The sequence below is a fragment of the Balaenoptera acutorostrata genome, chromosome 6 (genome assembly GCF_949987535.1).
Source record: "Balaenoptera acutorostrata chromosome 6, mBalAcu1.1, whole genome shotgun sequence".
NCBI lineage: Eukaryota > Metazoa > Chordata > Mammalia > Artiodactyla > Balaenopteridae > Balaenoptera > Balaenoptera acutorostrata.
Genome location: NC_080069.1, coordinates 29,568,611 through 29,687,790, shown reverse-complemented (window position 1 = coordinate 29,687,790; position 119,180 = coordinate 29,568,611). Strand labels below are relative to the sequence as shown.

The following is a 119,180-nucleotide window of genomic DNA, read 5'->3' as shown; positions in this document are numbered from 1 at the left end:
GGTTGCTTTTAGTTGAGTTGTAGAAGTTTTTTATGTACTCTGGATATTAATCCCCTCTCAGATATATGATTTGCAAGTATCTTCTCCCATTCCATGGGTTCTCTTTTCACTCTGTTGATTGATCATGTCCTTTGATGCACACAATTTTTTAATTTTTTTTAATAAATTTATTTATTTATTTATTTATTTATTTATTTATTTATTTATTTATTTTTGGCTGTGTTGGGTCTTCGTTTCTGTGCGAGGGCTTTCTCCAGTTGTGGCGAGTGGGGGCCACTCTTCATCGCGGTGTGCGGGCCTCTCACTATCGTGGCCTCTCCCGTTGCGGAGCACAGGCTCCAGACGCGCAGGCTCAGTAATTGTGGCTCACGGGCCCAGTTGCTCCGTGGCACGTGGGATCTTCCCAGACCAGGGCTTGAACCCGTGTCCCCTGCATTGGCAGGCAGATTCTCAACCACTGTGCCACCAGGGAAGCCCCGGGAAGCCCCCAACTTTTTAATTTTGATGAAGCCCAATTCATCTGTTTTTTCCTTTTGTTGCCTGTGTATTTGATGTCATATCTAAGAAACCATTGCTAAATCCAGTGTCATGAAGCTTTCCACTGTATGTTTTCATCTAAGAGTTTTGTAGTTTTAGTTCTTAAGTTTAAGACTTTGATCCATTTTCAATTAATTTTTGTATAGGGTGTGAAGTAAGGGTCCAACTTAATTCTTTTGTAGATGGTTATCTAGTTTTCCCAGCACCATTTGTTGAAAGGACACTCCTTTCCCCACTGAATGGTCATTGCACCCTTGTCAGAAATCATTTGACCATATGGGCCAAGGGTTTATTTCTGGGGTCTCTATTGTATTTCATTGGTTTGTTTGTGTATCTTTATGCCAGTACCACACTATTTTGATTACTGTAGCTTTGTGGTAAGTTTTGAAATTAGGAAGTGTGAGACCTCCAACTTGGCTCTTCTTTTTCAAGATTGTTTTTGCTCTTCTGGACCCCTTACAATTCCATATTAATTTGAGGATTGGCCTCTCCATTTCTTCACAAAGAGCTATTGGAATTTTGACAAGGATTGTGTTGAATCTGTAGATTGCTTTGGGTAATATTGATATCTTAACAACAGTAAGTCTTCTGATCATTAACATGGGATGTCTTGCTATTTATTTGTATCTTCTTTAATTGCTTTCAGCAATGTTTTATATAAGTTTTCAGTGTACAAATATTTTGTCTCCTTGGCTAAGTTTATTCCTAGGTATTTTGTTTGTTTGATGCTATTGTATGTGGAATTATGTTCCTAATTTCCTTTTTGGATTGTTCACTCTTAGTGTATGGAAACAAAACTGATTTTTGTGTGTTGATTCAGTATCTTGCACATTTGCTGAATTTGTTTTTTAGTTCTAACAGTTATTTGTAGAATCTTTAGAGTTCCCAAATCTTGATGATTTTACATGACATAAGATCATGTTATCTATGAACAGAAATAATTTTACTTCTTCCTTTCTAATTTGAATGCTTTTTAAATTTATTTTTCTTGCCCAATTACTCTGGCTAGAGCATCCAATAGCACGCTGAATAGAAGTGGTGAAATGGGCATCTTTCTCTTGTTCCTGATCTTAAGGGAAAAGCTTTTTTTAGTCTTTCACCATTGAGTATGATGTTTGGTTTGGGCTTTTCATATATGGCCTTTACTACACTGAAGAAGTTTCTTTCTATCCTAGTTTGTAGAGTTTTTTGTTTGTTTGTTTGTTTATCATGAAAGGGTGTTGAATTTTGTCAAATGCTTTTTCTGCATCAATTGAGATGATTATTTTTTCCCCTTTATTCTGTTAATGTGGTCTGTATTACATTGTTTTGGGGGGTCTTTTTCTTGATTTTAAGGATGTTGAACCATCCTTGCATCCCAGGAATAAATCCCATTTGGTTAGGGTGTATGATCCTTTTAATATGCTGTTGAATTTGGTTTCCTAGTATTTTGTTGAGGATTTTGCGTCAATGTTTACAAGGGATATTGTTTTGTAGTTTTCTGTTCTTGTAGAATCTTTGTCTGGCTTTTGTCAGGGTAATGCTGGCTTCAAAGAAAGGATTAGGAAGTATTCCCTCCTCTTCAGTTTTTGGGAAGAGTTTAAGAAGGATTGGTGTTAATTTTTCTTTAAATGTGTTGTAGAATTCAGCGCAGCTATCTGGTCCTGGGCTTTTCTTGGTTTTTGATTATTGATTCAATCTCCTAAATAGTTATAGATCTATTGAGATGTTCTATATCTTCATGATTCAGTTTTGGGAGGTTGTGTGTTTCTAAGAATTTGTTCAGTTAATCTAGTTATCCAATGTGTTGGCACAGAACTACTGCAGATGTTATAGCAGTGAAGAAGGCATACACCATTCCTACCTCCAAGGAGCTCATATGCCAGAGCAGGAGACAGAAAACTAATAACTGTCTTGGGGGGAGATGTCAGAAAGGACATACTAATTCAAGGTTGGATGCGTGTGTTTGTATCAGATGAATCCATGTGATGAATGCAAAGAAAATTCTAAGAGCTTCTTGTGCTACTGGGACCATGGTGATCAGAACCAGAACCAATTGAAATGAACAGTAAGCCACAGGAATTTTTTTTTAATTAATTAATTTATTTATTTATTTAATTTTTGGCTGTGTTGGGTCTTCGTTTCTGTGCGAGGGCTTTCTCTAGTTGTGGCAAGCGGGGGCCACTCTTCATCGCGGTGCGCGGGCCTCTCACTATCGCGGCCTCTCTTGTTGCGGAGCACAGGCTCCAGACGCGCAGGCTCAGCAATTGTGGCTCAAGGGCCCAGCCGCTCCGCGGCATGCGGGATCCTCCCAGACCAGGGTTCGAACCCGTGTGCCCTGCATTGGCAGGCAGACTCTCAGCCACTGCGCCACCAGGGAAGCCCAGCCACAGGAATTTTGAAAGCCTTCTGGATTTTTCTGATGGGTACGAAAGTGTGCCCTTCTTGTTGTCCATCTCTAGGATGGCCCTGTGATGTTTGGAAGCAGTGAGTTTGTAGACCAAACTCACTCAGCTGGATGACCATATAATTTATTATCCAAAAGGGTGCTATTAATAAAATACCAGAACAGGGGCAAACAAGGCTATCCTGGTCAAACTGGGACCAGGGTGGCCCTCCTATAGCCCACACTGGGTCACTCAGGTCTGCAGGGATGGACACGCACAAATGCCACGAGGGGGTGTGGCACGATGAGATCTGGCTAGGTCTGCTATGGGTGCCGGTGCCTGCCAGATGCAGCAGGCTAAGGCCAACCAGGGTACCCACCCTGATGCAGCTCAAACTCTGCCTGGGTAATTCCCACCTGGCTTCCAGGTCATTCGTCAGAGGATTCCCTGACACCTTCCTCCACCATAGTTAAGTTCCTCCTTTCCTCTGCATTTTCCTTCCTAGAGCATATTATAATTGCTGTTGCATTTTCACATGGGTTTATTTTTTCTCGTTGCATTTCCACATGACTGTCCACTCAGGTGAAGTGACACAGCACAGAGAGGTCTCTATTCTGCTCATGGCTGAGTCCTCAGCAACAAGCACAATGCCAGCCCCAGTAGACCCAGATAACCAACAGGTGGACAGAAGGACTGATGGAGATCCAGGAATCTCTCTAAGCAGGGAAGACCTAATATCTTTCTTCCCAGATGCATGGGTTTGGGAGCACTTGTATAGGATCCAACATGGTCGCTGGGTTGATACCAAGTGAGGACGAGACCCTCAGCCTGAAATCAGCCTCCATCTGTCTGAGAGGCAGGGCCATAGTTCTTGCTACCAGGCAGGTTCATTCCAGGTAGAACCTTTCACATTCAGGTCTGCCTGGGCCATTTCCAGTCACTATTCTGGATGTCAAGAAAAAAGAAACACATGCAGCCAGAGCTAAGTCACACCCAGCTAAGGGTCTGCGGTGGTGGTGCCCGCCCCCCGCCATGGTTTCAGAGACCCCTGGGCAGAGTACAGTCTGCACTTAACAGGATGGCAGCATGCAGAGCGTATCAGCTTCCTGCGGCTGCCATGTCAAGGTACCACACTGGGTGACTTAGGACCACAGAAGTGTGTCGTCTCAGGGTTCCAGAGGCCAGAAGTCTAAGATAAAGGTGCCAGCAAGGCCATGCCCCCTCTGAAGGCCCCAAGAAGGGTCTGCTCCAAGCTTCTCTCTAGCTTCTGGTAGCTTCTTGGCTTGTGGTAGCATCAGTCCAGTCTTCACATGGCCATTTTGTTCCTTTGTGCGTATCTGTTTCTGTGTCGAAATTTCCCCTTTTTATAGAGACACCAGATTTGTTGGCTTAGGGCCCACCCCACTCCAGCAGGACCTCATCCTAACCTAACTAATTACATCTGCAATAACCCTATTTCCAAATAAGGTCCCATTCTGAAGGACTGGGGTCAGGGCTCCAAAATATGAAAGTGGAGGGGACCGAGTCCAGCCCATAGCACAGGGTGAAGCATCTAGTGCAGAGCTACTCTGGCCCTGTCTACAGGTCCTCGGGTCATCTGTGGCCCAGTCTGTGCTAGGGAAGCTAATAGAGCAAGGAGCAGAGGACAAGCATTCAACAGCCTAGGCCCACATGGGCAGGACAAAGACAGGGCTCCAGGCAAAGTGGTCTCTGCAAGGTTCATTCGACTAAGTGGGGATTAAGGAGTAAAAGGGGGTAATAAATTAGTAATTCTCAGGAAATCTGAGGGTAGAATAAGTTCCCTGGAAGAGAGAGCTACTCCTGAGGACACCTACATCAGGAAAGAACTGGCACCCAGTGTAGCAACAGGCTCCCTCTGAGGCCAAGAGGGGGGACGAGGAGGGAGGTGTCCGAAACTCTTTGTCCTTGCAGGCGATCATGTGGATGAGGGTACAACTGCTGAATTATTTCTTAACATTCTTGCCTTGGCCTGGGATTTTGGAATCAGGAAAGAGCCAGGGCATTAGATGTTCTCTGTCAATTAGAAAATAGTAAACCGAGGGCACAGTAAACCTAAGAAGGGATATATCACCCTCGCTGGCAATCGAAGCAATGCAGATGAAAACCAGAAAACCATTTTCTGCGTCCTTCTAGCAAAGAGTCAGGGTCTGGTCAGCACCAAGGACCAAGACAACCTACCCTCACATCCCACCGTTAGGCAGTCCTTCTGGTGAAATGCTAACCACCTGTAGGGTGTGCATGCCTCCCAGGCTGTGACCACCTGGAGACTGGTCACAACCTCTGAAGGGCCACCAGCATGCCCAGAACCCTCACCCTGCATCACTGGCTTTCCCTCTCACTCATGAGTTCTCTCCATCCACTGCTTCCTACCCCAGGCCTAAGCCTGACCTCATTCTCCACAGACCACCATCCTTCTCATCCCCCATCCCAGAGGCCCTCCCTGCCTCGGAACCATCACCCCGTTTTATTTTCCTCATCTTCTTGTCTGAAATAGTCTTATTTGTACACATGTATACTTCCCCCAGCCCCCAATTGTAAATGCCCATGAAGGGAGGGCACTTGCTGCCCTCTGAGCCTCAGGGCCTAGGGCAGTACCCAACACAGATGCTCCATCAATACTGGGGGATGCCAAAGTAAAGCCATGTCCAGCCACACTGGGCAAGCAGGTACTTCATGGTGCAGCTACCCGTGGAATCGTGGGGCTATGGCAGAATATGAAATGGTAGAGAGAAAGAGCCATAAAATATTTTGTAGGTGGGGAGAAAATGTTACAAAACATGTGTAATGGTTTATTTTCTGCAAAAAAAATTATATATTACATAGAAAAATGAAAGAGGCCAAATATTAACAATATGGTGATTACGAATATTAACAATATTAACAGTATAGTGATTTTTCTTTTTTTTGTTTACTTGTATTTCTTAAAGTTACTACAATAAACATATTACTTTTGAAACCAGAAAAAAAAAAAATCAGTAGAAGCTATTTTTCAAAAAGGAAGAAAGGGAAAAGAAACCATCAGCCCAGGAGAGTATGTGAATTGTCCTAGGAGCAACGCTGGGGTCAGAATTCAGTCCCGAGCCCCAGAGTGCCACGCACAGCTGCTGGTCCCTCGCCTATTTCTGGATGCCACTCAGGCCATCCCCCGTGATCCTAGTGACGTGGGAGAGATGGCCAGCCTGTCCCCAAGCAAGCGTGGTGTCCTCGGCCTCCCTTTGCTTCCTGCCCAGGCCTGTGCCTCCGTCCCTATCCCCTCTCCAAAACACAGGGTTCTTCTTCAGCGGGGAGGACCCGCTCCAGAGAGGAGGGGGCGGTGGGGAAGGGGAAGGGCAGCATCATGCAGTTGTCATGATGGGGAGGCACTGCTGGCATCTGGGGGTAGGGGCCGGTGGCACTGAGAATACAACCCTCCCTGAAAAGACATTCCAACGGAGGAAACTTGACAGGCGTTTGCAATTGACACTGGATTAAACGTGCTGGTGAGTCCTCACTGGAATTGAGGTTTCTGTAAAGCGGAAGCCCCCCCTGCTCCCCACTGCCTCGCAAAATGAGGGCAAGCAAGGACTGGGGGGCCATCGTGGCCCTTGGTACTGTGGACCAGAGCATGATACGAATGCAGAGGAGCTCGAACCTACGTCCCTGAGGAACGGTGGGGCCAATACGATTGACCAGACAAGTGTCAGGGAGGAGAGGTGTGGGTGCTTCCTTTATTTCCTCCAAATCCCAGAGCCACAGCCTGTAGGAATAGAGGGTTAACAGCATTTGGAGTTTGCACACCTGTCAGAACCAGGAGAACACTCAGGGCTTGCTTGGAACAAACTGACTCAGGACAGTGCCTCGTCAGCCCCGGGGACCGGGGACCGTGGTGGGTCCCACAGAGGCATAGGTGGCTCCCAGGCTATAGGGACATGCAGTGCCGGTGCCCAGCCCCAGAACCGGAGGGTTTTCTTTTTTTTTTTTTGTAAGACCAGTGTAAACAACAAACATTTACTGGTGTCACTTATGGTAGAAAAAAAGTTCCTACACCAGATGCACATGACCCAATTGTTAAATAGGACATTTTCAAGGTGAACACACATCCTAACCCAGATTTTTCACCTACTTTTGATGATAGCCAATTCCTCCTCGCCCCCCACCCCAAAACATGTGAGCAACTGCTAATGAAAAGCAGTAAACAGCTACTTGGGCTATAGCATTTTCAACTCCACTCCAAGATGAAGATTCCAATCACATTCGAGACTTAAGTTCTCTCAATTTTCTCCTAAGGAAAGTTCCTGAGTCCAGTTATTTACAATATTACAGCACTAGCGGAGCAGTGTCTACAACTCATCGTTGTCTGCTGGTTCTTCATCACCAGTTTGGGGAGGGCCTGCATTTCCATAGTTTGCTAATAATTGGCTGAACAATTTCTTCTAGCTCCTTCTTTTTAGCTTTGAAATCTTCGATGTCAGCATCTTGGTGACCGTGTAGGGAGCCCGGCCCAGCTCTCGCGGTCCCCGAGGATCCGGTCAGCTGTCTGCGCGCGGAATTCGGCCCCAGGAGTTGGCAGTGTGGACACCGAACCGGCCCCCGCCGACCTCCCGCGGTCGCCTCGCGCCTGGCCTGGGTAGCAGCGCTGGGACGCAGCGGAACGGGGGCCTCAAGGGTAGGAGGAAAGAGGTGCGCGCGCACAGTCAGCGCAGGGAGGAACGGGCCTCCCCTACACAAGGCCCCGCCCTGCCCCGCCCTACGCATGGCCCCACCCCTCTCCACGCAAGGCCGGAAGCGCGCATCCCGGGCGCGTCTTCCTCTGACTAGGAGGCCGGGCGGGCGGGGCCTTGAGACGGCCCTCCCCTCTCCGACCCCGGCCGAGAGCGCGCGCCCGCAGTCCCAGCATCTTTGATAACACGTCTTCTGACACCGCCCCCTCCGCCCCCGTCTCTCCCGTGTGGCCACTCCCCTCCTGCCCACCCCGCGAAGGCGGGGACACAGCCCCACCTCCCCGCACCTCCCGGAGAAGCGGTTCCGGAGGAGCTGGGCGGGCCGTGTGTAGGGGCATGACGGACTAAAGGGCGCCTCAAAGGCTCTGAGCGTGGGCTCCAAAGGGCACGGACTCAGACCCTGTCTCCACCGCTCACTAGCAGTGTGGCCTCCAGTAAGTTAAAAACCTTCGGTGGTGATAACAGTGTCATCCTGATAGCATTGCTGTGAGCATTAATTGAGCTAAAACACCTAGAATAGTGCTTCTAAAAAAGCACGTCCTGTTTTAGTATCATCATTGAAGGTGTTATTAGAACGTGAGAGATTTACAATGGATGTTCACAAAACAAGGACCAAAATGTATTAAATGCCTACCGTTCACCCCTGTCCTGTGCTAAGCACTCAGAACTCAATGATGTAAAAACATATGGGGAAATGGCGGAGAAGAGACAAATTTGCCACGCACAAGAATTCCAAATAATTTACTAGATAACTAAACCATGACTCCCCACTCGTGAGTCACTCGTGAGCCACATGGTGGCTCTATCAAAGAGCACAGTATGGAAAGGAGTAGGGGCTGGCAACCTTACAGTGAAGAGACCTGACCAACACTAACTCAGCCAGATGATCAAGGTCGCTATCAATGGTGATAAGGCATGTTAATTTTATGTAGCCTAACCCCAGTCCACTCATGAAAAAAAAAAAAAAAAAAAAATCAGACAAATCACAGTTACAAGACATTCAACAAAATATCTGACTACTCCTCAAGGCTGTCACAAGGTCACCAAAAACAAGGAAAGTCTGAGAAAATGTCAGAACGAAGAGCCTAAGGAGACATAACAACTAAATATAATGTGGTAGATACTAGAACAAAAAAAGACATTAAGTAAAAACGAAACAAATCTGAACATAGTATGGATCTGGTAAAAAAAAAAAAAAAAAAAGCGGTTTAATCAAGATCAAATGTATTTCTTCCTTGGGCTTTTTTTTTTAAATTAAATTTCTATTTCTAAGCCTGCTCTATCAGAGAATGTTTTTTTGTAACTATGAAATTCAGACATCAGCATAACTTGCATTTTGACCACATATGTTTCTTTAGAGCTAGAAACCTGGAATTACCTGCAATGGGCAAAATATTTCTAAATTTTGGTTATTTGACTAAGCTCTTCAGTAGCTGTTTCAATTTGAATTAAACCTCAGTAAAATGTATGTTTTTACAAGGAATTTAAAAGCCGTACCATCTTTATACTAAAAGAATAAAGATTTTTATTAAGCATTGTAAGTTGCATTCAATAGCCTTCAGATACACCACACCACAACCCATCTACAATCAGTCAAACCCAACAGCAGTTCATTCTTGCACAATCCATGAGTTAGGGCAAAACTCCCTTCAACTTACAGTAAGATCCTACTCAGGTCTTGCGGGCAGGGATTGGGGAATTACATCTCATTTCTGATCACTAATGTGTGATGAAGAGCATCAGGAGAATTATATGAAAACGAATAAGAAGTGATTCTGATTTCAAAGTACATTGTTTGGAAACATTAACAAAAACATCAAAATGATATAAGTATACCTGCTTCTACTAAATTCTTGATGGGAAAGTTCTCAAGAACAAGCAATTTGTTTCCTGCTACAGAAGGGGGGGTTGTTTTTTTTTTTTTTTTAAAGATCAAAGGGATTTTTTTTTTGTTTTTCACAGAATTTCATATTTTGCTAATATGAAGGCATAAAACAGCAACAAAGAACAATAATGCATACAGCAGTGAATACACCAGGGTAATGTTGATATTCGAAACAGCTAGATAATTTGGGGGGTTTTAGAATAAATGCAACAGAGGTCAATAATCACAAAATTTTAAGGTTAGAGCAAGATCAGTCAATGACTAAACAGAGTTAACATCTTTTATAGGACTATTACTGATTATTAGCATTTTTGTTTTGCAAATGGGCACATACTGGTAAGAATGGAAGAAAGGACAATAACATGCATAATATTAACTACACACTTTAAAAATTATGAACCATGCAGAAGTTTAGCTCAAGTAGTAGCACTAATGGTCTACGTCCGATTCAAAACCACATAGTTCATTGATCACAGATGCATGGTATTAAGTCACGAAAAGTTTCAGAACACAGTGTGTTGATTTTGAAAGGTCATTTGCATCTTCTATGATTTCAACTTTATCTCCATTTAACTTGCTTGTAAAGTATGTATGATGTACTGTATATTTAAAATCAGCAGAACGGCAATATTACTCTATAGTTTTTTTAGTTTTGATAGTTGCACTTTTTTTTTTAACACAAAAGAACCACATCAACAGTGATGAAATTTAAGTAAGAAAGAAAAACTGTGGTTGTGCCTAATTTCTTTCATAATCATAAAATCAAAGCCTTAGACAAAGCTTTCTTGTGAACAGTAATGCAAAATCAAAGATAATGGCATACATATGGTGCCAAATGCTAAAAATGATATTTTAAGCTATATATACTTAAAGACTGCCAAAATTTGTTTTCTTTATAGTTCAAGAAACACAGCTATAGGCTTTTGTCATTAACCAGTTTAAACTTTGTGTGTACTTCATTTTAAGTGTGGGAGTCAAATGCTCTTCATTTTCTTTCTCTCTTTTTGTTTTATTGTAGCATTTTGACTACAACTGGTTAAAACTAAAAATGTGTTGTTTAAATCTCTGATATCAAAGAGGGATCCGAATTTCCAAAGTCCTCATTTTTCTCTTACGGAAAGGAAAAAATGTACATAACTGTAGGCTCTCTTTCTCTCCAGATATTCCTAAATCCTTACCCTTCCAGCATCCTTCACCCTCTATAAAAAATAAGTTTACTCTTCTTTCTTTAAGACAGCTGCCTCCAGAGCATCAGCTCTACGGCAAGCACTGTCTGTACTTAGTGCATTTAAGTGAGGATTTGTATTGCACGTCTTAGAGTCATTGTTCAAGGCACTTTCCGAGTGGCTGGGGGCCCTGGTGTCGCCCGCGTTCCCATTCATCTGGGGAGCCGGCTTCTCCTCAGCCACCGCTCCGTTTTCAGCCAGGGACCCGTCTGAAGACACAGCGGAGGATTTAGATTCCCCGGATCTCGACTTCAGTTCTTTGGCCACTTCTTCTGCTGAAGCAGCATAAGGAGGCTTGCCCTATTTAAAATGAAGCACAGCAAGCGATAAGGCAGTTTTTGATAAACAGCGGGAGAGAGGAGACACCAGCTGAGGCCTGATGACACTCACTGCAGATTTAAGAACAGAACACAGCGAGTGCATGGCTGTGTCTCTCATTGTTATGTACTCTCCACCCTATGCATTTTATACTGTGTATACTCTCTATACATTCCATTATATACTCTATATCCTCCATAATCTATATTCTCTAAACTCTACATATTCTATTGTATACTCTATATACTCTCTACATTCTATTATATACTCTATGCAAGCTATTCTCTATATATTCTATTATATACTCTATACATTCTCTATACAGTTGACCCTTGAACAACATGGATTTGAACTGCGCAAGTCCGCCATTATGCGGGTTTTTTTCAATAAACACATACTACAGTACTACATGATCCACAGTTGGTTGAATCTGCGGATGTGGAACTGTGGATATGGAGGAGGGCTGACTGTAAAGTTATATGTGGATTTTCAACTGCGCAGAGAGTCGGCATTGTCCGAGGGTCAACTGTACTCTCTATACTTTACAGTCCATATACACTCTATAATCTATCCACTCTATACATTCTATTTTATACGCTATCCATTCTGTCATCTAAATTTTCTATACTCTAAACATTCTATTATATACTCTATCCACTCTGTAGTCTATATACAGAGTGGAACTGGAGGTACCTATCACCCTTACTTTAGAGACACCCTCTTGTACACCACAGGTTACCATGTTCCCCATTTGGGCTCAATTTTACACAGACCCAGACCCAGAAGGACTGTTCAACAGACCCAGAAGGACTGTTCTCATTTTAGTTTTCAATCCTATAGTTCAGAAACACTCATGTAAACTTTTCTAGAAGTCAATACTACTGTCATTCTCTTGGCACCTTGAGAAGCATAATATAAAAATATAGGAGGGCCAAGAAGCGGAGAAAAATAATACTGAAGACTTCAATTACATGCTTTCAAATCTCAAAACCCTCACTCTCTCGAGGAAAAGTCCACTTGCCAGACTAAACACACACTTGTGGCAGAGTATTGCCAGTGGTGATTAAGCAGTTCCCCCATGGGTGCCTGCTACATGAAATGTGTTGAGGCGCCTGCTTATTAGGGAACCTCCCTATAGTTACGAAGGATGCAGGAAGACTAAGACAGAAAGCCAGTCTGTACCTGTTTGGAAACAGACACTCCCTCTCTCTACAGCTAATTCTTCCCATAAGCGTAGGCCGCTGCAAGGAGTCCCCCACCACTATACGCACCACAAGCACGGGGCAGCACCACCTCCTCTGTCCCACTGACACATCGTATCAGAACTGGCCCCATCAGGATGGCAGCAACAGAGAAAGGAAGGCCAGAGACTCTTAGGAAACAAGCTGCCCTTCATCATCTGTCCTTCTCAAGGTGCAAGAATACTACTTTCACTTAAAAACAAGCAACAGGAAGTACCAAGGAATCCACACATTATGGCAACAAAAGATGGAACAACATCCCTAAGGACAATGAAATACATCAGAAAGGCATGTCAATAAAAGACCAAGACTGCTTCCTTTGATTTTAAAACAGGCTGTGACAGGACAGGTTGAGGAAGAGGAGCACAGATTAAACCAGGAAAAGCCATAAAGTGAGGTGAAAAACTTTGGGAAGAATTTAAAATACAGAAAAAATAATTCGAGAAATGAACACTAAACTAGAAGAAACAACACCAAATGAACATCATAGTACCTGAAGGTGAAAGAACAAAATTTTTAAAATCAGAGAGATGAAGAAAGGGAAATGCAGATCAAAACCACAATGAGATACCATTTCATACCCACTAGGATGGCCAAACTCAACAACAGATAGTAGCAAATGTCGACATGCATGTAGAGAATTGGAATCCTCATACATTGCTGATAGGAATGGAAAACGGTGCAGCCATTTTGAAAACAGTTTTGCAGTTCCTCAAATGCTTAAACACAGAGTTACCATATGACCCAGAAATTCACTCCTACATGCATACCGAAGAGAATTGAAAATGTGTAGTTAACAGTTAACAGTACTCTTATATATTTGAAAGTTGTTAACAGTAGTTAACAACACTCTTATAGTTAACAGTACTCATGTATTTGAAAGTTGCTAAAAGAGATAGTTAACAGTACTCATATATTTGAAAGTTGCTAAAAGAGTATATCTTAAAAGATATACTCATCACAAGATATACTCATCACTTAAAAGATTTCTCATCACAAGAAGAAGAAATTTGTAATTATGTGTGGTGATGGATGTTAACTAGACTTATTGTGGTGATCATTTTGCAATAAATACAAATATCGAATCATTATGCTGTACACATGAAACTAATATAATATTACGTGTCAATTACATCTCAATAAAACCTGGGGGAAAAAAACCAAACTTGTACATATATGTTCATAGCAGCATTATTCATAATAGTCAAAAAGTGGAAACAATCTAAATGTCCATCAACTGATGAACAAGTAAACAAAATGTAGTGCATCTATATAATGGAGCATCACTCAGCAATAATACAGAATGAAGTCCTGGTATGGGGCACAACATGTGCATTTACATGAAATGTACAGAGAGCAACTCCAGACAGAAAGCAGATCCACCAGAGACCATGGGGGTGCGGTGTATGACTGCTCATGAATAAGGGGTTTCTTTTGGGGTGACGAATGTTCTGGAATTAACGGTGATTGCATATGACCTTAGGAAGAGACTGAATTATACACTTTAAACAGGTGAATTGTATAGTATATGAGTTACATCTCAAAAAAGAAAGGAAGAGACGAAAAGGAATCAAGAGTATGCCAAACACTGAAGACAGACCCAGAAGGACTAGTACAACAGGAGCACCAGAGATGAAAAACAAAGCAAAGAAAAAGAACTGAAATGAAAAACTAGTAATTCAAGAAAATTTTCTGACATAAAACAAATTTGAAATTGCATTTGGAAAGAAAGCATTGCATACTGAGTGCACTGACCAAGAACAACCAGCAGCAGGGCATGTCACTAAACTTTGATGGAAAAACGAAAACAATTTAGGCATTTAGGCCAAAACAGCAAATGACTTCAAAGGGAAAGACAATTCAATTATCATTAGCCTTTAACAGCAAAGCTTTATAACAGAAGAAAATCATATAATGTGTAAGTCACTTGAGAAGATGTGAACCAGTATTTCTAATTGCTAGGAAAATAAACTGTTTTCAAATTAAACACTGTTTTCCTAAGTCTTCCCTAGGAACCCACTAAAGAAAGAGCCTTAGAGGGACAAAATGGACCAGCAGACTCAAGGCTGGTGGGGCACGGGACACAATTATCTACGAACCCTGGACAAATGTGGCTGAAAGGAGTATACTTTGGACAATGTAGACCATAGTAGCAAAGCTATTTTTCAAAACTGTGAGGATGACGGGGGAAAATGGGGGAAGCATATACCAACATTTTCTTTTAATTGTTCCCAGTGATTGTGCTGTTGATGGAAGAATTAGCTAGTCCTAGCAGACTGTGTATGCAATGTGGGATGAAGTAAATAATGAGTTATGGGATGTTCTAATTTAATCATCCTCTGGGTTCTTAGGAACCAAGATTCTCAGAAGGGAAGAAAAGACATACTGATATAAACAGTAAAGGTTAAGTCAAATTCCTGAAATCCTAAATTTGAATAAGAAGAGTCAGTTTAATTAGGGAGGAAAAAAGCAGCAGATTACATGTATATATGTTTGTGTGTGCATAGTATACGTGAGTGTGGATGTGTACACCTTTTCCCTCTAGCTCTGTTCATAGGAAAAGCCTAGAAATGGTGATTTGGTGTAGAAGAAAGAACGTAGAGATGTAACAGAAATGAGACTAAATAAAAGCCTATAGTCCTCAGTTTGAACCGGAAACATCAGTGTGAATTCATGAGAATCATACCTTTAAAAAATACAATAAAAAGGCATATCGGTTGTGTGTGTGTTTACATATATAAAGAAACAGGACTCTGTGTGTCTATGTACACAGAACACTAGGAACCATGACTGACCCTATGGCAGCCAGGGTCCATTGGTGCTCCTACTTGAAATGCCATTTCTCACTAAAGAAATTGAGAAACTAAGAGAAACGACTGTCACTGGTCTGCTGGGCTGGGTGATACACCACATAGGAAGCTACTGAAGACTAGAGGTCACGGCAAAGGGCTCAGTGGCCAAGGATGGGTGAGGTGAGCTACAAAAAACCATGTGTTGACCTAGTTCCTGTAAGGGCTGTAATACTCAGGCACCAAACAGAAAGCAATGGGAAGCATCTTTTTATAAAAATACCCCAATAAATAAAGAAAAAGAAATGACTGAATGAGAATATCTTCATTTTGCAATCTGCAGTATATGAATGGATTAACAGGTCCTAACATAAAAATAGATAAGCAGACATGAAAGCACACACTACAGTCTTGCCACAGGGACAAACTGAAGTCCGATGCAGCATCCAGATCCAGCTACCAGCGGGCAAGAAAGGTCAGAGCCACATGGGGAACAGCACCATGAGTATGAGTGTGCACTCGGCAAAAGCCAGAGGTCTGTAGGTGAAATAACCTGGGTTGTCCTTCAATAGATAAATGAAGGAAAAGAAAAGGAGGGAGGGAAGCCTGCTGATTCAGAGAGACTTAGAAGACATAGCAAACTATAAGAAAGTGAACACAATTCAACATCAGTGTCTAGGAACGCACATGCGAGTGATAAAACCAGAAAGAGACAAGGGAGAAATAACTGAGTGTAAAACTCCAGGGTTGTTAGTTATTTTGTGCAGAGGGAGGCAGGAGGTTAGTGTTGGGATTGGGCCCGTGAGGGGCTCTTGGTATGGCTGGGAAAATGCTATTCATCACACAGGTGATGGCTACATGGCTATTTGACTTATAACTCATTAAGCTACATTTGTGTGTGTGTGTGGCTTTTGGTATCTAGGTTTTATATTAAAATAAAAATAAAAGTGCTTAAGCAACATAGGGACACATATTCCCCACTACCAGCTTAGGAAAGGCCCCTGTATCCACCATGTATGACCATAACGTACAACCAGAGGCATTTTTATAGGACGAGCTCTGGAGAACCAGTCAGAATGAAGTTCTCCTCCCTCTTGTAAACCTGTCGAGAGGCCGAGAGTGCCTCTAGCTCAAAAGGGCATTTTGGTGAAGGCTGAGGAAGGTCAGGGTGGGGCTACAGGAGAGCCAGAATGAGCTGAGTACCTCCCCCTTGCTGGATGCTGTGCTGCAAAGAGGGGCTGCCTGGGCCTGCTTTCAGGAAAGAGACTGCCTCTGCACTTGACTTGCTTGATGTATTTCATCAAAACAGAAGCTACCAAGACGCTAAGATCACCTGGCAAAGGCAGAAGTTTTATTTTCTCTTGGCCAAGTAAGTTTCCAAATATGGGTTATTAATAAATGAGTCACAAGAGTGTACTCCTCTTAATGTTTACAAGGACACTATGGGAAAAAACTGTACTTTGACTAAACGCCGTAATTCAGTAAGTGAGACAACATAATACATTGTTAGGGCTGACTGGTGTTTTTAAAAGATTGTTCTCAAGGGGAAGTTCATCAGAATCCAGGTCCTAAAATGGAATATCCAAAGCTGAAGAAAGTTCTAGCTCTTTCATGAAGACAGACGTGACTTTATTTTCTCATAAGCTGATCCCTTCAGGGAACAGCTGGTCACGATGGTCCAGGAGGAGAAAAAGATGCACTGTTCCAGGATTTAAAGTCACAATTTTCTTTTAAATCCTAAATGTGATTTACCTACGTAATGTTTTATAATATAAACAGCATTAATAGCTCCTGGATTATTCTCAGCTAAATTCCTATGTACAGCATGTGAACACGAGATCATCCTCTCTTTACCACAAGTGATGCTAAAATGATCTGGGTCTGAGGGAATGTACATTTGGTAAGCACCATGTGCCGCTACTGTGTTAGAAGCTCAATAGCTACAGAAACATTCCGACACCCCTCCTGTCTGGACACAGGCACTGAAACCCTGGCCTGGGACGATCAGGCACTCAGGAGTGAACTGGTACTAGCACTATGTTGTGTTATTACCTGAATCGCACCCTGGTTTTTATAGCCTCTGCCATAGTACCTTCCACCTCTTCCAAATGTTCTGATCACTGGAGTGGAAATAACTCCTCTTGGACGCCTAAACACATAAAAGAGGACGAAAACAAGCAGAGTTGAATCTGTTACAGATAACATTTAAACATTTAAAATAATATCAGATGGATTTAAAGGTGTCTAGTCTATGCTATAGGAAGCACAAACTTTACTAAATCATGGTCACGCCAAAGATTTAGTCCAAGTAATCAATCTTATTTTTTTGGTATATATCCAGTGTATTCAATTTTAAAAATAATGCACTTCAAAAATGATTTTTAAAAACATTAAAAAATGGTTAATTGAGTAATTTTTGGATAATTATTTAATAATGGTTTAAATAATTACATAATGCTATATATAATGGATTCCTATACAACCACTAAGAAGGATGTGAAAGAAGAATGTACTTAATGATGTAAAAATGTTCCTAGTAAACTCATGATTAAAGTAACAAGTAAGAGGCTGTTTTTTTAAGTTTATACAAATACATTTTCATTGTTCAGAACTTACCCTCTTGCTGGTCCTCCAACAGAAACCACCTGTAGGGGGAAAGGCCCACGGCCTCCACGGCCCCGTCTGCTCCCAGCCCAGTGGCCAACCACGGTGCCGGCTATTTCTAGCTTCCCTCCCTGAGAAGGTATAGGTTGGATTCCTGCACAAAAGTAGATGAAAAAAAAAAAAAAATCTTTACAATCACAGGACTAGCAAAGAGAAATAAGCAAGCAATTTCTTTTCAATTGTGGTTTCCGTTTCATATGAAGCCCCTTTCTCTTGCTCTGTGAAGACCTGTTTATTATGTGAACTATCCATGTGCACAAGTTTGATTTGAATGGTTTTATTTTTAAGCTGTTGTTAAAAATACACCTGAAAGTAAGACAACTGTGTTGGCTATTTAAAGAACCCATGACAACTGAAATAGGTTACAACTGCAAAATGAGCTCGGCTGTTAGGTAGAAATAGAGCCAATAAAGTATTGGGTGCATACGGCGCACCTTCTATATGACCAAGATGGAAATCTGCAAACTCAGGATGTCTTTCTCTTTGGGTAGTTACTTACAAGTTTACTACCTTAACTAAACATTGCAGAAATTAATCAGTAAAGCTAGCCTGTTACTTCTTATTGCACTATTAAACAATAATTTCCTTAGACAGGGTTACAAATATTCATTGTATTCACTAACTTCTATTAATTACTGGTAGCCGGCATATTCTAAGGTTTTCTGACTTACCTAAGAAAATCCTCAAACAATTAGTTGGTACCAAAATTTCTGATAAAAACAAAACGAAACAGAACCTCAAGCATCTTCTTTTCTGGCACAGGGAATGGATCATAATAAATTCTCCATCATCTTGGTATTAGCCATGATGATTAACAGCCAAGTAGCGCTGTTCAACAAAATCTACAACAAGCCTTACATTTTCTAGTAGCCACATTAAGAAAGTACAAGGAAACACATGAAATAAATATTAGTAATATATATTTTAGGGAGTTCCCTGGCAGTCCAGTGGTTAAGACTCTGCGCTCCCAATGCAGGGGGCATGGGTTCGATCCCTGGTCGGGGAACTGAGATGCCGCATGCCACATGGTGCAGCCAAAAAAAAAAAAAAAAAGTATATTTTATTTAACCCAATATACCCAAATTAACATTAATTTCAACATGTAATCAATATAAAAAACAACTACTAATGAGACATTTTACATTCTTTTTTCTGTATTAAGTCTGTAAAATTAGATGTGTGCTTAGGACACACAGCTCAGTTTGGATGAGCCACAGTTCAAGTGCTCGAGAGCCACATGTGGCCAGTGGCTACTATACTGGACAGCACAGATCCGAATTCCAGACACAATTTGGTGGAAGTTAAGAAGCAGGTTCCTCTTGTCATTTCAGACTAAAAAACCACTTCTGACCAAACAATGTTCATAGTCAGAACTCCCCCCTCCTGCCCTCCCTGCCACCACAGTATTTTATCACAACTGCAGGCCAGCGTAAGTTTCCAGGTAAGGGTTGCAAGAAGCTGAAGCCGACTGTGAAGCAGAGAACACACGTTACTGTGCACTGCATAATGCGCAGTAACAGGAGGAAAAGCACCCTGGACAGCCGGGAGAACTAAGGGGAGGCGGGAGAGGGGCATGCAGTAGGAGAGGAGAAGTGGCTCCTACAGCTACAGAGAGAGGGCAGCATTCATCTGTAAGAGTCTTACTGCTACAAAAGATGTCTCTAGGTAGCTTCTGTAAGTACGCAAGTAACTGAGCTGGAAAAATATTCCCGGTCAAGAAAGGCTTGCCTATCCTAAAAGTTCTTCAAAATTGTATTTGAGTGATCCTGTAACGTAGACTTGATAGCCATGTTTAGATCCGCAGTCCCAAAATGTGGGATTTATGACAAAGTCACAAGTCATGGGCTTCAATCAATCAAAGTACAGCAAAATCACAAGATAGTATTTCAAGACTAAATGTTAAGACTTTTTCTCTCCCTCACAAGCCTAATACAAATAAGAAGAGAAGCAACGGGAGTTTAAAATAGACCATTTATATATCTGATATTAGATCTTTCTGTAAAAATGTTTCTATGAAACAAACTGTGATAAAGTTTTTTATGCCAAGAACTGTACAATGCCCTTAGAATCTTCTATACAAGCATCATCCTCTTTACCCAGAGGGGGCTGTTAGGGAATACGACAGGAAAAAAACGTCACTGGGTATTACTGGGCAGCCTGTTCTATCACAGGAGACAATGGTTAGGAGGCCAGGTGCACAGAAGGAGGGCTGTGTGTGGACACACACTGGCCCCTCTGGAAGGCAGAGATGGGCCACAGCAAAGCTGCTGCAGAGACCTGGGGGCAGGCAGAGGCTGGGAGAAGAGCAGCAGTGAATGCCAGAGTGGGGACCTATCAGGAAGGATATGGTGCTGGAGTCAGGACAGACGAGGAGGAAGAAGAGCCAGAAGAAGCGGGAAGCTGCTGGCGAACAGAAGCTCTAGGAGGAGGTGTGGCATAATTACCGCCCTGTGACTTGCTAGTCCTGCTGCTGTCACTGCCTGAGAAGGCTCCGCAGTGTCCTGCTGCCGTCGCCACGCGGAAGGCACGGTAAGCGCCTGTCGCTACGGTTTCCCCATAGGGGCCTCCAAAGCCACAGACTCCTGTGGGACCCGGGTGGAGAGAGATGGGAGAAGCCATGAGGAACTGGGTTCAGGGAGAGCCACCAGTGGGCTTTCAGGCAGAGCAACCCCCATGTCCTTCAGCTGTTGTTCTTACACCATCAGCTGCCAGGGAGGAGACTCCTGACCCCTCTTTGTCACCAACAACACTGAAATGTCGCCTTGCCTGCTCTTGCAGGAGCCTCTGGAGACCGAACACTATTGTTGTGGGCTCTGCCACAGGCTTGGGAGGTGGCCTTAGTGGAGGAGAGCTCCGCTGACCCCACACATGAGAAAATCTTAAATCACAAACGTGGGCAGAGTTTTCAGCTGCACTGCCCAATTTTAAAATCTTATCTCTGCAATAGCTTTTGTAGTTCCCGCTCCCTTTCCCATACATAATCTCTTCCGGGATCAAGTTTGCTCCTTTCTAATGTGAAGAGATGTTGCTGCCAACTTCATAACTAAGCCTGTCAATTATTCACAAGGTCTCAACACAGCAAGATATTGCCCACTAAGAAGGCCTGCACGCTGTACGTGCGTCTGTCTCCCCACTCTCGCAAGTCCCTACATACAGCGGTGGACACACTCACCTGCAAAGCCCCGCCCTCGGCCCTGTGCTGGTGGGACGGGCCCGAAGTGCCGTGGGTACACGGAGGTGGGGTAGAAAGGCAGCGCCGCTGGCGGTGGGAAGGGGAGCGGGTGGCTCTGCCGGGAGAAGTTCAGCCCTTCCAGGATGCTCTGCCGCATCTTTTCTACCTTGGCAGCTTGCTCGGCCTGGAAGTCAAGGACTGGCATGTGAAAACTTCATTCACAAGGTTTCAATTGAATTGGAAAGAACAGGAAAGCAATGAGACATGCTGACCACTGTGCCATGCCTACTTATTTACCCATAGATAACACAGTCACAATCTGCTCAGTGACACTTGTTTACAGAATGCAAACATGACCCCAAAAGCAAAAACGCAAAAAAAAAAAAATTAAGATACCTCTTCATCTCGTAATCTTAATCTTATAAAACAAGAATTTAAATTTCTACTTTCTCAGCATATCTTCAGGTGAGAACCATTTACTATAAAGTTTATTAACTGAAAATGAATTTGGTTCTCAAAATCAATGACTAAGTCCAGACAGATCATGCTCACAGCCTTCCTTCCACTTGGGGACCAGGAGGTAGACGATGCCTAGTTCACATCTTTAAAATTTACTTTCCTATCCATTTAATTTTCGGTCAGGTATTTACTGTATTTTACAGAGAAGGAACTGAGGCACAGAGTGACAGATGCTTTTTAAGGGAAGCCTGGAGCTCTTTGAGACTGGACAGGACAACAGCCCAACTGATCTGTCTGTGGGGCTGTCTGTGAGATGACTGTTCAGTAACCTGCACAAATGTGGACAATACAACTTGTGTTATGTCAAATTCCACTGTGAATAAACATCAGAAACATTCAACTTGAGCGTCTTTTGTTAATAAATACATAAATATGTACACCAGCAACCAATCTTTAATCAGAGAAATTGAAAATCTGCTTACTCTGTAAATCTGTCTTTAGACTGAGCTTGACTAAAGCAGCACGTGGGAGCATGCATGTTTTGTAGTCTAAGGTTAAAAAGCTTGCAGCACATGTGAGTTTCTTTTATACAAAGGGACAAGATAACCTCATAACCTACTTCACTTTATTTTTAAATCAGGATTTTTAAAAAGTGCAGTCAATCCTCATTATTCATGAGTTCCACATCCGCACACTTACCCACTTGCTAAAATTTACTTGTAACCTCAAAATCAATACTCCTGGCATTTTCATAGTCATTTGAAGACATCTGCTAAGTGGGATAAAGTTCGAGTTGCCACCTGAGCTTGAAGAAGACAGCATTGCCTTCGTGTTTCAGCTGTTATACTGTAAACGTGTGTCCTGTTCACTGTCTCCTTAGTGCCACATTTTTCATGTTTTTGTGAATGATTTTGTTGTTTGAAACGGCCCCAAGAGCAGTGCTGAGTACTGACTAGTGCTCCCAAGTGCTAGGCTGTATGTGCCTTACAGAGAAAATGCACGTGTTAGTTAAATGAGCTTTGGTGAGGCTGAGTGATAGTGCTGTCGGCCGTAAGTTCAATGTGAGTGAATTAGTGGTATATAGGCATTAAGAAGTATTTAAACAGAAACACACGTAAAACAAGGTTATGTATCGACTGTTTGACAAAGATGATGTGACGGGAGGCTTGCAGGAACCTAACCGTGTATTTCCCCTAAGAGCAAAGGTTCAGTATTTGCTAATTCAGTGTTCAAGGCGAATATATAGAATATCATTACCGTGAATAATGAGAACCAAGTGCATATCCTGAGCTGGGCACTGAACTGGCATTTAGTTACACACTGGGCTGGGCCCAATCTAAATCAAATTCCTGTCACACAGGCTCATTACAAATTCGGTAGGAAAGACGACAGATTAGCCAGTGAGCGTTATTTCATTCTGGTTGGCGGTGGCCACCCGCTCCTCCCTGCCCCAACCAGCCTGCTTTCTTGCAACTGACCTGACCATCACAGAGGTCGATGAGTGGGGTCTTTTCCCGGCTTGCTTTGAGGAGTTTGGACTGGAAGAGCTTCCCATCAAAATACATCCAAGGACAGCAGTGTTCCCAGGGCACTGGCTGGCCACACGCGTCGTTCGCAAACAGGGCCATGTCCACGCCACTCATGAAGAGAGCTGACAGCTGAATGCCGCGGGGGTCGAGGTTCTCAATCTTTAAATGGAAAAGAGTGATTTCTATGGAGTAAGAGTACTACAGTATCCAATTCTTGCAATGGCTGACTACAACTCTCCACACGTAATGAGCACACCCCTCGACCAAATGCCCCATAAGCAGCCCTATCACTACCTTACAGTGACTTAACACTGACTTGTCTGAACAGAAAGACTTATGTTATTTAACAAATTTAAATTTAAGAGACTGTTTTATAAACATACTGAAATATTTCAATTTGGAATCTGTAAAGAGTTACACAAGTATAAAGTAATACTGTATTTAAGGTGGACACATGACAAAGTAACAAATTATTAATAGTCTCCTTAGCAGTTAAGAAGCCCACAATTCATTTACGAAATAAAATTTTACACTGAAGATTCTAAACGCTGGTAATATATTAATAGAAATGTTGTAAAAAGGAATATTCTACTAAGATTCTGCATTTTTCGAGCACTTATCTTAAAAAATTACTTGGTATAATTTCATTCTAAAGTTTGTACTTTATGTTTACATTATTTTATATGTTAATGTTTTAGATAGCAACTTATTAATGAGACTGTCAAAATGTTTTAGGAGAAATGGATAGCTTATAAATGAAAGAACACAACAGCAAAAACACTGTATTTGAACCATGCAGACTATCAGAATCTAAAGACTTGTATCTGTGGGTTCTTCTCGCTCAGTCATTAGTGTTGTGAGCCTTCCTTTGTACACACAGCCCTTTCTTCTAGCATCTAATGTGTAGGATAAGAAACACTGACAAATACAGTCAACTCTTGATTATCTGTGAAGGACCTTGTTTGTGGATTATCCAGGACTGAGTTTTAACTGTCCTGGTTTCTGTCTTCCCACCTTCCACGCTGTTTTCTAAGGTGATGGTATCTTGAGAATGCAGTCTTTATTATGGGTACCAAACTAAGCAATGCCTAATTGTGGCAGGTAAACTGGCTTTTCATTAAAGATAAAAAAGATGACTCCAGTACCAAATACTAATGAATTTATGATTATCTGATGTTTTGTGCTGTCAGTGTCAACATTCCCCATTATCAGCTAACACTGTGTTTTCCAACCCCCTCCCCCCCCCTTTTTTTTTTTTAAATTTGAAGTCAATGCAGTAAAGAACTTCCTGAACCTGGAGAAGTCTGTCCACCCCTCCCAGCCCACCTCTGCTGGCTCCTGCTTCTCTAATGTAGTGTCAGAAAATGGAACTAATAAACATGTTCAGTTGAGGGCAGGTGGGGTCAGGATGATAGAATTAGATGCCTTTTTACATTTATGAGCAGAAAGGGGAGAGAAAGAGGGTCAAAATGGAAAAAAAAAAAAAAAAAAAAAAAGTCACCTAACTTACGTAGATCCCCACTGGCCTTGCCTTTCTCTGCACTGCAGAAAGGAAGTGGAAACTCCCTTCTTCTGAGTCCTGAGGCAGAAAGAGGGAGTTTCTCCTCCCTAAACACTGACGCTGTGGGAAAGTGACACAGCAGCGATGCCAGTCCAAGCTTGGAGGCTGCCTGTGCAGAAACCCATCCCCCTGGCCCCTCTGCAGGGACGATGGCAACCAGGCCTCTAGCCGCTCTCTCACTGTCAGCCCACAGCCTTCCAGGCCAGAGGAGGGAGGACCAGGTCAAGGCTGAGGGGAAGGGAACGATGGTGCCGATGCTGCTCTAAAGACGTTTGCTTTATAACAAAGTGCCAGCAGGGTCCTTCTGGTGAAATCCGATACTGCTGTCATTTCTTAGTCACTGGTGGTGTTGGTCATAGCCACCCTTAGCCCTTATTTAACTAATATAGCTCAAAACCATTTTGGGCAGATGGCCATCTGAGTGCTGAGGCTAAGAAATGGGAGCCAGTGCGTGGAACACAGAAGCACCCTAGTTAGGACAAGTAACCTCCCAGTGAGCGGATGGGAGGAGTGGATAAATCTGCATTATCCACACACATATATATTCATTTTAAATGGCCTCATCATTAGTTGAAGAACTGTGTTTTTACGGGTTTAAAAAATGATTTTCAAGTCAATTTGTTTTAGAAATAACAACTACCATTAATCCAATAGAGAAAAATTCTTAAAATAAAAACTGCCTAAATAATGTGAATAAAATCTCAATTGCTGTGTGGATTTCACTTCATTCAAAAAAACTTTTAATTACTTTACGTGGTGTTTTATATTTCATTCCCTAAATGTTAATTACACACATAATACTATCTAATATTTACGGGGCACTTAACAAATATGTATCAGACACCACTCTAAGTATTTTTCCATGTACTATTTCATTAACATCTCAACAATCTTATGTATGATACTGCTGTTAGTACTCCATTTCATAGATGGAGAAACTGAGTCACAGAGAGCTCAAGGTCACAAAACTGATCTGGTGGCACCAGAATCTGAACCCTTGATCATAGAAATGGCTGCAATATTCACATTCCAACCTCATTCTCTTATACCACATAAGATAAAATATTCACCATTATTCAAAGTTCCTCAACTAGAAAACTCGTGACAAAATTTTATGATCTTACAGGAAATACAAATACAGAGTGTATCTCTGGCCAATTAGTTCAAGAACCAAATTCCACTGAGGTTACTTGGTCCAACTTCTAATTACTGGGCAACAGACTCTTACTTTGATTTGTCATATTTACCTATACGCACAACAATTCTTACAGGTACCACAGACATGCTGCACGTCCCTACTACTGTCTTTAAAGCTCTTCATTTTCCATCTTTTAATTCTGCACTTGGCATGTGAAACTGTTAAAAGAATTTAAGGCAATTATAGGGATGCCAAAAGCAAGGGAGAAAGAAACTGGATAAATATTAAAACTGTGCAAAGGTCCTTCTCCTCATCCTTCACCCGCCCTCCTCCAAACACAGCGTCAGTGCTGATTGTACCTTAGTCGTTATGTTTGTGCTGGTAACCTAGGAGAAGCGCCACAAAAATAAACCAGGGGAAAAGTGAGGGCTGTCAATCATTGTCATGGATCCTCAAGGAGCCACGCAGAACACTCAACTGTTCAGGGTCATGGCGGGAGGACAGAGACTGGACAAGACGAAACTCTTGCAAAATTCATTTAAACCAGCGGTTTCAACACCTTTTCCCACCAAACCTCCTAACAGAATAGCCATCAAGAGGCCAAACTGTTCAAAATTAGGTCTTTTCTTTCTCTTCTCCTATTTACTCTCAAAGCATATAATGGACAAAAAATGGGAGAAGAAAAACAGGATCTGGGCAATCCACAAACTGGATAATGGCCCCTAAAACAACAACAAAAAATCAAGAGTTGACTATATCCTCAACAGGAAAATGGTATTTTATAGAAAAGCATCGTCATTGCTTTTGAACTATCAAAACAACTTTAATGGTTAAGTGAGAAAGCAATTTTGAAATTTACTTTTCTATCACTGCATTTTGGGACCCTCAGTCTCTGTATAGGGATTTTTGTTCATTTAAATAATGATTATTCCTATCAGTTCTCAATCTGATAGCTGAGAGGATCTCTGATCTTAAAAAACCCCCAACTATCTTTCCCCCCAGTGAATGCTGTTATTTTTCCCTTCCAGCTCTTTCAGAATTTATGGTGCTCGTGAATGAAGCACTAACGATGCAGGCTGTCCTTGGTGAAAGGAACACAGACCTCCAGACCAGCAAGACCCAAAGGGATAGTGGTGGGCCTGAAGTAACTGCACATAACATGGGTCTTTCTAAACACAGCTCTAGAAACGCCTGGCTTTAGATGAAGAATCAGGAGAAAATTATGAGAGCACTAAGACCTCAAAAGAACCAAAATGAAAGCTTAGAGTGCGACTGCCTTTCAAAAGTTATATCCTATGTGTTGATCCAGAAATGAAAAGGATATGGGAGAAGATGAACTTTGAGTAAAAGCAAGTTGATGGTGAATAAGGCTTGGTGGGCATACCTGATACCTGGCGGTCTGATTTTCAGAACTGGGATGTCAATACTGATGTAATAATCTAAATAAGAGAAACAGGAAGTAGAGGTAGAGGGATGGTACCACACTCTAGTAAAAGTATTTACAACACCCCTGAGCACAGTCTGCTGATGAAGATGCTGGTGACGGCACCACACGCTAGGACACAGGGAGGGAGAGCCTGCACTTAGTAACCAGCCTCCTGGGGGGACACCCGGCCAAATATTCTAGAATGAAAACTTAAATTCAAAACCATTTAAAAAAATAATTTCTGCCTAACAAACAGAAAAGCTTAAACTACAAAGAATACAGTTTGAGGTAGATTCTCCTAAGTTTGGTTGTCTTTAGTTTAGCTTGTTTCAAAGTCATCAGAAGCCTAAGGCGACCACAAATGACATGGGCTCCACACAGTTCAGGGTCAACACCGGATTACTGAATTTAACTCAGTAATTTAGGGGAAACCAGAGATTTATTGAGCCCCAACAATAGAATACTGAAAACCCATCAAATGAGCCTAAAACTCTTCTGCAGGGAAAGAACGCCTTCATAAAGAATGGCAAAAAAGATCTAAAAGTGAAGGCGATTTTGTCAAAAGAGATTACTTGATTACAAATCAAATTTTGTAAAAAACAAACAAAAAACACAAACAACAACAACAAAAAACCCAAACCAATGGCAAAGAAAAAAAACAAAACCCTGTACATTAAAAAGAAAAGGCAGATCCACTAATTTAGCTAACTCTGAAAAGTCTTGAATTTTCTAAAATTTAGTGTAGAAATTAGAAAGCGAGTACAGCCACGTGGACACAGTGACTAATAAAAGTGCACTGAAAAGATAAGCACACCAAAAAATCAGGTGACAACATGGAGAAAATTAATACTGTCAAAACAATTAAAGAAAAAAAGGAATACTAGAAGGGAAAATTAAAAGGAATACGATGTTAAATGCTGACTAAAAGGGCACAGGGATGATGACATAACATTGTTCTTCAAGTGGTTTTTTTTAAAAGGGATTTACCATACTAGGAGGGCAAAGACTATTTTTTAGAGAAAACGAATGTTGTATTTAGGAACAACAGAACGAAACAAGAAAAAGAATCCTGGCCAGATGTTAGTAAATTCTTAGGACCAAGCCCTCCCAGGGTTTGGGATCCCCGCCTGAAATAAAAGGCAAGTTTATTTCCTGATGTGGAAAACAAGAACAAACACCCATTGGTAAACAAGGGAAAATCTTTAGCGAACAAAAGTAGACTTGACTGTTTCCATAACCGGGAAGGAAATTCCTTTTGCCCTGAAGGCTCTAAGTTCACGTCATTTTTATTACTAGTTTAGTGCACTGAGTGACTCCTCGGTGAGGTTAGCTGTGTCTCACAGAACTCCAAAACAAGACTTCCCAAAACAAGGAATGAGGCTTGTCAATTACCTTGAGCTCCTGCAGCTGATCAGGCTCATAGAGTTTGGGGGACAACGCCTGTGCCAGGAAGGCATCCAGCTCCTGGCGACGCAGTATCCGTGCTCCAGGCCATTGCACCATATACCTACAGCGGGTAGACAGAGGAGGCCTGGGGTCAGGATGGAGCAGTCACCAGTCACATGCATAACCTGGTGTTCAGGTTCTAAGGAGACTCAGGATGACACACGCTAAGGAGGCCTATGTGGATTTCTTACCCAGATTTTCTATTTTCACTGGATGATGCCAATTACAAGTGAAAACCTAATCCATCATCTGGGCTGATGAGAATGTTCGGAGTAATTAAAAATAACACTAAATTTAAACACACTGCAAACCAGCTGGTAAGTGATTTTTTGATACAACTTTACTTCTGTGAGGTAAAAGTTAAGCACAAGTTTTACCCTGAAACCCTGAAAATATATGTTAAGCGCAAATTTGTATGATTTATCTATTTTAATTCAAGACAGGATACCTGGGAGGCAGGCCCTAGGTCCAAATAAGCAAGATTTATCTCCTGATGAAGAGTAAGTGTTGTGCGAACCGTCTGCACAGAAGGGGCTCTGGCAGTGGCAGGTGAATGCTCTGCAGTGGAATAGGAAGGGACAGCAGGGACAAGAACTAAAGCTTCAGCCTTCAGAACTGGTACCTGCAATCCCTGGGGACACACAGGCTTACTGGGGCCACCCTGGTGTGAGCAGCTAAAGGGAAATCAATTTCTACAACTTCAACTTCCATTTGTACTATCTGCCTGAGAACTGCCAGGCGTCCACAGTCCCTTTTCTCTGCCAATCATTTCCCCTTTACTCACCTTGCCGCACGGCACTGCCCCAGTGACAACCTCCAGGACATTAAGCAAAGGCACGATCCCAAATAGTATTTGGGTGTGAGAGAGTAAAGGGCTAACCACTAAGAACTTCATCATAAGTCTCATTGCATGTCCAGTGGTTCCTAAGTCTCTGCATTCAGCAAACTTGAAGGATGACCTAGCCAAGTTGCCAGATGATCACCAAAAATAACTTCTGGAGATACATAGATCCCTATGTGATCTCTGGCAAATAGCTTAAAAGGAGTCTGGAGAACTGTGACATGCCTAACAAAGCTCTTTCCAGTACTGTCTGCTGAGAAAGTTTTCTCAGTGCTTAAAATTTAAGTCAACAAAAATCAGCATCAGAGTTGGTACAGAGCCCGCTCTCATTTCTGTAATAATTAACATCCATCCACAGGAACATAAACTTAAAAGGTGAAGGAGGAAGTTTCATCCAGTTGATTAAGAGAAGTATTTTCAATAAAAATCCCAATAGAAAAATGAAAGTGCTTGCTGGTGCCAGGCACTAGTCTGAGCGTTTACACACACTGATTCCTCAAATGGTCACAGCAACTCTGAGGCAGGAACCATTACTATCCCATTGTAGAGATGGGGAAGTGGAGGCACAGAGCTTATATACTTCATGGTAAAATTATGTAGTAGAAGCAGGAAGGACATGCAGTTTCAAGGTAAACAGACAGTGGATGTATGGTATTTAGATTCGAGTGATATAAAAGTTTTACTTCATTAAACTGTCAACATTTACAATGACAAAAATAACACCCTTTGCAATTGTTTGAGTGCCAAAAATCTTAAATAAAAGTCTTACTGAGTTTTTACCAGGGCTTGATGCAAGAAACAGCAAATCTGAAGAAAGTCTCCCTACTTTTCTCTGAAAAAAATTACTGTGGAAAGATTTTGCTCAATATACAATGTTCTTTGCCTAAGTATCCATGTTATACAACCCTTTTATTTCTTATTTTTAAAAAATTGTGGTAAAATACACATAACATAAAATTTACCACTTTAACCATTTTTAAGTGGATAGTGCAAGGGCATGAGGTACATTCATGGTGTTTGCACAGGTATCCTCCCATCATCCATCATTACAACTCTTTTCATCCTGCAGATCTATGAAACACTAACTCCCCTCCTCATCCCCTAGCCCTAGGCTAGATGTTTCTTTAAAAATTATGAATCAGAAAAAGATTGTTTTGGGGACAGGCTGGTTTTCTTAAGATCTTTCCTGGTTTTTCTGGCAGCAAAGACTCTCAGCAGTCAGTTCAGCTGCAACAATGAAAAGTCTTTTGGGTTAGAATACCTACCACTTCCTCCATTTGGCTTTCTATTTACATTTTAACAAAGTCGCCCTTTCTCTCTTTTTCAATGTAAGTCCTCAGAAAGACTTTCTGGATGTAGAAAGAGTATGAAGTGTGTTCATAAAGATATGCATGTACATAGACAGACAGCTTACATACCATAGAACATGGATGGCACCGATGGCACTGCAGTCAGGGGGCAAAGGTGAGAGCAGCAAAAACTGACCCTTGGTTATCTCACGTGTTCACGCTCTTCCTATCTGTGCACTGACAGTGTTTTCAATCACTTTGTGTTTCTCAGTTTTCTCTAGACATTCTTTCCCATGTCTTCTTCCTGGGTCGGGCCTTAAGTTTCCTACCCTGGAAGTCTGAGGGTATCTGCAGTTCCCCCTTAGTCACCTCTCCTCTCACTACCCTTTAGAAGCATGGAAGCTGGAAGAGAAGCAGGTCTCCACGTCACTTGGGGGACCAACGTGGTCTGCCTCCTATTGGCACAGATGGGGAGCTGGACCCTGGTATGCTACTTGGGGTGTTGGAAAAGCCTGCACTTGTTTGGGGGCTCAAGCCCTCTATCTCCCTTATTTTATTTATTAAGTTCCTCCAGAACGTAACTCAGTCTGTCTTCTCAGAAGCTCTCTTGGATAAGGACCTCGTCTGTCTGGTCTCAGCTGTACCCTAGGAAAGGCTGCTTTCTGTTCCGTTCTGGACACTTGCTTCACCCTCACACTGAACCTCTGCTCAGATGCTGGCCCCTCCTCATCTTCACTACAAGGATTTCTAGAGATGTGACTGCCATTTCTTCCCCCATTCTCCTGATTGCTGTTGTATGGGTGCTGATATCATTAGTGAAAGCATAGAGAAAACCACCACCTCCCGGCTGGGGTATGCCTGCCCCAAAGGCAGAAGCGGAATCTCATTGCGAAGGAACACAGGCAAATCTAGACGGAGAAATAGTCTACCCGGAGGTTGACAGACTGCACCCAGGGGCTGGCTGCCTGTTTTGTTTTGTTTTTTTATAAATTTATTTATTTATGTATTCATTTCTGGCTGTGTTGGGTCTTCGTTTCTGTGCGAGGGATTTCTCTAGTTCCGGCAAGCGGGGGCCACTCTTCATCGCGGTGCGCAGGCCTCTCACTATCGCGGCCTCTCTTGTTGCGGAGCACAGGCTCCAGACGCGCAGGCTCAGCAGCCGTGCCTCACGGGCCCAGTCGCTCCGCGGCATGTGGGATCCTCCCAGACCAGGGCTCGAACCCGTGTCCCCTGCATTGGCAGGCGGACTCCCAACCACTGCGCCACCAGGGAAGCCCTGGCTGCCTGTTTTTAAACACAGTTTCCTGGAGCAGCCACACGCATCAGTTCACATGCTGTCTAAAAGACGTAGGATCTGCAGATCCCTGGTCTGCAAACAAACCAGTGTTTATTCTTCAGAAACATCTCTGCATCAACCCAAAGAAACACGAGAAGCTTCCTGAGACTGGAGGAGACAAGGCACCTGAGCACAAGCACAAGGCAAGATTTTGTTGCTAACAAAGGATGTTATTCGGATAACAGGAGAAATCTGAGTAAGATCTGTAGATCAGATGTATTAGTATTATTTTTCTGATTTTGATAATGCCCTTGTTTTTTTAGGAAACATAAAGAGTTTAGGGGTAAAGGGGTATCATACTCACAACTTCCATTCAAGGGATTAAGGACAAACACACAGACACATGGAGAGAAGAGGAGAAAGCCACTGCAGTTAAAGGTTAATATGTGGGGAATCTGGGTGAAGAATAGCCACCAACTTTTTGTACTAATCTTATAATTTCTTCAAGTTTGAAATTATGTTAAAAAAAAAAAAAAAGGATTAAAGGAAGGCGAGAGCCTTTGGGATGACAGCCCAACCTTGTGACTGCTGACATTTGCCCCGCCCCAGCCATCAAGGCCAAGGGTCATGCTGGGACCCTTGGACAGGGCCTTACCATATCTGGGACACAGGCTCTGCCCTTTGTTGCCCCCTCCCCCATCCTCAGCAGACCTTTGTCACACAGCTGCAATTTTGCCAGAGAAAGACCACTGGGCCACTGGCCCCAGGCCACAGCCTGTCCTTGGCAGGCCCTTGGAGACATACACCAACCCTCTTACTCATTTGCACCGCCCCCCGCAACCCCCTGCTCCATGCCCTTCCCACTCTTCACCCCACGTTCTCAGCAGGTCATACCCATCAATCAAACAGAAGCCATGCAGGGAATCCTTCTTTACCCGCTTGTCCCTGTGGCCCAAAACACTCATGAAGGTAGAACAAATTCTCTTAGCAGAAGTGGACCAACCCATTTACTGGTGTCCTGGCCCCAAATCCCCAAGACTGGTCCCATAAGCCATTCTCTCTCATCTCTCCCCAACCACCTCGCCTCAATAAGCCCCTCCTCCTCAGGATCTGAAACTGTGAGTCTTTCCAAGTGGGAAACTCCATGGCTCCAAGCCCACAATGCACACAACAGTCTGCACAACCAAGCATGTCTTCTGGCTTCCACCAGAGTAGCAAGTACGAGGGAACCTGCGCTGCACTCACTGTAGCTTCTCGACACCACAGAGATAAGCACAGGAGGAGGTTTGGTAAAATGAGAGATTACTAGTTGCATTTATTAACCTTTTCAAGTTCTAAAATGAGTACGTTTTTTATAAACAACACAAAAAAATAAAAACAGGGACCAGGACAATCCTGAAATCTGGAAAGACTTTCCAAAGGCCATCTGAACAGTGCCTGAAAGAAGCAGAGCTGTTTCTGGGGTAATGACCAAGGAAGGGCCACAAGGACAAAGACAAAGAGTGGGGCCCAGTAATATATCTGGAGAAAAACATGGTCCGAAAGGATACATGCACCCCAATGTTCATTGCAGCACTGTTTACAGTAACCAAGACATGGAAGCAACCTAAATGTCCATCAACAGAGGAATGGATAAAGAAGATATATACAATGGAATATTACTCAGCCATAAAAAAGAATGAAATAATGCCATGTGCAGCAACATGGATGGACCAAGAGACTGTCACGTGGACTGAAGTTAAGTCAGACAGAGAAAGAGAAATATCGTATAATATTGCTTATATGAGGAATCTAAAAAGAAATTACACAAATGAATGTATTTACAATACAGAAGTGGACTCACAGACTTAGAGAATGAACTTATGGTTACCAGTGGGGGAAGGGTGGAGGGAAGGGATTGTTAGGGAGTTTGCGATTGACATGTACACACTGCTACATTTAAAAAGGATAACCAACAAGGACCTACTGTATAGCACAGGGAACTCTGCTCAATGTTGTGGCAGCCTGGATGGGAGGGGCGTATGGGGGAGAATGGACACATGTATGTGTATGGTTGAGTTGCTTTGCTGTGCACCTGAAACTATCACAACACTGTTAACTGGCTATACTCCAATATAAAATAAAAAGTTAAAAACAAACCCCAAACCAAAAGGTATATAAAAAAAAAAAAGAGTGGGGCCTGGTCACACTGTCCAGTCTGCACCCACCAGGCAGCCCAGTGTCCCAAGAGGCCCAGTGCATGGAGAAACAAGACGTGAAGGCACCGCCATCCCAAGGAGCATGAAATAATGTGAGCACTGTGCTCACATCAACACAGCAGTGGCTTGTCCTGCACTAATGTACAGCTGCTTCTGGCCAAGAGGCAGCCAAACAAGCCTTAGGCACAGCACACATCGTCCTCACTCAGTGCCCAGTGGGACCTTCAGGTCAGGTACATGGTAGACAGTTAGCTGTCCACCCACTAGATTAAAGGCCACACATCATTTTAAACTTGGAAGACACACAAACAAAGTAACCAAAATCATTACTGCTAATTTGATCTTAGAGCACCCAAAGTCTTAATCTTAACGTTTTGGCTAATATAAAATGAACTCTCCATCAGAGGAAACCAGAAGAGGATTCTAAAACCAAAACAAAAAAACTAGTCTTTCCCACTAGCTAATCCTCAATGGAGATAAAGATAAGAAACTGATACAGTATGCTAATTTTAGTCAGCCTCAATTTAATTAAGGAAAGGCTTCTAAATAAGTTATTGGCCTTAAAGTCGGTTATGAATGTAAGAAACTTCAGGAAATAAACACCTGACTAAACACCTGTCCTTGGCAGGCCCTTGAGCTGACTAAAGCTCTGCCCCCGTCCTCAGGAAGCAGGTGAGACCCAGTGGGGGTCAGGGGACCATGGAGAAGGGGCCAGCCCAGGGGGATGGGACACACAGGGCTGGGGCAGGTGACAACCTGTATGGCAGCTGGGCCCCAGGCTCTCACTGTCTGTCAGGGCCAGAGACCATACACATGGGAAGGGAGAGCTAGGATGGGCAGGTTGAAGATATCAAAAAGCGGAAGTCTACAAACATGCAGTTGTTTGTGTGCCTGTATGCACACTGGGGAAGGTCTGGGAGCAGCAAAGTTGCTGTCAAGAGCCTGGTGTCCGATACTGACCCCATCACTAGAAACCAGGGCTGCTGGGAAAAGGGGGCATCCACGGTTAAGGTCAGAATCTCTGCACAGAAGTGCTCACATGGAGGCCAGACTGACAAGGCCCACAACTGGCCCAACAGGCGACAGTGGAGCACCAAATTACATGATGGCAGTAGTGGACCACAAGTCATTGATGAAGCCAGGAGCCCATGTTGATAGAAATACACTGAAGTCTGAGGAGGAATGGCATGTTTACACAAAGTGCCTCCTATGAAATCGTATTAGTTACAAGGGGCACAGAATGGCCTTGCTGGAGAGGCCAGGCAGACACCCCCTTTGCCAAGCGGTCAGAGCACAGATGCACAGCATGGATGAGACCGGAGGAGCAGAGGAACGGCTCTGCCCTCTACCAGCATCTGCTGAAGACCAATGGGACTTCACCTCCAACTACAAAGGGAGGCGCTGAAACAAACCCTGAAGTTAAGATAGAAATAAAGTGTTAATGTTGATTGATCCTGATGGTTGTATTGTGGTTACATAGGACAGTGTCCTTGTTTGTTATAAAATCACAAGTATTTTTTTTTTAAATCAAGTATTTAAAAAAAAAAAAAGCTCTTTGTATTATACTTGCAACTTTTTCCTAAGTTTGAAATTGGTTCCAAAAAAAAAAACCCTCAAAAAACTAATTCACCTGATTCAAGTATGCATGCCAATTCAAATTAACTCCAAAACGCCAACAGTGTCCACATAGGCATTTGTGGCCCATTGGCTGAGAGGGTCTGGAAGCACAGAGTGCCCACATCTAGGTTTTTAAACCTCTCTCTCCAAGGCAGGAGCCAGCCCCTTAGAGATGGCAGGTTCCAGGGCAGGGCAGATACAGGACAGCCTGGGCATCTTGTGGTGCCAGAAAGCAAGGACATCCTGGGGGGACAAGGGACATAGGAGCCACTGAACGAACTCCCAAGGTCTGAGCTGGAACAAACTGAACAACCAAATAACAAGGTTATATCAGGTTATAACCCTAGGAAGAGAGATAACCACGAGTCCATACTGATCTATATATGGTTAAATAAATGAAGGAGGAAGAAGACACACATTTTCCCTAAAGAATAATTACAAATAATACATAATATAGTTCCCCAATAGCCTTCAAAAGCTTTAACATTTAAAGGATAAACTACGTTTAAAATCATTATGATATTTGCATAAAATACAGGTTCATCAAATATACCTATTTTATAAACATACTATATAGCATCAATTCAAATCCACATTGCATTTACATGGCCTATATTTCTATAATATATGAAAATATGAGATGAGGACAAACTTCAACCGACAACATGATTCATCTGGAATAACCCCCCACCTACTTCATACAGAAAGCGTCTTTGAGAGGCATTTGTACAAGCACCTGCTAGAGAACACACAGCGGCTGAGGCAGCGGCCAGCAGCACCTACCGTAGGACGCAGCACAGCACCGTGAGATGAGTGGGCACGCTGGCTGGGTTGAGCATGGCTGGTGTGTCTGACCTCATGCAGGCCAGGAAGGCCCTCATTCTGCGGTTCTTGTCCTCCACTGCCTTCCCCAGCCAGAGTCTCTTCAGATTGGGGCAGGTCCACTCCCTGAAGGCAAGAGCTTCCACCAATTCTGGGGTTTGCGGAGATTTCCCTTTGTAAGCTGCCCACTCTTTAATGATCACTGGTGAAACTACAGGAAGGAAAATCAGAGAACCATTTATGCCCTATCTCAGCTACTTTAAGCCTAACAAAAACAAACAGCTCTAATAATTACAGTATGAAGATGTCATTCTGGTATAACAATGGATTCTCTCATTAGTAAGCCATCGGTCATCAATCCTCACCTCTAATCCTCATTTTGTTCTTTACTCTATGAACTTCGGTGACTCATTCAGATTTTCAGTCAGGCCACCACTAAATTTCTTCTCAATCAAATCAAGCTAGATTTCCCCATATAACTAATATGTATAAATCAAGGATGTTAGACAAAATTTGTTTTAATATTATAAATCCATTAATAGTTTTAGTAATAACAATGGGTACAACTTACAGAAAGTATGTGATTATCAAAGAAAACCATGGAAAATCCAATTTAGATAGCTAAATTGAACTACTGAACCTAATTGAACCTTTTTCTACATGTCATACTAATTAGATCTGAGAAATCATTTGCATTTGGTAGCCACTTTACTTAAGGACCTCCTACTTTAACAAATATTAACTGTTAAAGTCTATTTTAAAGATTGGCAGGGACAAACTACCATGTAGTGAGATCCCCAAGGCCCAGTAAGGTGGCAAGCGGAAGCAGACAGTCCATGTTTTGAAATCCCAAGTGAAGTCGTTACACAGTATTTCTCTTCAGCAGGACTGAAGACAAACTGTAAAATTCCCCATTTCACTTCAAAAAAAAAAAATCAAGAAGTACTAAGTTGATTTCATACAAAAACATGACCTTTTATCCACCGTAGCTTTACCACTATTAGCATCAATTAATTCTTAAAACACACAAACATGCACATTTTCCCACATAATTTCCAGATAACTTAAGGGAGAAACTGTGACGGGGGAAGGAAACAATGGAGATAAAGCATACTGCAGAGAAATATGTTAAAATTTCTCACCGAAGTGCATTGATGTAAACAATTTCATCAGATTGGGGTGTGAATTTTGTAACAAACAGCTCACTTTGGTCAATAAACATCAGAACTGAAGCAGGGCCCCATGGAGCCCCTGGCCCAGAGAGCTGCTAGCATACCCCACCCTCCCCTCACATGGCTGACAGCTGATACAGAGACCAGGATGGTGCTATGATTCTAATGTGATCTTGGATACATCAATTATATCCAAATAACCATACCCCCTTCCTGGGCTCATTTTCCCTAAAGTAACACCTGAGGCAAACCGAGACTGTGAAGAACCCAAATCCTGACAAAATTAAATGATTAACTGGCTCATGTCTAGCTCCACCCCAAGTCTGAACAGAATCAGGCAAGACAATCATCTCTTCCAATGTCACGAAGAACTTCAGGAGTCAGATACCTGGATATACACAGCTGTTAGCAACAGGAAAAGCAAGCTTTTGCACAATCAACCCCAGTCAAGTCAGGTGACAGTGTGCTGCAGAGGAGTGCCACGCGGCCATTCTGCATGGACCCCAACTCCCAGGAGCAGGCTGCTTGAGCAGGGGTGCAAGTCAGGACAGTTTCTGAAAATTTTCTTACAAAAAAGTAACTGTTTTGTCATTGGGAAATCCCTTTAATTTACATTTGGATATCTTAGTGTTTAAATGTTAAAAAAAAAAAAAATTTAAACTTAAAATGTTTGTTTTAAAATCCATCAAGTCAAAACAGAGATATACATGTATATATAAATACATGTGTCTTTTGAATTTATCTATATTTTAGGTGCCAGACACAAACTCATAAGGTCCCCAGCGTCCAGCAGACCCTGTCCTCGGACTCACAATCTAGCACTCACCCCCATTCCTGCCGACCTCCGGCGCGCACAGCTCCACACGTCGCCCACCCGTACGCAGAGGGTGGCCGTCACCACCGCAGGGCCCCCCTAGGTGCAGTACACCCCACCCACCTTTGTCCCAACTACAGTCTGAGAGGCTGGCACATTGTCAGCCCCAAGAAAACAGGTGGAAGGAGGTTACAAGACAACCAGTAATGTTATGTTTCTATTAGGTCAGTTCACAAAGTTCATTTTCACGCCCCCCAAGCAAAAATGCATAAATCTATTTTTTCTATGTAACATCTTCATTTTGATGGCAAAGATTTATTTAATGGAACTAATTAGATTTTATCTTTGGTTGTTAATCTGGGTTAATAACCTAGTTAATCTAAGGTCTCTCACTTTCTTCCCCCAAAATACAAACACACACACACCCACCACACACGCATGCACACAGAGCATAAGTTTACTGCATCTTAAAAAACTCAGATTATAGTGCCAGGCGTCTCCCTTGAGTTTTCTCAAGAGAGGCATTCTTATGAAAGCTGTCTTCATCTTCATCCATTTATTTCTTTCCCCTTTGTCAGCTCTGCTCTTGTCTCTCTTTAATAATTTTTAGCAATCATTTTATTACATTGTTTTCATTCTAGAAATAAATTTTTGGTGGAGGATTTTCATTCTCAAGTTCAGAATGCTTAGACCTATACATACTTTATGTTCCATGTCCTACATCGAAGACAAGTGGAGGTCAGAGGTACCAGCAGTCCCTTCACAAGTGGGTCTGTTCACTTGAGTGTTCCCTGAAGCTGCCCTAGACAGCTGTCCACACTAGTTGGGGCTCTGAGGGACCTAAGTATGCCTGAATTTACCTGGCATGATGCTGTGTGCTCAGATCCTGTTCAGCCTGTAGAGGCTACAGATGAGAGCACACTCGTGCCTGAGGACCGCCAGCTGATGCTCATCAACTCCCGTGTCCTAGAGAAAGGACTGCCCCAGTACTAGCAGGGACATGCAGTCCATACCCACCAGGAGCACAGGACAGGGCAGGGGAGGCTGCAGCTGTAAAGGAGGTATCAGATATAGTAGCTTCCTTATCTGCACTATTCATGACAAGAATTGCTCATAAATAATTTAGGAAATACATGTCTTTATCAGAGAAAATAAATGTGCAGTAACAAAAAGCTTTGTTCCAAAAGCAAAGATGCTTCCAATTTGCTTTATTTTTTTTAACATTTATCTGTTTTTAAACTGAAAACTTGGAGATCTTTTACGTATACCACCACTTAATAGCTGTGGAACCTTTGGCCAATCACCTAACAGATATTTATTGAGCACCTACTATGCATTGGGTGAGGCAGGAAAGGCACCCAGGGCTCAGGTGCCAACTCCCACGTGCCAGTGTGAGAACAAGGGTCTCCTTAAATTCTGAGGCCTGGGTCCCTCACTTGCCTCACCCTGGCCCAGCCCTGGAACTAGGCACTAAAAAAAGAGGCCAACAACTCACTCTGTAGCACAATCCAGATGAGGAAACACAAAGGCATCTTGCACCTGTTATGTGCTTTCAACTGTGTGAGATCAACTTATGTTGTATAGGCTCATTACATTAGATTAATTAAAGGTTAGTGTTTTATAGATTAATGAATTCCAAGGGACATCCCATTTTCGGGTTGACACATGGCAGCCTCTGTGTTACAAGCTTGCCCGTTGGGGTGGCTGGTACACACACGGTACCTTCTCTCCCTCTGGCTCCAGGCTTCTCCCCAAGTCACTGCTGCCCAGGAGGGAAGGCTCGGTCTCTGATTCAGCTCACAGGAATAAGCAGATGCAAAGTAGACAGCTAACAGCAAGTAATCTGGGCTCTTATCATTTTTGCAAAACCCACTGGTTATACAGGGATTATCCAGATGGTACGGGGCGGCTGGATTATGAGAACACTCCAAGTGCATGCAGACAAGAGCACTGGGGTATAAAACCCTCTCTGTGAAGGCACCATTTTGGAAAGACATGTTCATGCTGCCTTGTTAAAACAAGAATAAGAGAATCCTAGAGGTTAGCTAATCCAGCTACTGTCCATGAATAAATTTTCTGTGTGTCACCATCAATAAATATTTATCTCGTCTTCTCTACTGACAGGAAAACTCATGATTTCAAGTGGACAACTTCAAAAAAACTGAATATTAGATTGTCTTCCTTACCTGAAACTAAACTGAATTTTTACACTGGCAAAAACAACTCCAGGGCACAAGTTTTCTGTATTACTGGAAGCTAAATTTATAATGCAGCTTCTTTACTGGAAGTACCTCTTCAAATACAATTTCCAGACATAAAACACTATTAAAACTTAAGCTGTCAGTAAAAACCCAATGTTTTCCATCAGACGTTAATCATCTACTATTTTCACATTTACACATACAACAACCAGCTACCTTAGAAATCTGTTACAATGCTGAATTTGGGATCCATCCCAGACCAGGAATAATGAACCTTTCATTTTGTAAGCCTGTTCCAACTGACTGGTAGGGGCTGCCTATAGTGCCATATGATGAAGTATGTCTCTAAGCTCAGTGCCAGAGCACCATGAGCAACTAGCAGTGCCTGCTGTAAGGGCTTAGGAGTGAGAGTTGTAGCACACACACAATATGGTTACAGGTAAGGAAAAAGATGGAGACAACTTCCAATACTATGGCCAACTGGACCCTTTGGTCTGTGTCTGTGCAAGTGTGTGTATCTGGGGGAGGAGCCATTGTTTTATACCCTGAGGTCTCCTCTGGAGTTACAGAAAAAAAACAAAACCACACAAATAAATAAAAACAAAACTCTAGTTCCTTAGTATCACGGCAGAAACAGAAAAATGGATGCAGTGACAGCTGGTCAATCCTTCCAATGGGAAAACTGCTGGTTAACTACCAAGCAGCACTGTGTACAGGCTGTGGGGTTCCAACTAGCTAGTCCCCCATTTCCTCATGCTGACGCATCTGTGAGCACCCTCCACGACTCTCAAAAGTAAAAGACTATGAATTTTTTCCTTAAACCTTTCATATCTGAGGCTGGGGGTATCCTACTGTCCACAAACATATACATGCTCAGTAGGCCACGGGGCACATAGAACATGGTGTTACGTGGTGTTATAGACATGTGGTAAACACTATTCTTAGTCTTCATTCTTCCCATTTATGTCATTCCTACTATATTAGAAACTCCGAAGCTCAAGGAACTATGACATAAACATTAATCCAAAAGAGTACCATCAAACACTGCCTGTCACACAACAGTGCCTTCCCCAACAGCTGTCTCTCGAGCTCAGCTGCTCAAAGTTCTGTGAGGAAAAGGCAGTTTGCTAATGCTACTTCTGGAAAGCTTTGAAGAATAAAGAAATTCAGATTAATATATAAACAGCCTTCATAAAATCATAAGAAAAAAATGATAATGGTAACCAATTTTCACACATATTGAAACAGCATGCTAATTAATATTGGTCATGTTATAGTATTCTGCTTTATAATGTAATTCACAATGAACAAATTTAACTTATTTATTTTCAATTAGCAGTCCCAATTATTTGGCACTAACAAAATTTCTAAAGCAAAGTGGACCAGGAAAAAGAAATCAATGTTCCTTTTGGCTTTTCTTGATAGTTTAAAAAGTAGAGAATAAATATGGGGAAATACAAATATAGCATAAGTATCGTAAATATAAACATAGTATAATATAAACTTGCTTTCTATTTCCATAACTACATCTCACGTGTCTATAATTTATGTCCATCTATTTTCTACAAGCCTGCTTTTTTTTTTTTTTTGGCTGCACTGCATGGCTTGCGGGGTTTTAGTTCCCTGACTAGGGACTGAACCCGTGCCTGCCCCCTGCAGTGGAATCCTAACCACTGGACCGCCAGGGAATTCCCAAGCCTGCTTTTTTTTTACTTAATTTTGAGGAACTGAAGAGACTTGCAGAAAACAGAAGCCAGTTTTATTAAGTGGTTAATAATTTTTAAATTCACAAATCACTTCCTGGATTTTTAACAGTTCAGCTATAGATGAGGCGACTCCTTATCCTATAGTCTTTCTAGAACCTGATCCCTTTCTTCTGGCCCCTTCACCATTGGGGAGTACCTGGGGGAACCCCAGTGCCCAGGTGGCTGAGGAGCGCCCCCAGGGAGAAGAGTCAATAGGGCACTCAAGGCCAGAGCCGACTCCAGGGCAGAAGTGCATCTGAGAAGCAGCCACGCCATCTGGATTTCACACACAAAGGCCTCGAGGCCAGGGCTGGCTCAGACCCAGGCGCCTGTCTCCAGGCCCAGCCTTTATTCCAGCAGCTACAGAGACAGCTAGGTCCCTGTTCCCATCTCTCCCCAAAGCAACTGCCACCATCACCATCCAACACATCTGGGTGAGTCTGTTTGTGTTGGGTCAACAGTCTTCTGATTGGACTGGTGGGATTTCGAATTCCACAATAGTGACTTCAGTAGCGTGCTGCCACAACAAAACAAGTATTCTTATTAATTTCCTAAAAGCAAAATGATAGAACCTAGAAATGGACAGAAAAGAATAGAAAAATAAACTGCCAGCATGTAATTCAATATGATTTTCAAAGGCTGGAATTTTTTAAGGATCCAACTATAGCTATCCTACTTTAACCATATAATGACTTTAAAAATGAAACTTTGGTAAGTCACACGAAAATTCACTGTAGATGATGAACATTTTATCATATGCCTTAAGCAAGAGACTAATGTCCAAATGGATGCATGTCTTATATCTAATGAGAGTTAAGTATTTTTTAACAACCCTATAGACTTCAATATGCCCTTTGACTAGTTCTGACAACAAAGCCCTCTTGGGAAAACTCTTGGTTGTCACAGTGACCACACCAGGAACATGCATCTGTACACACAGCATTCTGAAGCCACGTTAGATCAAAACCCTCACACATTCAGAAGCAGCTGCATCACCTACTTGAGTAGGTGGGTTTACCTGGAACCCACATAGCTTGGTTTTGGTTACCAGACTACCAAAGTGGAAAGCAAAGCCAGCGGGCATGTGGAAAACAAACTTGTCCCAAGGACCTTACGGAGCACTTTCACGTGGTTTATGAATCTCCTGCAAAGTGCCATTGATTTCGTTTCATCTACATATGGTCTAAGAATAAGTGTAGGTAAAACAAGATTTCAACATATTTTCAAATCTTGTCAACCAAGAACTCCTGAGAAAATGCTCTTTTTGGCATGATCAGACATTGCTGCTTTCCCATCTCATCCAGACCATCAAGAAGCTACAGCATTTTCTCGGTAAGAATAGTAAAATGCATAGTCACTTAGTAGATGTTTCAGGCTTGGAAACCTAAATCAGTGGCATCGTAAGAGTCAGTGTTTCCCATTAGCCAAAAGTAACATAGCAGTGACAAACAACTGTGTCTGTCCCATCCTTAAAAAGAAGTCAGAGGAGTGGGGAGGGGAGTGGAGGCAGGAGGAAAGGAAAAAGACATGCCTGCCAAATTCTCTTTGAAGCTACGGCCTTCTCCCACTCACCTCACCCTTCGCCCGTCCACCTCACACTAGTACCCCTTTCTCCTCCTTTCCTTTGTATTCCCCTGTGCCTCCCCCCCTCCAAATGAAGTCAAGGCACCTCCATCCAGAGCCTCACAGAGCTCATCTGAGTCACCCAGACTATACCACCCTTCTTCTCTTCTTCTCTTTGATCATGCCATTCCCCATGCCCTCCAGCCCCGGCCAGAACTAGCCTGCCACAGGCAAACTGACCCTGTCATTTCTCTGCGAGAGCAGCATCAGGCCCTATGGTGTGGTTTGCACACTCAGCCCTTCACCACAATGTGCCTCTCTCTTGCTTATGTTCAGAGGATGCTGGTCCATTTAGTTAATACTCTCCCCTGGGTTCTGCTTCCCCTATTGTCTGCTAACAGGCCAGCCTTTCCCAGGCCAGTAAGACACCTGTACCACCCAGGTGCAAATTAAATGATGAGGGAGTGGAGCATGCTGTGTGCTGCCAGCTCTGTGTTCCACAGTGTTTTAAACCCTCAGACTGGCAGCAGGGCAGAACAGACCAAGACTCTTACTTCCTGAGAGCACCTGGCACCTGCAGCTCACCTGTGACACAGAACTCCCTGAACCAGGCATGAGGGATGCACACTGCCCACTGCTGAGGGCATGAGCAGAGCACACCAGCCATATTCAGGCTGCTGTATGAAGCTGTGAATACTGCAAAGGGGAGCCCGACCTGGGATCTACCTGAGGGTCTCCAGGTTGTGACCACTGAAAGCTCCCGAGGAGTCTCTGCATAAAGATAACTATGTTTCTGGAACATACAAGCAAATGAAAGAAACAGCCTTTCACCATGAAAGCCAATGTGGTGCTGTGGAGCTGAGGACATGGCAGGAAGTGGGGCTGCATGGGACCCTGCAGCACTCAGCATTCTACGCCCAACAGAGACCCAAGGGGCTATAGGGACGAAGACGGAGGTGAACTGAAGTGGACGTCACAGCTGCGGAGCCAGGGTGGCCTGGGTGGGCCAGCACAGAAAACTGACCAATCCCATGCAAAGTTAGAAAGGTCCTTCTTTTCTGAGCAAATAAATCACACAGCGTGAGAAAAGAATGAGGATTTGTACATCTGGAACGTACTGGGCCTTTGAAAAGACTGTCCATTGACAACACTCGGTATTCACATGGTGCCTACAGCCCTGATCAAGGCAGTAGGAGCATCAGCTAGAGGTGGCCCTGCAGAGCCGGCATCACCTTCTCCAGCTACAGTCACACGCCACTCTCAGTACGACTATCTTCAAGTAAGGGTAGTGACAGATGGCTTCATTTTAAAGGCTTACAGAATCACAATTGTCTCACAGTAATTAGAAATAGAAACCTTAGGAATCTATAGTACTGAGTTTTTAGCATTGAAGAATCTCTCTAGTTTTGAGTTCCAAAGGTAAGACCCACTCCCACACTTGTCCCTGAACTGGTCAGCTTCACCCATGTTACCAGGCCTGCACTGACCTGCCATACAAGAAGGTGATTTGTCAGTATAGAGCCTTAGTTTAGAGGATGATCTAGTAATCTACAATTTCCACACTTCATAATATTCTTATTTTAGACTGCTTGTTTTGTGAAACTTTTCTATATTTCCTACTAAATATACAGTGACTTTTACATTCCCTACATTAGTAGATAAAGTTACCTAGAACAGAAAGGCATGATTTTCCCCCCAAAATTACACTGGCTCACTAGAAGAGGGAATACTCTGACCTCAACTTTTGCCAAAATTTCAAACAACATTTTCTGTCTTTCCACTTCTCCCTCCACCCCCAGAGTTGATCAGCCAGAGGTCTCTGAGGGAAATCATTACAAGTCCCCTCTCAGCTTCAGGGATGTGTGCAGCAATACACCAACTGCACAGAAGCGGCCCTGTGGACAGCTGGTGGGACCTCCCCAGGAACACTGACTTCTGGAAAGAGCGGACCATATCTCGTGGACAGCAGAGCAGACACTGCTGTTGCTCTGCCTGGGACATGCTAACCGCAGCAGGACAGCAATCATCAGGACTGTTTCCAGATCACAGTTCAGTTTAAAGCATACACCTGCTGTTTCATCATTTTACTGAATGAACACCATTGCTGGGATGCTACTGAGGAAAACAGCCTGTGGCTTGTCCTCCTTTCCTAAGAGCCCCAATGAAGCCCACCTCCTTTATGTGGGGACTCTCAGGGCGAACTCAGTTACGATCCTTCTAATGCTTTAAAAATGCACAAGAGATTACGAGGTACCGAGGAAAACAAACAATGGATTTTACAGTACATACATTCTGGTGGAAGTCTGTTCTTTCTAAAAGCAAGTCTCTCAGTTTTCTTTCTGCTTTCTGCCAAGCTAAACAGGACTCCGTAAACATACTGACGAACTGGCCTATAGAGCAGGGCGGCGGGAGGCAGGTCTTTGCTGGCTTCATCTTCAATAGAAACAGCAATTTTGATTTCACCCTTTGCATGGAAGAAAGCAGAATAATATTGCACGTTTTTCATGTTGAATTTACAATAAACTCACAGAAATATACTGTATTATCTCCAGTTAACGAAATTGCAATTCTATTCCAAATCAATTGCTTAATAAGTTGCCTACATCAAGATGTTTAGGAAGAGTTCATTTAGCAGGTTGTCGTCAAAACATATGCTCAAAGAGTCAAAATAAAATCTACATTGTTTTATTTTTAATCTGGAACCAAGAACTAAAGAAAACCATGTAGATGATCCCAAAGTCTTTGAAACAGTCTAGATAGATAACATCGGACAACAAACAGAATAGAAAATGCTGAGAAGTGGCAAATTTTATTTGAGTCAAGACAGCCATATGTAATGAAAGTCATAATTTTCAATGACCTATATAAAATCCAAGAAATGAGCATCCTGAAAATAAAACAGTCACAAATTTCCTTTACCAAGCTCTTCCATAAAAAATTACCATACACAAAAACGATCTACCTAAGAGAACTCTTTTAAGCGTTATTCATTTTTAAAGTGTTCGGCGTGTATCAGGCCTCTGCCCCAGTGCACCAAGTGCTCAACAGACGCGTCACCCTGAATGAGAGGGCGTGATGGTCACTAGGGGCAGAAAACGAAGGAAGCCCCGTTCTGTTCGTCACCCCCATCCACCTCTGCCAACACAGCAGGGGCTCTGTTGTGGCCCCAGGAGACAAATGACTGCTACGACCACCTGCACCTGAGACCCTGGTCCTGTCTTGAATATTTTATGCTATCAAGGTACATCTCAAGAGATTTCACAAGGAATTTTATTTATGTCTATTCATACCATAAAAATATATTTATGACCTCCAATGTATATTAACTCTATTGATACATACTTTTAATTATGTCATTGCATTTACTCTTTCTTTCACATAAATTTAATTTCAAAATTGGTCTTTTCCCTTATCAGAACCTTCATACTCATTAATCTAGTACCTACATGTGGTTAACACTCATCTAGTGAGTTATTACTCTCTCAATACTATGAGGCTTTGATAATTCTCTACATTCTTACTATGAAGCTTCACTTCACTGCAAATGTCTCAGCCTGGACAATTTAATACCAGAGCTACTCAGCTCCCAGGAGACAGCACACATTTTAGTCTAAACTTTTCCCAAATATATTGAAAAATTTTAGGTGGCACCTTAAAATCAGAAGATAGTCGAGTTCACTTTTCTCAACCACAGTGACTTTATCAATATTTGCCCTTGAAATCAGTGAGTACCGAAGAGGAGGACAGGCAGTTTGCATCACTCAGACTGATTTAACCGACAGTCCCCAAGTCAGATCCACCAGCATGGCAAGGCACAAACAGCAGGGAGTCCAGGGACCTCATATTCCAAACAACCACAAAGAGAAAGAGCACAATCTTCCCCAAACTCAGGTCCCTTTAAGCTTAGCAAAATCCTTTTCCCGCAACAGTAACTTTCACTTACCCTTATAATTTATGTTGGACCTGAAAAATAAAATGTTTACTTTATAACCATAATCTGAGAAGTGATACCACACATGCATACCCATGTCAATAGCAGATGAGACTTGGAGGCAATTACAATTTAAAAATACGTTAAAGGACCTGAATAAGTAGTACTGGTCTTCTTTTCCTTTATTTTATAAAGTATAATATTTTTCTTTATTTTATAAAATATAATATTCTTCATGTCCTTTAATTTATAAAACATAAAAGTAAGCAGTTCAAATCAGTCAATTAACAGTTAAAAGTCCAGCTCAGGAGTGCTGTGGAATGGGAGTGACTTTTGTATTTACTGACTCCATTCTACAAACCATAGATGGACTACAGAAAATAGGAAGAAAAAAGTTTGATCATATATGGTGGTATAGATACTGATGAAAACATGTTAAATATACATACAGTAATGAACCAATTCTGCATGAGAAACCTGGTCACCAAGTTAACTTGTTAAACTGTAGGTCTGTGACTATAAATGTAAAGACTACAAATCATTGAGGAAATTTAAGTACACACAGATCTATTCAAGACACTAAGATTCAGAAACAATTAGTACCACACTGTGTATCTATTTAAGCATACACTTAGTAAGATAATAATAAATCGACGAGGTCCTGTATTCCATTTTTTGCTACAAGTGCTCAGTGAGGTAGAGGAACAAGTCGAGTTACATGAACTGCTATCAGCCACTCAGAAGTTGGGTATGTCTAGGACACGTGATAAATCAGATATTGAATGTGACATCACAATTTAACTTGACACTGTAGCAAAAATATGATGTAGGAAATTTTGAAATTAGAAATAAAAAGAATAAAATTACAAATTAGAAAATGACACGACGTGCCATTAATTAGAAGTTTCAAAAATATTTTGTATTAAATTGAAGAGGAAAATAAGACTCTTCCCAAGTTCTTCTTTTATTGTAAGCATAAATTTCCATCTTTTTTCTCAAAGTTTAGAAAAGGGAAAATGAACTTTGTTTCAAGTAGCTTGTAAGATAAAAAGCAGTTCCAAAAGGAACAAGGACACACTCCACAGGAGTGACCACTGTGAGATGACGGCCACAGCCCCAGCCCCTGTGCATACCTTTGTCAGGACGTGGAAGATGTAGGGGTACATCAGCCCCTTCTTGTGCCGGTGCTCGGCCACTCTCAGCACCTCAGGCGCGACGGGGGGCAGGGGCGGGGTGGTGATGTCCATGTGGTTCCTGGTGGGCATGGACAGGAGGCACGGAATTGGCTGAACAGTGCCAATCTGGCTCCCCTTTCCCTCAGCAAGCTGGCTGCCCGAAGAGGCAGTGGACGAACCTTCTGCCTACAGAGCAATGGGTGAGAGGGGAAAATGGTTTCATGTCACATTTCCACTCCTTTAACCTGTCTGTCCACTTGCAACACAGAGTCCTATCCAGAGAGACGTGATTAACAACTTCGCCAATGAGGACAAGGGAACTATGACCCACTCCTCCTTGGACAGTGGAAGTGGTAAACGGACACCCACTATGCCTGTGTTGGGGGTGGGAGCCTGGAGGACTGCTGCAGCTTCTGCTGGGTGACCCCCACCCATGGCTCCTCCCTTGGGATCCCCGTGGGGTGAGTGGCCTTCTGTGGTTGCTAACCCTGGTCCCACCTGGCTCTCCCCATGTGGTCAACTCCTGTGTTTCTGCTTTCCTTGGAGACCCTTCCTAAACTAAATAGGCATCATCCTCTCTACAGATAAAAAAACTAATGCTCTGAGAGGGTATGTCTTTCGTCCGTGGTAACAAGACCCGTAAGTCATGGACCTGGGACTCAAAACTAGGCTCGAGTCAGGCCTGCTCTTCACCACCACCACCAGTTGTTATTTAAAGAAGAAACAAAAAACAAACCTCAGGCATTCTCCTAGGTCATTAAAAGCCCCAAATTAAGTATATGTAGAGAACTATCTACCAAAAATTAAAACCAAAGAACATGGGCTTCCCTGGTGGCGCAGTGGTTGAGAATCTGCCTGCTAATGCAGGGGACACGGGTTCGAGCCCTGGTCTGGGAAGATCCCACATGCCACGGAGCAGCTGGGCCCGTGAGCCACAATTGCTGAGCCTGCGCGTCTGGAGCCTGTGCCCCGCGACGGGAGGGGCCGCGATAGAGAAAGGCCCGCGCACCGCGATGAAGAGCGGTCCCCGCACCGCGATGAAGAGTGGCCCCCGCTTGCCGCAACTGGAGAAAGCCCTCGCACGAACCGAAGACCCAACACAGCCAAAAATAATAAATAAATAAATAAATAAGAAAATCCTTTAAAAAAAAAAACCAAAGAACAAGCTAATACCATTAAAAATGATGAGTCAGATCTATATATACTAACATAGAAATATGTGCATGGTAAACTGTCAGGTGAAAAATACCCATTCTGTAACAGTCAATCACCAAAATACAGAATGTATGTACATGAATAGGAAAGAGTGTGGACACCAAATGATTACCTCAGTGCTGGATTGCTGCAAGGCAGCAGGACCAAGGGGAGGAAAGGCAAAGGGAGAGTCTTAGTTTTCTCTTTACAAATTTTAGCAAAGTCCTAATTGTTTACCAAGAGCAATTATTATTTTTGCAGTAAACTGTTTTTTCTCACAGTAAATCCTAGTAATAATAATTGCTCACTGATTTTGTGGCACCTTAAAAAATATACATTTTTCTGTTTTGAAACGAAATGTATTCTTTACAGTGGTATGCAACAAGTGCTTAATTTTATCCATTAAAACGTAAAGTGCCAAAATTAGTCTTAAGATGAATAACTCATGGATAACTCACGAGTGTTTTGTACACTTTCCATTCCATAGAATGTAGACATGAACAACTGAAAATGCTTTGGGAGGTACTTTGCAAATAGTAGGCATCCAGAAAGCATTTCTGTTACCTATTTGCAGGATAATCATTCAACAGTGAGAATATTGCAGAGTTTTAAACAGATTTCTAATATTCCATCACCTTATATAAAACAAGCCCTCTTCCAGCCTCACATGTGGGGACAGATGTGGCTTTGTAAGTTAAACAGATATTTCTAGAGATGAATATTAACAGGTAGAAATAGAAAAAAAAAGGAAAATAACATTTAGTTTATCTTTTTCATTTTTAATGTATACATCCCAGGTGGTTTTCTCACTTAATCACCACAAAAACCCTACAAGAAATGAGGGCTCTGGAAGGCTATGCAGCGAGCAGAGAGAAGAGGATCTCTACTAGGTCACCACCCTGCCTTGTGAAAGAAAGCAGGCTGGCAGCAGCACAGCCCTGGGGTTCCTCCTTCCTCTCTCACCCCTGCCAATGTATTACTCATAAATAACATGCTTCAAAAAAGAGAGAGAGCATTTTACTTTAAACCAATCCCTGGCACTACATGCTGAGAGAAGGAGAATTTGAAAGAATAAAAGGCATAGACTTACTACCTTTGTTTGGTCTCCTGAGTCTCCCCGTGCTTGAGGTTCTGAATGGCTTCCTGTCTTCTCCCAGCCAATTTTGTTCCCACTGATATGGCTGAACATAAAATGAACAAGAATACTGATTAGTGTCGACCACTTCCCACACGTGCTCATAATAATAAGAGCCTGCACTAAGTCTACAGACTCAGTGATACCTTATGCTTTCCTGATCTCACCTCCCCCAACAACCTATCTCCAGAGAGAATCCTATCACGGGAACACTTTCCACCTACTTCAAACAGGTAGGTGGTAACCACCCACTGTAGAAGAGAAATCAAGCACCTAACTTATGCCTCACTGCTCGGCTTAAAGATGGTCTAGGATGTGCTAGTGCCTCAGGATACAGAGGAGACAAATGCAGACCTCGCCTTTGGGAGCTCAGTCATCTTGGAGAAGTAAGATTAAAAAAATCATATTTAATTGATAATTATCAGGCAGTAGAAGATTGAATGTTCTCTGGGTCACATGTTACTCAATTTATAAACAAATGTAAGGTATTACATGTCAAGTGACAATTCAGGGGGGCATTCCTATTCGTGGAAAGGGGCATGGGAGCTAAGGCTCGGGATAACTCACACGAACAAGTCAGAGGTGGGAGGGCGCCTTCCAGGCCCAAGGAGAGGGAATGGATTTGGTAAGCTCAGAGAACAGGGAGTTAACTGAATCTTATTTGGGGAATAACTTTATTTGGCAAAGTAAAAGTGGGAAAAAGAGATGGGGAAGATTACAGAGTATCTTAAATGCCAGAATGAGGTATTTCAATCAGTGTTGTTAAAAAACTGTGGGTTGTGATCCATTAGTAGCCTGAGAAAACAACGTAGTGGATTTAACATGCATTTTTTAAAAAATGAAATGGGGGGGGGGGCTTCCCTGGTGGCGCAGTGGTTGAGAATCTGCCTGCCAATGCAGGGGACACAGGTTCGAGCCCTGGTCTGGGAAGATCCCACATGCCACGGAGCAACTAGGCCTGTGAGCCACAACTACTGAGCCTGCGCGTCTGGAGCCTGTGCTCCGCAACAAGAGAGGCCGCGATAATGAGAGGCCCGCGCACCATGATGAAGAGTGGCCCCCGCTTGCCACAACTAGAGAAAGCCCTCGCACAGAAACAAAGAATAAATAAATAATTAAAAAAACAAAAAACAAAAAACAAAAAAACACTTAAAAAAAAAAAAATGAAATGGGGAATTCCCTGGCGGTCCAGTGGTTAAGACTCCACACTTCCACTGCAGGGGGCACAGGTTTGATCCCTGGTCAGGGAACTAAGGTCCCACATGGTGTGCAGTGCAGCCCCAAAAAAAAAAAAAAAAAAAGAAATGGAATAGACCAGATGCAGTGAATGTGGTATGAATGCTATTATTTCAAAAACTCTTTGTGCATTTGTGTATTATGGGCCACACTGTAAAAGAAAATTTACTTCGGTACCTGGGCAAATTTTGTGAAAAGCACTATCCTGGAGGAGGAGAGAATCTAGAGGGGCTTGAGCAGGGATGTAATGCTGGTGAGCTGTAGGGATGGCCTGGGCCACTACAGGCATCCACCCTTCACTTGTCCCTTCCCCTGCAGGGCTCCACGCCAAAATTACCTTCTAAAACCAGTGCTGGCCACAAGGCAAGCCAAGCCAACGTAGAAAGCTTTTACTTGGTTTGCCTTTCTGACTCGCATGACAAACAGAGATTTTAAGACTTGGTAATTCTATCTTCCAAGCGACTTCATTTTAGTTCTACTTAAAAAAAAAAAAAAAAAAAAAAAAAGCAGTTGCAAAAAAGAGGAGAGATGAGAAGCCTGTCCCATCTTAAACCAAGAACCGTGTCCCATGTTGTGATATTTTGGAGTCTAATTCTAGCTCCTTGATCCCAGTCACGGGATGGGATACCCCAATACCTCCGCATGAAACAAGGTCGCCCACATACCCAGTTATCCAGCATCCGGGCTCCCTATCTTCAGTGAGGACTCAGAGAAACCACTGTTCTGTCCAAGTTTGCTACTCATGTGTGCAACCTCAGGCTACAACTTTGCAAACCCAGAGGAAACCCAAGTGATGAGAAGGCATAAAAATAAATCTAGGTATTCCAAGAGCATAGTGATCCATCCTGTTTAAAATCCGAGAGAAAAGCAGCTACTACATGAGTGAGCAGATAAGAAGCTGGACAAATTGATTAGTGAATCAATTATTTGCTGAGTGTCTACTGGTCAGGACATGTTATGTGATAACTGTGCCAGGACCTGTGAAATAGGGAAACAGACAGTGGACAATCTTGTCATACATACATCCAAAGTGAGTATTCCATTAGAATGTGGTATAGAGCTGCTTAAAAGGTTGGTGACTTTTATTCTGTGAAATTTTAGAACAAATTATTTGGATATTTACATGTTTTATAAAGAAACGTAACATTTGTTACCTACAATTTTAAACATTTAAGTATAACATATCAATAAAATGCACACGTGAACAGCTTAATGAATGTCCACAAACTGAACACATCATGTAAGCAACCAAATCAAGACTCAGGGCTGACATCCCAGGATCCCCTTCTTGACCTGCTCCAGACACTGCCTCAAGGGCAACGGTTATTCTGACTTCTAACAGCAGCAAAGACTTCTTCTATCTGGTTTTGAACGCGATATAAAAAGAATCATGCGATTGTACACTTTTCGTGTCCAGGTGTCTTGGCTCAACAATACTATTGTACACAGTGCTGGTTCGGTCTCAGTGCTGCATGCATTCCATTGTGGGGGCACGCCACAGTTGGATCTGTAATCCAGCCCTGCAGGAGATCCCTGCCCTTGATGCACTTAGTATTTTGTTGTTCTTGTGTTAGCCTTTTGGGAGGGAATGCAGTGAATCTCAGCATAGTCTAATTTGCACTTCTCTGATAATGATGAAGATAAGCATCTCTCCATGTGTGACATCTTCTTTTGTGTTGTGCCTGTTCAAACATTCTACAATAGGTGGAGAATGTACAGAATGTTCTTATGGACTTACAGGAAGAAATTATACGTTCTGGATACAAGTTCTTGGTCAGGTGTATGGACTGCAATTATCTTCCATGACCTACTGGACTGCCACCCTTCCCTCTTTACAACAGATTGACGTTTTTGTATACATGTGATGCCTCATCTCGTACGACTTGGCTGCAACTGGGTGCAGCCTTCCCTGACCACCCCCCATCCTTGCTATTCTCATTTCTGTGTTTCCTTCATGGCATGCATCATATTCAGCACTATTTCTAATTACTGTCTGTTTTCATCATTCAATTATAAACTCCATGAAGATAATAAGACCTTAGAGTCACTACTAAACAGGTGTCCAACAGTTGAATGAATAAATCACATAACTGTAGCCTACAGGTATATGGCAAAGAAGGTATAAAACCTGGGTTTTATATGGGTACAGTGTGGTGGGGAGACCATACCAACACTACTCAAGTGGAAAGCTTGTCCCACTTAAGATCACATAGAATTTTTATTTATAAACCTTAGTTTTGTTTTATATAGATTATCAAACTAAAAATAATGTAATAATCTAAATGCTCATAAGACCTTTTATTTTTATTTATTTATTTATTTATTTATTTATTTATTTAAATTTATTTTTTTGGCTGTGTTGGGTCTTCACTGCTGCGCGAGGTCTTTCTCTAGTTGTGGCGAGTGGGGGTTACTCTTCATTGTGGTGTGCAGGCCTCTCTTGTTGCGGAGCACGGGCTCTAGGCACGCGGGCTTCAGTAGTTGCAGCATGCAGGCTCAGTAGCTGTGGTGTGTGGGCTCTAGAGCGCAGGCTCAGTAGTTGTGGCGCACGGGCTTAGTTGCTCCGCGGCATGTGGGATCTTCCTGGACCAGGGCTCGAACCCGTATCCCCTGCATTGGCAGGTGGATTCTTAACCACTGCACCACCGGGGAAGTCCTTCATAAGACCTTTTAATACTGTACTATAAAATCTAAAATTCTGCCTGAAAATAATCTTGACAATGGCCAATTTTTTTAAAGTCCAGAATATTTCAATAGGATAACTATATCACTTTACAACTTAAGAAAACAAAATATTTGAATATAACAAATGCCTTGCTTTGAAGAACAAGATAGATTAGAGATTTCAGAATTATTTGTATATTCAGTTAGGTTCCATTCTATACAACTGCTCCCACCTCATAATCACATTTGGAACTGCTAATGTCGATGTGACGTTTCATCAGCTGTGCCCTGGGGAGACCTGCTGAGACCCATGCAGGCCACAGGGAATTCTGCGTGTGTTCTCAAGTTGAATTTTCCTGCTCACCCCAAGGCAAAACTCTCTGCTGGTAAAATTCAGGTTGAGAGAGAAGGAATCCACTCACAGCCACAGCAAAAGTGACTGGATTCAAACCCAGACCCACCATTCCAGACATTACCACATGCTATTACCAAAAAGCCATAAGATGCGCTTATGACGCAGCAGGCAATCAACAGAAAAGAACTACCCTCATACCAGATTGGTGGCAAGGAGAAAGGCCAGCATCACACCACTAGGTTCTGCGGACTCTCAGGAGGCGATGCAAGGCCTCACTGCATTCCAGGACACCTGGGGCTTTTTCTGCAGTGAAGCTGGTTGAAAGTAGCCAACTCTCCTAACTACTGAATTCTCTCCTACACATTTTTGTAGTCAGCAGGTTGGTGACGCTAGGATGGAAATAGACTGGTGTCCATTTACACCACGTGTAAAAGTGTCTGACCAGTCACATGCCCCCCTGCCATGGGTGTGGTTTGTTTTTATGGAACAGAAAAGGAAGATAGCATTGACCACAAGCTGACTTACTTGTCAATAGGAAAGAAAGAAAAGTCAAATAAAACTAAAGGGAAGGGCTTCCCTGGTGGCACAGTGGTTGAGAATCTGCCTGCCAATGCAGGGCACATGGGTTCGAGCCCTGGTCTGGGAAGATCCCACATGCCGCGGAGCAACTAGGCCCGTGAGCCACAATTACTGAGCCTGTGCGTCTGGAGCCTGTGCTCCGCAACAAGAGAGGCTGCGATAGTGAGAGGCCCGCGCACCGCGATGAAGAGTGGCCCCCACTTGCCACAACAAGAGAAAGCCCTCGCACAGAAACGAAGACCCAACACGGCCATAAATTAAAAAAAAAAAAAAAAAAAAAAAACTAAAGGGAAGAAGCAAAACATGAAAGATCAAATCTTCAGTAGCACTATCTAGTATATGTGTGTAAGGTCACAGATATGGTTAAATCATGTAAAGCTTCAACAAGCATGCATACATTTTCATTTCCATATACTCCCTAACTCGGGAATGGAAAGGAGACTTGATCCACAGCCTGTTCTCATTCAACAGACCCCCAAGAATTCTGAGGAAGGGACCTGGCAGTCAGGTGCTCCTATGACAGAGGGTGAAGATTTGAGCTCCCTGACAAGGGAAGCCACAAGATTATCACATACAAACACCCTAGGTACAGTCTCCCTATGCCCCAAATTAAGCTAGCGTCACACATTCAGATTCTTTCATAAAAAGCTGGTAACAGAGAAGTTCTGGTCTTGTTCCTATGCAGCAGTCAGATGGGCCTCTTGTCCCGAATGCTACTCTTTCGTGTTTGTCAGGACTTCTCATGCTTTTCCCACCCAAGTGAAGGTTCAGAGACACCTGAGTCAGATGAGCTCGACATAAAATGCTTACATGGGTCAGTAGGTGGCTAGAACAAATAAAGACCCTCTCCCTATGATGGCATAGATAATTATTAATTTTTACCAAACATAAAAATTCAGAATAGTTTTTCTGAGAAGATATTAGAAATGTTACCTTATATTAAAAAATCAAAATATAAATGCAAAGTAGCCATTTGTCTGGCACAACAGCGTAACAATCTGAAAGGAAAATGTGCAGCTGTATTTAGCCTGTCTGGGACTGGGTACCCTAGGGCAGGGTAACATGTAATTGTCTTTGCAAATCACACAGTTTCTTTGGAGAGGAAGCCTGACAGGACTCAGAGTAGAACACCAATACCACTTAAAGGAAAAAAGATGCATTAGAAGAAGCATGTTTCCTAGGACACCAGATCAAGGGCGCTAAATGAAATTCTTTAGGTATTTTACATTAAGAATGAAGTCATATGTTTTGGTATTTTATTGGACCATAGTTAGTTTTTAAATAATAGTGATAGCTGTCACTTACTGTGGTTACTCATCAACTGATTTAAATCACAAACAACCCAGAGCCCTCCCATTCACATTGGGCACATTGGGCCCAGGGAGCTCTAGGTCACATAACCCCAAGTGGCAACTGGTATCTAGCAAGACAAGCCATGGGAGCTTGGGGTATTGGGTCCTGACAGCACTGGGTCTCTGCACTGGTTAACAGTCTCTCAGGCACTGACAGCGACCTTCTATAGCCCAGATCTGGTCCCACAGGGACCACATGGGGGCGTGCAAAGCTTATACAACTGATGCCGCCATGACACGATACCTCGAAATCGATGTGTACGTAAATGTACAGGGAAAGAGAACAAATCTATACAAATGAAGTCACAAAGTGGAGAAAAATTAAGTTAGTCTTCTCTCCTAATAGGACTTTTAAATATCTGTTTAAAAATGTCAGTAATGACATGCAAAAACACCGAAGCAATATTCAGTGTACTCATACATATTTACACTTATACATACAAATAAGAATACATACTTACAGAAGTGTAGTCAGTATAAAAAGGAAAAAAGGTAAGTTGCTGTCCCTAAGATAAGATCTCATTATTGTAAAAACCCTATGTTAGTATATGCAGTAAAAAATAAGGTGTTTGAATATTCACCAATCTTTTGAAAACAGTTGTCTCTCTAGAGGTGGGATCACGGGGGAGTTCCTATATTGTATTTTCTAATGTTTGAATTCTATAACTGTGTATTGAAATGGCAATTAGAAAGAAGATACAAAATAACTGAAAATTAGCAACCTCAGATCAGACTCAAATTCTAAAAGCCAATAAATCTATGAAAATAATATAAACACCTCCACAAGAATTCAACTGTAATTCTTAATTCAACCAAAATAGAATTACAAAGATTTGACAAAGACCAGGAAAGAAGAAAAGAAAAACAAGAATACAGCCTGAGGTTTGTTTTGGTTTTGTTTTTTTACATTTTAACCAATAATAGAGAAAGAAGTATATGTTGATGATACTCTAAGAAAAGGAATAGGAAAAAAAAAAGTTATTTTGTTAGAAGGCAACACATTCCTTTCTTATTTTACTTCAAAATAATTGTCCTGGAATAGCTGCCCAGGCACCGGCCTATGTCCTTTGACACACAAAGAACCACAGCAAGAGCAGCAGGCTGCGTTTCTACAGAAGCGAAGCCACCAAGGAGACTCGGGACAGCTTCAGCCCTGGCCCGGACACCCGACTCACCATAGCTGTGTGCAGGGGGGCCTCTCGTAGCCTAAGACTCCTCGTCTGGCACAGACCTGCAAACCCTGCAGGGACACGTGCTGACTTCAAGAGAACAACAACCCAGGAAGTCCATTCCAGCAGTGTGATGGGAAAGACACCTGAACACTCCCAGCTGAAGAGACTAAAATGCCAGGTAAGGTATTAAAAAAAAGGGAGGGAGATAAAGGACAGGGCCTGCCGAATGCATACATACACACATACAGCAAAGGTGCTACCATCTGAACCTGAAGACCAGGCAAGAGGCACTTTCACACCTGGCAACTCCTCCATAGGACACCTTGGCACGTACTTCCTTTCCCATCAGGACATTCTTTGGAGTGGCTCCGCGGTATTCCCTATAAGGAATGTCTCTATTGTCTGCATTTGGGGCGTACACACATCTTTTGCTCTTAAATGCTCCCCCACACCCACCTTTGCACACAGATGGTGCAGACCCTCCCAGGAGGAAGATCCACAGCCCTCAGACACCTGTGGGTCACGGTGACCACAGAGACCGAGGACCTGCCAGGAGAGCCTAAACCTCGTGTCCCACCAACTCCACCGATGTCCCCCACTGAACTTTATCTTTAAAAACCAGTGTTTGCCAATTTTATAGGTTAAAGAGAGGTACCTTGTTATGTTTTAAGTTGCGTGCCTTTGATTTTTTTTTTTAGTGAGAGTGAACAACATTCTTTCGTGTTATTGACCATCTGTGTTTCCTCTGTGAACTGCATGTGTATATTCTTTGCCATATAAAGCAGTTATCTTTTTAACTTGTAGGAAGCTGGGTGGTTTTTTGGGGGGAGGGGCTTATTTGGGGGGGGTATTTGGGGGAGGCTTATTCTGTAACAGGCCCCATTACCCGTCAGCACCATCCTTTAAAAAAAATGCTACTGCTTTTCCACTGGGGAAATGAGGTCATTTATTTTGTGATCTCCCATATTCAGGATTATTTCCCGGTACTGCGGGGGAATATGGTGGAAGGAGTGCAAATGCCTGAGGGAACTGAACAGGAAAGGGCACACCCAGCCAGGGCCGGTGCAGGCCTCCCTCCTCTCTATTGTACAAGTCGGTGTCTTAGGGTAGGGCAATTAAAAATGTTTCTACAGTCAATCTGCAGAAGGTGGTATGACCAGAGGCACTTCAGTTCAACTGTGCAGTCATTTCCCCAGCCAAATGGCCTGGCCACCCAGACACCTGCCCATCCCCAGGACAAAGAGCACCCAGATTGGAGCAAATTCATTTCCAAAGAAACACTGGGATCTTTCTAGCCCCAGGACCATTCCAAGCAAACACTGTGGATGTTTCCCATCACTCTCAGAACAGAATTCAGAATGTACGCCACCCAGCCTCCACCTCACTCGACACCGCAGCCACACTGGCTTCCCCTTCCTCCACCCCGCACTCGTCCAGCTCTCTCCCCGCTCCGTCACAGCTCGATTCCTGCCTCTCAGGAAGCAATCCCTCCTCCAGACCAACTTGTCTGGTGTCTGCCTCGCATACTCACCACTTGGGTTATCTGTTCGTTTGTCTACTCACTTCTTTGCAGGCCTCCATCAGCACGCCATGTCTGCGCTGCCTGCCACTATGCTCACCGGTAGATGGCAAGGGCTCAGGTGTTGCTTGGCTAAATGAATGGATGATTTCTTTCCCTTAAGACCATCCTGAGAGCACAGTGCAGATCCAGGAGTCCCAATTTCAGTCCAAACCAAAGGTACACCAAATCCTGACTTACTGCCCCTACTTAGTTTCTGAACTAGGAGGGCAATTCTCTGTCCTATGCACGGCCTCAAAAGTGTACACACATAACTTCAACCGGAATCCTCACCCTGAAGTCGTGAACACTACCCTTCTTAGCATCCTGCCACAAGTAAGGGATGCCCATAATCAGATCCTACGCTGCCTGGCTTATGATCCTGAAGCCTCTCGTACAAGCTCCCTGTCCCCTTTTCCTTCCCTCCTCCCTCTCAGTTTTAACACACCTATCTCTTATTTGTTATAATAAATGGAAAAACAGATTCAAGGAAACGAAAACATTGCTAAGCCACATAACTTGATCCAGGCTTAGCAATCTTTCAATTCCAGATTGTGGATGTGCTCTGCCTTTTTTACCACATTTCACACCACGAGAGGGTGAGATGCCCATGCCACCCCCACATATGGAGTTCACCTTCCAGAGGTGCCTCCAGGAAAACACAGCAAAAATGCCCCGAGTTGGGGGTATAGACAGTTAAGTGCTACAGAGCTCAGAGGCAGGAGAAATGACTAAGATTGAGGAAAAGCTCCAGGGAAGGCAACACAGATCAGAACCTTTGGGAACAGGGCACAGTTGAGTATGCACAAGAAAAGGGAGGGGCTCTCACACAATCTTATCCACTCAAGTTCAACTCATATCCTAACAGGGCAGCTTGCCAAATTAAGCAGGCAACTCACATTATCTCCGCATCCCTACCCGAAGGAACAGGATCACCACTGGACCTCCCCAGACCAGGGCCTCTCCTGGCTCACAACGCTCATCACCTGCACAGGACTCCAAGCCACAAACAGTGGCTTTGTGTCTTATTTCTACCTGTGTTTCAGAGTCTAGAAAGAATGTTTCTTACTAAAATGAACCTGCCTATAGATATCTTGGTCTTGCTGACATGAGTCAATTATTAAAAAGAAAACTCAAGAGCTCCTTAGTGAGTGAAAGGGCTCCTGAGACATCTATCAGCTGTTCTCATACTTCTCTCTGCTGAAGAGTCACATGGTCTCATTTACACTTGCAGATTTCTAAGCCCCAACACAGCAATTCTCATTCAGTAGGTCTTAAATATATTATCTTTCTAGAAGGTTAATTTAAAAGTTTGAACGCTAAATTACAACTTTTTCCTTCATTTTAGAATTTTAGGATTGCACATACAACAAGTAAATATTTATGCATTTTATGCTTCTCTGTTTCACAACAGCACACATCCCTGGCTGGCAGCAAACTCCTCAGTAACTGCCGCCCAAGGTCAGCAGACTTAGTGCCCATTTTACAGATGGAGAAAAAGAGGACAAAAGAGGAAGAATCTCTGGCTTCAGGTGACACACCCATAGAATCTGCAGGAAGACTGGAAACTGTGTCTCAGAATTTCTTACAGCAGAAACTGACAGAGCAATAACTAGCCCTGGGCATCTACTGTGAATCAGAGTTCAAACTGAGGAAAAGGAGATGCAGATGTAAAGAAAAGAAAGACTCTTCCTTTCTTCTTTCTTTTTTTGAATCAGGTTTCTTAGAAACATAAGATTATGTAAGGGGAGGAGGAGGACTGTGAATTTTAAGACTTTCTCGATCAGATTCTAACAAATTTAAGTATTTGAAAATGCATTTATTCAGGGACACACATTGTTTAAAATACTCCTTCTACAGGGAGAATTCCAACCTGGGTCTGGCAGCTTTCCATGGTTTTGGTTGGGTGAACAGTGTTATTTCAAGAACAGTCCTATGAGCTGCTGAGTTGGGGTTCAAGTTGCTGAATTCAGAAGGAAAGGAAATTCTGATTCCCCTTCAATCCAAGAGCCAAGAGACTGAAAGCCACAGGAGTCTAACTTAAAATGCTTTCTGGGGGTGGGACTAGGGGAATCACAGCCCAAAAGAGAGTAAGGGTCAGGCAGAACTTGACCAGATAACTTAACCACGTTTGGTGGTCACACAAACTAATTTTCCTAAAATTCCACCCAAAAAGAGCGGGGGGGGGTGGGGGGACGCCAAGGCTTTGGGCTGGCATAGTACAGATTTTCAACCTTGGAAGCCTCAAGGAAACATCTAACCTTTTCTTTCGGTCTGAGGAGTCTTGGTCCAAGCACAGAGTAACTGTCACCTACCTATAACAAACAGCATACTTGAGCACAACCATCGGTGCCGTGGGCTGGCCAGCCAGAAGGCGGCTTCCCTGGGGACTACAAGCTACTTAAGAAGCTGCTACACTTCCCGGAAGCACCAACTACTCCATGCACCACTCACTTTGCAGCTCCTCCACTGCCTTCATCATTGTCTGAAGATGATGACGTAGAAGAACCAGGAAAGTATGCTGAGTCCACGTGATTGGGACTGCCGCTTGGAGCTGGGTTGATCGGGGAGGACCGTTCATACAGTGGGGTATGCTTTCCTTCATGAGGAATGTTACTGTAGTTCTGCTCAGTCAGATTCTTTCCGCTGGTTTCCAAGGTGAGAGCCGGCTCAGCGAGGCTGTACGGGTGTGGACCCTGGCCCGAAGCACCTGGGCTGGGCACCTGGGGGGCCTGAAACAGAGGGTACGGATCACACATGCATACACACTGCCTGCATGGCCCGGAACACATCAGCATAACCCGGCCTTGGCTAAGTTTTAATTCAACAAACACTGTGAAGCAGGTGCTTCACATATCATGAGTTTAAGAAAGTATTTTAGCATTCATCAAGATTTGATGCATATGCAGCTTTCAAGGCAGCTGTCCCGCACCAAGGCTGGGCAGACCAGCTGAGGAAGGAAAGGAAAGGTCTTACCACAGGCTTTGCTTGCAGAGAGGTCTGTGGAATGTTGAGCATCTGGGGGGGGACATACGGTGGCACTATCCCAGGCATTCCAAACGGATTTGGTCTGGCTGTTTCATCAATATGGAAAGAAAACAATAAAACAACTGTGAGCAGAAGAACATTCCCCATGACACAGCAGTGGCTAGCACACATCTCCATCTGTCTTGCACCTCCTCAGGTGCCAGCACACCACTGGCCCCACTTCCCAGAAACCTTTAGAAATTCATGTTTAACATTAAAAATGCTTAATCTTATGATGACCAATTTTATACACTGGGGCTAGAATGCTAACTTTCAAGAGTTTTCAATTAACGTCTGATGGTGTTTTTGCTTTTGTTCATGTCCTTGAATGCCTGGCTTGTCTCTGTCTTTAACTTAACGGGTGTTCTTATTCTCTCTCTGCTCACTGCTGACAAAGCTGGAAGCCCTGTAGTACTCTGAGCACTAAAGGAACAAAAGAAGGACACAGCACTTCCCCTTCCATACGTGAAACAATGGAATTTTTCTATTTAAACCAAAATTAGGTTCGTAGCTACTAGCACACTTTTAAATATAAAAAGTGAAGTGTGGTAGTCACTGCCTATACTTTTGGTTTGTTTTCATCGTTAAGGAAACCATGATCAGGTTACACATGCATTATACATGCACTGCAGGGTCAGTAAAACTTGGGATTCTGTGCTCCCTTAGAAAATGACTTTATAAAACCTGTTCTGATGTATGCTGGCATTTGTTCTTCATTATCCTTGTGCTAACTTCTAACAGTGAAGCACAGAATGGAAGCCACGTAGAGAAGCGGCCCCAAACACAACGTCAGGCAGGAGTGGGTCTCATGTCAGCTTAAAGACATGACATAAAGCAATCAACTCGGCCCAAGGTTCAGAAACCTGCATATCCACAACACTCAGTCTCCTTGCGGGCCTGAGGAGAGGTGGGGGTCAGCACAAGCAAGGCCAGTAGGGCAATGCCCCCAGCATGCGGTGATGGGGGATGAGTGTGGCCTTCATGTCAAAGACACTTCAAAATATCATGATTTACTAATGTGATAAAAATGAGGAGACTCTTCAGGGCTTTGTTCACTTGCTGAACAGTTAGGTGTGGCGTGCCTGAGAGGACAGGCTGCGAGGGCCAGCCCAGGGCTACTACAAGACCCGGGGGGTGTCGTCAGGACTCAGACTGCAGGAGACAGAGAAAACACACCCAGTGAGAACATACAACAGACCCTACTGGTGCCCCCACGGCCACACCGTCTCTTCCTTAGGTTTCTTTTAAAAACAGAACAAAACCAAGCCTAGAGCTACCTCAACGCGAATGTCATTTATCAGGAAGAGTGCTTTTCTAACCTCAAAACCTGAGGGACATCAGGTGAGAAACACACAACCCATAATCCACTACCAACTTGTCAAGAAAAATAAACACACATTTAATTTAACTAAAAAAAATAATAAAGTGCCCCAAACCCTCCCTCTCATTCTCTGAAAGGAAACTCCCACTGATGCCTAACCTGAGGCTCCCTGAGCCAATCCAGTCCTGGGCCGCAAGGACACCGGGAGCACTGAGGTTTGGGCCGTTGCTCACTTCTTACTACCCCACAAGACTCATGAGCCTCAGAAGCCATGATCTGTTGGAAGATCCCATCTCCAAGCGCCTGGTGCTCAAGTTGGAAATGCCATAGCCCTCCGATCTCAACTCGCATGAACAGAAAGCTTGGCCCAGCTTCCACTTTCCACTGAACAGAGACGGCTGCGGGACAAATAGCTGGGAATGGTGACGCTGGCACATGTGCATGTGGGGCTGGTGTCCCATCTACACACTTGTCCACACGCTCACATACACACAAATGTTCACCACACAGACACACATGCACATTCGCCTGCACTTGCACACACAAGGAGACACTCTTGATCGAACAGTAAGTCCATGAGTTACGAACCTCCGAGTGTGAGATAGGTGATGCCGTAACTGTTAAAGTCCCTTCTCAGGTGATTCTGAATTTTAGCCAGATTTTGGGTGAAAGAGTATTATGAAATCCACTCAAGCTCTAATGCTGTAACTTAAATCACTGTAAAAAGTCTAGTATACAATCCCTTGTAGCTGACCTGCCATACTTAACTTAAGAGTAATAAGAATGAGAGACTGGACTCTTCAATTATGCAGCAGCATTCAAGTGAAAATGAACATTTATGTTTCACTCTATTTTTGGCCATTATATGCTACAAAATTCCTGAAAGCACAAACTTTCCTTAAAAAAAAAAACAAACAAACAAAAATAAAAACAAAAAGAAAGAAACCCCTCAAAACAAAAACACACACAAAACTATAACTTAAAAGCAAAGATTTCCAAGGAAAGAACATTTTCTAAAATCGTATTTCAATCACTGACCTCAAATAAACCTTTGAGAACCCACAGGACTAGTTACTATTCTATCATAACCTAGTCTATTAAGTGAATTAATTTGTCTACATTTCTCTGATGGCTGCAGAAATGCCTAATAAGCGAGGGCCTGCCTCTGCATACTGCATGCCTTCTTATAAATCAGTTCTTGTTCTCAATGCCCTAGTGCAGCTAAGCGGAGTCATTGTCTGTCTTCTGTGTGACAAGGACATCTTTCTCAGAACTGACACCAGTTCACAGAGTGGAGATTAACACCACCAGTTTCTCATTCTCTTCCTTTCACAAATACTTACTAAGAGAGGTAGGCCTTTGTTAGGAAAGTATGCAGAATGAAGACAGACGAAAGGGAAAAAAGTATTTAATTAGTATTTGAAAAATATTTTCATAATTAAAAAATATTTAAATATTAAAGACTTTGAGAATAAGAGAAAGAAAGCATGCATTGCAGCCCTTACAGCTGTGCTTAGTTAGCTGTGAACTCTCATAGATAGGACACTCTGTGCAGTATCCACTCCCTTGAATTACTTACTGTGCCTGTATGAAGCTAACCAGCTTTTCTCTAAATTAAAATAAGATTAAAAGAAGGAATGGTGTTAACCAAAAACTCTACTGAGAACTAGTCACCCCTACCCCAACCTAACAAATATTCATCTATTACTGGGCATGTTACTGTGAAGATGTTACATTAAACAAACAATAGTAACAAAGTAATATTTTTTTAATTCTATAATTTAGATGGGGGCTGATGCATGATTTTCAAGTGTTACACAAAAAAACATAGCTTTGAAAATTTAAAGAATAAATAAACCAATATATTCCCTACCACCACCGCTAGTTTTCAATGCTTGCAAAAAAAACAATGCAAAATTTTCAAACTATGTTAACCATGTTGACATATTTACTCAATACCAACATTCTACAGAACTTAAGGTACAAAGTTAGATGAAGGGGAATTTTACGTAATTTGTTTTCATCCTCTCCCAAACGAATAGCTTCCGAAGGCAAGCTGGGGTGGGGGACAGTGGGAACCAACAGGACACTGGTGTGGCCTACGAAGCCTGGTAGGCCGGGCATAGCCAAGGAGGCACGGGGCTTTTGGGAAGGAGGAGACAGAAATCATCCCAGCTCTTAGAGGACTGAACCTTGTCAGTTTCTACAGAGGACCGACTCCCAAGAGCTCGGAGCTGGGGCAGCTGATGCCTACCTGGAACCACAGTGCTGGCAAGGCCCCACAGCAAGAGTCAGAGGCCACTGTCCAGGAGAGAAGCCCTCACAATGGAAGGCTAAGTATAGGGCAAATTAAAGTAAGATCATGAATAAAGCAAGTAGGCACCTGAAAGAATTATGAGCAATGAAAAAACTGAACCTATGGAAGCACATTTCAGGTTACTAGATCAATAAATAAGACTTTTCTGAGAACTAGAGCTGTTCAACAATGACAAGGGCTGCTTTGACTGCTTTGACTGTTGGTGTAGGAATATACCATGGTCAGGAGGTATCCTGGTGCTTACACAGCATCCCTGGTTATCCAAATCTCTTCTGTCCTTGAGTTTGGATAGCACGTGTGCGGACCTCAAAGGATACAGCATTATTCAAATCCACGTGATACCTGAGTCTTGAAGAGCAAGAGTCTGAATAGTGAGAAACTTATCCCAAATTTTATCCAAATCTATTAAATTCCTGAGTTCACTTAATCAGGTTTGAATCGTAGGCGTTAAACAGCAAAGGAAAAGAACTCTTAAATCTCATTCAGCCACCTACATGGTTTTATAAGTCTATGATAAATCAAGACAAAGCAGTTTCTGTCCATCTGTGAATTCTAAAAAGCACAACCTAAAAGAAAAGTCTAAAGGCCTTTATTTGGAAGGCACTGATAAACTGAACTAGCAGTCCCCTTCTGTCACTGAATACTGAGAAGCCACCAACAGACCTGATGACAAGCTGTGCCCATCTCAGGAAGACACACCTTGCAGTCTTTTAAACCAGACAGCAATCGAAAGGAGATGTATTTTCAGTTCTTCTAAAATGACTAACTTTCAGGTTTTTAAAAAAAATGACCTTTCCAAAACCCGTAAGACCAGACAGCCGGTAGCACTGCATACCACATCAACTGAAATAAACTGACTAAAAACTGAATGAAAGGTCACAGGAACAGACTGAGAGAGTCCACTGATCTACATAGGAATCAAGGAGAAAGAATAAGTGGACTTCCTATTTAACGTGATGGCATCTTAGCTTCTCTTTGGCAGCATCTATTCTGTCAGACCCCTCGGGGCTTGACATCAATGCCATTTGCATTAGCTTTAAAAAGATAAAAATTGAAAAAGATGAACATGCACACATCTCAAAAACAGCAAGTACAGAATGACAGGTACAATACAGCATTTAATTAAAAATCAAAACACTATGATTTATTATTCCATACGAGGTAAGGAACTATAAAAACCATTAGAGGGGGACAGACATGACTTTTAGAACAGCCTAATGTATTTCTTTAAAGACATTTGTTAAACCTGTTTAGTGGGTACCCTAATGCTCATGATACTATCCTTTGTATTTTTCAGTTATATTTAAAGCTTTCCGTAATAAGAAAATTTAAGCAAAAGCCTTGGAAAGAGTGGGTTTAGTAATCAAAACTTTAAGAATGAATATTATATAACTTGCCAAATTTCAAAAACTTATTAGTAGAGTAGAGCAACAGTATAATATCATATACTTGGTGACAAAAAATTTTTAAAGTGATCATTATAACAGTAGAAAAACTGAAAATATTCTAGTGATGACCACAGAACATGGTTAAGTAGATTACAGCACATCCCCACTGTGGAACATTAGACAAGCTTTAAAAATACTAAGGCAAAAAAAAAAACCAAAACAAAACTAAGGCAAACCTTTGTGAAGTTACAGGGAAGCTCCAAAGGCGCACTGTCCGGTGGGAACAGGGCAAGTTGCCTTATAGCATGCACGGTCAGTCCCACTATGGGTCCTGCGGCCTGGCTACAGCCAGCACTTGCAGCAGGCCTGTGTCACCCCTGCATAGTGAGCCTGGGCGCATGGACGATGGCAGGTGGACGAGGTCCTGAGGGCCATGTCACCTGGCATAGGGTAGCAGTGACGCTGAGGAGTTCAACAGTTCGAGCCACAGGAGCAGCGCGGGCAGCGTTCTGATCTCTCTCACTTCTGCTCCCCGGGCACATGTGCACATGCCATCGCCCTCTATTCTGGGCAGGTCACGTTATGGACTCTGCATGACCTCTGTGCCCCACAGTGGACCCGAATGAGTGACCTTGGGTCCTGGAGACCTAACAGCCTCTTCTCATCAGCTGAGGAAACCCAGCAGATGCCACATCCTTCTTCACAGACTGTGTCTTCATGTTCAGGGGGGACACTTCCTGACCATCCCCTCTCATGCTAGGAGTGTGTGTTGTTGGGGAGGTAGAGATGTATTTTCAAAAAGACTGTCAACACAACCTAGAAGCCCAGCAACAATCAATAGAACAGTTTGGTGAGCACTGTGCAGACTGTGTAGCCTCAGGGACCCACCTTCTCAAGATACCAGAAAGTGATGCCTTCCAGTAAGGCCATGGCTCAGAATGAGGGCCCACGGACTGGTCCTTGCTTCTCCCTTACACTTGAAGATGCACCTTTCTGAGCCCTGGTCCCAAGAGCTGTGGTCCAGGAGCACCAACTACGGAGTCTAATTGTTCCTGTTAAGACAGTAGGCACTTATGTTCTCTTGTAGATGGGTCACCAGCAGTTGGCACTGAAGCTTGCCATCTGGCATTTTGTGAATCAGGATCCTCTGACCCAGTCAGGTAGAACGTGGCCAGCCTTGGGGGCCTGTCAGGACACAGGCTGATGCAGACCCCTGACCTGGGCAAGCCCGTCCAGATAAAACACCCATGGGGCCTCTCTGCCAGCACCTAGGAAGTTTCTATAGCCAGAGGTCCTTTCTTTGTGGTCACTATGTAGAATTTGTTCTTTGCTTTAGTGGTGACAGCTCCTATTTCAATATGGTTCTCTTTGCACAATTCTCTATTATTTGTTCATGGTGGCCTGCTGCCCTGAGGGCTCCCTTGGTCCCCACCAGACCCTTACTCCTCTGTGCTCCAAGGGACCAGGGGTCACTATTACCTCCAACCTTCCATCTCCCTTCATAGTCCCCTCTCAGCTTTCATCATCAACCTAAAGGTTTAAGCATGTTCAAACTTCCCTCCCATTTCAAGCCCCACCCTTTATGGAAGCAATTGGAGGTGGATTTGGAGGACTGGTGCTGGCCACCTATCCCACCCTCTTCCATATTTTACAGCACAGAAGAAGCTGCAAAGCTAAAAAACTATTTTTCCTAGGACCCCTTGCATCTCGCTGAGGATCACGCAGGCACCCGCACCTGCACGGGGTCTGGGAGCTGCGAGTGCCACAGAAGCCTCCTCCTCACCTCTGCTGACAACTGTTCTTGCCACGACTCCTATTCTGGCTGCTGCACTGCTCTCCCTGTGCCCCCAGCTCCACCTCCTTTCCCTGATCTGAGGTACACCATCTCAAGACCTCCATACAGAGTGCGCTCCACAGAAAACCTCCCCAGGGCATCCGACCTACTTCCGCTGCTCCAATTAGTACTCAGGGTACACACACAATAAAGAAAAGCAAGGGGACCATTAATACAAAATTCAGGGTGCTGGAGTACAGGGGAACGTGACCAGGAAGAGACAGGGATAGGGCTCTGATACTAGTTAATATTCCACTGATGTTTGTTTTATTTACTGTACAAATATACTGTGTGTATGACAGTTTGAAAATAATTTAAGTTTTTACAATGAAAAAAATCTTTCAATGAGCTTTCATGGTCCAAAGTGTAAGTCTAAGGCCATGCATGGCCCGACAAGCATCACCTGACCATTCCTTCCCTTGCTTTCCTGTGCTCCAACCACATTCTTCTGTTTCTTCTACATCCTGTCCTCTCACCTCAGGACCTTTACACATTGTCTCCTCTGCATATATACTTCTGCTCTATCGTCATCTTGCTAAATTCCTACTCTACACTCAAACCTCACCTAAACATTAATTTAATTGAGCAGAACTAAACACTGGTTTAATCAAGTATTGTTTTAACTGGGTTGGTCCTCCTTGACCTTCCTGTTCACATTCCTGTATGATTCGTCGTCTCAGTCATCTACAAGGGCAAGGATGGCATCTATCTTGTCTACCACCCTGTCCAACACTCAGCATAGTGCCTGGCAGGAAGTGAATACATCAAAGGCTCATTTACGTTCTTCAAAAAATAAATAGACTATTTTTTGAGCAGTTCTGCTTTACAGAAAACATAAGCAGAAAGTATACACCTTGCATTAGTGTGCTACATTTGCTACAACTGATGATCCAATATTGACACATTACTATTAACTAAAGTCTATAGTTTACAGTAGGATTCCCTCTTGGTGTTGTGCATTCTATAGGTTTGGACAAACTTACAAGGACATAAATCCAGCATTATAGTATCATAAGGAATATTTTCACTGCTCTAAAAATCCCACGCTTTGCCTATTTATTCCTCTCTCACCCTCAAACCCTGGAACCCTTGATCATCTTACTGTCTCCATAGTTTTGCCTTTTCCAGCATGTCATGTAGTTGGAATCATACAGTATGTAGCATTTTCAGATTGGCTTCTTTCACTTAGTAATGTACATTTAAGGTTTCTCCATGGGTTTTCATGGCTTAATAGCCAATTTCTTTTCAGCACTGTATAATATTCCATTGTCTGGATGTAGCAGTTTATTTATTCATTCACCTGGTGAAGGATATCTTGGTTACTTCCATGTTTTGGCAATTATGACTAAAGCTACTATAAACATCCACGTGCAGGTTTCTGTGTGAACATAAGTATTCAACTCCTTTGGGTAAATACCAAGGAGCAGGATTACTGGATCTGGTGGTAAGAGTATGTTTGGTTTTGTAAGAAACTGCCAAACTGTCTTCAGAGTGGCTGTAACATTTTGTATTCCCACCAGCAAGAAATGAGAATTTCTGTGTTTCACATCCTCGCCAGCATTTGGTGGTGACAGTGTTCCGGATCGTAAGCTATTCTAGTAGGTGTGCAGTGAGAGCTCATCTATTTTTCACTGAGGAAGGCCAAGAGGACACAGTGCATGCTTCTTCAGACTAACAAGGCCTCTGTTTTATTTGCGCAGCTTCTCACAAATACACTAGGATTAGTTCATGCCTACAGAGTCCACGTTCACAGACCTGAGGCGGGCCTCTAACATCTCTGTTATTTGCTATTTTTAAATTCTGCCCATGATTTTGGAGCACAGCTAAGGTTTAAGAACTACTTGTTCAACCAGGGAGCCAAATATTGCTGACAACTCAATTCTGACATATCTTACATTTAGACTGCAGATTCTCTGGAGACAGTGGACATTAAGTGCTATGATGGAAAGGAAAAAATTATAATCATATCTAGAGCCCCAATTCCCAACACAGTGTTTCTGATAGAGTAAATGCTTGAAAAATAATATTAATCTCACCTGTAACATTTCAAAAATCTATCTAGTAGATAATTCAGAAATATACATATATACAGATAGGTATTATATATTAATATATCCATAATCTATCATGTTATATAATATAGATAATTTCTGGGAGTTCATAGTACAGAAACAGCATGGGCTGGAAAAAATTCTTTTTCCACCCTGAAAAAGACCACACACTATGCAGACCAGGCCTCCCAGCAATGGGACAGGGAGCATGTGCACTTCCTTTGTAAATTCCACACCATCCAATAACAGTATGGAGACCTGAGGTTTTTTCTCAATGCTGCAGAGAACCACAAACTCAGAAGGAAAAGCATGGAAGACACAGCAGTCACCGCCCCCAACACCAGTCCACATGGGGTCTGGCCAGGAAGGTTTTTCTTTTGAAAATACAGAACCCTGAGGCCAATTAGGCTTCTGAAAACTGTTCTGTGGTAGAACCTAAATTCCAGCCAGATTTAGAAACCTCTGGGTAGAGTCAACTCTCCCCATTTTTCTGTTAAGATTTCTTCAAAACTCTACACATATTCCAGTTTCTAAAATGATTAATACAGACAGGGTCTAATGAACAAGAAAGTTATTTTCCAATATTGGTTCTTCAAAATTGTGAATGTGTTTTCCTGTAGAATAATATAATGAACTATGGTTGGAAAAGACCACTTATGACCTACCTATTACTTATAAGAATATTTTTGTGGAAAATATGTCTTAGGTTCTCACTTGGGATGCCAAGAAAGTATTTCCCCAACTCAGTGTTGCCTCTTCTACGCTCTTGATTTCCGTTTCAGTCATCACTCTCCATTTAGTGGGTCCCTAACAGCACATATAGACGAAATCAGTGAGCACTATCTCCAGATACTTTTACTTCTTTATACTTATCAGAAAAAAAAACAATAAAAGTGATTTTTACATTAATCTGTTTCTGCTGGCTCCAAATTATGTGTATCTAACTTGAAATAAACCTTCCTTCCCAATCTTGCCTCAACCTCTCTCAATTTCATCCCAATATTCCAGGCCACACACTGAACTCTACACTGCCCCAAACTTCCTGCCCTGTTGTAATTCTGTGACTGTGCTTTGTTAAGTCCCTTGCTGTACAATTCAGATTACTGCAACAGTCAGAAGCATCGGGAAATGCTTTATAGAAGGATTTGTAGGTAGTTATCACCTACATTAACCTGCTTGAAAACATCACTCTAAATACCCCAAATTCTTTACCAATTACACCACTGTTCTCCATAAACCACTGAGTGAAAGTGAAAGAGAATTCTAAGAGTATTGACTTCATTTATAAAATACTTACCTCATAATGTCCTTTGATGATTTAATAAGAACATGAAAGCACTTTAGAACTTATAGAACAGTATAGAACAGCAAATATTTTTAAGAAATTCAAACTTAAACCTAATTTAAAACTCACCTTCCTCTTCAGAACATCTTCCAAACTGTTAACAGCTCAGATCAATGCCAAATGTTAAGTCAAGTGTCTTTCTCTATCCTTTCTCTCCCCACATTTTCCTTCTCTTTAAATGTTCTAGTCCCAAGTATACTATAATGAATGTTTAAAGTACAACTGTCATATGAGGACTAGAATGTCACTACAGACAATCTCAGGAACATGACTTCTTTCATTACATGAAATAAGCACAACTGAAACAATGGTTGGCAGTATGATTTCTCATAGCTTTTCTGCTCTGGAGCCTAAGAAAGGCAATCTCACTCAGGAAGGAGGCTGGTATTTAGGGTTAGTGCTTTACAACCTCCCGTGAGATATTCACTATCAAGCAGCCCTCAGGCAAACAGTTTATCACTGTTTTTTATTCCCCAATTTCAAATCTCTGAGTGAAATTTGATCTTTTGCCAAAAAAAGGCAACAAAAGAGGAGACACAAATCCACTGCATTTATGAAGGCACTTATAGATCCAGAGGGTCTTCTATGTCCTTGGTGCTCTCTGCAAGAGGACACCTCACAGACAGAGATTTCAGCGTCACCGTCATCTGCTAGCCTTGGTCCTCAGGGCTGCCTGCTCTTCTCCTCCAGTCTCATAAGTTTTCTCTTGCTCTTCAACACTTTCAGGAATTACCACTGAGTCTGCCCAGGAAGTTCTGCTATACTTATTTGTATAACTATAGAAATCTCAATTCAAAAGAATAAACCAACAAGATTACTGGTTGAATATTTAAATCTCTTTGGTTATTGCATGGTCAGCATCCATCACAGAGGCTTGGAGTTACTTACCTAAGTAATGTGGTGGGTGAAATGCCATAGGCTTACTAGTCGCTGAATAATATCCAATTGCTCTCTTAAATCGAATAACTTTGTCATCTGTTCTAGACTGAAATAAACGCAGGAAAACCTTTGTAAATCAGTATGCCACTGGTCATGTGTATTAACATATTTTTATAATTCAGCACATGTATAATAATCTGCGGCCTTTCAAGCTAGATGAGAGTTTAGAATGACATTAAAATCTTCAAGGAAAATCAACAGATTATCATTAAAGAAACAAATCGAACATTAACTCTCTTAGAGCAATGTACTTATCAGAGTCTGACATGGAAGTCAGGAGACCTGAGTTCTGGGACGCAGTCCTCCAACTTTTCCTTGGCCAGGTCTCGGGTGCTACCCAGAAAGGTTTTACTTTTCATCTCCAGCAAGTGGGGGAGCAGTTTTAGTTCTTCAGAGAGCAAACAGGAAATCACACAAACTTCACCTCTTCTACTAACCCTGACCCCCCCCTCGCATCCTTACTTTCCAAAAAAGGAAGAAGAAATCCCTGATCATCACCTGAAGGGATGGACAAATCAGAGATCCACAATTCCATTTGACCCATTTGATTCATCTGTCTTCTTAGTAGAAATCCCATTAAATTATGATGGCAAATCTAGGAGCAGCAGAGACCTTACCATTCATCTACCTCAATCCCTCCTCTGTGCAGGCCGGAGGGGAGGCTGGAGGAGCTAGGCGAGGTGCCAGCCCTCCTGGCTGGCAGAGGCCTGACAGCTGGGCAAGCACTCCTGGTGGACACGGCTGGTGTGTGCCTCTCAAACCCCTTCCAAACCCAGCACACACCATAGCACAAAGCGCTACCCAGGAGCTTGTATTTCTACCTGAGAATGCTGGAAAACATCTTTAGCTATGGCATCCAAGTCCGAGGTATCCTGGATGTTGCGAACGTAGTCAGCCACAGCCTTGATCACCACATCACACGGTGGCAAGACCAGCTGGTGGGCCCGGACCTAAGAATACAAGCACACATGTCAATACACTAATTTTAAACACAGGCCCAGAAACTCCAGGTGATGTTTCCCTTCTAAGGGCCTGATTATTATCAATTTGTGATTTCTTGGCCCCAAGACTCTGGTGGTCTGAGAGTCAAGCCCTGGATCTCCCTTTCAGTTGTTGAATATAACTCAGCTGCTTCAACCTGGCTAGGTAAAAGAGCGTCTGACAGCCTTCCATTACTTCTGGGATGTCTGCAACCTGCTCATGTGAGCACAGCACAGAGAAGCCCTGGGCCACAGATGCTTCCTTTCTTTCAACACCAGGCACCAGGAGGCTGTGCTGGATGAATGCAGCCCCAAGCACCTGAGACCACTGCAAAAAGCCAAGGTAAGCTCTGAAGGGGAGGATAACGGTATCCCTGACTGCCGAGGGGCATGTCTGGTGAAAGACACATGGAATAAAGTGTAGGAATATTTTCTATCCAAGAATAGTTGATACCAGAAAAAGGTAACTAAGCAAATTTTTTTAAAAAAGGTTTGTTGTGGACTTTTTCATTAAAACTAAAAGAAAAAAGATACCTTAATTTAACAAAATTAAGGTATGCCCATGTTCTTAGAAACAAAGATGAATCAGGTACTAACTCTGTTTATAGAAATTTTTTAAAAATTGAATGACAGTATGAAATGACATTTTATTTCCTATTTAGTCACAAAGATCATAAAGATAAAAAAGATGGCAAAAACATCTAAAGGCTTTGTGTTTCCAGAGATGTGCACTCCTGCCCACCACACCTATGAATGTGGTACGTTACACGGCAGGAGGGGGTAGGTTGGCTGTCTGCTAACCTCAGGCCAAGCCTGTTACCCTGGATTATTCAGATGGGCCCAATGTCATCACAGGACCCTCTAATGTAGAAGGAAGGCAGAGGAGCAGGTTTCATACATGAGGTAGAGCAGGACTCCATCGGCCATTGCCAGCTTTGATGATGGAGGAAGGGCCATGAGCCACGGAATGCAGCACCTACAGAAGCTGGAAAAGGCAGGAAACACTCTCCCTGGAGCCTCCAGAAGCAACACTCCCCCTGGCCCTGCTGATACCTTGATTTTAGCCCAGTAAGACCCACTTTGGTTGTGACCTCTAGAACTGTAAGATATTATTTGCTGTTTTAAGACACCAAACATAAATAAATAAAAAAGGAAAAAAGGAAAGAAAAAACAAAACAAATTAACAAAAAGAATGAAAGAACTTCTGGAAAAATAGATATTTATACTATTAAGGTATCATCATGCAAATTTTCAGATGCACATGAGTATATTCAATTTCTCTTTAGAAAAGCAATGGTTGGGCTTCCTTGGTGGCGCAGTGGTTGAGAGTCTGCCTGCCGATGCAGGGGACACGGGTTCGAGTCCTGGTCTGGGAGGATCCCACATGCCGCGGAGCGGCTGGGCCCGTGAGCCACAACTGCTGAGCCTGCGCGTCTGGAGCCTGTGCTCCGCAACAGGAGAGGCCGCAACAGTGAGAGGCCCGCGCACCGCGATGAGGAGTGGCCCCCGCTTGCCGCAACTAGAGAAAGCCCTCGCACAGAAACGAAGACCCAAGACAGCCAAAAATAAATAAATAAATAAATAAATAAAAATTAAAAAAAAAAAAGAAAAGCAATGGGTTTTTTGGGGGGGCTGTGCCGCACGGCATGCAGGATCTTAGTTCCCCGACCAGGGATCGAACCCACGCCCCCTGCAGTGGAAGCGCAGAATCTTCACCACTGGACCACCAGGGAAGTCCCAAGCAATGGTTTTCTTTTGAAATAATGTTTTCCATGTTTGAAAATGTTAGCTGCTCCGTCTCCTAGGGAAGCATGTATCTCCTTGTTCTGGTCAGTGTTCATCACAATGAACTCCAGGGAACTAGTGAAATGTCTGAGGCTGCAGACCACAAGCACATTCCTAGAAACCCAATTCCCCCTCTGCAGAATGAAAAACTACTGACACACACACGCTTCATGATGAAGAGGTCCCTGGAACAGTGCGTTCCAGCCAGTCTGGGAGCAATGGAAGTTCTGTCCACTCCCCGCCTTTTGGGGTGTTTAATAGTCCCACAGCCAGGACAGCGAGGAGGGCCAGCTTGGTGGCAGCCCCAGGAATGAGGAGTCAGGACAGAAACCCTGAGCTGTCCTACCGTCGACATTTCCCCCTCGGTGAGCACATTCCACAGGGAAGGGGACAGCCTTGCCTGAGGAGAGTCTGCAATGGCCAGTGGGCTCCAGGCCCTTGGACAACCCCCTCTCTGGGCCTCGACTTTCTGTCTCTAACTACAGTTTGAGACTAGTTGCCCAAAGAATGCCCCCTGGCAGTCTGAAAGCCTAGGGTTACCTCATGATGTTGCATACGGTACTGGAAAGGCCGGCCACTGTAGAAGGCGTTTATATATAGGACAAATGACAATTAACATGGTTGGAACAGAATTTACTGGGTACGTAAATGTCCAAAATATGACAAGGGCTTTCCTCCAGCAGCTGGGAGCTAATGTGGTAGTGCAGGCAGCCTGTCCCAGCGTGCGCACCCTGACACCGGGACACCACAGATGCCTGGGCGGCCGCAAACTGTCCCATCCCACCTCAAGTGAAAATGACAGAGTCTGTCATCTTGGTTCCTGTGGATATCCTCGTCTTCACTACCCCCACTCCCCACAACACTAAGGCTATAAAATCCTTGAAGTGAGCAGATCCTATAATTAGAGGGCCCCTAAATCCTTCTGAGAGGCTAATTAACACCACCCTGAAACTGCGTCCTTTATAATTTCCCATGGCCCGGACTCCTCCCTCACGCCCCACCACCCCTCGCTCCCCCAGCTTCACTCCTAATCCAGCTCAGGGTGAGCACCCACATCTTCCTCTGAGACTGCTGGTGCTACTGCTCCCAAGCCGTATCTTGGCTGCTCTTTAAATGCAAGTGAATCTAAAAACAAGTTTCACGTAATATCATTGCTGAAGCAGAAGAACCTGATCCACTTCACTGCCATTTGGAAAAGAGCAAAGTGAAAGGATTACAAATCTTGGCAATTTTCAGGAAGAAAACTAGAAACCTGACTTGATCAACATTCACTTGTGCGTAAGGTATTATTCTAGAAAATAAGAATACGGAGCAGCTCCCCAGTGTCTTGACTTCAAGAGGCTCACATTCTTATTGGAGAAAAAATGCTGACCAGACTCCAACAGGGCCCTCAGAGGACACCCTGGAGGAATCATGGCCCAGCTGAGGAGGGAGAAAGGCTTCTGCATCCTCTGTGGTTCTCAAAGTGCAGGCCCTGAGATCCGACCCAGGGCCGTCTTGGAGCCCCCAAACCAACGAAAAGAGTTGTGTGAGGGGGCTCTGGCAGTTTGTTGTAGTAAGTCCTCCAACCACTAAATCACTGAACACACCTTGAGGGCTAGTATTTTCTAAAAGAGTCAAGAGTAAGGAAAACATTTAAACACCAAAACCGTTATGGCTATGCCTTGAGATTCTTGAAAAGTTATGACGTGTATCGATATCTTGTATACATTTGCTTAAATATAGCTGTGAAAAGGATGCTAAAATGCAATTAATCACAAACAATGCTAAATGTGAGCTCTGCAGGTGGAAACTGTTATGCAGATATACCGAAGGATTTAACGGATTTGAATTTAAAGTATTCAAAGTATTAAGTGTCAACAAAGAAAAATTCCATCACGTTTTATGAGCAAGGGTCACCAGCAGGCTCACAGGGAAAGGAGGGCAGGCCTGGGCTCCCTCCTGCAGAAGTGTCTGCATCCAGCTGGGGCTGTACTGTCCCGTGATTGAGTCCTTCTAGACTACACGCCACACACTGCTCTCAGCATGCATCACTTCATTTAATCCGCAAAACAATGCTGTGAGGTGCACTCTTAAATGTACTCCCCATTTGACAGGAGTTCATTCAGGCACCCATATGAGCCAACGAGGTGAGTAGCTGGGCCACCGCCCGACCTGCAGACTGCACACCTGGCCACCACACTCTGGTCTAGTCGTCTCTAAATTATGCCTCTTTTAGCATTAAATGTCCTTTTCTACGAAATGATGGTAGACGGCGAGTTCCTTTTTCCTCTAACATTCTTATTTAGAATAATTAAAAGTTGGCAACACAACAGTAGCCCTCCCAACTTTTGTCTTCCCCAACAGATCCGTGAAACCCAAACCCCTGTTGTCAACAAAAGGAGCTACAGAAAGATTTTCAACAGGAGAGGTATGAAGTCAGGCCTGAGTTCCAGACACATGGAGGATGGGCATGAAGGCAGAGGAACAAAGGAGGGAACATTAGCAGCTCCTGCGTAAACCTACGTAACGATAACACAGGTGGTCGAGGACAGGATGAGCAAGGTGGGAAAGGTCAGATGTAGAGTCAGACGCAGAGAGGAGAAGAATCAAAGATAATTCTCAATTTCTAACCTGATGACTGCAGGGACAGTGGTGTCACTAGCGAGAAACAAAATACAGGAGGATAAACCTATTTAGAGAAGGTGGCGACATTTCTAAGTTAGAAACACCCAATTTGGTGCACAGGTGCAGTGCCCACGTGGAGATGACTTGGTGGACAGTGGGATACACCCTGCAGTTCAGGGAGGGGGTCTCTTGGGAGAAGTACACTGGAGAGTCATCAACATAGTAGCTGAAACCTTAAGGGCAGATGAGACGTGCCAGAAAGAAAGTGTGAGGCTCACAGCAAGGGACAGAGGTGGACCCTAGGGAACGCACGTGCAACCAGAGGGAGCCCGCTCACACGAGAGACCAGGAAAGGATGTGGAAATAAGGAATCCAGAACAAAGCTGGGGTCTGGGAATCAAGGCAGGAATCTCCCCAGAGGGGTGAGGAGAGCAGGATGACTGACAGTGTCAAGTGCTCCAGAGAGGCTGAAAATCATTTGACAAAGCATTTGTCAAATCCACGGCCTTGGACAAAGACCCAACGGTGTCCACCAGAAATCGGTGGGGAGGGGCGCAGGGGGCGGTGAGGGTGGATTAAGCTGTTGGGGACATTATGGAAGGCTGCCTTCGGGAGAGTCGAGGATGAAGAAGAGAGTTAGGAGAATATGGGAGACTAGACCACATTTACAAACTGAGGGCCAACGACCAAAAGAGGGGAGCGTCTACACAGGAGCAAGGAGTTGATTGGACGAAGTAACGCAGGGCTCCCTGGATGTGTTCAGTGACAACAGCTCAAGAATGTCAGTATAGGGGCTTCCCTGGTGGCGCAGTGGTTGAGAGTCTGCCTGCCAATGCAGGGGACACGGGTTCGAGCCCTGGTCTGGGAAGATCCCACATGCCGCGGAGCAACTAAGCCCGTGAGCCACAACTACTGAGCCTGCGCGTCTGGAGCCTGTGCTCCGCAACAAGAGAGGCCGCGATGGTGGGAGGCCCGCGCACCGCGATGAAGAGTGGCCCCCACTCGCCGCAACTGGAGAAAGCCCTCGCACAGAAACGAAGACCCAACACAGCCGAAAATAAATAAATAAATAATTAATTAATTAAAAAAAAAAAAAGAATGTCAGTATAGTCTAGTCTCAGGAAGTAAAATGGGCCTGGATGAAGAAGAATGAAAACAGGGGAACAAGAAGCTGAGGACTCTCACCATCCTCGGATAAAGGGCCTCTCTGTAAGAGAAAGTGTGAAACTGAAGAGAGGTCTGAAGAAATGATGAATGTTTAAGATAAATATTAAGGAGAATAAAAGGATTAACTGCTGACACTGATAGTTTGGTTGAAGTTGGAGACCATAGTTTTAAAAATCAGTTTTACTGAGATATTTTACTTAAAGTAAAATTCATCAATTTTAAGCACATAATTCACTGAGCTCTGATAAACGCATACATTAGTGTAGGCACCGCCATAATTATGAAGTATAACGTTTCTATCACCTCAAATAGTTCCCTGTGCCCCTCCCCATCATAGCCCTAGGCAACCACTAACCTGCTTTCTATCTCCATACTTTTGCCTTTTCCAGGGTTTTACATAAAAGCAATCATATATTTCTTTGGTGTTTGACTTTTCACTTAAGATAATGCTTCTAGGATTCATACATATTATAAGAAAGTAGTTGGTTCCTTTCACTGCTATCAGCATGTCATTGTATGACTGTCCCACAATTTATTCATCCATTCACCAGCTAACTACTGCTTGGTGTGTTCGAGACTACAATGGACAAAGCTGCCAGGACACTCAGGTTTAATTATTTTTGTGAACATAGGATTTCATTTCTCGTGAGTAAATGTCTAGCAGCGGGATTGCTGGGTTATATGGTAGGTATATGTTTAACTTTGTAAGAAACTACCAGACTGTTTTCAAAGTGACCATTCTGGATTCTGCTTCCCAACAGCCACATCTCAGAGCTATGGGTGCTGACATGCACTGACACTTCGCATCATCTGTCTCCTTCATTTGGCCCATTCCAGTGGTCAGGTAGTGCAGCTCATGATGGCTTTAATTTGCATTCCCTAATTCCATGGAGCATCTCTTTGTGTGCTTACTGAATATTCTGTAAAACGCCTGTTCAAAATTTCACCCATCTTTTTTTGTTGTTGGGCTGTGTATCTTCTTATTGTGTTGTTCTTTACATATTCTGGATACAAGTCCTTTACCAGAGATAATATTCTGCAAATAGCTCCTCGCCCTCTGTTGTTGCTTGCTTTTCATTTTCTTAACTAAGAAATCTTTGACTAACTCAAGGTCATAAAGATCCTCTCTTATATTTTCTTCTAGAATAATTTTTATATTCTTTCAATTTTTGCATATGGATATCCAGCTATTGTAAAAACTAACCCTTCCCCATTTAGTTACTTAGGGACTTCTGGTGAAAATAATTAAATATATATATATAGGTCTATTTCTGGACTCTGTTCTGCTCCACTGATCTGTTCGACTACCCTTATGTCAGTACCACACTGAGTTGATTATTATAGCTTTAAAGTGAGTCTAATACTAAGTCCTTTCACTTTGTTCTTCCTTTTCAACATCTCTGATGCTATTCTAGGTCCTCTGCAATTCCACATGAATTTTAAAATCAGTTTTTCAATTTCTACTTAAAAGCAAGCTTGCTTGGATTTTGATTGGGATGCAGTGAATCTATATAACAACAGAGTCTTCTGAGCCATCAACACGTACATTTCTTCATTTATTTAGACCCTTCTTTAACTTAGACCGCAAGCTTGCAGTGGCATCCACTAGCCGTGTGGCTCTCACACCTTCTCTGGACAGGACCTCTCTAGGGTGGAGGGGTCTGCCGCGCAGGTGAGACGGAAGAAGGAGCAAGAGAAGGGTGGTGTTGGTACAACCAGTTCAAGGTGACCCACCAAGAGGTCCAGGCCAGCTAGGGAAGAAAGAAACAGTGAACAAATAAATGGGCAGAAGGCCCCAGGGCGGGCAAAAGAGCCAAGTGTCAGCTTATGAGAATACTAAAGATAGAAGCGGTGGAGACAAAAGGGAGAAGGGATATTAAAGTGTACGATAGGAAATGGAGCTCTTCTGGGAGAAGACCCAGTGTATGACTCTGGGCCTAGAAGGCTGCAGTATAGTATACACTATTTTACTGGAAACAATATGCAGCCAAGTTGTCTGTGGGTAATCTCCAGTACTCTGACCTTGCCTGAGTCTCAGAAGAGTTATCAAAGGACACCATCATGAAGGTAAAACGACAACCCACAGAATGGGAGAAAGTGTTTGCAAATCATGTATCTGGTAAGAGACTTGTATACAGAATATATTTTTTAAAAAACTCTTACAACTCACTAATAAAAAATTTTAAAATGGACAAAAGATATGAATAGACATTTATCCAGAAAAGGTAAACAAATGGCCAGTGAGCACAGGAAAAGGTGCTCAACATCATTAGTCATCAGAGAAATGCAAATCAAAACCACATCACACCCACTGCAACAGCTAAAAATAAAACAACAGACAATAACAAGTGTTGGTGAGGTTGTGGAAAAGTCAGAAACCTCACACATAGCTGGTAAGAGTATAAACAGTATAGCTACTGTGGAAAACAGTCTGGTAGTTCCTCAAAACGTTAGGCATAGAATTACCATGTGACCAGCAATTCCAGTCCTAGGTATACACCTGAGAGAAATGAAAACATGTCTACACAAACACTTGTACTTGAATATTCACAGCAGCACTACAAAGCCAAAATGTGGCTGAACAACCTGAATGTCCACTGACTGATGAATGGATTAAACATGGTAGGTATACCCACACGACAGACTATTTTTTGGCCATAAAAAGAAAAAATGAAGTGCTGATACATGCTACAGTGTGGATGAACCTTGAAAAAACATTATGCTCAATGAAATAAGCCAGACACAAGAGGTCATATAATTCCACTTATATGAAATGTCCAGAAGAGGCAAATTCATAGAGGAAAAAGTAGATTAGTGGTTGCCAGAGGGTAGAGGAGGGGGAGAAATGGGGAGTGACTGTAAACAGATAAGATACTGGGTTTCTTTTTGAGGTGATGAAAATATTTTAAAATTAGACACTGATGATGGTTGCACAAACTCTGTGAAAGCTAAAAACCACTGAATTGTATGCTTTAAAGGAGTAAATTTTATGATATGTCATTATATCTTAATAAAACTGTTATAAAAAAAAATTTAAAAAACATTTTAACCAAGAATGGCAATTTGGAAGTAAACTGCCAGCAAACCCCAATTCTGTCACATGTCCTTCTGGACCCAGATTGGGCTAGTCTCAAGAAAAGTGACATCTCCGGTTGAGCCGCCTGGGAGTGCTCAGAGCAGAGAGACCACTGGCAATGTGAGGGGTGTATGTGTGCACACCCAAGACACAGTGTCGGGAAACTGCCAAAAGAGCCACATTTCCAGCAGAAGTGATCTCTTCCAGTCAGAGTGATGGAGAAGGCCTACTTATGAACAAGGCGGAGATTGTGGACCCACAGGGGGAGGAAACAAGCTTGAAAGTGTCTGCACACATTTTTAAAACTGAGAATATGCCACTTATTTAACATAAAACTAGAAGATTCCAGGTCATGAGAAGAAACAGAGAAAGCAAAAATACCCTAAGTAAGCTTCTTTTTGTTTCACTGACCCTATCACTCACCACCCCAGGAATCAGAAGTCGGGCACTATAAACACTGTATCTTTCAGATTGCATTTGGACCACGAATCTCCCCTCCTCTGGCTAGGTCATGCATTTCAGCTCACTCGGAAGAATTCTGCCCGCAGGCCCAGGGCAGGCCCAGTCCCTCAAGAGGAAGGAGCTAAACTGAAAGCAATCCTGTAACAACTAGGGAACACAAACCCCTCCCATGACTCTGTCCTTCCTTCCCAGCAAAGTGACCTGTGATCCACCCACAATCTGTAAAACAGAGACAGTAAAGCTATTCTTGAGTCCCAGTGATTTCAGCAGATTCCTCAGAATGCCAAGCTTTCCATCTTCACTTTATTTATTTATTTTAATATTTATTTATTTTTGATGTGGACCATTTTTAAAGTCTTTATTGAATTTGTTACAATACTGCTTCTGTTTTACGTTTTGGTTTTTTGGCCCTGAGGCAGGCGGGATCTTAGCTCCCCCACCAGGGACTGAACCCGCACCCCCTGCACTGGAAGGCAAAGTCTCAACCACTGGACTGCCAGGGAAGTCCCCCATCTTCACTTTAAAACCAACTGGGGACAGGGAAGGAAGCTCTGATGGGAAGATATAAACAAGCAAAAATCTTTTGAGTTCAGTCTTTTATTTTCCATTTAAGGATTCCATATATAAATTTTAAATGAGCAAAGAATAAGACTTCTTACTAAAAGCAAGTTTCCACGACCTAAAAGCTTAAAGCCCAGTACCATTAATCTGTGCACTGAAATTCCAGACTGTTAAGAATGTGCAGCTCACTGAATGCATGATGATGATGACATTATAATAATAATATTAGTAGGATGTACATTTTAAAACAATTCTGGAGTACCAAATATCAATCTGTTAAAAGTGGTTCTCTTCCACGAGTGCAATTATAAATAGCTCTCACTTCCACAATGCATAATGGTTGAATTTTTCAACCTTCCAGGCCCCTAACGTTATTTTCTCTAGAGCCCAAAAAGTCTTTAGATTTTAGGAAGTACTTCTTAGCTCTTATGAAACTATAGGATGACTTTTTGAGAAAGGAATATATTGAGTTAACTTCAATTAACTCTAACATGCAAGCAGGAATTCCTTCTTTGGAAGGTCTTAAGTGCCCAAACTGCCACCTCTTGCAATGCCTTAAAACAGCAGTCCCCAACCTTTTCGGCACCAGGGACTGGTTTCCTGGAAGACAATTTTTCCACGGACAGGGAGGGGGATGGTTTCAGGATGATTCAAGCGCATTACTGTTATTGTGCACTATATTTCTGTTATTATTACATTTATATAATGAAATAATTATACAACTCACCATAATGCAGAATCAGTGGGAGCCCTGAGCTTGTCTTCCTGCAAATAAGGAGCACACAACCTAGATCCCTAGCATGCGCAGTTCACAGTAGGGTTCGCGCTCCTATGAGAATCTAATGCCGCAGCTGACCTGATACGAGGAGGAGCTGAGGCGGTAATGTGAGAGATGGGGAGCAGCTGTAAATACAGTTGAAGCTTCACTTGCTGGCCCGCCGCTCATCTCCTGCTGTGCGGCCTGGTTCCTAACAGGCCACAGACCGGTCTGTGGCCCGGGGACTGGGGACCCCTGCCTTAAAAGGTGGAACTCAGAATAATTGAAGCCCACCTTTCTATTCATGTACAATTTATACTCAACTTTCTTTCAGAAAGGATCCCAGAAAGTCTGATCATCCATCTCACTCTAGTAAGGTTGCACACTACGTTAGATATACCATAAAACTCAAAATGCCTGAAATCATGCTGCTCTTCTCTCTGGCAGCTGGCTCCACAGTGTGAAACCCAGACAGGGGCCACGTACGGTGGATATGAAGATCACTGGTTGGCTGGACACTGATCACAGCAGGTGCAGCTGCTACCTGCTTCCCCTTCAGGGAAGCCAAGGGAGAGGAGATCCTTCGAGTCCAGGCTTCATCCTGAGGGCCCACTGCGAGCCTTGCCATGTGCCCGGACCTTGGGAATGCGGGGGTTGCATGGACTGCATGGTGAGACACAGATGGCTCTTCTGTCCACCCCCACGTTCCTAGGGACCCTAACATGCTACTCACCCAGGACCAGACTCCCTCCTCCCCGGGGTCAACTGCCACATCCTGTCCCGAAAGGCATTGGTATAAAGGATTACTCAGTGACTTTTGGTGGCATGTAAAAAATATAAAGTTAGAGATAACTTCTGGTAAAACTCTAGGTAAATTTAAAACAAAACATTCCTAATCTGACCTGACAGACTGCCCTGGTATACAGCTGCCTCAGGGAAAAGATAATGCTGGTAAAGGAAGGTGACTTGGGGCTTCCCTGGTGGCGCAGTGGTTAAGAATCCGCCTGCCAATGCAGGGCACACGGGTTCGATGCCTGGTCCGGGAAAATCCCACATGCCGCAGAGCAACTAAGCCCATGCACCACAACTACTGAGCCCGTGCGCCACAACTACTGAAGCTCACGTGCCTAGAGCCCGTGCTCTACAACAAAAGAAGCCACTGCAATGAGAAGCCCACGCACTACAACGGAAGAGTAGCCCCCACTCACCACAACTAGAGAAAGCCCATGCACAGCAACGAAGACCCAACGCAGCCAAAAATAAATAAAATTTAAAAAAAAAAGGAAAGTGACTAAAAATAAGTGAACCTGAAGGTAGGGTTATATCAATAAATACTAAAGACTATTTAAATCAGAAAGAGAAATGTACAAGAGCTAGGACTTAGAGCTTTGAGAAGAGGCAGAAGCAAGCAAGGGAACTTTCAAGGACGTATTTTAATTTAATTGGACACATAGAGGGAGAAGGAGTTCAAGAGAAACCAGCACCTGCCTGGCCCGGGGTTGATGGGCAGAGCTAGGCTTGGGGGGAGTGGCGGGGGGGGGGAGGCAGTGTGCCAGGGGAGGGGCACACTGCCTGCTTGCCACAATTGGGGTGGTGGTATAGAGAGACCAAAATAGAACCTGAATAGCTATACAGGAGAACAACACTTGTGGGAGGTCTGGGGAGAGGAAACGCGAGCATAAAACTTGCAAAGTAGCCTGTCCAATATGAAGGAAATGGTGAAGGGACTCCGGGGCCGGAAGTACTTGGGGGGGTCATGAATGACTGATGGGGATAAAAACTTGAAATACATGAAACTGAATACGAAGTTTAGGAACACAAAAACCATTAAAATGAATACAATGGTTGAAATGTTGACAGGGATAAGATTATGGTATTACATGTTAAGGGGTGATTTGAATTTATAAGATAATAAGTTCATATAACACCAACCCTCTGTGAACAATAAACTAGTAGATATGACTTTGGTGAAACACTTTGGCAAAATAAAGGATGATAAAAGGAATGCTTGAACTTGGGGATGCAAAATCAGATATCTTTAAAAGCTGTGTATACAACATACTGTGTTAAAAAGGAACAAATGAAAATCGTAAGAAAGTTTCATAAACAACAACTAACCAAATTTTCAAAAGATGTAGTTAGTTTTATTACTGTGAAAAAGAAGAGACTAAAAAAGCAGATGGGATACAGATAATTCTATATAGTAGTAATGTTCATGAGAAAAAAACCACATTCAATATCCCACAGTCTTTGTTAAAATGATTAAAATGATACTATACACAGAAAACTATGTATAAAAGGTCAAAACATAAAAGTTATGCAATTTTTGAACTCAAAGCTGGACATGCTTTGCTTTTCAGGATGTGACTTTAAAAATCCTACAACTTATTAACTCACTGAAAAATTATTTTGGACTGCTTCACTATGCCATAAAAACACCCAGCTAATATTTAAAATACACATGATGATAATGCAAAAAAAATCTGATTTGCTTTAAAAAAAAAAAAACCAACAAACAATCCTATAAACAACTTTCAGAGAACAATAGAAAAATGTGAACATGGACTTAATAGTAAATGACATTAGGGAATTACTGCTAATTTAGTTAATGTGATAATAGTAATATAATTAAGAGATTATCCTTATTTTTAGGTGGTGGTGATGTAAACCACAGTTTTCACAGGTGAAGTGTTATGATATCTGCAACTTACTTCCAAATAGTTGAGTTAAAAAACAAACACACAGATACAAATATACTTTAGAAGAAACTGTTAACAACTGTTTAACCAAGATGGTGGATATATTGATAGACATTTTCTATTTCAACTTTTTACATACTTAATATTTTTCTTAACAAACTACTAGGAAAAATACATGATAATGATGTTTGTAACCTATCAATAGTTTGAGTTGGTTTTCCAGTAATTCTTCAAACAGCTCCTCACTTCTAACCTCTGACACATGAAACAAGGCAAGCTCAATTTAGATATATGTATATGGTCTGGGATCCTGGAAGCTTCTCACCCCTGCTACTCAAAACTCTACAAACCTTCTAAAAAACAAGCCTTCATTTTGTCTCAACTTATAAAAGCATACTGCTTAATGAACCTAATGAGCACAATACTTCTGAGTCCACCTGATTTCGGACTATACTTTTCCTATTCTGCAGTTCAATAATGGTATCACCAGGAGCTTGGAATCAAGATTACAAATTGTAGCACTCTGTAAATGAAAACACACATGAAGAACACTCTGGCCAATAGCAGATAGAAAGCTGTTCCCCTTCAAGGACAAAAAAGCAAAAGAAAACAAGTAATTTCTAACAAGAGGAGAAAAACTGACTTTTGAACAGAAGTTTTAAAGCCCCATACAAAAAACTGTTATGATAAAAAGGAAAACATCAGGACTCATCAATAAGAAATGGAAAAGAAAGGGGATTCTAGGCAGCAAGAAACAAGATGAAAGAGGCAGGAAAGGAATGCCACTTGAACTTGCAAGTATCACAAAAGCTCACTATAAGCTAAAACACAAAAACTCCAATTTGGAGGGCAATTCTGACAACAGGAAAAAGTGCATTCAGAAACCATTCCATGCAACCTCCCTATTACTATGAGGAACTGAGGCCCAGGCTGCCAGCCAGTGTAGGTCCCGACTTCCCAGCTCCCCACCTAACAAGTGGCAGTTATGATCACAACACTAAATAGCAGAGAACACCAGAGCCACTTTACCCAGCAAAGGGAATACGGAAAATCACAGGAAGCCACTCACAAGTACAACTCCAAGTTCCCTAGTGGCTCATACCAATTTCACTACTATGTTCACATCAAACCGTAAACCTTCCCACTCTAGAAAATCAGTTAAGTGAGTCCTCTTGGATGTCCATTACTTTCACAAACAGGAAGGGGAGAAAAATAAGAAAATAAATATTAACAAAATAGTACAAATGGACCACTTCTCTAATGAACTTGGGTCTCCTCCATCATTCAAATAGCATTAAAACTGTAAATAGATTTTTACAATATTGAAAAATTAGTAAGAAAATTATGAAATTTATCAAACTATGCTAAGATGTTGATCTGAGTAACAGAAGATGGTATTATCTACTGAAAAAAATTAATATTTGTAGGTAAGAAAATTAATACATAAAAACTTTAGCTAAAAAATTTCCACCTATCTAGGTATACAGCATGAAGAATTCCTCTAAGGGAATTTTTAAGGACATTTATATATTTCCCTAAAATATAGGTGCTGGGAACAAGATAAGACAGGTTGTTTTTTAAGGCAACACAGATTCTGAAGTTAGGGGGAAGCAGAATATTGCTAATTTTGTGGTATATTTCCTTCTACAATAAAGAAACATTATTTATATTATGAAAGTAATAGCAAAATCAACAAATGTTGGAAATGAAATGAATCTGTACCTTAAGTGAGGCTAGTGGATGTTCTGGACCAAGTAAACTCCAATGAAAGGAAGCCAGATCTTCATCAGGTAGAATGTGATTTCCTGGAATACAAACAGGGATACCATAAAAGCCATCATCATGAGTGACACAGGGGAAACTCAATATCATTGCATGTTATAATTTGTAGATTATCTTTGTTAGTTTCAGACTTTGCAATATGACTTCATAGGACCACCTCATTTGATACACCACATAAAACTTCCACACAGAAATTGAGAATATTTCTTCATCTTCTAATACAAAGCAACATACAGCAGGCAGACTTCTTGCAGCTGCCTCAAGTACAACGTGAATTTCCAGTAGAGGCTCAACAGCATTCAAACTGAATAAACTGCATAAAAACCTAAGTAATTCCCCAGCACAGTATTAAGGTCAGTCTGATAATGCCAGATGCCAAATGTCAATTTGAAACAAGTTTTCATGTGTTTATGAGAGACTATAGTTCAAACTGCATTCTGTGAAGTAGGTTCAACGGCAGAGGCAGAATCTATAGTTATAAAATCTAAGGAAGGTTAAGTGACAATGTTTGCTGCCTGTGACATGGATCAACACCCTCCTCCCATAATTTCCAGCACCACCCACAAATAGATGTACAAAGCACAGACTACAACAAGTGCCATCAAAAAGTGCCAATCAGCTCTACGCACTATCACCAGGGCTGTGTCACAAATAAGAACTGTATTCAGCTGAGAAACTACATTTTGCGGGGGACGTTCTCCCTTCAGTGTAGTGCTTGGATGCCTGATATACTAACATCTTTGGTTTGTTAGTGGTCTTGATACAATTTAAAAGCAGTAATTTCCTAAATAATTCTGTAATTTTTATATTATGATTTAGTCACCTCCACACTAAGCAGATTCATTAATCAGCTGCTAACAGAAAACAAGGTGAGTTCATTTGCAACACTGCTAATCATAATACTCTAAACACACAAATATATGATACAGATGTACTGAACTGTCATTATGTCCAGAAGAGCAAAGGTAAGTCCTATCTGTCCAGTTACCGAGTTTTGTACTGCTTTCCTCAGCTCATGGAATGTATAGAACTTTACTGTGAAGTATTAAGTATCTGAGATTTGTTTTTGAAGCTTCTATCTGAAAAGATATTAAGCCAATTCCAACATCAAGAATAGTCTGTTAAATACCATATGCTAACACATATATATGGAATCTAAAAAAAAAAAAAAGGTTATGAAGAACCTAGGGGCAGGACAGGAATAAAGACGCAGATGTAGAGAATGGACTTGAGGACACAGGGAGGGGGAAGGGTAAGCTGGGACAAACTGAGAGAGTGGCATGGACATATATACACTACCAAATGTAAAACAGATAGCTAGTGGGAAGCAGCCACATAGCACAAGGAGATCAGCTCACTGCTTTATGACCACTTAGAGGGGTGGGATAGGGAGGGTGGGAAGGAGATGCAAGAGGGAGGAGATATGGGGATATATGTATATGTATAGCTGATTCACTTTGTTATAAAGCAGAAACTAACACAACATTGTAAAGCAATTATACTCCAATAAAGATGTTAAAAAAAAAAAAAGAATAGTCTGTTAAAACTTGGGTCAAATACTTAAATGAGTATTTCACTCAACCTTTCTAAAACAAAACATCTTATATAGCTATACTTTCTATTACAAAAAAGGAGAAATTATACTTTGTATTAAAAAAAGGAAAAATAATCTTTCTCATTTGAGGACGTTGAAACTTTTACACAAAATCTAAACTAAAAATGCTCACCCAATTAAGCATTTATCTATAACTTGCCTAAATTTTCTGAAGAAATTCCAAGCCTTAACTTATTACTAGATTATTCACAATGTTACTACTGTTTTTCATTTCTTTTACTATTTCACAAAATAAGTTAGCTAGAAAAGTATTAGTTGGCATTATCTCCCAAGAAATTTATTCAATGTTTCCTTAAATAAGATAAACAAATATCGTTCCCAAATTAGTTAAGGCATCCATATTCTAAAAGCATACAATTTTCCCATTCATTTAAAGTCAATTGTGGTAACATTTAAGTAAATATGAAACTTTCATAATGTGCCCATCCACTCCATCACTTTTTAACATTTGAGGAAATATCCTTTTATATTTTAATGTCTGAAAATATGAAAGTACTACATATATTTAGAAATTAGGTTTTAATCCTCCAAATTCCAAGTCCCAAGAGTTCACCAAGAAAATGGACAGAAAATAGCCAAGTACTAACTTAAAGACATGTACTTGAGATTAGATCCAAATAAAGACAACTTGTAAAACAGAAATTTTTTGACTGATTTGTAGTTATACAATTTGAAATGTTATCACCAAATAATATATGAAAAATTATGGCTCTCTCACTATAATTTCTAGTTGTATAAAACTATTTTGGAATGTTTATAAAAAATCTGATAATTAGGAATTTCTAAAAATAACCTACAATATAATCCCCCTCCTAAACATGACCAGATCAGCACTGCTAAGCACTACAGAATAGAAACTGAGAGAGTACAATAAGATCGCACTTTTCTGGAGACCACATATCTTTCAAAAAGAGCCTGTGTGTCCCAAACAGCCCTCAATCCCATCACTGAAATTCATGGATTTTACTCACAGGAGGGCTTTGCTCAGAACACATTTACTTATACCGTGGACATAATTTTTACAAACTCTGAGCAAACTAGAGCCGGATATTCAAGTAGCTAGAAACGTGTACATTCCAAGCACAAGAAAGGGAAGTGGACAGAAAAGAAAGAAATAACTATAAACTACAGACATAAAGTGATAAATAAATATATTACTTATTGCCAAGTTATTTTTAAGAGAAAGAAATTAATATATAAAATCTTAGTTGAAACCAGATTTCATCCTTTCTAGCTATTCAGCATAAGGAATTCCTCCAAGGGAGTTTTTAAAGACATTTTTACATTTACTTAAGATGCAGGCATTGGAAACAGGGTAACGTAATTTTTTTTTTTTTTTTCCTTTTTAAGTAGTGAGAATCCTGAAAATGAGGGGAAAACATGACAGTGGTAACTTCACAGCATATTTTCTTCTATAACAAACATAATTTGTGCCAAAGGTTTAAATGTTTAATTTCATAAGTGAGACTGTGTTAACAATTGTGATTTTTAAATGTTATTTTCCCCAAACTTTAAGGGCATTTTTTTTCACAAAATTAGTTTATCGGCCTAGATGGAACAATACATAAACAAACACTTAAGAACAAATGAAGCACGTTTTCAGTGACACCAAAAAATAATGAGTAAAGAATGTTACTGAGGAGAAGCCCAGCCCATTCCCTGGTTCTTTTAAATTTAAGTACGATACTATCCAAAACATTCTAGCATTGAAATTTAAAAAAAACAACAACAGTATGTTTCGAGTATAGAACTCCTTTATAAAATGAATTTTCACACTGCCCACCTACCTAACAGAGCAGCAAAGATAGGGAAGCGGTTTGGGTTCAGGTCCAGCTGCTTGGCAACCTCGTGCATCAGATATTGGCTTGTGGTGAGACTTTTCCCATTCCGGCTCAGTTTTAGGGCATGGGCACTGAAATAGTAGGGGATGTTGCACAGGGCATAATCAGAGTCGTATGCAACTAAGCCGTGGAAGCCGTTTTCTCTGCAGAAACCGATCACTTCTTGATGATGATCCTCGATGCTCTGCGCAACCTGTGCAAGTGAGAAGACCACTTCGTCAGAGGCCAGGCACCACTGCAGCATGTGCTCAATACACAGACATATCTGTACAGAACCTGTAAATTCCAGATATGGAAGATATGCAAGAGAGCCAAACAGTCAAAACTGACAATAATAAAGTAGGCAGCACATTGCTCAAATAAGAAATTTCAGTGGGAAATAATCTCCTGGTCAGTAACTTATGATCCCATCCAGACTGCAAATTAACTTTCAATTTCTTATCAAGTTCAAAGATCACCCTGCTTAAAAATACACAATGCCAGGTGGCCCCTGTGACAGTATTTTGAAGGAAAAGAGACAGACGGGGAAAAAAGAGACAGAAGAGGAAAATAAAGAAGGGTAAAGGAAGGAGACAGAGAGAAGCCAGCCACTCAGTGAAAACAAAATAATTTCTTCAAAGTAAATCAAAGCAAATAGGTGAAATAACCAGAAGGATTAAAAAAAAAAAAAAAGCCAAGTATTATCCATCACCGACCTACTAGTTACTATAGACCCTGAAGTATTCAGCATATGGGTAATAATAAGAATGAACATGTTTACCCCCAAATAATTGTCACGTGTTTATTCTGTGCAAAGGACCATGCCTGGGGGTGTGGCACCAGGTCCAGGACAACTGTGAAGGCTAGGTCTAAATTTACTGCCTTTTTAGTGATGAAAACTACAAGCTGAAGCTTCTTTACTTCTACTGGCTCTCCCATTGTGGAAGGTCAACCCCATCTATCTCAGGTGTCTGTCACATACTAAAGAGGGCGGAGCAGCAACGCCCACAGGAAAGCAAAAAGCCCCCGGAATTTCTCTATTCCAAAAAACATACCAAAGGGCACTGAAAAACATTTTCCTAAAATTATATATATAAAGTCAAAGACAATTCCTCTCCTGCTGTTACCCACACTCATTTATCCAACTAAAATTTGGCAGGTTTTTTTTTTCCCCCTACAATGGATAAAGGTATTTTAGAAAACAGAATTTTAAACTTAATTGAATGATTCAGCTGTGGAAAATTAACTCTCCATAGAGCCCTAAAGGTTAAAAACAAGTGCCCTTAAACATAAATTTCTAGAACTACACTGCCTGATTTGTGGCTATATTGAATTAAAATTAAAAATACATTAAAAATTAAGTTCAAGTGTTCAATGGTCACCTACTAGATGGACAGCATTGTAGAGTTACTCTCATCTCTCACTGACTTTCACCAAATTTTGTTAGAAAGTTAGTTATAATGAAAACTCAGCGGCAAAGCAGTCCTTTTAAAGATGCATATTTAAAGGAAAAATAATTTTTTGCATTCTCTTGATAAGTATTTTGATAAAAATATTTTGCGTTACAAAGAAAACAGTAACAACTTACTGTTCTGTCTTAGAATAGGATGATGCTGTTTTATCTCAATCTAAAAATAGAGTACTTTCACTAAAATAGAAAACTACAGTTAAATTTTTTTTTAATTAGCCCAGCTTCATCTAGAAATGATAATCTCCAAGTCCATGCCCTCTACCTCAAATCATTTTATTACACAGAACTTTATATTTACAGCAATGTCTTAAGGCATTTAAAAATCACCAGCAATTCCTGTATTCCAGACATCTTTAATATTAAAGTCTGCACAATCGTCCTAAGAGGCCCTGAAATGAAGAGAGGTTGTGAGTTACCACCCCCTCGCTCCAGTCCCCTCGGAGGAGTTCTAGAAAAGGCAGCATGGCTGCTTGCTTCATTAGAGCCAGATATCCTGTAGAGGAGATGGGGCAAAATTAAATGTATGAGTTGAGTACAGTACAAGCTATATTTTGCAAGAGAGTTTATTAACCTATTCTTCCAGGACACTGAGGCTGCCAGCAGTTCAGAACCTAGCTCTGCCCAGCTCCAGGACAAGAGCGGTCCAGAGACTCATCCTCCCTGAGCACCCACTCTCTGCATGCCTCACAACATATTACCTCATTACCCTCACAACAACCCTTGGAGGGGAAAGAAGGAGGTAGCCCTGTGTGGTTACTCAGTGGGGTGTTCAAGCAGGGGAACAGCAGGTGTACTGACTCAGAGCTGAGCGTGGTGTCCGCAGCCTCATGCCAGAGACCCAGGGGAAAGCAGTAGGTGATGGAGTCAGAGTAGGCAGGGACAGATCTAATCTGGCAGGTTTTCAAGGAAGGCTGTTGGCATTGTAAAACAACAGGCAATATATTTCCAGAGCTGTAAAGCACTCATACTCTTTGACTCTGGAGCAATCTTACGCCAGGAAACACAGCCTAAGAAACCAACGTATCTGATAAAAAACGTTGGGAGCATAAAAAGGGTGAGGGTAGCCTTCTGTGGGAAAAATAAGTTAACATTAAGGAGCTGGGTAAACACAGCAACTACACAATGTTGTGGAGAAACTTGAGAAAAGCTTAGGACAAAATATTAAACAAAACCATTTCAGAATACAATATCCGCTACATACAACCACATAAAACTGCACCTGTGGGAAAAGACTGAAAGGGAGTAAGCAAAAACTAACACAGTTGTGCAGGGTGGCAAAATTATGCTTAAAAAAAAAAAAAGAAAGAGAAAAAACTTTATTTTATTATTTTTTTAACATCTTTATTGGAGTATAATTGTTTTACAATGGTGTTAGTTTCTGCTTTATAACAAAGTGAATCAGCTATACATATACATATATCCCCATATCTCCTCCCTCTTGCGTCTCCCTCCCACCCTCCCTATCCCACTCCTCTAGGTGGTCACAAAGCACCGAGCTGATCTCCCTGTGCTATGCAGCTGCTTCCCACTAGCTATCTATTTTACATTTGGTAGTGTACATATGTCCATGCCAGTCTCTCACTTCGTCCCAGCTTACCCTTCCCCCTCCCCGTGTCCTCAAGTCCATTCTCTACGTCTGCGTCTTTATTCCTGTCCTGTCATTAGGTTCTTCAGAACCATTTTTTTTTTTTAAGATTCCATATATGTGTTAGCATACGGTATTTGCTTTTCTCTTTCTGACTTACTTCACTCTGTATGACAGTCTCTAGGTCCATCCACCTCACTACAAGTAACTCAATTTCGTTCCTTTTTATGGCTGAGTAATATTCCATTGTATATATGTGCCACATCTTCTTTATCCATTCATCTGTCGATGGACACTTAGGTTGCTTCCATGTCCTGGCTATTGTAAATAGAGCTGCAATGAACATTGTGGTACATGACTCTTTTTGAATTATGGTAGAAAAAAAACTTTTTTAAAGGAAAAAAATCTAATAAAAAGTTGAAACAGCCCTCATATAAGCCACGCCCACACTGGCCACCTCTATGCCAGCGCACTGGGGGCAAATACTCCTCCTTTCACATCCATCTCCTGCCAGACAAGGCATGCAATTCGCTCATCTACATATCAAGGGTCTAGCTTGGTGCCTGGCACACAGTAAAGACTATTTATGAAATGAAAAACTCTGGGGGGGTCCCAGTTCAGGGGCCCCAAACAGTCTTTAAATTATCTATAAAGATTACTATAAACTCTAAACAGTAGAAACTAACAGCCAGTAGAGCCTTATAGAGCAGTTTCATCTATCTCTAGAGAGTGGAATGTAGCGCTTTCCACAGTCACCTCCTTCCACTGACCCTTCCCCAAACACAATTCTTTGTTCATTCAGAACACTTGGTTTCAGCCTGGCATTAATAAGCAAAGTGAATGAACTATTAATAATTCACTACAAGACTAATTTGCAAATGTTAATAATATCTTAATCCTCCCCCAAAGCACACCTAACATTAAACAAATAGCTGTCTGCTAGAATTAATCTCCTAAAACAAAAGATAAAGGAACCCTGCCCTTAAGTAAGCACAGACTTCAAATCTAAAGCAAGGTGTATAACTGAATCACTTTGCTGTACACCAGAAACTAACAAAACATTGTGTTAGTTCAATCAACTATACTTCAATAAAGAATAATAATAATAATAAAGCAAGGTGGAGCAATCTGTGCCCCTTGTCGTGCTCACCTTTCCTATCTCAGGTACCCTGAGTGATACGGATGGGGAGGAGAACCAAAATGTACAGGTACGAGTTCTGGCTTGATGTCCAACCTGCCTAGCTAGGAATGTAAAATTAATGAATCTTTAAGGTTCTTTCAACTTCTGAAATTCTAGTATTCTTCCCCACTGGTTAAAATCCATCTTGCCTTTATCTGAGGAAGGCTACATGGCATTAAAAACCACAAGGTAACAGAGATGCAATCCTTTCCAACAAGTGAACAGTGGAAGTGTGGTGTAGCAGTTACTCAGTTAGGGAAATAAAAACCCCACAAAACACCTAAATGAAAGAGTCTGGGTGATGGATACATGACTCTATGCATTTGTACAAGCTCACATCATTGTACATATCATACAAAGAATAAACTTTAATATACACAACTTAAAAAAAAAAAATCAGCCAGCAGTCAGGGATGCTAGGTCAGAATGCAAACTGACAAATGTATCGAATTGGATTATAAACTGTCTGTCACAGGGGTGCCAATGAACAACTCTGAAATCACTTTCACATCTGTTAAGGTTGGGGTAAATGGATGGTAGATGACCTCAGTGTCTCCCTATCAGAGAACAAGCTTACAAATGTGCAAAGGGAGGAGGCTAGCATGACCCTGTGGTGTTGGGTTAGCCATGGAGATGTCCATAAGAACCCACAAGTAGATGACAACACAGACAGGCACAGAAATCATTAGCGGTAAGTGTGTGCACGTGGATTAGTCTATAAACACACACATACATCTCCCAGGAGTCAGCAGAGAACCTAGAAGCATCAACACCCCCGGAGAAAGAACATCTGTACCCCGATATGGTTTCTAAATACCATTCTCCACTAAAAGGCATGACACTGAGCAGACGCCCAGTAGATATACGGAAGGAGGGCACTGCACCTCTGGAGCATTCTCCTCAAATCACAAGAAAATATCAGACAGCCCAAATTGGAGGCCAACCTACAAAATGCCTGATCAGTTCTCCAAAAGTGTCGAGTCACCACAGAGACAAGCAGAGGCTGAGAAGCTGTCCCAGATCAGAGATCACTAAGTAGACAAGACGCCTAAAGGCAACAGGGAACCCAAAAAGGATACAGGTGGAAAATGGAAAAAATCTGAATGAAATACATTATGCAGTTAATGGTACTGTACCAATGCTAATTTCTTAGTTGTAACAGTTGTACTAGCTCATAGGATGCTAAGACGCATGAAAGCTGAGTGAAGGATATTCAGGAACTCTCTGTACCATTTTTGCAACTTTTCTATAAACCCCAAATTATTCCCAAGTAAGAAGTTTATTTTAAAAAGAAAAAAAAAACCACAATAGTCTACAACAGCGGTCCCCAACCTTTGGCACCAGGGACCAGTTTCCTGAAAGACAATTTTTCCACGGATTGGAGGCGGCGGGGGGTGGGGGGGAAGGAATGGTTTCGGAATGATTCAAGTGCATTACATTTATTGTGCACTTGATTTCTATTATTATTACATTGTAATATATAATGAAATAATTATACAACTCACCATAATGCAGAATCAGTGGGAGCCCTGAGCTTCCTTTACTGATAGAGTTTTGATATGAGTCTGCAAGCAATTGATTTTTTATGGTCTCTGTGCAGTCAAACCTCTCTGCTAATGATAATCTGTATTTGCAGCCACTCCCCAGTGCTAGCGTCACTGCCTCAGCTCCACCTCAGATCATCAGGCATTAGATTCTCATAAGGAGCGCACAACCTACATCCCTCACATGTGCAGTTCACAGTAGGGTTCGCACTCCTATAAGAATCTAATGCCGCAGGTTATCTCACAGGAGGCAGAGCTCAGGCAGTAATGCGAGCCATGGAGAGCAGCTGTAAATACAGATGAAGCTTCTGCTCACTCCTCCGCTGCTCACCTCCTGCTGTGCTGCCTGGCTCCTAACAGGCCATGGACCGGTACCAGTCCGTACCCCAGGGGCTGGGGACCCCTGGTCTACAAGACACTAACTGAGAGACTGTTTTAAGCTATTTCATCATGTGAACAAAGCACTGAAAGGCCTGACAGGCAAAGTCTCCGAGGGTCTATCATGTGAAAACACAACTCTCCCCAGACAGTCCAACTAAGGGAAGTAGGAAAGCCCACCACAGATGGCATAAACCTATGAATGAAAGAATAAAGTCCAACAACCAAGAATACTTGTAAGAGGCCCACTGAACAATTCCTCAAGACTTATGTCAAAGAGTCTGGTAAAAGAGTCAGGGGCAGAGAATTGGATGCGGTGCAAAGGAGACTCGATGCAAGGTTTGGGTGGGGATAGGAAAACACCTGGATTGCATCAAAACAGAACCTGAGAGGTAGTTATTTAATTAAAAATAAAAATTAAATCCCAGAGGTTAAGCTTCTAGGAATCAGGGTCTAACAGGGTATCGCTGTTCTTTCTCCTTTGAGTGTGTCTTTCTTCCGGTCTGAATGCCTTTCACTCCTGTTTCCCATCTCTTCTACTCACCCTATTCCCCGTGTTCTGTTTCTCCAATTCCCTGGCCTTCCAGCTCCTGGCTCAGACTGGGCACATTATGCTTAATGAAAATGGTATGTCTAGTTCTTAATTCTTATTTTAGAAATGAGTAAAAACTATGAAATACAATGTTGGGAAGATTATTTCAATTTGAACTCCCAAAGAGTATAAAGCAAGCTAAAAAATTAAGCTGAGACCTACCTACTCACAGGTGATAAAGAAAGGGTTAAGGCCTCCTATGAGAGTGAGCCAGACTTGGAATTATGCATAGCCTCCTCACAGAAAACCCCAGGCTAGTAACCAGACCGCCTACCACCTTAAAGGCACCAGGCGTTGACGGATTTTTGCCATGGCTGCCATCACCACTGCATCAAAATGCGACTTCAGATCAAGGGAGTGAAACCATAGAGCTCCTGTGTACAGTGCACAGAGCATTCGTCGTTTACTATTTTTTTTTATATATAAATTTATTTATTTTATTTTTTTATTTTTGGCTGTGTTGAGTCTTCGTTGCTGTGCGCGGGCTTTCTCTAGTTGAGGTGAGCAGGGACTACTCTTTGTTGCGGTGCACGGGCTTCTCATTGCTGTGGCTTCTCTTTTTGCGGAGCACAGGCTCTAGGCGCACAGGCTTCAGTAGTTGTGGCACGTGGGCTCAGTTGTGGCTTGCGGGCTCTAGAGCTCAGGCTCAGTAGTTGTGGTGCACGGGCTTAGTTGCTCCGCGGCATGTGGGATCTTCCCGGGCCAGGGCTCGAACCTGTGTCCCTTGAATGGCAGGCAGATTCTTAACCACTGCGCCACGAGGGAAGCCCACTTGATACGTGCTTTGGTAGCCACAACCAGGCTGGGAACCACCAAACACCTCGCCTCACCTCTCCACCCATCCGTCACCAAGAAACATGGTGTATGCAATCAGTGTTGAAGATCTTCAGTAGCTGGCAAAACGCCCCATTTTTGGTCCCAATGAAGTATTTTGTATTTAGCTAGGGATAATTTTATGCAACTATATATTTGCCACAGAATCCTAGGTAAATCTTTTTATCTCAATAGTTTTAAGTTTCATCATTAAAAAGGCAGATACATCAAAATTCAGTATTTTTTACAAAGAATAATGACTAAAAAATTCTCAAGCTTACTTTGTGAATGTAATTATTTATTAAAGCAGCTATGCGGAAAGTCCCACAAGAATGAAAATGTAACACCGTTACTTACTCCTAATCTCCAATGAAGAAGCACTTGTACAGTAAGGTTTTTTGGGGTTTTTTTTAATTTATTTATTTATTTATGGCTGTGTTGGGTCTTCGTTTCTGTGCGAGGGATTTCTCTAGTTGCAGCGAGGGGGCGCCACTCTTCATCGCGGTGCGCGGGCCTCTCACCGTCGCGGCCTCTCTTGTTGCGGAGCACAGGCTCCAGATGCGCAGGCTCAGTAATTGTGGCTCACGGGCCCAGCTGCTCCGTGGCATGTGGGATCCTCCCAGACCAGGGCTCGAACCCGTGTCCCCTGCATTGGCAGGCGGATTCTCAACCACTGCGCCACCAGGGAAGCCCTACAGTAAGGTTTTGTGTCTCTGGCACCAGGTGAACTCCACTGCCTACTTTAATACTTTCTGTACTTCCATTTCTTCATCTGCAAAAATAATAGTACTCTCCTACCTCATAGGGTAGCTGTGATGATTAAATGAGTTACTACATGTAAACAGCTCAGAATCATTCATAAATAATAAGCACTTGATAAATGTCAGGTACCATTTATTTTTAAGTAAGCTATGTGGGAAAGGATCTGCTTCTTCATACTTTGCATGCAGGACCTGAAACACTATGAGTTGTCATAAAGAGATTTTCTGACACACAGATAAAAATATCATATGTGGTTTTTCTTTAGAATAATTTTACAGAAGCTCAGGGAATAATGTGACACGTCCTTCAACCAGCTACCAGCCTTAAAAGATGTAAGTTAACCTGAACGTAAGAGGATAAGTCAACCTAAATTCTTTTGTTTAAAAAAAAAAAAAATCAGGCTCTGAACTTTATCCAGCAGAATTCTAGACACTATGTGTGAGGTGGATAAAACTTACTCAGGCTACTTACTCCCTACTCAAGTCGAGCTGAAGAGTGAGAACATGAAAGTCAACGCTAACTTGGTAGAAGATTTTTATTGTTGTTGTTTACTTTAAAAGAGCAATTTTAGTGTCATGACATACATTAGCAATGTCTCTAAAAGTAAATCTCTCCTCCTCAGGAAATCTGTAATCATGGCTGAATAAACGTCTTACCTTATATAGCTCTTGGTTATTCTATAAGAATTGGTTGCAGCAGTCTTAAAAGCAAGGAAAAACAATTTCTTTTAAAATAAGGGAGTGGCACATGAAAAGATTCTCAACTTCATTAATCATAGGGAAATGTAAATCAAAACCACGAGATACCATTTCACACCAATTAAGATGGCTACTAAAAAAAAAAACAGAAATAAGCAAGTGTTGGCGAGGATGTGGAAAAATTGGAACCCTCACATATTGCTGGTAGGAATGTAAAATGGTGCAGTTGCTGTGGAAAATGGTATAACAGTTCTCAAAATATAAAATCACCATATGATCCTGCAATTCCATTTCTGGGCATATACTCAAAAGAACTGAACGCAAGGATTCAGACAGATATTTGCACCCCCACTTTCATAGCAATATTATTCACAATAGCCAAAAGGTAGAAGCAACCTAAGAGTCCACTGACAGATGAACAGATAAGCAAAATGTGTTCTATCCACACAAGAGATTATTATGCAGCCTCGAAAAGGAAGGAAATTCTGATACATGCTACAACACGGATGAACCTCGAGGACAGTATGCTCAGTGAAATAAACCAGTTACAAAAAGATAAATTCTGTGTGATTCCATTCATATGAGGTGCCTTAAGTAGTCAGATTCATAGAGACAAGAAAGTAAAATGGTGGCTGCCACAGGCTGGCAGAGAGGAATGGGGAGTTAGTGCTCAATGAGGACAGTTTCACTTTGGGAAGATGAGAAAGTTCTGGAGATTGATGGTAGTGATGGCTGCATAGCAGTGTGAATGCGGTTTCGCATCCGCTGATATGGAGGGCCGACTGGACTCACTGTACTACACCATTTTACATCAGGGACTTGAGCATCCTTGGATTTTGGTATCTGAGGGGGCTCCTGGAATCAGTCCCCTACATATACCTGAGGGAAGATTATACTTAATTCCACTGAACTTAATTCCACTTAAAAATGGTTAAAATGGGCGGGCTTCCCTGGTGGCGCAGTGGTCAAGAATCCGCCTGCCAATGCAGGGGACACGGGTTCGAGCCCTGGCCCGGGAAGATCCCACATGCTTAGCTGCGGAGCAACTAAGTCCGTGCACAACTACTGAGCCTGTGCTCTAGAGCCTGCAAGCCACAACTGCTATGCCCGCCCGCCGCAACTACTGAAGCCTGCGCACCTAGAGCCCGTGCTCTGCAACAAGAGGAGCCACCACAGTGAGAAGCCTGTGCAATGCAACGAAGAGCAGCCCCCGCTAGCCGCAACTAGAGAAAGCCCGTGTGCAGCAATGAAGACCCAATGCAGCCAAAAATAAAATAAATTAATACAAAAATAAAAATAAGAAATGGTTAAAATGGTAAAACTTTTGTTATATATAGTTTACAATTACAAAAATAAAGATAAAAATTATAATAATAATAAGAGGGTGGCACCCCGTCTCCCTGTTTTCTCAGAAATCCTAGGCACTTAGCTCCAAGATATAACTTCCTCCTTGTCAAAAGAGAAGTTTTATTTTTCCTTTGGATAATGACATTAGCATATATGTAATATATTATATCTGCCAGCCTACATAAAAGGGTGAGATTTCTTCTTTGCAATCTCTTTAGCAGGTTGCCTGTGATGCAACTGCAATCTGTTTCAATGCTTATTCAATAATAAAACTGTTTCCTTTCTCTGTTAAAAAATTAAATAAGAGAGTGAATGTCCTAAAAGAAATGCAAGTTAAACTTCATACATTTTTAAAATAAAATAATAAAAGGAATGTTGAACCAAGGGGGAAAGGGGTGGGGTGGGAGGAACTGGGAGACTGGGACTGACACATACACATTATTGATACTATGGATAAAATGGACAACTGAGAGGAACATGCTATATAGCACAGGGAACTCACCTACTGCACAGTGGTAACCTAAATGGGAGGGAAGTCCAAAAGGGAGGGGATATCTGTATGTGTTTCGCTGATTCATTTTGCTGTGCAGTGGAGGCTAACACAACATTGTAAAGCAACTATACTCCAATAAAAATTAATTTTAAAAAAAAGGAGTGTTGAAACACCAACATTATTTGTATTCAGTGTCTAGTCAGCCTACTATATTAATCTCCTAATGATTCAGCTAACTCCTAGCAATAGTATTCTTCTTAAAAATCCAGTTCCAAAATACATCAAAATTTAACTTTTGGAATTTAGAAAAATGAATCTCAGATTGATGCAATTTATTTCAAAATGGTGACACGTGCAAACTCTTTACTGACATCTTTAATGGCTCACATAGGTACAGGAGGTTGAAAAACCATGGTGCCTGTGCTCATCCAAGCGGTCCAGGGAGGCCCTCCCAGTCTGGACTGGCTGGCACTCCTGCTCATGAAGATGAACAATACACTCCAGACCTATGAAAACTCAACCCTCCAGTAATACTCCTTCCAGTATATTTTCCTACACTAATTGGCAAAATACCAACAGGGTAGCTTCAGTTTTTCCAAAGAAATAAATTTATTCTAGAGACAAGCGGGAAATACCAAGTAACCAGGGTAAAAAAGAATCACATTTCTCGATCACAGATCCTTAATTACTGTAGATTTACCATCACCTTTGCAGATACATCAGTGTGCCAAGTTCAACTCTATACTGGCCCTAAAATGCCGAGAAACAATGTTTGATAGAGCCACGTATAACAAGGGAGAAAAAAAAGATGGCTAAATGCAGCCCATTTCCCTAAGCAGTCACCCCTTTGATGTCTTCAACACAGCTCCTAAATTAACAAGCATAAAGGGCTTACTCAAAGATAAAGCCTCTGTGCCAGGTGGCCAAGCTGAGACTACTTACCTGTGGAACTGACTAGACTCTGGGTTTGCACACAAACTTTCTACCATCTTTCTGCCACCACTGCCTTGCACAAGGTGACTAACTGGTGAGTCTGGAATTGATTTATTTGTCCATTTCTCAAATATATTTTGAACACCTACTACATGCCAGTGTTCTAAGAGATGGATAACATAATGTTCTAAGAGGTGGTCATCCATCATAGGACTTACTTGCTAGAGAAAAGATAAACATAAGTAAAAAATAAACAATTCCAGCTATATAGAGACATTTGGAGAATTTTAGAATATTTCTATCTGAACTCTGATTCATTTACATCTAACTGGTCTATTTATAAAACTTTGTCTATAAACCCATTGGAAAATAAATCTAATTTTTCAAATTCTAAAGTATCGCTTCTTTAGGGTGGGGGTGGAGAAAATGGGTGAAGGAAGTCTAAATGTACAAACTTCCAGTTACAGTTGACCCCTGAACAATGGGCAGGGAGGTGTTTAGGCAAACCAACCCTCCACACAGTCAAAAATCTGTGTATAACTTTATAGTTAGTCCTCCATCCACGGTTCTGCATCCATGGACTCAACCAACCACAGACTGTAATATTTACTATTGAAAAAAATCCACATATAAGTGGACCCACACTGCTCAAACACGTGTTGTTCAAGGGTCATCTGTATAAAATAAATAAGTCATGTGGAGGTAATGTACAGCATGGAGAGTATAGTTAACACTGTATTGTATATTTGAAAGTTGCTAAGAGAGAGCTTAAAAATTCTCCTAAGAAAAAAAGTATAATTATGTATGGTGATGGATGTTAACTAGACTTAATGTGGTGATCATTTCACAATATATACATATATTGAATCATTATGCTGTACAGCTGAAGCTAATATAATGCTGTATGTCCACTATATCCCAATTAAAAAAAAAAAGGAACTCCTCTTCATATTACATGCTATTTATTCCTATGGTCAATTTCTTACTAAGGCTGGAATGTGTAGTATGTTTTAATTAATTTCTTTCCATTGTATAAATTCTAATTGTATAAAACAAAATGAAGAGCAATGTGGGTCTAGAAATATATAAGAGAGAAGGTGTGTGTATGTACGTATCTTATTTAGAAAACTAAGCTGTATTCTTTTTTTTTTTTTTTTTTTTTTTTTACTTCTCTCCCTGGTATACTTAGAAATCTCTATTTCAAACATTTATATGGCTTTACTAAGGCCCAAAGCTTAGAATTCTTTGACTTGTTCACACAAGGATTTCCTAGCCTTGGCACTGGTGATATTTGGGAATGGATAATTCTTTACTGTGGGGCTGTCCTGGGCATTGTAGAATGTTTAGCAGCAACCCTGGCCCCTGCCTCTAGATGCCTGCAGCCAGTATGCCCTCATCTGTGACAATCAAAAATGTCTCTAGACCTTGCCAAAATCACCAGCCCTCTAGCCCCTGTTGAGAATCACTTACTGCTCTTCACTGACTAAACAGACTGTCCTATGGCATCAAAGAAAGTTCCAAACGTGACATGGGAAAATGATGTAAACGAGCCCCCCGCTTCCACTAGAGTAAACTCCTTAAAGGATTCCATTCTTTTCTGCTATATTCACTCCTCCACACCTGGCCAATAACAGGCACTCAAATGTTTGCTAAAGGGAGAATGAATCATCACTGGAAACCAGAGAAGAGAGAATAAGAAATTTAAAGTAAGAAAACAAATCTTACTTAATGGCCATTGATCCAGGTGTTGAAAGAAAATAATTAAATTTGCCTATATAAATAGAACAAAGTAAATTTATGATTAAAAAGTTGAATGACTATACTAAACATAGGAAATACAGGAGGAGTAAAATTAGTCCCTGGCCTCAAGTAGCTTAGAGTTAGTGGGGGAGATACATATGAAGGTAGCTATAATAAAGCTGTTGAGATGGGCTTTGAGGTAGAACCAAAATTCTGACAAGCGAAAGTGGGGTAGACAGAGGGAGAGACATCAGTAGAGTTGGGAAATGGACATTTCTTGGGCAAACAGTGAACAGTCTGGTTGGGAGCATTTTAAAAGTATAATAGAAGAACTGTGAAACTGAAGGAAGGTAGAATGGATTCAGATTGCAGGAGGGTCTAAAAGCCTGAATAAGGAGTTTGGATTAATGGTTTTGTTGACAGTGGTTGCCAGGAGAATGACCCACCTGAGGACCCGCAGGCTGCTCTGACATTGTGTGCAAGATGAGTTCCACTGTTGACACTAGGCATGGGGGCCTGGTCAGATCCAGAGGCAATTCTGACTACTGTCCACAGTAAGACACAGTTTAATATAATGGCATTTACCCTTAATACATGTCTTGCATTCTACTTTTTATTCTATTTTATTCTGCGTGAATTTTTCTAAATGCTAATAAACACCCAATAATTTGGATTCACAACCCACCAGACCTTTTTGGTAAACTTGGTGAGTTCACATGTTGGGAATACTAGAAATGAGGAACAGAAGTGTAAGTAAGAGACTGCTGGGCTAGAACTGACGTGTCATATTGCAGGGACTGGCAGGATGGAATGATAAAAATGCCAAAGATGACTCTAGGGTGGTAAGTGTAACTTTGAAATAGGTGACCATCAGGCTCAAACCAGTTAGGGCTGAAAGTAAAATCAGAACAGACTGGGAGAAGAGACAATTGTGGAAAGTGAAAGGAGAATGAAGGGTATATCAGTAGAAGTCAGGCTCTAGGGGGGACATGCAGTTTGAAGTCTTAAAGGCGGTATCATTCTTCCTGCTAATTATAAGGAACAAACCCTAGGGTAGCTAAAGTGAAATTACAATAGTCACTAGAGGTGAGTAATCTGAGATCAGATTAGAGAGGAGAATAGTCAGTTTGTGTGTTGAATGGGATATGGGAGAAGTAATCTCTAAGTACATAAAACCAGCTGCTCAAGTCTTTGAGAACAGTAAAAGGTGCACTGGAAACTGTCAGATGTTGAAAGAATATGTGCATACTATTAACCTCAAAAGAGGTAATATGGGTAATAATGAGAAGAGTATATAACAGAGAAGGTCCACAGAATTATGGCATTTATGGAAAGTCGTATTTCAGTAACTCCAGGAAATGGAAGTGCTTTGATAAACAAAAAAGCTTCAACAATGCAAAGTTGAAGGGAAGAGGCAATGGGCTTTGGTAAGTCTAACTTTAAACCTAAAAAATGGGTGATAATTGTTGATAAGTATCAGTGCTGAAGTCACAAATTGGTGGCTCAAGATCTGAATCTAGCCCGGAGTCCATTTTCCTTGGCTTAAAGGTGTTTTTTAAATGGGATAATTTCAAATAAAAATCTGGATTTCTGACTTTCTTGAAAAATCTGAAGGTCTGGCAATGTTGGCTCTATAGTCTTGTAAGGCATTTAAAATGTGCACACTCTTCAATCTATCAAGTCTGTGTGTGCATACCATTTGTAGGGGATAGATAAATCATACACTATGCAGGCATTAAAAAGAATTAGAACTGTAAGTATAGACATGAAAAGATTTTTTACACACTTAGAAAAAAACAAATTGCTGAATAATGTAGTGATCACATTAACGTTAAAAACTAAAACTATTTTGATAACATATGATATATAATATATAATATAAAATATACATAGGCAGCTGCTGTGGAAAATAGTATGGTGATTCCTCAAGAAATTAAATATAGAATTGCCAAATGATCCAGCAATTCCACTCCTGGGTACATACCCCAAAGAACTGAAAGCAGGGACTCCCAACAGATTTTTGTACACCCATATTCACAGCAGCACTATTCATTAGTCACAACAGCCAAAGGGGGAAGCAACCCAAGAATCCATAAACTAAATGTGGTCCATCCACAGGATACAGTATTATTCAGCCTTATAAGGGAAGGAAATTCTGACACAACATTACAATATGGACGAACCTTGAAGACATTACGCTAAGTAAAATAAGCCAGTCACAAAACTGGTACACTTGAAGAAAATAAATATTTTAAAATAAGTATTTTAAATGTATGGCTGGTTTGAGTTATAATGTGGTCAATTCTGAATTGTAAGTATTCCCTGATCAATTAGAGAGCCTTAAGAATAACAGTATGTTGCTCGTTTTCAGTGTCTCTTGGATAGAAACTGTGCCACCTGGAAAAAGCAGCAGAGGCGTTTTGCTATCAGATCTGACCTGAGAGTGAACTGCAGGTAGGCACACCCCACAGCATTCTTGCACAATGAAACTGAACTTTGACTTCAGCACACCACTTCCCTCTTGAAGTTACTGGTTACTTGTCCCCAGACGTTGCTCAATCAGCAATCCCGTTTCTTCCCATATTAACAAAACACTGAGGGCTAAATGAGACAGCTCTGTGGGAGATGACCTAGCATGGGACTGGCACCCTACAAAGTATACAAAGAAAGAGATCATCATCCCAAGATCTCAGGCCACAGCCTAATCTCACATTCTTCCAGTGACTTAAAACATGAGCTCTGCTTTATGTAAGATCTGAGTAAATACCCCAGAGTACCAATTCAGGATAAGATTTCAAGGACTTCATTATAAACCTGTACACCAACACCACAAGTCTTCAGGCAGAAACATTTAGTAAAGCTCCAGGCATTTAATGCCACCAAGATTTTTAAATCAACATCAGTCCTCACCAAGTTTCAAAGGTTATGATGACTCAAGGCACACAAGAGGAAATGCTCCTAGTAACTAACAGAAGCCAAGTTCAGGCCGGGCAGTTTAATGACCTGAACAAAATTAGCTGATGTGTGGGCCAACTTCTAATGGCTAAAGAAATGCAATTATTACTTTAGCAAAGACATACTCTTCTAAGCCAAAAAAGATTTCTCTAAGCAAAGCTGACAGGAAATTAAGACTTTCTGCCAGCTTACAGAACCCTGGAGACGACCAATACGATGGTAGATTTTTATAAGAAAAATGCCTCATGTGCCCAACATTATATATAGTGAGATGTTTGCATCAATTCCTTTGCCAATTTTTATTTAACCTTTAAAAAAAATACAAATATCATACAGTAAAATTAACTTTTATTTACTTTTGATGTATAGTCCTATGATTTTAAAACATGCTACCACCACTACCGTCAGGTTACAGAACAGCTCCATCACCCCAAAAAGCTCCCTCCTGCTGTCCCTTTATATTCACACCCTCAGGCAACCACTCATCGGGTCCCCATCACTACAGCCTTATCTTCAAGAGAATGTCATATGAATAGAACCATACCTTTTGAGCTTGGCTTCTTTCACTCAACATGAAGCTATAAAGACTCATCCGAGTTGTACGTATCAGTAGTTTCTCCCTTTTTATTGCTAAGTAGTACTGCACGGTACCATAGCTTAACTATTCACCTATTAAAGGATATTTTGGTTGTTTCCAGTTTTGGCTATTGTGAATAAAACCGCTATGAAGATTCAAGTTCAGTTTTTGTGTGAATAATAGTTTCATTAGGAAAATACCCAGGAGTACAAGTGCTGGACCACGTGGTAAATGCATTTTATAAGAAACTAAGGGAGCTGTTTTTCAGGGCGGCATGCCATCTTGCATTCCCACCAGCCATGTGGGACGATTCCAATTGCTCAGCATTCTCTCCAGCACTTGGCATTGCCAGAATTATTTATTTTAGCCATTCTAACAAGTATGTAGTGATATGCCATCGTGGTTTTAATTCACTTAACCATTTAATGGGCATTTTTTAAAAAACAGTACACTCCCTTCACTCCCTTAGAGAATGCTGAACATAAATTTTTCTGGCTCAAAATCATCCTCAGAGAGTAAACCATACCACCCTCAGGGGCTACTGAAGTACACAGGGTTGCTTTCTTTTTTCTAAGGAAGCCCCAGAATTATGTGTGTTTTTTATAGCTTCTTCTATCTTCTCCCTTGTGAAGTGTCACTTCCTTCTATTAATGGTGCGCCTGCCTGGCAGACTTTCCTCTGCACCCTTTTCTCAAGCTAAGTTTAGAAATAGATAACTAAGCTTATCAGAATTACATCTGAAAAGGAGAGGGCAGTCTACAAGGGAGAGAAGTTGATTCTTCAATGAGGAAGCAGAAAGCTTTTTTTTTTTTCCTTTTTGGGTCACTATACCAAAGCTTCCTGACCTCTCATTTGGCTGCTGAGAAATTTTTAGTAGTTAGATTTCTTAGGCATTTTCCAAAAAGGTGAGGCTGCCAGTTAAGTGTCCACCAGGGAATTGAGTCATTACTATATTAAACTGTACAATTAACACTATATTGTGATTCTATATAAGGAGTTAAAAGCTTATCTAAAGCAAAATAATTATAGACTCAATTATATCTTGAGTGCAGAAACCTAAGTGGAAGAAATGATCTTAAATCTAGTTTCTTACTCACTTACTCACACATTGGTCAAAATTCTGGGCACCCAGCAGGTAAGTGAGACATTTACAGGGGCACAAAGATAAACATGAAGAAATTTTACAATTAAAAAAGAATTTAGCAGTTCTTTCAAAAGATACAGCGACTGTGGACAAACACTGACTCTAATCCTAAGTAAAATTCACAGTGTTCCTTTGAAAGCCACTTGACTAGAAAGCTCATTGTCTTCCCAGTAGCAGTTTCCATCTCTGAACAAGATAAAACTGTTAACACTCAGGGCATCTTCTGGAGGTGGATCACACCTGGGAGTCGGCACTGTCTTACTTCTCAGAGAGCCCAGGCTCCAGGGCAGAAAATGCCAGCAGCAGTCCCTGGCTCTCAGCCGAACTTCCCCAGGGACGCAGGCTAGGTCTCTGCCATACTCACAGACCAATCGCCGCTCTTCCAGCAGCCTCGACCCGCAGACTTAGAAACCCTGTCACCAATTGCAACAGGATCGGGGTGGGACTTCCGCTATCACTTTAGGCTTAACCACCACCATCTCAGCACAGGCAAGAGCAATCAGGAAGTTTGAATTTCACAAACTTTGGGAACAAGCACAGTTTCAAGAAGAAATAAAGGAATGACAAACACGTTGGAAGGCAGAGTGGCAAAAGTCAGAAAACCAAAACAGCCCCCCTAAAAATTTTAAACAAAGAACAATGAAAAAGGAAGCAATCAAAACTCAAGTCAAGGGTCATTGATTTGCATGTTATCTCGGCCGTGGCTGCTAGGTCCTCAAGCACTCCTTGGCCTGGGTTCAGGGAGGAGACCTCTGCCAAAAGCACAGCAGAATGCCGGACAGTCAAAGCTCTGATTACCTGAGTGCACAGCCCAAAGTGGTAGAATCCTCACTGTGCAGAGATAAATAAATCCTGTAAACTCTGATTCACATTCTCTTTGCCCTGACTCTGAACTACTCTCTTCACATCAGATACACAGAACCAAAGACTTTTTCACGTAGACTCTTAAGTCACAGAACTGACAAAATTTCAGCATGTCAAACTTTGATTCTTTGAAATCTAACACACACGAAAATACGACAATTTCTCTAAAAACTGTCATCTTCCAGGGAACCTGGACCCAGCCCTGCGTTCTCAAGAGGAGGCTAACTCCACAGGCCTTGCCCAGGTCACTGCTCCCAGCTGAGCCGGGGTGACAGCAGTAGGCAGACCTTCCATCCACCCTCAGTGGCTGGAGACCCCTTCCTGTCGCCATCTATCCCACTTGCTCCCCAAAAAAACCTGTTGCTGTTCAAGCCCTGCTAAAGGAAAACCAGCGTCTCATAAAAGTTCAGGTTAGTAATCTACCTGCTTCAAAGAGTGGAGGAATACTCCCGATCTCAGCGATGGTGGCACTGCACCCTCCAAGCCTGCAGCTATCCGCTGGTCCTAAGGTTCTCGAACGGCCTGGAGCAGCCGAAGTCCCCAGACCCCAGGCACTCGCAGCCGCCGGCCGGGCTCCAGGCCGCGCGTCCATTTTGCAGCAGTTCAGACCAGGAGGGGAGAGGCGCCTGCGGTCCCCAGGACCCAGACCCCGAACCCGGCCCAGCTCCAACTTCAGACCCCAGCCCGCCCCGAGCCCAGACCCCGACCCGCTCGGACCCCAGACCCCAACCCCGGCCCAAGCCCGGACCCCAGAACCCGACTCAGGCCCAGACCTCTGGCCCGCTCCTTCTCTGGGCCCCCAAACTCCAGTCCAACCCCGACCTCGGACTCCAGATCCCGACCCACCCTGACTCTGAATTCTAGCTACTCCGGCCCCACGCCCACGCAGACCCCAGACCAGCCCCGGCCTCCAACCCCGCCCCCGGCCCCCAGGCCCACGCGGACCCCGGCCAGCCTGCCCGCCCGGCGGGCCGCACCTTGACGTGGAAGCGGATGAGCGCCAGGCGGATGCAGTGCGCCATGCAGACGGGTGGCAGGAACCAGACCTTGGGCGGCGGGGTGCCCTTGTTCTGGACATGGCTGACGATCTGCTGCGCCGTCTGGCGCTCGTTGCCCTGCCGCTTGACCCACTCGTGCAGCCGCGCCTTCTCGAGCGCGCCGTTGAAGAAGACGAAGAGCTCGATGTTGCCGCCGAAGCAGGCCTTGGCTAGCGCGGCCAGGTAGCCGAGCATGTGGTTCCACTGGCCGCCGCTCACCCAGTCGGTGTAGAAGCCGCCGTAGAGGCGATGCAGGCAGTTGTCGGCGTCCACCAGCAGGCGCAGCGGCGTGTGCGGGGGCCGCTGCCGCCCGCCGCCCACCAGGCTGCCCCGGGCCAGCTTCTGCAGCTCCACCGGCACCACGGCGCTCGGGCAGTGCTTCTCGATGTAGTCCTGGAAGCCCTGCACGCCCATGGCGGCGGCGGCGGCGGCGGGCGCGGGGCGGCGGGGCGGCGGGGCCGGGGGCGGCGGGGCCGTGGCGCTGGCCGGGGCCGGGGCGGCGGGCTCTAGGGGGGGCCGGGCCGGGCCGCGGGCGCGCTCATGGCCGCTGCTGCCGCCATGTGCTGCCGCCTCCCAGGGCCATGGCGGGGAGGGACCTGCGCCGTGCGCCGCTCCAGGCCCAGGCCAGGCTGAGGCGGCCTCGCGCGGGCGGGCGGGCGGCGGCGGAGGGGCGGGGCGATGCCAGCTGACTTACGTGGGCCGGCGGAAGAGGCGGAAGAGGCGGTGCCGCGGCTGAGCTGCCGGTACACCGCACTGAGCGGTCGGTACACTGAGGGCCAGGACTCCGATCCTGAACCCCAGTCCGAGACCGAGGAGGACAGACCTGGGAGAGTCCGCGAGGTCCAGTCCAGGGAAGGGGGCGCCGGGCCCAAGCGGCGCCGCTGGGCCTGCGCGAGCTCCCGGGAGGTCTCAGAGCGGTGGCCTCATCTCGTCCCCTTCCTGGTCTCCCAGAGCTGGTCACCCGAGGAGGCCACATCCCCGGCTCCAGGATCTGGTCACCCCGAGACGGCCTTATCCCCGGAAGCCGGTCAGGCAGCCCTCTCCCCGTACCCGCTCGGAGCCGGTCACCCCAAAGAGTCCGCGTTCGGTCCTCGGGATCTGGTCACCCTGAAGAGGCCTCATCCCGGAAGCCGGTCACCCCGAGAAGGCCCCGTCCCGTCGTTGGTCACCCTTTGGAAGCCCCATCTTAGTCCCCGGGTCTAGTCATTCCGAGGAGGCCCTGTCTCGTCCCCAAGGACCGGTCACGCAGAGGAGGCCCCTTCCCATCCCTGTGCCCTGAGAAGCCCTAATCCCTGGGGTCTGGTCACCCCAAAGAGGTCCCGTCCTCGTCCCGTGAGGGCCAGTCATCCCGAGGTGGGACCAGTGCCCTGGCCGGGGTGGCTGCAGAGGGAAAGTGGGCAGGCTGGTCAGGAACTGGAAGTCCGGGTGCATCTGGGAGGGAGGAGGGAGCAGAAGACACTGTCCCCAATGGAGAAAGGAATAAGTCTCTGCGCTGTGTCCCCAAGTGTAGTTACCGAGTTTTAGAAATGATCACCTGCTCTCTCAACCTTAATCGCGTTGGTATCTTTAATTAACTTGGGAAATAACTCTCCAGACTTTTGGTTGTTCACAAGGAGTGGAGTCGTAATTCTGAGGAAGTTGGAAAGGTGGCAGATTGACCCCACTGCCCGCTGGGTTTACTGCTTTTCTGGGAGAAATAGGGCGGTGTGAGCCGGGACCCTCACTGGAGCTCCCTTTTAGGTAGCACGGTTCCCTACAGGCAGATCTGACTCAACCCACTCAAAGTGGTTTCACTGTCTGAAGGAGCCTCAGGCTCCCCTTTTTCATTTTCACACCAGTAACAGATTTCATGGCCCAGACACTGAAATGACAATCTATAATGTAGTATACAAGTAGCCTTAGTGTCAGATAATCACCGAAGAGACTTTAAAAACAGTAGATCTGTTACAGCATGTGAAATGCCTCCTTTCTATTTAGTTCCAACTGTGGAATGCCTATCTTCCCTAACTCTCGCTTTCCTGAGGCTGTGCAAGCCCTCCTAAGGAAAATGATTTAAATCCTTGCTGTAGTAGCATCTTCTGGAAGGAGATCCTTTCATGACTTCTGTCCCAGAGCTCAGCAGTAATTGCTTTTTAAATGAGGTTAATATTATAAGTATATTATGCTTCGATAAAATGTTTTTTAAAACAGATTAATGTCTTACAGAATGAAGCATTTAAAAACTCAGAACTCTTTGAAGTTTGGAAGTGGCGTTTTTACTTACCTCCAATCCTCCTGTCTGTTCTTTTTTCTGGAGAAACCTCTGTAGAGGAGCGGGCCCAGACAGCAGGTGCAGAGCAGATGAAGCCTGCACCCATGTAGGTTCCAAGAAGCCTCTACTCTCTGTCCCCGAAAAGGCAAGTTGAATTTTTCCATTTCTTATAACTTCACCTCAAATATAGGCCAGTATGATATACACATAAGTAAAATGCTCTTGGTATTTTGATAAGTATGTTTAATTTTTAAAAAACAGACTTTGGCAAGTTAAGCCACTTACTCATACACAAACTTAGAGATGAAGCCAGGATTATGTTATTTAACCATTTAAAGCCACGTTAAATACTGACACCACAAATATTCAAATTTCCTTCTATAATCCACTGTAGGTACACAAGATTAGGAGTAGTAATTTTAATCACTCATTGTAATTTAATTTATAGCATTGCATTCCATATTTACTTTTGCTATGTACTGTTTTTATTTCTTTTAAATGTGCTTGCTTTTAACATTTTAAATGCTTTGGTGCCAGTGTCTGGGGTTCTGAGAATAAATTTATTTTCATCTTAAGACAGTATAGAGGACTAAGGTTCTGGAGTCAGACTACCAAATTTGTCTAGTCCTACCTCTGTGCCCTTGCATAAATTACTTAAACTTTTAAAAACTTGCTTTCTATCATCTGTACAATGAGGATATTAATAGTATTTACCTTCCAGATTATTATAAGGATTAAATGAGACAATTTGTATGCTTACCACAGAGTAAATGTTCAATAAATGTTGGCTTTTGTAACTATTACTTCCACATCCTATAATTGTATAAACTTTATCCTTAAGAACATGGATCAGTTATCTTACTTTTTGAAACCTTAAAATTCATTTTCATAAGTATAAAACATAAATTGATTTATGCTTACTTTCCCTATTTAAGTATGTGTTCACATTAAAAAAAAAACTCTCGTATGTTTTGAGTAACATTATTAGTGGCTGGCAAGATGTTTGGCTGACAAATATTTTATATAATCTTCAAATTCAGAGGTTGGTTGAAGTTAAATTTTTTAAGTATCAAGGTAAAAGCAAACATCTGTATTTAAAATTTAATAAAAATTATAATATCTTCTTGGGTTCACAATATATGATAACTAATGGTTGGGGACTTTCCTATTTGCAACCACCTTTATCTTTGGACATTTCACTTACAGCATATGAGAAAACTTTTAATTTCACTAAGAGATTGCCCCACAAGCAAGAAAAAAATCTGAAAAATAAACAAAAATGCTAAAAAGGACATGGCCCCATGCTTTATAAAAATTACAAAAAGAGATTTCGGAAAAAAGTTATGATTAATAGACAAAGAGAGCCAGCCCATGTATGCAAAAATTACTGGTGTGTGGAAAACCAATGATAGAAATACTTATTTTCAGCTCTTTCACATTTTAGCCAATTTAGTTTTGATCAATTAATCTATAGCCCAAAGTAGGAAAATATTGTCTATCTTATTTACATGATTCTTTCCCAATTAAAGTGTTTTGTAGTAGAATGATAACTTTACTTAATATTCTACTTAGCTGAGGCTTCTATCCACTAAAAGGTTAAGCTTTCAGTGTTTCAACTAAAGTGATTGAGACCCATGTAAACATTAGCATATAGTAGGAGAACAGCAGGCTGGGGCGCAGGCTGGGGCTAAGCGTGAAATGTGTGACCCTGGAAGAGAGCAAATTAATCTCTGCTTGGGATTTGAACATGTAATGTTTACCTAGCACTAAGCTCTAATCTGTTAATTGATTGTCAATTTAAATTACCTGGAAGAACACACAGGTATCTCTACAGTCTTGAGGATTTTGTAGTTGTTTTTGTTTTGGTATTCTGGAATTAAAAAGTGCTTTTTGTCTTTAGTTATGTGGATTAACAGTCATGTTCTCTTCAGAAGTATGAATACGTTTTCTCTTTCAACCATCATTTTTTAAAACAGGTATACATTATAGTTTTAAATTGTACGTCAATGGGAAAGTATAAGTGAATTTCATTAAATGCAAATTTCTGGGGCTTTTCAAGAATAGAGGGAGTTTCCAAATGCGTGGCTGACAAACATTTTATATAATCAGCTGGTTACCATCTCAGCTGAAGGGTTACGGTACTCCTTCATTACTAATTTTCTCTTCCCTATCTAACAACAACTGGGAGCTCTTTGGTGCCCATTCTTTCTGAAGTCTGTAAAGGATTGTCTGTGTCCCCTCTCCACCAATTGTGGAAATACACAGAGGACTTCCTGGCATTTCTTGTGTATCCAAGACCTCTTCCTCTCCACATCAGTCCTTACTGACACGAGGCATCAGTCTGCCTTGACTCCCACCCTCACATCTGGAAGGTGCTGAGGAGTAAGTAGACAAACATCCATAGGGATGCTTTGGAAGACAGTACTCAGTTGGGCATATATTCTCTCATTTGAATAGAAGAACTTTATAGTCATCCCTTACATACTACCTTATGGAATCTTCAAAAAATAATTTTTTTTTTGGCCGCACCGCACCACACCGCTTGCAGGATCTTCAACCAGGTATTGAACCCATGCTGCCTGCAATGGAAGCTCAGAGTCCTAACCACTGGACCACCAGGGAATTCCCCCTCCCCAAATTTTTTTAGTAAACTAAATCTTATTTTTAAACATGATATAAATCAAATGAAAATTTTATTTTTTTAAACCAGGAATCTCCATTCATAAGTACAAAACCATTTTAAGATTTAAGTAGAGACTAGTTATCATTAAATGGTCTATTGCATTTGATAAAAACCATAAAAATGTTTCTGGTAGGAGCAGTTCTCTCCCACCAGAATATGAAAAGCACCCAGCCCTGACAATGCTGGAACACATGAATCTGACCTCCTCCAGGGTGTCTGGGGCCTCAGACAGG

At 42.4% G+C, this 119,180-nt stretch overlaps 1 protein-coding gene across 1 annotated transcript; it reads right to left on the bottom strand.

The window, feature by feature from the left end:
* Positions 1-9,125: 9,125 nt before the first annotated feature.
* On the bottom strand, positions 9,126-114,543 carry FAM120A (family with sequence similarity 120 member A). Its single transcript, XM_007182017.2, has 18 exons — positions 113,954-114,543; positions 93,868-94,114; positions 90,406-90,488; positions 75,411-75,539; positions 74,539-74,635; positions 63,344-63,441; positions 62,822-63,099; positions 51,410-51,497; positions 49,081-49,308; positions 46,306-46,480; positions 36,483-36,732; positions 28,425-28,539; positions 22,857-23,066; positions 20,920-21,103; positions 20,192-20,329; positions 17,700-17,841; positions 17,136-17,232; positions 9,126-11,035 (listed from the first exon to the last, which is right to left on the bottom strand). Exons 1-18 carry the CDS (start codon positions 114,425-114,427, stop codon positions 10,724-10,726), a joined length of 3,345 nt encoding a protein of 1,114 aa, XP_007182079.2. The 5' UTR covers positions 114,428-114,543; the 3' UTR covers positions 9,126-10,723.
* Between the last annotated feature and the right edge of the window lie 4,637 nt (positions 114,544-119,180).

Excerpts from the sequence above, each read along its gene's own strand:
- FAM120A (XM_007182017.2), bottom strand. The coding sequence starts at position 114,427 with ATGGGCGTGCAGGGCTTCCAGGACTACATCGAGAAGCACTGCCCGAGC. Across the intron at positions 20,330-20,919 it reads CCGAGGGCGGGGCTTTGCAG|GAGTCTGTGGCTTTGGAGGC; the intron begins GTGAGTGTGTCC and ends CGGGTCCCACAG. Across the intron at positions 11,036-17,135 it reads AAAACCAGGGTGCGATTCAG|GGCAAGCCTCCTTATGCTGC; the intron begins GTAATAACACAA and ends CATTTTAAATAG.